This window comes from Macaca mulatta, chromosome 7, assembly GCF_049350105.2.
Source record: "Macaca mulatta isolate MMU2019108-1 chromosome 7, T2T-MMU8v2.0, whole genome shotgun sequence".
In the NCBI taxonomy this organism is placed as follows: Eukaryota; Metazoa; Chordata; class Mammalia; order Primates; family Cercopithecidae; genus Macaca; species Macaca mulatta.
The window spans coordinates 33,677,535-33,821,713 of NC_133412.1; the positions used below are offsets into that span (position 1 = coordinate 33,677,535).

General features: G+C 37.5%; 2 protein-coding genes across 4 annotated transcripts; one reads left to right on the top strand and one right to left on the bottom strand.

Moving 5' to 3' along the window:
• The first annotated feature begins 2,349 nt into the window (after positions 1–2,349).
• Positions 2,350–69,670, top strand: TEX9 (testis expressed 9). Of its 3 annotated transcripts, XM_077939452.1 has the most exons (13): positions 2,658–2,709; positions 2,811–2,902; positions 5,258–5,292; positions 10,675–10,738; positions 20,189–20,268; positions 25,265–25,313; positions 26,106–26,188; positions 28,063–28,238; positions 30,963–31,045; positions 31,458–31,631; positions 49,304–49,438; positions 68,567–68,701; positions 69,364–69,670. In XM_077939452.1, the coding sequence occupies exons 5-13, from the start codon at positions 20,231–20,233 to the stop codon at positions 69,439–69,441; spliced, it is 951 nt and encodes a 316-aa protein (XP_077795578.1). In that variant the 5' UTR covers positions 2,658–2,709; positions 2,811–2,902; positions 5,258–5,292; positions 10,675–10,738; positions 20,189–20,230; the 3' UTR covers positions 69,442–69,670. The 3 variants fall into 3 exon arrangements, with proteins under 3 accessions (XP_077795577.1, XP_077795578.1, XP_014997789.3); XM_077939451.1 differs by lacking the exons at positions 2,658–2,709; positions 5,258–5,292 and adding an exon at positions 2,350–2,463; XM_015142303.3 differs by lacking the exon at positions 5,258–5,292.
• A 307-nt stretch (positions 69,671–69,977) lies between these two features.
• Positions 69,978–103,019, bottom strand: MNS1 (meiosis specific nuclear structural 1). Its single transcript, NM_001266861.1, is given in 10 exon segments — positions 69,978–70,288; positions 72,386–72,511; positions 75,207–75,464; positions 81,739–81,846; positions 81,946–82,162; positions 82,744–82,973; positions 85,123–85,225; positions 94,355–94,482; positions 102,021–102,242; positions 102,963–103,019. Coding segments are annotated over 10 exon segments (1,488 nt in total). The 5' UTR covers positions 102,966–103,019; the 3' UTR covers positions 69,978–70,195.
• Between the last annotated feature and the right edge of the window lie 41,160 nt (positions 103,020–144,179).

The window sequence follows — 144,179 nt, forward strand, 5'->3', positions numbered from 1 at the left end:
TTCTTTCACTTAGCATAATATATTCAAGGTTCATCCATATTGTGGTATATATGTACTTCATTCTTTCTTGTTTCTGAATAATATTCCATTGTATGAATATACCACTTTTTATTCAACCACTAATCGGTTTATGACCATTATGGGTTCGTTTTGCATTTTGGCTGCTATGAATAATCCTGATATAAACATTTGTATATATACTTTTCATGTGGGTGTGTTTTCATTTTGCGTGGGGTATACCTAGCAGTGGCTGCTGGTTGCTGGATTGTGTGGTAACTCTGTGTATAAACTATTGAGGAATTGCTAGACCATTTTCCACAGTGGCTGCACAATTTTCCCATTCCCATTAACAGTTTATGAGGGTTCAAGTTTCTCTACATCCTCCTCTACACATGTTATTGTTCATCCTTTTTTTTTTTTTTTTTTTGAGACGGAGTCTCCCTCTGTCACCCAGGCTGGAGTGCAGTGGCACGATCTCGGCTCACTGCAACCTCCACCTCCTGGGTTCAAGCGATTCTCCAGGTACAGCCTCCTGAGTACCTGGGATTACAAGCATGCACCACCACCGCTGGCTAATTTTTTGTACTTTTAGTAGAGATGGAGTTTCACCATGTTGGCCAGGCTGGTCTCAAACTCCTGATCTCTGGTGATCTGCCCGCCTCAGCATCCCAAAGTGCTGGGATTACAGGTGGGAGCCACTGCATCTAGCTGTCCATCTTTTTGATTATAGCCATTCTAGTGGGTGTCAAGTGGCATTTCATTTTGGTTTTAATTTTCATTTCCCTGAAGACAAATAATATTGAGCATCTTTTCATGTGCTTTTTGGTTACTTGTATATGTTCTTTGGAGAAGTCCCTATTGAAGATTCTTTGCCCATTTTTAACTTGGGTTGTCTTTAAAAAAAATTTTTTTTTTTGAGACAGGGTCTCACTCTGTCACCCAGGCTAGAGTGCAGTGGTGTGACCATGGCTCTTTGCAGCCTTGATCTCCCTGGCTCAAGCAATCCTCCCAACTCAGTCTCCTAGTAGTTGGGACTACAGGCATGTACCACTGGACCCAGCTAATTTTTATTTATCTGTTTCCTTTTTTTTTTTGTAGAGATGGGGTCTCACTGTGTTGGCTTGACTGGTCTGGAACTCCTGGGCTCAAGTGATCCTCCTGACTTAGCCTCCAAAGTGCTGAGATTACAGGCATGAGCCATTGCACTCACCTATTTTTGAATTTTAATAGTTTTTTCTATAGTCCAGATACAAGTTATTTATCAGATATATAATTTGCAAGAATTTCCCCTCTTCCTGTGGTCTTCTTACTTTATTTATGGTATCTTTTGAAACAAAAAGTTTTTAGTTTTGATAATGTCTAGTTCATCTATTTTTCTTTTTTTCTTTTTTGTTTTTTTCTTGAGACAGAATTTCACTCTTGTTGTCCAGGTTGGAGTGCAATCTCAGCTCACTGCAACCTCTGCCTCCCAGGTTCAAGCAATTCTCCTGCCTCAGCCTCCCGAGTAGCTGGGATCATAGGCATGAGCCACCATACCCGGCTAATTTTTTTTTTTTTTTTTTTTAAGTAGTGGCAGGGTTTCTCCATGTTGGTCAGGCTGGTCCTGAACTCCCAACCTCAGGTAATCCATTCGCCTCCGCCTCCCAAAGTGCTGGGATTACAGGCATGAGCCTCCGTGCCCAGGCTCTTTTATCTTTCTTTTTTTTTTTTTTTTGCTAATGCTTTTGATGTCATATCTAAGAATCCATCAAGGATTCTAAGAATTGTAATTCAAGGTCATAAAGATTTACACCAACAGTTTCTTTGACGAGTTTTAGAGTTTTAGCTCCTAAGTTTATGTCTTTGATACATTTAAATTTTTGTATATGTTGTGAGGTAAGGGTCTAACTGCATTGTTTTGAATTTGTATATCCAGTTGTGTCCTCATCTGTTGAAGACGATTCTTTTCCCATTGAATGGTCTTGCACCCTTGATCAGTTGACCATACATATCACGGTTTATTTCCGGACGTCAATTTTATTCCAAAACAACTGAAATAATTAACTGCTTACGTGTTTCAGGCATGATCCTAAGCACGAATTCATCTGCTTCTCGTAACTGTCAAGTGGGCACTATTCTCACTCCCATTTGACGAATGAAGTGGCTGAGATACAGAGTGATTTGCCCAAGGCCATATAACTAGTAAGTGGCAGTGACAGGATAAGAATTTAGGTTTACTAACTTGAGAGCCTGAGTCTTAGCCATGCATGCTGTAAACAAAAATTAGAAATCAAAACTTCTGAATTCCACTGAAGAGTTCACTTTAAGCAAAAGGGGTGAAGGTCGGATTAGCCACTAACGGTTTGAAGAGCACAACAGGGAGGAACTTGCCTCATCAGCTTGCTTTCTACAGAGTAGCAGCAACGGACCTGCCTCTTTGGGCTGAAACTCCTCCAACCCCCAAGTTGAGAATTTACACCGGCTGTAAGTCGAATTTCCAGTTAAGAAGCCTTCCTGGGTTACTGGGGCAGTGCCGAGTGGTGCGAGCAAAGGCCGGGGCGGCTGCCAGAGTCTCGCCCGGCTCTCCGCACAGAATTTGGGAGTGGGAAGGTGTAGGCGACCGGGCTGGAGGCTGCCCGGGATGTGGAAACTCTCGCGGGAAGATGCGTCGTTGCCTCGGTAACCGCGTCGCAGTCGCCAAAGATGGCGGGGCGAAGTCTGGGTCTTACGGTCAGTTCGACTCCAGGCTCCTGGGGAGCGTCTAGGCTCCGGCGACTAGGACGCCTAACCTCCTTTAACTTTGGCTCTGAAAGTCTCTGGCTCTTTTACAGAGAAGCAGCGTTCCAGGGACTCCGCTCCCGCCACCCGTTCAGCAACCCTCTACACCTGGACCCGACCTCCTCGCCTTGGAGGAAGAATATAAGTAAGAAATTCAGCGGTTGAGCTTTTCCTTCTTTCTTTCATCTAAATGAGGCTTTTTTTCCTGGAGACTGGCTGGATCTTCGGGACCACTCACTCTGCAGCATTCCCTTCTCGTCATCTCGTTCACCTGCCGTTGATCCTTTTATCTCTGATCTGAGTAGTTCGCCTGCGTATTCGAAGATATTTGAAGTGGGCGAAAATTTAGCCCAAGTAAACATGTTGTTTAATTTGAAATGTAGCTCAAGTAAACAGCAAGATACTGTTGAAAGTTATTCGGGTAGCAGGAATTGCCGCAAATAGTTCATTTGATAGTTTAGGTTATTTCGCTTAATTTCAAGTTCATAGAGTTTACCTTGGGTAAATTTCCTTTAGGTTGGTTTCTAAATTGAAAGGATGCTTCCCACTGCAATCAGAATTACCGTTCTCGTTCAAATGTTCCTTTTGTTACCTGTTCTCGGTGTAATTACAACTATCTTGACAACGGTGCTTTCATTTTTGGCCCATTCCACTCCTCATCCCCAAGTTTTCACACAGCAGTCAGTGTAATCTTTTAATTTGATCATATCATTCCTTTCTTAAAATTGTACAATAGTTTCCTGTTGCGTTTCAAAAGCTCTGATCGATGTGGCTCCTCCTGCCTCCCGTATTTGATCTTATTCCCTCTTCCCCTTTTCATCCTAAAATTCTCCAGCTTCACTGGCCTTTTAGTTCCGAAAACTCCCAGGTTTTCTTTCTGTCTCTGGAAAGAGGCAGTCACACACGCCTTCAACCTGTAATGTGAGTGGCCTTCCTTGACCATGCTAAGTATGCTCCCTTGTTGGTCTTTTTCATTGTCTCACTGGTTTTTCTTTCTAATTAGCATAATTTGTTACAATAAATTCATTTGTGAATTTCCTTTTTGTCTGTCTCCTCCATTGGACTGTAAGTTCTAAGGGCAGAGACCGTGCCTGTTTTATTTGCCATCGTACATACCCTTATAAAAAAGTGCCTTTTAACGACTCCCTTTCTTTTTAATTTAATATAAAATAACTAGATTAAAATTTGGAAATAGTTGGCAGTTTGTATTAGAGAGTTAAAATAGAGTTACCATATGATCTACATATGATCTATATTTAAAATTAAAGCATATTTGAAATTAAAACTGAAGGGTACTGTGTTTAGATGAACTATACACCGACCAATTTACCACAGCAAGTAGGAAGATAATCGTATCTTCTTCTCTCTTATAAAATGGGCAGATTATCCCAGTTCAAAAGTGTACCTAAGCAACTTAATCTATTTTCTATATATAGTTCTTTATCAGCTGTGTCTGAATCAAAACGGTTATTTTCATTATCATTAACCATATAGTATTAAATACCTGGATTAGGTTTATTTGTTCAGTTATTTGAGAGTGTATTTTGTATTTTGCACCTAGTTCTGCTGCATCGTTAGGGATATAGTCCTGTTTAAAATGAGAAATATACAGGGACCATTATTCTATTCTAGCACGAGTTGTTTTATAAAACGAGATAGCTAAACAGTATTATATGGTGGCCAGCTGTTACTTGTTCTGTCATCTGTACTCTGAGTTGTGCACTCTGAAGCATATGAACAGAGTAACTCCCTACACTACCTGAATCTTCTAGAGTACTTCTGTGTCATGCAGAAGAGTAAAATGTCTGGCCATCCCTGTAAGCAAGAATATGAAATAACAGTATGGTATCTGTTTTGCCACCTGTTGTCTTGGCATTAATCATTAGAATGCTACTTCCCAGAGACCTCAATCCAAAACCTTTGCAATTCTGCTCCTGTTGGAGGAAATAATCACTATCTAAGAGGATAGACTAAGGAAGATGGTAATCGCTCAAGTGGATAAATTTTTCAAGCTTCATTCCTGTATTATAATACAGATAGCTAACAATAAGATAACATGATAACTGGTAGGGCAAGCACCCTCATAAATCCCAGTCACATTGGATTTACAGATTAATTTGCAGATAACTGAGTTATTTATGCTATTAAATCTTCCATGAATATGATACTTCTCCATTTATGGGATTTATTTGACCTTTAATAGTGTTTTATCATTTTACTACATAAAATTCTTGCATATATAATTTGCTTCAAGGTACTGATTAGTTGCTATATAATAAGTGGAATTTTTTCTATTACATTTTCTAATTGGTTATAAATGTAGAATTTTTGGATGTTGATGCTACATCTGTATTTATATACACACAGATCTTCAGTCCTGCTGGGCTCTTTTATTCATTCTGTGAAGTCCCTTGGATTTTTGATGAAGACAATTATATGCAAATTTTGATCATTTTGTCCCTTGATAATTCTCCTGCATTCTCTCTTTTTCTCTGTTTAGGACTTCCCATGTGATATGGAACAGAAAAAGTGATGGTGAGCTTCCTTGTTTATGATTTTGAGAAGCCCACTTTTAATAATCACTACATTTGAGATTTTCCCTAGGGTTTTGGTAGATTCTTTTTATTATGTTTAAAATTCTTCCCCTTATTTCCTAATTTGAATGAGTGTTAAACGTATCAAAACTTATTTTTTCCCCAATTAATTCGGGTATTGGTATGTTCTTTTCCCCTCCTTTAATGTTTTAACATACTGAACTACAAAGGCAGGTTTCTTGTTTTACTTTAAAGACTGCTAGATATGATTGCTATAATTTTATGTAGGTTTTTTGCATCTATGAACAAAAGTGAAATGGGTGTTAAACTTTTTTTTTCAAGTTCTTTTCCTTTCCGTTTTTGATATCAATATTATTCTGGCTACATGAAAGAAGCCAAATAGTTTTCCTTTTTTGTTTCTTTTCTTGGAAGCTTTTTATAATTACAGATTTTCTGCCCTTTGATTAAAATTGTGAAACTGTCTGAGTCTAGTGTTCTTTTTTCAAGGGGATTCTTTTTGTCTATGAATTTAGCTTCTTTAATGATTATTTAGATGTACTATTTCTAGAATAGTTTTTGGTTATTTCTAAAATAATTTTTGGTTCTAGAAAAGTGTTCATATCATGTATGTTTTAAAATATATTAGCATAAACTGACTCTATGGTGGTACGTTTGAAATCTTGACTGTATGCATAACCATGTACACCCCTCCTTTTGGTAGCTTTCCAATATTGTTTAGTTTTGTCTTTTTCTTTTTCTATCAAGCTTCCTGGGAGATTTATCTGTTCATTGGTCTTTCCAGAGAACCAGCTTTGGTTTTCTTGCTAATCTGTGCGATGTTAAAATTTCATTAATCTTTATAGAAATAAAGACAAATGATCTCTTCTAACTGGGGTGGATTGATTTTTTGTTTTTTAATTTCTTTACCTCATTTATTGTTTTTCTTATTTTTAAATAAATATATTTGTGTCTTTAAATTTCTCTTCAACTATAGGTTAACTATATTCCAGGACTTGTTTTGATGTATATTTCTTTTATGGTTATTTAGTTCTAAATATTATATGATTTTCATAGTAATTTTTAGAAGTGTGTTTTTTAGTTTGCAAGCACATAGGGTTGTTTGTTTACTGTTGTCTAGTTTTTATTTTTCTAAGTTTGTATGTGACAAGGTCTTGCTCTGATGTCCAGGCTGGAGTGCAGTGGTGTGATTATGGCTCACTGCAGCTTTGACCTCCTGGGCTTAAGAGTTCTCCCACCCCAGCCTCCTGAGGAGCTGGGACTACAGGCGCATGCCACCATGCCATGGTAATTTTTTTTTTTTTTTTGAGACAGAGTCTCACTCTGTTGCCCAGTCTGGAGTGCAATGGTGTGATCTCAGCCCACTGCAACTTTCACCTCCCAGGCTCCTGAGTAGCTGGGACTACAGGCATGTGCTAGCATGCCCAGCTTATTTTTGTATCATATTTTTTGTAGCGACTGGGCTTCGCCATGTTGCCCAGGCTGGTGTTTAACTTCTGGACTCAAATGATCCACCTGCCTCGGCCTCCCAAAGTGCTGGGATTACAGGCCCAGCCTAGTTTATTTTAAATTTCATATGATTAGAGAATTGATATATTAAGTTTTTAAATGTATTGAGACTTATTTGTGGCCAAGTGCATGTTCCCTTTTTGTAAAAGTTCTATGTGTTCTTTGATAGAAAATGTATTTATTATTTGTTGTCTAATCTGTTCTATATCTGTTCTTCATGACATCGGTATCCTCGCTTTTTTTTGTTGCAGCTTTATTGGTTTCTGTTAGAAGTGTATTAAAAATCATCAATTATAATTATAGTTTTAAAAAATCCTTATGATTGTGGCCATTTTTGTTTGGGAGTATCTTATTTGACTTATTGAAATCTTCTTGATTCCTTTCATTATTATGCAGTGTCTGTTATATCTTTCTTCATCCCTCTATTTTCAAACTTTGTATGTCATTTATCAGTAAGAGCATTCTTTTTATAACCAGTCTGATAATTTCTGCCTGTTAATAAGTGAATTTAATTTATTTATGTTATTACATAACTTGAAATTGTCTTAGCCACCTTATTTTTTATGTTTTCTATTATGTCTTGTCTTTGGTTCTTGTCTGTCTTCTGCTGGTTGAATGGGTTTTCATTATGTCTTTATTTTTACTGGTTTGGAAAGATGTTAGAATTCTTTAACTTGGTTTCCTCTGTTAAGTTAGATAATATTTTACTTTGTTGTTTTGAATACACCCACACCCAGTTAATCATCAATGTATTTTTATAGTCTGTACTAATTTAGATTTATCATGTTTTCTGATATCTTCATGATTCTTTTTTTCCAGATTCATTTTCCTCCTTCCTGAAGTGTAGACCCTTCGTTATTTTCTGTGAAAACCTGAGTCTTAAACTCTCCAGTCTTTTTGAAAATTGTTACTTTGCACTTATTCTTCAATGACAGTTTATCTGAATATAGTTCTAGATGGCCAACTTTTCCTTCTCAGCCCATTAAAGATATCCTTATATTGTCAACAGACAATATAAATGTTACAATGTTGGAAGTGTTAATGAGCCATCTGCTGTCAGCTTTTTAGATAATTATGCTGGTAGACTTTTTCTCTGTTCTTTTAAAATAATGATTTGGTAGTTTAGGGAGTACTCTCTATCTTTAAAATTCTGTAGTTTCACTGTGATGTATGCACAGGTGGATTTGTTTTCTTTATTCTTCATGAGATCCATGTCTTCAGTTTGGGAAATTCTTAGCATTAGCTCTTGAAATACTGTCATTCACTCCTCTTGGGATTTCTTTTTTTCTTTTTTGGAGACAGAGTCTCACTCTGTTGCCCAGGCTGCAGTGCAGTGGCATGATCTTGGCTCACTGCAGCCTCTGCCTCCCAGGTTCAAGCGATTCTTGTGCCTCAGCCTCCCGAGTAGCTGAGATTACAGGCATGCAGCACCACACCTGGCTAATTTTTGTGTTTTTAGTAGAGCCGGGGTTTCACCTCGTTGGCCAGGCTGGTCTCCTGGCCTCAAGTGATCTTCCCTCCTCCACCTCCCAAAGTGCTGGGATTACAGATGTGAGCCACTGCGCCCGGGCCTCTCTGGGATTTCTAAAACTTCTGTTATAGTAGGTACAGAACATCTGTCTTCAATGGATGTTAACCTGTCTTTTGTGGTTTTATCCCCTTGTTTTTTGTATCTCCTTGTAGGTGATTTCTTTATATCTGCCTTCTAATTCACTCATTCCTTCTATGTCCATTATATTGTTCAACATATCCGTCAAATTTCCTTGAGTTCTTCTTAAGTTCAGTGACTGTGTTTTTCATTTGTGTAATTTATTATTTCAATCTAATTCAGCATTTTTTTGTGATAAAATTGGCTCTTGCCTAATGTTTTTTTCTGTACGCATTTTTTTACAAATTAATGCTAATTTTAAAATCTTTTTTGAATTGTTATATTATCTCTTCTTCTTATAGTACAAATTTTCTCTTTCCTCACGTCTGCTGATTCTTTCTTTTCGCAGCTTGTTTCTTTACGCAATTTGTTACCTTTTTGAAATCATCATTAGCAATTTGCTTTTTGAGAGAGTCCTACATATTCTAGATGAGTAAATGTCCCTATAGGGTGGTTTTCAATTTACCTTTGCTAGTTTCAAGTTTTCATTGATTCCACATCAGCTTTCTTCTATTTTAAAGTTTTGGCATGTATCATTTAGGTAAGATGAATTTGGACTTCCCTCTTGTTTGTTTTAATTACTCGCAAGAGAATCTTTTTCTACCCATGGTTCTAGTTTCATTTCTGCTCACCTAAGGTTGTGGGTAGAATTTTTGTAGTCTGTGTTTCACAGGTGTATCCCTTCATGACTCACATGCATCAGATTCTAGCTTTTAAGCTATTTTGGCTTCTGTTCCTGTTTGTTGCTCTCACTTTGAATTGCTGCTTTATTCTTAGTGCCAGGGCATTTCCCTTGCCTGAGTTTGAGCTTAGCAATATTTCCTCCATTACATTTTATCTGGCATGTCCATGGATTTAGAGTAGAATAGTCTTCTCAGTCATCTTGGTCCACTATATTAATTGGAAACTTCCATTTAAGTCCTTGTGATCTAGTCCTTGTTAGGGAAATTTGAAAAATCAGGTAATGGCACTTTAAAGGCACCTTTAAGTCTTTCTTAGATATTTTTCTTTTGACCACGTAATCCTAAGATATAAAAATATTTCTTAAAGCTTCAGACTGTTAAAGGATATGGTACTGATCTCCCTCTTCTTTTTTTTCCCTTGGGCTGGAGGTTGTGTTTTGTGTTACTTGTGAATCACATGTCTAAGAAAAACAAGATAACTAATTTTTCAAATCCTTATGTCTCCTTCACATAACCTCAGAAGATCCTAGGTGCTCTAGAAATGTGACATTTCAACAGGAGAAAAAAGTTATATGCTTTTGAGTATGTTTATTATGGTGTTAACCTTTAAAAGTGAAAAAGGGGACTTAACAATAGGGACAGAGTTCAGTACATTATGTTCATTGCAATTTATTGAATTGCATTGCCGTTTAACATGCTTATAAAGATTATGTGGAGATAGATATTCCTTTTATATTGCTGTGGGCAAACAGTACAAAATTGTGTATATGCTATAGATGAAAATTGGAAGGGAATATTAAAAATAAAAATGGATGGTGGTGGTAGGATTATGGGCAGTTTTTCCTTTAAAAACAATTTCTTTCAATAATAATGTCATTCTTGCAGTCTTAATATAGGACCAAGTAAATAGTATTCCTTGTCTTGCTAGATTCCAGGTAGAATGAAAAATCATAATTAAAAAAGGAGTGACAGGTCGAGGTCAAGATAGTCACCTTTATTTCCAAGGAAGCTTGATGTTAAAGTGTGTAGCTGAGGTGTGAGCCACCTCACAGCTCAGCTGGTGGGCTGCTCACTAAACCTCACATTTAGCTCCCCAGTTAAAGCAACACCCCAAACCAGAACAGGTCTCCCCCATACCCTGCCCACTTCTGCCCACAATTAGAACAGGGCCTGTCTCTGGAGAAGCAAGATTAGAACTTGTATTCTTTGCAGGTAGGCTAATAACAACTCTGTTGAACTCACCCAGCTTATTCTTCCCAAATATATTAGGTAAGTTGCTTCACTTGAAATTAGTAGAGGGCCACAGAAAGGCTAACACTTAGTGTTTGAGGTCCTACCACAAGGAAGGAGGAATCATGGGGAGTTGAGGATAAGTTCTTAATGGCTGTGTTCATTTTAGAGTAAGAATACCATATGTATATTTTGGCATTTGTTGATTAGGTCACTTGATAACGTGTAACTGCTGAAGTTTAATTTTTATTTTTGTTACGATCTTCAGTATATCCCAATTATTTTCTGCTTTTAGGCGTTTAAATGCAGAATTACAGGCAAAAACAGCTGATGTGGTTCGACAAGCTAAGGAAATAATAGTAAGTAAATGTACAATTATTAATAATTCCATATAAATGCTAGTTTTTTATCTTTTTCATTTGATATATGACATATATACAAAAAACTAGCCAAAGCATGTGTGTTCAGTTCAATGAATTATTACAAACCGAACATGAATGTATATGCACAGATATAGGAATGTGTATATGTATATGTTTTTAGTAAGCACACATTTTCTAAAAGCCACTGAAAAAGTACTTTCCATTTAGATGCTCCAGTCTTCTAAATTCTCATTATAAATTCTCATTATTAATTGATAGGATAGAGTGACTCTCCTTAGAGGAGTAGAGTCTACTTTAAAACTTTTACCAGTTCTTACCTAATTTTGATTCTTACTTTCTGTCCTTCCTGTCCCCCACAGTGGAGTTGATGGAAGCAGGGAAGGAAACCTAGGCAATATGTTTTCTTAATGCCTTATACAAATCTACAATTATTTGTTAATTTAGGAATAAGAAATGTATAATATATAACATTTCAAGTAATGTATTTTGATAATGGTTACAGATTTGTATTTTATAATTTATAAGTAGATGTTTTACTAAAAATATTTATAATTAAATTTATAATTACATTTTACTAATTTATAATTAAATGTTTTACTAAAAATATTTTTATTTCATTTTTTAGTTTTTGCCGGTGTCTGAAGAGCAGGAAAATGCTTGTACAAAAGGACCCCATGTTATAGTAGATGACGGATTCCTTACGTTTTCTGCTCAGAGAGCCCCATAAAAAGAATCTCCCCCAGGCTGGGCGCGGTGGCTCACGCCTGTAATCCCAGCACTTTGGGAGGCCGAGACAGGCGGATCACGAGGTCAGGAGATCGAGACCATCCTGGCTAACACGGTGAAACCCTGTCTCTACTAAAAAATACAAAAAACTAGCCGGGCGTGGTAGCGGGCGCCTGTAGTCCCAGCTATTCAGGAGGCTGAGGCAGGAGAATGGCATAAACCTGGGAGGTGGAGCTTGCAGTGAGGTGAGATCCGGCCACTGCACTGCAGCCTGGGTAACAGAGCCAGACTCCGTCTCAAAAAAAAAAAAAAAAATCTCCCCCTGCAAATAAAAAACAGAATAGAATACGGACAAGCTAGGAAAGGGGTTGGGGAGTGGATTCCTACCCCTGCAGAAGCGAACAATATAAGGTTTCTCATATTTAATTTTTGTTTACTCACTTTCTCTTTTTAAATTTTTTAATGTTTGTGATTACATAGTAAGTGTTTATGGGGTAAATGAGATATTTTGATACAGGAATGCATTGTATAATAATCACATCATGGAAAATGGGGTATCCATCCCCTCAACTATTTATCCTTTGTGTTACAAAAAATCCAATTATACTCTTTTAGTTAATTTAAAATGTACAATTAAATTATTTTGACTATAATAAACATGTGCTATCAAATACTAGGTACTATTCATTCTTTCTAACTATATTTTTTGTACCCATTAGCCATCCTTGTTTCCCACCCCTGCATCCCCCACTACCCTTCCCAGTCTCTGATAACCATTCTTCAACTCTCTATCTCCATATGTTAAGTTGTTTGGATTTTCAGATCCCACAAATAAGTGAGAACATGTGAAGTTTGTCTTTCTGTGCCTGGCTTATTTCACTCAATGACCTTCAGTTACATCCATGTTGTTGCAAGTGACAGGGCCTCATTGTTTGTTGTGGCTGAATAGTACTCCATTGTGTATATGTACTACATTTTAGTTATCCATTCATCTGTTCGTGGACACTTTGGTTGCTTCCAGATCTTGGCTATTGTAAACAGTGCTGCAACAAACATGGAAGTGCAGATACTTCTTTGATATATTGATTTCCCTCTTTTGGACCTATACGCAGCAGTGGGATTGTTGGATCATATGGTAACTTTAGTTTTTTGAGGAACCTCCAAACTATTTCCTTTGTGGTTGTACTAATTTACATTCCCACCCACAGTGTACCAGGGTTCCCTTTCTCTACATCCTCACCAGCACTTGTTATTGCCTGTCTTTTGGATATAAGCCATTTTATCAGAGTTGAGATGATATTGTAGTTTTGATTTGCATTTCTCTGATGATCAATGATGTTCAACACCTTTTTAATGCCTGTTTGCCATTTGTATGTTTTTCTTGAGAAATGTCTATTCACATCTTTTGCTCATTTTTAAATTGGATTATTAGTTTTTTTTCCTATAGTGTTGTTTGATCTCCTTATATTTTCTGCCTTGTATTCCCTTGTCGATGCGTAGTTTGCAAATATTTTCTCCCATTCTGTGGGCTGTCTCTTTATTGTTTCCTTCACTGTGCAGAAGCTTTTTAACTTTATTTGATCCCATTTGTCCATTTTTGCTTTGGTGATCTTTGCTTGTGGGGTATTACTCAAGAAATCTTTGTCTCCAATGTCCTGGAGAGTTTCCTCAATGTTTTCTTATAGTAATTTCATTGTTTTGAGATCTTAGGTTTAAGTATTTAATCCATTTTGATTTGATATTTGTATATGGCAAGAGGTAGGGGTCTAGTCTCATTCTTCTGCATGTGGATATTCCGTTTTCCCTTTGTGTATGTTCTTGGCAACCTTGTCAAAAATGAGTTCACTGTAGGTGTATGGATTTGTTTCTGGATTTTCTCTATTCTGTTCCATTGGTGTGTGTGTCTGTTTTTATGCCAGTACTCTGATGTTTTGGTTATTATAGCACCATAGTATAATTTGAAGCCAGGTAATGTGATTTCTCCAGTTTTGTTCTTTTTGCTTAGGGTAGCATTGGCTATTCTGAGTCTGTTGTGGTTCCACATAAATGTTAGGATTGTTTTTTCTATTTCTGTGAAAATGTGATTGGTATTTTGCAAGGGGTTGCATTGAATCTGTAGATTGCTTTGGGTAGTATGAACATTTTAACAATATTGATTTTTCTAATCCATGAACATGGAATATTTTTCCATTTTTTTGTGTCCTCTTCAAATTCTTTCATTGATGTTTTATAGTTTTTGTTGTAGAGATCTTTTACTGCTTTGGTTATATTAACTCCTAGGTATTTTATTTGTGGCTGTTGTAAATGGGATTACTTTTTATTTCTTTTTCAGATTGTTGACATACAGAAACACTACTGATTTTTGTATGTTGATCTTGTATCCTGCAACTTTACTGAGTTTATCATTTCTAATAGTTTTTGGTGGAGTCTTTTGGTTTTTCCAAATATAAGAGCATATCATCTGCAAATGAGGATAATTGACTTCTTCCTTCTGATTTGGATGCCCTTTATTTCTTTATCTTGTCTAATTACTCTAGTTAGTACTTTCAGTCCTATGTTGAATAACGGTGGTGAAAGTAAGCCAGATCTTAAAGGAAAGACGGTCAGTTTTTCCCATTCGGTATTACACTAGCTGTGGGTCTGTCATGTATGGCTTTTATTGTATTGAGGTCTGTTCCTTTTATACCCAGTTTTTGAAGTGTGTTTACCATGAAGGGATGTTGAATTTTATCAAATGCTTTTCCAGGATCAGTTGAACTGATCATATGGTTTTTGTCCTTCATTCTGTTGATATGATGTATCACATTGATTGATTTGTGTATGCTGAACTGTCCTTGCATCCCTGGGGTAAATCCCACATGGTCATGACAAATGATCTTTTTAATATATTACTGAATTCTGTTTGTTAGTATTTTTTGAGGATTTTTACATCAATATTCATTAAAGATATTGGCACGTAGTTTTCTTTTTTTGATGTGTCTTTGGTTTTAGTATCAGGGTAATACTAGCCTCATAAAATGAGTTTGGAAGTAGTCCCTCCTCCTCCAATTATTGGAATAGTTTGAGTTGGTTTGGTATTAGTTCTTCTTTAAATGTTCAATAGAATTCACAGTGCAGCCATCAGGTCCTGGGCTTTTCTTTACTGGGAAATTTTTTTTTATTGTGGCTTCAATCTTATTACTTATTATTGTTCTGTTTAAGTTTTGGATTTCTTCATGGTTCAATCTTGGTAGGTTGTATGTATGTGTCTAGGAATTTATCTGTTTCCTCTAGATTTTCCAATTTATTGACATATAGTTGCTCATAATAGCCACTAATGAGCCTTTGAATTTCTGCATTGTCTGTTGTAATGCCTCCTTTTTAATCTCTAATTTTATTTATTTGAGTCGTCTCCCTTATTTTCTTTGTTAGTCTGTTAATTTTGCTTATCTTAAAAAAAACAAACTTTTTGTTTCATCAATCTTTTCTTCATTTCAAATTCTCTATGCTATAATCTCAAATGCTCTAATCTTCATTTCTTTTCTTCTACTAATTTTGGGTTTGGTTTGCTTTTGCTTTTCTGGTTCTTTAAGATGCATTGCTGGCTGGATGTGGTGGCTGATGCCTGTAATCCCAGCACTTTGGGAGGCCAAGGCATGCAACTTGAACCTGGAAGTTTGAGACCAGCCTGGGCAACATGGTGAAAGTCCATCTCTAGAAAAAAATACAAATTAGTCAGATGTGGTGGTGCACGCCTGTAGTTCCAACTACTTGCGGGGCTGAGGAGGGAGGATGGTTGAGCCCAGGAAGGTCCAGTCGGTAGTGAGCCATGATCATGCCACTGAACTACAGCCTGGGCATCAGAGTTTCTCTCTGTCTCAAACTAACAAACAAACAAACAAACAAACAAAAAGGGAAGAAAAGATGCATTGCTAAGTCATTTATTTGAAGGTTTTGTTCTTTTTTGTTGTAGGCACTTACAGCTGCATAAATTTCCCTCTTAGTACTGCTTTCACTATATCCCATAGATCTTGGCATGTTGTGTTTTCATTATCATTTGTTTCAAGAAATTTCTCAATTTCCTTCTTATTTTCTTCATTTACCCACTGGTAATTTAGGTGCATGTTATCTAATTTCTGTGTCTTTGTATAGTTTCCAAAGTTCTGGTTATTAACGTCTAGTTTTATTCCATGTGGTCAGAGAAGATGCTTGATATTATTTCAGTTTTTAAAATATTTTACAGCTTGTTTTGTGACCTAACATATGGTCTGTACTTGAGAATGATATTCATGCTGAGGAGAATAATGTGTATCTGTAGCCTTTGGATGAAATGTTCTGTAAATGTCTATTGGGCCCGCTTGTTCTGTAGTGCAGATTAAGTCTGATGTTTGTTGAGTTTCTTTCTGGGAAATCTGTCCAGTGGCAAAAGTGGGTGCTGAAGTCTCCAGCTATTATTGTTTTGCGGTCTAGCTCTCTCTTTAACTCAAATAATATTTGCTTTATGTACCTGGGTGCTCCAGTGTTGTGTGCATATATATACAATCATTATATCCTGTTGCTGGATTGACCTGTTTAGCATTATATAATGACCTTCTTTGTCTCTTCTTACAGTTTTTGTTTTGAAATCTATTTTGTCTAAGTATAGGTTCTCCTGCTTTTTTTTTCTTTTTGGTGTAGAATATCTTTTTCTACCCTTTTTATTTTCAGTCTATATATATCTTTATAAGTGAAGTATGTTTCTTGTAAGCAACAGATCATGGGGTCTTGTTTTATCATCCATTAAACCAGTCCGTCTTTTGATTGATGAGTTTAGTCCGTTTACATTCAATGTTATTACTGATAAGGGCCTTAATCCTGCCATTTCATTATTTGTTTTCCAGTTGTCTTGTGGTATTCCTTCCTGTCTTCCTTTTATTGAAAGTGATTTTCTCTTGTGGTATAATTTAATTTCCTGATTTTTATTTTTTGTGTGGTCATTGTATGTTTTTTTGACTTGAGGTTACTGTGAGGCTTGCAAATACTATCTTACAACCCATTATTTAAAGCTGATGACAACTTGACACTGATTGCATAAACAAACATGCAAAAAGAAAACTAATACAAGCTCTACACTTTTATCTCCCTAGTTTTTAACTCGTTACTGTTTCTGTCTTATTGTATTGTCTATGTCTTAAAAAGTTGTTGTAGTTATTATTTTTAATTGGTTCATCATTTAGTCTTTCTACTTAAGAGTAGTTTACACTCAATTACAGTGTTATAATATTCTGTGTTTTTCTGTATGTTTACTATGACCAGTGAGTTTTGTACCTTCAGATGATTTCTTCTTGCTCATTAGCATCCTTTTCTTTTAGATTAAAGAACTACCTTTAGCATTTCTTGTGGGAAGGTCTAATGTTGATGGAATGCCTCAGCTTTTGTTTTTCTGGGAAGATCTGTTATTCTCTTTAATGTTTGAAGGATATTTTTGCTGGATATACTATTCTAAGGTAAAAGATTTTTTTTTCTTCAGCCCTTTAAATATGTCATGCCACTCTTTCCTGGTCTGTATGTTTTCCACTGAGAAGTCTGCTGCTAGATGTATTGGAAGTTTGTATGTTTCTTTTCTTTTGCTGTTTTTAGGATCCTTTCTTTATCCTTGACCTTTGGGAGTTTGATTATTAAATGCCTTGAGGTAGTCTTTTTTGTGTTAAATCTGCTTGGTGTTCTATAATCTTCTTTTATTTGAACATTGATAACTTTCTCTAGGTTTGGGAAGTTCTCTGATACTTTCCCTTCAAATAAACTTTCTACCTTTATCTCTCTTTCTGCCTCTTCTTTAAGACCAATAACTCTTACATGTGTCCCTTTGAACCTATTTTCTAGATGTTGTAGGCATGCTTCATTCTTTTTTCTTTTGTCTCCTCTGTATTTTCAAATAGCATGTCTTCAGGATGACTAATTCTTCTGCTTGATTGGTTCTGCTATTAAGAGACTCTGATGCAGTCTGCAGTATGTCAGTTGCATTTTTAACTCCAGAATTTCTGCTTGGTTCTTTTTAATTATTTCAATCTCTTTGTTAAATTTATCTGATAGAATTTTGAACTCCTTTTCCATTATTTGAGATTCTTTGAGCTTTCTCAAAACAGCTATTTTGAATTCGCTGTCTGAAAAGTCACATGTCTCTGTTTTTCCAGGATTGGTCACTGGTATCTTATTTAGTTCATTTGGCAAAGCCATGTTTTCCTGGATAATCTTGATGCTTGTAGATGTTTGTCAGTGTGTAGGCATTGAAGAGTTAAGTATTGTACTCTTCACAGTCTGGGCTTATTTGTGCCAGTTTTTCTTGAGAAGGCTTTCCAGTTATTTAAAGGGACTTGGGTCCCCTGCCCAATATCACTAGGGTTCTTGCTGACTCATAGAGGTCTTGGTGGTCTTGGATAAGATCCGGAAGAATTCTCTGGGTTACCAGAGACTCTTTCTCTTCCTTTATTTTCTGCCAGACAAACGGAGTCTCTTTCTGTCTGTGCTGAGCTGTCTGAAACTAGGGGTGTGGTGATGCAAGCACCCCTGTACCCAGCACCACTGGGATTGTGCTGGGTCAAACCTGAAGCCAGAACAGCACTGGATCTTGCCCACAACCTGCTATAAACACTACCTGGCTACCACCTATATTCACTCACGGCCCTAGAGCTCTACAATCAGCAGGTGATGAAGCCAGCCAGGTTTGTGTCCTTTCCTTCAGGGTGGCGAGTTCCCCAGGCCCTGGGTGGGTCCAGAGATGCTGTCTAGTAGTCAGAGATTGAAGTTAGAAATCTTAGGAATTTATCTGGTGCTCTAGTGTTCTGTGGCTAAGCTGGCACTTAGACTACAACATAAAGTCCTTCACGCTCGCCCCTCCCCTTTCCACAGGCAGAAGAGCCTCTCCTTGCGGTCACCACCACCACCAGTCCATAGCGGGGTTTTGCCAGGCCACTGCTAGTGTTCACTTAAAGCTCAAGGGCTTTTCAGTCAGGTTGTGGTGAATATTGCCAGGCCTGGGACTCATCCTTCAAGGGAATGGGCTCCCCTCTGGCCCTGGGCAAGTCTAGAAATGCTGTCTAAGAGTCAAATCCTGGAATCAGGGACCCCAAGAGTCCACTTGGTGCTCTGCCCTGCTGTGGCTGTGCTGGTACTTAAGGTGCAAGACAAAGGTCCCTTTACTTTTCCCTCTGTTTCACAAGCAGAAGGAGTCTTTCACTGTAGCCACTATAACTGGGAATGTGCTGGGCCACCCCTGAAGTCAGTATGTCTCAGAGCCCAAGGGCCATGGCTTACTATTAACACCTTGGTATTACTGCTGGTTATTTGAGGCCCAAGGTCCCTTTAGTCAGCAGGTGATGAACGCTGTCAGAACTAGGTCCTTCCCTTCAAGGCAGCAGGTTCCCTCTTGGCCCAGGATGTGTCTAGAAATGTCATTCAGGAGCTAGGGCTTGTAATGGTGGCTGTGTGACTCTGCCTGGCACCCCACTGGATGCCTTCCATGGCCAAGGTGGTATCCAAGATGCAAGATAACGTCCTCTTTACTCTTTCCTCTCCTCTCCTTAAACAGAAGGAAGGAGACACTTTTGTTGTTGCGAATTGCACTGCCTGGTGTTGGGGAAGGCATGGTGGAAGCAATCCTTTAGTGACCCGGTTGGTGTTTCCCTAGGTCACAGTTGGTGTCTCCCTATGTGCCACCCTAGTCCTCTGGCTCTGAGCCGAGCCCAGCACTAGGGTTTGCCTAGAAATTGGAGTCATTGTATCCTAGACTGCCTTCAAGTTTACCTAGCACCCCAGAGCACTTTGGCCAGTGGTGGTGACTTGCTGACAAACTGGAGTTCTGACCCACGGGATGGGCGATTTTCCTCTGGATATAGCTAGTCCAAATGCTTCCTCCATGCATGGGTACTGTCTCAGCCCCACACGACTTTGCTCTCCACTCTGACAGGGCAGCACTGAGTTCAGTGTACAGTCCCCCATTCACTGTGCTGTCCCTCCCCCAAGTGCACAGACTCTTCAGGCTGCACAGTCACTGCAGGAGTGAGTCAGGGAGGGGTGGTATCAGCGATTTAAGTCTCTCCAACCGTCTTCAATGACTCTTTCAATGATATGAAGTTAAAACCAGGTACTGTGATTGCTCACCTGATTTTTAGCTCTCATGATGATGTTTTTATGTGCAGGTAGTTGTTAAAATTTGGTGTTCCTGCAGAGGGTATGAATAGTGTAGGCTTCTATTCCACCATCTTGCCTTACTTTAATTTCTTGATGTGTCTTTGTCAAAAGCTTTTACTCCTGATACTTCACTTTTAGCATCTTCACAGCCTTCTCAACATTGAAGTTTTTCCTGATTTGCGACAAATTTTTCTACCCATTAAGTGAATTTTTAAAAAAATGTCTTATGCCTACTTCTAATTTCTGTTGTATGCTGTGTAAGTTGAAAGACTCTAAAGGGATGGGGAAGCCGGAATTAGAAATATTATGTAAAGGCCTTGATATTCTTACATTTTCCCCTTAGGATGGAATTTTTTAACCCATAACAAATGAAAGGTGCAACTAGTGTTATAGACCTTATCTTCATACTATAGCATTTAGAATTCTGTGCCTTTATGTTATGGAAACCCAGGACAGTTATGAAATGATGAATGTTCAGAGAGGCACTTGAGTATATCTTAGTGGTTTGGTTTTTTTTCTGTATGATATATGACCTTTCTCTACTCATTTAAGAGAGATCGCCAAGAAGTACGATCTAGGCCTATTTCAAAACAAATGAAATCATGTGATGATGAAGATGATTACAGTTTAAGGTAAGTAACTTAAATTCTCAAGCACCTTCTTTTAAATTGATGTACATGGATCTTTAACTATGTAAGATCTTTTTGCATGCAAACATTGAAAATTCTATAATTTTAAGAATAATGTATATATAGGGGGCTTATACCAATCCGACACAGTGGAAGCCCTTTATCTCATGTAATTTTCAAAATATTATTTTGAAATGTATATTCTTGTCCTCATTTTAAAAACTTTAGAGAGGAAACAGGAAAAAGTATATAATTGATGTGAATAAAACTATGAAATCATATTGTAGCAGACACAATGATGATCACCAAACATTCCAGGTCTCTTATAGTTGTCAGTGGGCTATGAATAGAAGTTTAGTTAATCTTTTCCAAGCCAAAACAGACAAGAATTGGTGTGTGAACCTCCAGCTGACTTTCTAGCCATGAAGATGAGTAAAATTCCAATTGGTAAAATCTCCTAGCCTGGTCTCTGGGTGACCATGTGTGGAACATGTAGAAAAAAGGGTCCTTCTTCCTCACTATGGCTGCATTGAATGGGTTAAGCTGCTGGAATTTTTAGGTTACTAGCCTGCTTATCTTTGCTAATGTTGAAATTGGTATTGGGAATGGAATGCTGCATAACAAAAACTCAGAAGTGTGGCATTACCTTAGCAGTTAGGTGGGAACCAGCAAGGAAACTGATATTGGAGGCTGAAAAGATAAAGGATGAATGTTATGTAGTGGCAATGAATTTAGTAAAACTGTCATCTGTGGTAAATTGGGAGGCACAACAGGTGTCTAATGAACTTGTTCTCTGGGGAAAGAGGCTGAAACACAATATTAGCAGTATGTGCTCTTTTATTTTTTATTTATTTATTTTTTTTTTTGAGACGGAGCCTCGCTCTGTCGCCTAGGCTGGAGTGCAGTGGCCCGATCTTGGCTCACTGCAAGCTCCGCCTCCCGGGTTCACGCCATTCTCCTGCCTCAGCCTCCCGAGTAGCTGGGACTACAGGCGCCCGCCACCGCGTCCGGCTAATTTTTTTTGTATTTTTAGTAGAGATGGGGTTTCACCGTGTTCTCCAGGATGGTCTCAATCTCCTGACCTCGTGATCCGCCCTCCTCGGCCTCCCAAAGTGCTAGGATTACAGGCGTGAGCCACCGCGCCCGGCCTCAGTATGTGCTCTTGAAGAGACAAGTTTGGGATAGATTTGGCTGATTTGCAAGCAGAAATAAAAGGGAATACCTGATTATCTAATTCAGATAATTTAATTAGATAATCTAATTATCTAATTCAGATAATCTAATTTTTGTATGTGGTATAGGAGTCAACCTCCATTCTTTTGCACATGGATAGCCATTTGTCTCAGCATTATTTGTTGAGAAGACTATTCTTTCCCCATTGAATGTTCTTAGCACTCTTGTCAAAAATCAGTTGACTGTAGACATATGGTTTTATTTTTGGACTTTCATATCTGTTCCATTGATCTATATAGCTGTCATTATGCCAGTAGCACACTCTTGATTACCCTTGTTGTAATTGTCAAGTTGTGGAGTAAACTGGTTTTAGACCTCAAGAATTACAAGATAAAATTGAGAAAATCTATAAGGAACAAAAGCCTATCAAAATTCAACCTTGAGGCAAATATCAGACTAAACATGTGGACTTTATGACTATTGATAAAATTTTCCAGTGGATTAAGGCTTCTCAGGGCAAGAATCAGATTAAATGGCACATAGTGAAACTTTTCATTTGGGTAAAATGACCCACGGCAAAGACCTAACTAAAGTTAAAGTCTCTCCTTAGAAGCTTGACACTGTTTAACCCATTTTTAAATTGAGAAAGAGAGGTCAGGTGAAGAAATAAAGAATTAGTCTTGGAAAGAATTGTAGGTGATGTAATGGCATGTAGAACTGACTGAAATTAAATAGGGAAGAAACCCACTAGTTTGGGGGAAAGTTTTATCAGCAAAGAAACTCTAGGAATGGACTAAAATTATTTGTGGCTTTTAAAATATTAAAACAGCTATGGGTACCCCACCTCCCAGTATTCTAAGATCAAGAAGCAGGCTGTAAGAGGTGCACAGCCCTACAGGGTTTAGAGACAAAAGAAAAGTTTATTCCTACATGGCAGTATATTTGGCTCATGTGAAATATTGGGATATTATTCATGTATTCAAAAATAATTATTGCATACAATCCAGTATTTCCTTTCCTAGATATTTACCCAAGAGAAATATAAACATATATCCATGAAAAAACCTGCATGTGAATTTTTAGATCAGTTTTATTCATAATTACCAAAACCTGGAAATAATTCAAATATTTATCAAATGGTGGCTGGATGAACAAATTATGGTATATCCATGCAGTGGAATACTACTTGGCAATAAAAAGCCATGAACTACTAGTAGAATAACAACATATTTGCTAAGTGAAAGAAGCCAGGCTAAAAAACATATATAATCTATGTTTCCACTTATTTGATGCTCTGGAAAAGGCAGAGCTTTAGGGACAGAAATCAAGATGGTTGTCTGGGGCTTGAGTAGGGGTTAGGGGACTACCAAGGAACACAAGGGAACTTTTTGAGATGATGGAAATATTCTCTGTCTTGTGGTTGTGGTGGTTATGTGACAATATATGTTTGCTAAAACATATTGAACTGTATATGTAAAAAGAGTATATTGTATGATATATCAATTATATCTCAAACCTGAAAAAAATAATTTTTGAACACTGTTAGTGCCAGGTCTAGCTACTGGTATTACAGTGGTGAGTAAACAGACCTGATCTTGTTTCCAAGAAGTTAATATGTGTTGCTTTTGAGTATTTTTTAAGTACCTCAATTACACATTTTTGTATTTTGATATGCATATGTATGCATACATGTAACATGAAACCACTTTATTAGCTGTAATACTCTGATATTCTGTAAAAAAAGATATTTAAGTTATCAAAATTCCAAAATTTGGATTATACATAAGATTTAACATGGTGTTTATCCAGTAAACTGAAGAACTGAAATGATACTAACAACAGATGATGTTGTGATGATAACGCTCTGTTTATCTATCAGTTTTTTTAATGCTACTGTTTGAACAGATGGCTTTTACCATGTAAAACATGGCATTTGGTGATCAGTTGGGAATTGCTGAATATGGGAAATAATTCTGTAAAGAAACCATTCATTTCAGGTTGGAACAATGATATTCCACCTAAATAAGGAAGAATATATTTAAATAGGTCTTCAACACCCAGGATGACTCTGTCAAAAACTGTGATGGGAAACCAGAGTTTAATCTCCTAATAACGTAGTATACATATCCTCCAGTCTGCTTGAAGCATGGTTTACCATACAGTCATTTCCATCATATTACAAACATTTCATGGAGTTAAACAAAAGTAAGAATACCATATTATAGCTTATTTTTGATGGCAATACACTAGCAAAGTAATATCATTGCAAAATCTGATGGAGACAGATAACCCTTAAATGTCTTTTGACTGATATGTACGCATGTGTGTTGGGGAATGGAATGAGAGGTACAGAAAATGTACTAAAGAAATGACAAACATTAATTTAAAATGAGGAAGATTAAAGAGGACACTTAAAATTTGTATAATATTTGGAAACATTTTCATGTCATTTGTGAGAGTGATTTAGTTTCTGTAATTTTTAACATATTTTGAAAGCCTTTTTTTTCTTCCCAGAGGTATTTCTAATAGTTAAGAGGTTTATTTATCTAAGTGTATCTTTGTATTTAATACTGAAAAAACTTATGCATGGCTAGCTCAGTGGGAGGCATCTGATGGAAAATAATTTTAGTTGTATGTCCTCTCCAATGGTTAGGACTTCTCAGGGGATATGACGGAGTTTTTTCATAGCAATAATGGATGCTAACATGGTATGTTTTCAGAGATGTAAATACAATGCCCAAGACAATGTGTTAGGCAAACTTTTTCTGTAAAGGGGCAGATAGCAAATATTTTTAGATTTGTGGGCTAGTCTGTGTTGTACCTACTTAACTTTAAGGTTGTAGTGTGAAAACAGCCATAGATCAGACATAAATGAATGAGTGGGTGGATTCAGCCTGTGGGCCATAGTTTGCAGACTTCCATAAACACTCCTTGTTTTTTTGTTGTTGTCGTTTGAGACAGAGTTTCGCTCTGGAGTGCAGTGGCGCAATCTCGGCTCAATGAAAGCTCCACCTCCTGGGTTCATGCCATTCTCCTTCCTCAGCCTCCCAAGTAGCTGGGACTACAGGTGCCCGCCACCACGCCTGGCTGATTTTTTGTGTTTTTAGTAGAGACGGGGTTTCACTGTGTTAGCCAGGATGGTCTCGATCTCCTGACCTTGTGATCCGCCCGCCTTGGCCTCCCAAAGTGCTGGGATTACAGGTGTGAGCCACTGCGCCCGGCCGACACTCCTTGTTTTAAACTACAAATATATTTGGAAAACCTTGTGTATAAAAATAAATTGCATTTTAGATGTGTTTATTCATGCACTCAACAAATACTTAAGCCAGTAGTAGTACCTGGCATATAACCTTTATATTGACTAGGCATAGAATATTGAACAAGGCAGACATGATTTCTGCCCTCATAGAGTTCACAGTATAATGAGGAAAACAGGCACTGACCAAGTGTTTTAAGTGGATTAAAAGAATGATAACATTGAGTGGGCTCATAATAAAAAGCCCTGTGGTGAATCGTTTGTAAAATGGGTAATTGCTGTGGATAGCCCACAATTACTCTTGATGATTTCCATTCATTAAAATTTTTGCTAGTTTCCTACTAGAATATTGGCATTATAGTGTATCTTCTTAAAGGTGAATTATGTAACCAAAGCATTTTTCTTGTTTATGGTACTCATTCAGAAAAAATTAACATGTGGATAACTACAATTATAGCAAAGGTTATTTGATAGTTGAATAGTTTCCCTTTCAAATACAATTGTTGAATATCATTGTCTCAGCTCAATGTCATCTATTATTAATGTATAATGTTTATTTTTGGTCTGTAGAGGTGTATTACCATCTGAAGGGATAGTTCATCTTCATTCAGAAACTAAGGTATGAAATTAAACTTTCTCTGAATACAATTATATTCTGTAGAACTTAGGTTTTTTTAGACTTTTCTTAGACAAAGCAGAGAAGGGGTATGACTCAACAGAAACAATATAAACCTTGATACTCAGAGGGATGCATTTATGAAATGTCACTCATATAATAAATGGAATCCTTTGTTGTCTCATAATTTCACTGAATAATTTGGAGGTACAGTGGAAAAAATTCTAGGTGAAATGACTTTGTAAACTGAGGCTTATTTTTTTTTTCTGAAGCTTACATCTAGTAGAGCGAAGACCTGAAAAAGAATGATACTCATATGCAAAGAAGGTGATTTGAAAAGTTTGTTCGTTCATTTAAATATTTATAGTGTAGAGATCACTCTTCTAGGTGTAGAACATACTGGGATCTATGTTTCCCATCCATGGAGACCTAAGCCAAGGGAACTATATACCTGAAGGCCACGGAAGGCCTGCCTGGGGAATAATTGGTTCCTGAGGAGAACTAAATTCTGTGAGTCAGAATGTCCAGATTTATTCACGACAGTCCACTGGCTAGCTGAATACCATTGAATCTTTAGGACTCATTTTCCTTATCCTTGAATTTCTTGGTTTTGGTATTATCTAGGTCTTTTCCAGCTATACAGTTGTGATATTCTTGAAAAGACATTTTTGGTAATTCCATCAAAATAGCAGTTTTTCTGTGTAGCAAAATAGCAATTCTATGTGTTACAGAATTGCTTTCTTTGGCAAATAATTAGACTCTAATTAATCAATACTTTCAATTCTTTTAATGTAGCCAAAGACCAAAAACATTGATCCTGTAAACAAGGTTCAAAACAAATTACACTCTGCAAATAAAGGAAGGAAAACAAATTCAAGGTATAGTATAGTTTTCAAAGTATTTCTTTTTTTTTAGTTGTATAATTCACAATACCATCATTCTTAATTTTTAAGCTCTGTTTGTTTTTCCAGATCTTTTTATACCCTAAACATTAAGTTACCCTGCATATATCTTATCCATATTCAGTAATTTAGAACATTTTCTACTCAGAAATGTTTTGCAGCAGTTAACAAATACTTTATATTGTTCTCAAGAAAAATTCTAAATCTAAAATTTTTATAAATGTTATTTCTAGTGATTTATTCTCTTAGAACTGTGACTGCAACTGAGGTTTGTTTTGTTTTGTTTTGTTTTTTGATCGCTGCCTAGTTCTCTCAAATAGGCTCAATAGTTTAGTTTTTGAGTATTTGACAAAGTGCATACATTATTTTGTCTATTGAGCTACAGAATTATTTGCCATGCTCTAAATAGGACTATAATATAATTATAATTTACATTTTATTGTTTTTGGTGAGAAAGAATTCAAGACAGTTCTTAGTATTATAGGCATAAAAAGGGACCCAAGATGCTCCCTAGGATAGGATGCTTTCTAGAAAAGGTGGAGGATTGAGTTGCACCAACCATCTTCAGTCAGTTATTACATTTAGATGTCTATTACTTACCCAAACTGATCACTGCATTGTAATTTTGGAAAAATCTTTGTTCATTTTTGTGTCTTTTAATTGTTTAAATAACTTTTTTGTTTTTGGTTTTTTTAAATAAAAGGGATGGAAAAAATAGAGTAAAGTGATAAGGAACAGAAAATAACTATACAATAGATTGAAGAAAAGAACTTATAGGCCACATACATGCATACATAACTGGAAAGGGTTACCTTTTCAGACTTCACATTTTTTTTTTTAAAGTTGATTTTTCAAATAGAATTCCAAAGACCAAGACCTACTATTTGATAGCACAATAGGGTGACCATAGCCAATAATAACTTAATTGTATTTTTAAAATAACTTAAAGAGTGTATTTAGATTGTTTGTAATTCAAGCAATAAATGCTTGAGGGGATGGATACCCCCTTCTTCATAATGTGCTCATTTCACATTGCATTCCTGTATCAAAACATCTCATAAATATGTACACCTACTGTGTACCCACAAAAAATTAAAATGAAAAGAAAAGAATTCTAAAGCATTTGCTTATGTTTTAAAAGTGAATTTGGCTTTCAGAACCATAAATTTGTTGATGTGTCAATGAATTAGGCCTGGCCCATTCCTCAGTGCCTTTAGAAATGAGTTTTATTTTGTCGGTCTTCTCCATTTCATTAAAAAAAAATCAAATCCAACTTTTTGGTTAATATTGATCATGGTAAGAATGTGTTTCTTTGGGTGGAAAAAAATGTTGTTTGATTGAGCTATTAGCTCTTCACTCTGTAATTTTTTCTCAGGAGGTATTTTTCTTTGCTGTTTGCAGAATTATGGCCAGGGTGATGTCAGTTTATACAGTTTTTCTCCAGAGGCATGTAAATTTCAAAGCCACAGGCTGGATTTGACCTAGGAGGCCAAGTGCAGTACTCTTAGTTTTGGTATTCCCTTATATGGAGGCAAAGTCTAGACCATCTGGCCTCATAAAGCCTTCTCTAGCTCTGTGGTCATGTGATTCATAAAGACCAAAAATCTGCTAAGTCTCTTGTAATATAGTCCTTGAAAGTATCATATGTAGATTTCATCATAAATTTGAAATGTGTAATAGTAGTCTCTTGTAATATAAACCTTAATATAAATTACAGATTTCATCATAAATTTAAATTTATAATAATTTTGATCTGCTTATTTGGGTAAAAGGCATATATCCTTTCTACCTTTCTATTTTGTTCACATATACGTATATACATACATATGTATTTAATTTTTATTTTTTAGTGTTAAATTGAAATACTCCGATGTCCAAACTGCCGACGATGTTGCCATTCCAGAGGATTTCTCAGACTTTTCCCTTGCAAAAACAATTAGCAAAATTGAAGGGCAACTGGAGGAAGAAGGCTTACCTGAATATACAGATGATATTTTTTCTGGTGTTAGTAATGACATTGGAACAGGTAGATTTTCTTTTGTTTCTTATTTTTATCTTTATAGCACAGTTACTTAGAAGAGGAAGTCTTGGGGAACTATTTCTTACATTAAAAAAAAAACGTATTGTGATGTCTTGGTTTGTTTCAGTATAATCTAGTAGGATGTGGTGGAGGGAGGAATGAATGGGATTATAGATGAAATAAAACTGGCCATGAGTCAGTCATTGTTAAAGATAGGCAGTGGGTAAATGGGGTTCATTGAACTTGCCTACTTTTATGTTTCATATTTTCCATTATAAAAAGTAAAAATAAAAAAGACTGTATTTACTGGTTTGATTGAATACATTTCAACTTAAGTTAAAATACCCATCGCTTATTGTTACAATATTTAAAAAGTTTTTCTGAATTTTTTCATTTACTGTTACTATATTTTATTTATTGCGTGTTAAATCAACACATGCAAAAGGACAAATGAATTGACATTGCATCAGGTAAAATAAATGAATTTTCTAATGTATATAATTTTTCTTATTAACTCATTCTTTGCGTATCACTAGAATAATACTAAATTTCAATCAACTAAAAACATTACTAAATTTATGAGGAGCCTCCTATGCTATTGAAGCAAAAAAGTAAGACAATTGAGTATATATGAACTAGTTACTGCCGAACTATAATACAATTAATTGTGACTACAGGCAGGCCACTTAGCCCCTCTGTAATAGCAGTTTATTCATTTGAAAATTTAGCAGTTTGTATTAGATGATCATAAAGTTTATGTATTAGTCTGTTCCTGCACTGCTATAAAGAAATACCTAAGACTGTGTAATTTATAAAGAAAAGGTTTAATTGGCTCATGGTACTGCAGGCTGTACAGGAAGCATAGCAGTTTCTGCTTCTGGGGAGGCCACAGGAAACTTCCAATCATGGTGGAAGGCAAACAGGGAGTGAGACACCTCACACGGTGGGATCACGAACAAGAGATAGAGGGGGGAGGTGCTACATGTTTTTAAACAACCAGATTTCATGAGAAGTCACTATTATGAGGACAGTACCAAAAGGGATGATACTAAACCATTTATGAGAAATCACCCCCATGATCCATTCACCTCCTACCAGGCCCCACCTCCAACACGGGATTACAATTCAACATGAGATTTGGGTGGGGACACAGATCCAAACCATATCAGTTTATCTTTAAAATTATTTGATTCTGTGAGAAATCATAATTTATATATGTAATAATTATTGTGTTATATACTAGTCATAAGTAGGGAGCAATTTTCTTCTGCACTTACTATATTTACTGACCGAATCAAGCTTTCTAGGGCTAGTTATGGTAAGGAAATGTAAGTGGAGCAGTAAGTTGCCTTTAGGTCTCTCTAAGATGCTTTTGAGGATGTGATACCCAGGTGTTGATTGTTCCTCGGTAGAGGAACATGGTCCCAGGTCCCATGGCCCTGTTAGAACTGCCTCCCTGTGTTCCCTTTTTAGTATCACTGGTCCAGGTATCTTCTTCTTTGGGAGAATTTTCTCTTATTTCAGGTGATTGCTTGGAATGGTTTGGTTATGTGTGGGAGAAAAAGATCAAGAAGTAGTTTGGGAGCACAGATTACTTTGTAAGATTAAAGCTAAGGTCGAGTGGGGAGCAGAGTTTAGTACTGTGGGCCTCCAGACATGGGAGCACTCTGCTCCTTGGGTTAGAGTTGAGGTAGAGTTACTAAGGTTAGAGTTAGGGAGAAAAAGAAATGGGAAAAGTCATGCTTTCCTATTTTTTCTTCCTTCTTTCCCTCAGAGGCCAACTACTGTCAACTTCACACTTTTTAATTTGTCATTTCCCTCTATTCCCTGCTCACCTGGAGTTATATGGTAGGAGAGTTGAGGCCAAAGAGACCTAGGTAGAGTTAGAGCCAACCCATAATTCATCAGCTCGATGATAACACTGAGGGCACTTAAAAAAGCCAGAAGTGTGTATGGAGATGTTTTATGCTGTGCACATCACATGTGTATGGCTTAGTGGATTTGTCCTAATGACTTCTCAGAGCAGTTCCAAGTGTTTCCTCAAGATAAATTTCATGATTGTTTTATAATATTCCTACTATGCCATTTTGAACAAATGACTGAATGACTTATGAGTGAGTTCTTAATTCAGTTTTCACTTTATTTACTTTACGGGCCTACAAACTTCAAAGATTTACTGCTGATATTATTGAATAATGAACTTTTGCTGGCAGTAAAATACCAAACATAGATCTTGAAGGTTTGTGGGAGAAAGCTTAGACAGTAAGGTATTAGTGTATTTCTTTGCTTCAAAGACACATATATTACATTTTAACTGCTCAGAAATTGGCATCTGCATTACAGTCAGTGGCATTTTGTAATCACAATGACTAGATTGAAGCTGAGTTTTGCTAGAGAAGATTTATGTTTGTTTCTACCAAACACTCAGGGACATTATTGACCTGAGAACACTTTAAATTCTCTGATGTAGTTTGGACCACCCTGGTGAGTGTGAATTTAGTCTGCAAACTTATGTGAATACTACCTGTGATTTCTTTCTGTTGACTGGATTTATTCGTCATTGACCTTTTCATTAGGACTGTTTAGTACCTATAGTGCCCCCTAAGAGATATCTCCTATTTGACTCCCCATCTTGAGTATTTTCTTCTTTATAAAGTAATGGCCTGTCTTACAATTGATGTCATCTTAGATTCAGCAAAAGACAGTAAATATAATTATTTAAATTCACAGAAGCACAGATCAGATTTCTAAAGGCCAAACTCCGTGTTATGCAGGAGGAATTGGATAATGTTGTATGTGAATGCAATAAAAAGGTAAGCTTTAAAAACCTCTTAAAAGGCTGCAATATTCAAAGACATTTTAGGAGCAATTTCCATTACATTTTGAATAACTTTATTTAGATATAAATCATAGTTAAATTTTGAAATCAAAAATTGTATATAAGTACTGAACTTTATTCTGATATGTTGAATTTTCACAGAGCTGAAATATCTTACATTTTAGTTATAATTAGTATTCTCTATATTAGTCTTACAAGTGTAGTGTAAGCTATTAAATGCAAATAAAACATTTGACTCCATTTTTGAAGGTAAAAATAGACTGTAATTTGTTTTTCATGAAATGTGTATAAATGTCAAAGAACATATGAAACTTCTTTTTCTCTGCTTTGTTTTGATAACAAATCTTACATATTTTTTCACATAATCTGTAATTTCATAACTGTAGGAGGATGAAATTCAGAATTTAAAGTCTCAAGTAAAAAAATTTGAAGAAGATTTTATGAGACAGCAGCGAACAATTAATATGCAGCAGTCTCAAGTAGAAAAATATAAGACTCTTTTCGAAGAAGCAAACAAAAAGTGTGATGGATTACAGCAGCAGTTGTCTTCAGTAGAAAGGGTAATTATTTTAGTATTTTTCCTAACTTAATGCCAAAAATACAATAAAATTATTAAGGTTACACATTTGTATAGATGCCATTTTGACATTTCAGTTATTTTATTAGTATTTACTGAAAACTCTTTCCCCTGCCATAGAATATTTTTTAACAACTGTATTGAGATGTAATGTAATTCACCCTTTTGAAGTATACAATTCAGTGGCTTTTGGTGTATTCATAGAATTGTGCAACTATCACCACAACCATTTTCATAATCCCTAAAGAACACTTCATACCCTTTAGCCACCCCACCCTGACCCTGCTCCCCTCAATCCCTTACAGCCCTAGGCAACCACTAATCTATTTTATGTCTCAATAAATTTGTCTGTTCTGGAAATTTCATATACATGGAATCATATAATATGTGGTCTTTGTGACTGACTTTTACTTAAGATGTTTTCAAGGTTCATCCATGTTGCAGCACCTATCAGTACTTTATTTCTTTTTATTGGCAAGTAATATTCTGTTATATATAACACATTTAATTTACCTGTTTATCAGTTGGTAGCTTTGGGTTATTTGGGTTGTTTCTACTGTCTGGCAATTTTAAATACTTTGAATATGCATGTATAAGTTTTTGTGTGCACATATGTTTTCATTTCTCTTGGTTATATAGCCAGGAATGGAATTGCTGGGTCATATGGAAATCTTGTGTTGACCTTTTGAGGAATTGCTGTTTTCCAAACTGCCTGTACCATTTTACATTCCTACCAGTAGTGCATGAAGGTCCTAATTTCTACACATCCTCACCAACATCTACTAGATTATCTTTTTGATTATAGCCATACTGCAAGTGTAAAAGAGTTACCTCATTGTGGTTTTGATTTGCATTTCCCTAATAACTAATGATGCTGAACATCTTTTCATGTGCTTAATGGCATTTGTCTATTTTCTTTGGAGAAATGTCCTTAAGATCTTTGCCCATTTTTTAAATTGGATTTTTAAAAATTAATAATAAGAACTTTTAAGTTATATGTTTAGATACAAGTCCCTTATTAGATATATGATTTGCAAATAGTTTTCCCATACAGTGGGTTGTCTTTCACTTTATGGTACTCTTTGAGGCACAAAAGTTTTAAATTTTGATGAAGTCCAGTTTATCTAACATTTATTTGGTTGCCTATGCTTTTGGTGTCATATTTAAGGGGAGAATGTATTTTAAATAAACTATCCTAGCTTAAAACATTTTATATTAGTGTACCATTGTGAAAATAAAAATATACTGTTTGCGATTGCTTTGTAAAATGTGATAAGAATTATGTAATATAGCACATCGTGAGATTTAGTAAGAAAATGTGCCCCCTTTATTAATACCCTTACATTTTTCTTTTGTATGGTCATATTTAAAAACCCTGCTTTTTAAACATTTTGGTCTTGTATAATTAGCATTATCTTGTAATAAGTTTTAATATCAGATTCACTTAGATATAATTTGTATGCAGTAAATTCACTTTTTAGTGTACAATTTTATGAGTTTTGACAAATGTATGCAGTAATGTAAGTATCACTATAATTGAGACATAGAACAGTTCGATCAGACCCCCAAAATTCCCTGTGAATTCAGTCAAGGCCTTCCCTAATCCCAGCCCCAGGCAACCATTGATGTGTTTGCTTTTAAAATTTTGGCCTTTTCCCAAATGTCACATAAATAGAATCACATAGGATATAGCCTTTTGAATCTGATTTTTTTTTCCAGTTAGCATAAAAGATTTGATATGGTGTGACTGTGTCCCCACCCAAATTTCATCTTGAATTCCCACGTGTTGTGGGAGGAAGCCAGTGGGAGGTAATTGAATCATGGGGGCAAGTCTTCCCTGTGCTGTTCTTGTGATGACGAAAAAGTCTCAGGAGATCTGATGGTTTTAAATGGGGGAGTTTCCCAGCACAAATTCTCTTCTCTTGTCTGCTGCCATGTGAGACATGCCTTTCACCTTCCAACATGATTGTGAGGCCTCCTCAGCCACGTGGAACTGTGAGTCCAATAAACCTCTTTCTTTTGTAGATTGCCCAGTCTTAGGTATGTCTTTATCAGCAGCATGAAAATGAACTAATACAGTATATTGGTACCAGTAGAGTTGGGTGCTGATGCAAATGTTGAAGTGACCTTGCAACTGGGTAAGAGGCAGAGGTTGGAAAAGTTTGGAGGGCTCAGAAGAATACAGGAAAATGTGGGAAAGTTTGGAACTCCCTAGGGACTTGTTGAGTGGCTTTGACCAATATACTGATAATGATATGGACAATGAAATCTAGGCTGTGGTGGTCTCAGATGGAGATGAGGAACTTGTTGGGAACTAGAGCAAAGGCGACTCTTGTTATGTTTTAGTAGAGAGACTGGTAGCATTTTGCCCCTTTCCTAGAGATCTGTGGGACTTTGAAATTGAGAGATGATTTAGGGTGTCTGGTGGAAGAAATTTCTAAGCAGCAAAGCACTCAAGAGGTGACTTGGTGTTGTTAAAGGCATTCAGTTTTAAAAGGGAAACAGCACAAAAGTTTGGAAAATTGCAGCCTGACAATGCAGTGGAAAAGAAAATCCCATTTTCTGAGGAGAAATTCAAGCCAGCTGCAGAAATTTGCATAAGTCATGAGGAGATGAATGTTAATCCCCAAGACAATGGGGAAAATGTCCCCCAAGGCATGTCAGAGGTCTTCACAGCAGCCCCTCCCATCACAAGCCCGGAGGCCTAGGAGGCATGATTGGTTTTGAAATGTGAGGACATGAGATTTGGGAGGGTCCTGGGGTAGAATATGGTTTGGCTGTGTCCCCACCCAAATTTAATCTTGAATTCCCACGTGTTGCAGGAGGGACCCGGTGGGAGGTAATTGAATCATGGGGGCAGGTCTTTCCTATGCTGTTCTCATGATAGTGAATAAGTCTCAGGAGATCTGATGGTTTTAAAAATGGGAGTTTCCCTGCACAAGCTGTCTCGTCTGCCACCATGTGAGACGTGCCTTTACCTTCCGCCATCATTGTGAGGTCTCCCCAGACATGTGAAACTGTGAGTGCAATAAATCTCTTTCTTTTGTAAATTGTACTGTCTTGGGTATGTCTTTATCAGCAGCATGAAAACGGACTAATACAACATGCAGTATTTATCCCTATTATAGTCCATTTCTTTTTATTGCTGAGTAGTGTAAACACTGAATGAATATACTTCAGTTTCTTTCCCCAGTCATCCAGTAATAAAACTTAATTATAGTATTTAATAGTCTAAACTTGTGTTTCCAATATGGTAGCCACTTACATTTGTGGCTAAATTGTGATGTGCTGTAAGTGTAAAGTAAAAATCAGATTTTGAAAAATTCATGTAAAACAGAATGAAGAATGTAAAATATATCAAAATCTCTTAATATTTTTTGTATTGGTTATATGTCGAAATAATATTTGAATATATGAGGTTAAGTGAAATACGTTACTAAAATTAATTTTACCAGTTTCTGTTTCACCTTTTAAAGTGGCTACTAGAAATTTTGTAATTACATAAGTATGCTGTATTCTATTTCTATTGGTCTAAGAAATATATATAATGGGTGTAAAGGGAAAAAGCTGTAGTGTCTAGGGGAACATCCATGTTTTAATTTGTCATGACTTTACCATTTACCATTATGCACCCAAGTTCTGGTCACATCACTGTTCTAGTCTCACATAATCTTGAAACATTGGTTATATTTTTGATTCTTTTCATGTTCTTGGACGTCATCTCCAATCCTGTGCAATTTTTCTTCCAAATGTTTTTCATTCATCGCTTCTTTTCAATTCCCATTTTGTGTCCATTTTCCATTTCTTATCCATTGTATCCTGTACTTTGTCAGTAGGTTAATGTTCCCAGAGGGTCACATTGATTATGTAGAGGGATAATTTTTTTCCCTTTGTATGGGGATGATTTTTTGAGTGCCATATGCCAGATAAAATGCATTTTATAGAAAGGGAAACTGAGTGGCCAGGCATGGTGGCTCATGCCTGTTATCCCAGCACTTTGGGAGGCCAAGGCAGGCAGATCAGGAGGTCAGGAGATTGAGACCATCCTGGCTAACACGGTGAAACCCTGTGTCTACTAAAAATACAAAAAAATGCCATTCCAAGATGGCCAAATAGGAATAGCTCTGGTTTGCAGCTCCCAGCATGATTGATGCAGAAGACAGGTGATTTCTGCATTTCCAACTGAGGTACCTGGTTCATCTCGTTGGGACTGGTTGGACAGTGGGTGCAGCCCGTGGAGGGCGAGCCAAAGCAGAGCGGGTGTTGCTTCACCCAGGAAGTGCAAGGGGTTGGGGGATTTCCTTTCCCTAGCCAAGGGAAGTTGTGACTGACTGTACCTGGAAAAACAGGACACTTCTGCCCAAATACTGCACTTTTCCCAAGGTCTTAGCAACCGGCAGACAAGGAGATTCTCTCCTGTGCCTGGCTTGGCGGGTCACACGCCCACGGAGCCTTGCTCACTGCTAGTATAGCAGGCTGAGATTGAACTGCGAGGCGGCAGCCTGGCTGGTGGTGGGGCGTCCGCCATTGCTGAGGCTTGAGTAGGTAAACAAAGTGGCCAGGAAGCTTGAACTAGGCAGAGACAACCGCAGCTCAGCAAGGCATACTGTCCCTATAGACTGCACCTCTGTGGACAGGGCATAGCTGAACAAAAGGCAGGAGACAACTTCTGCAGACTTAAATGTCCCTGTCTGACAGCTCTGAAGAGAGCAGTGGTTGTCCCAGCACAGCATTTGAGCTCTGAGAATGGACAGACTGCCTCCTCAAGTGGGTCTCTGACCCCAAAGTAGCCTGTGAGACACCTCCCAGTAGGGGCCGACAGACACCTCATGTAGGCGGGTGCCCTTCTGGGATGAAGCTTCCGGAGGAAGCATCAGCCAGCAATAACTGCTGTTCTGCAATATTTGCTGTTCTGTAGCCTCCACTTGTGATACCCAGGCAAACAGGGTCTGGAGTGGACCTCCAGCAAACTCCAACAGACCTGTAGCTGAGGGACCTGTTAGAAGGAAAACTAACAAACAGAAAGGAATAGCATCAACATCAACAAAAAGGACATCTACACCAAAACCCCATCTGTAGGTCACCAACATCAAACACCAAAGGTAGATAAAATCACAAAGATGGGGAGAAACCAGAGCAGAAAAGCTGAAAATTCTAAAAACCAGAGTGCCTCTTCTCCGAAGAATTGCAGCTCCTTGCCAGCAACAGAACAAAGCTGCATGGAGAATGACTTTGACGAGTTAACAGAAGTAGGCTTCAGAAGGTTGGTAATAACAAACTCCGAGCTAAAGGAGCATTTTCAAACCCATCGCAAGGAAAATAAAAACCTTGAAAAAAGGTTAGACAAATGGCTAACTAGAATAAAAAATGTAGAGAAGACCTTAAATGACCTGATGGAGCTGAAAACCATGGCACGAGAACTTTGTGATGCATGCGGAAGCTTCAATAGCCGATTCGATCAAGTGAAAGAAAGGGTATCAGGGATTGAAGATCAAATTAATGAAATAAAGTGAGAAGACAAGTTTAGAGACAAAAGAGTAAAAAGAAATGAACAAAGCCTTCAGGAAATACGGGACTATGTGAAAAGACCAAATCTGTGTTTGATTGGTATACCTGAAAGTGATGGGGAGAATGGAACCAAGTTGGAAAACACTTTTCAGGATATTTCCCAGGAGAACTTCCCCAACCTAGCAAGACAGGACAACATTCAAATTCAGGAAATACACAGAGCACCACAAAGATATTCCTCAAGAAGTGCAACACCAAGATACATACCTGTCAGGTTCACCAAGTTTGAAATGAAGGAAAAAATGTTAAGGGCAGCTAGAGAGAAAGGTCGGGTTACCCACAAAGGGAAGCCCATCAGACTAACAGTGGATCTCACGGCAAAAACCCTACAAACCAGAAGAGAGTGGGGACCAATATTCAACATTCTTAAAAGAATTTTCAACCCAGAATTTCATACCCAGCCAAACTAAGCTTCGTAAGTGAAGGAGAAATAAAATCATTTACAGACAAGCAAATGCTGAGAGATTTTGTCACCACCAGGCCTGCCTTACAAGAACTCCTGAAGGAAGCACTAAACATGGAAAGAAACAACCAATACCAGCCACTGCAAAACAGGCCAAATGGTAAAGATCATCGATGCAATGAAGAAACTGCATCAATTAAAATAACCAGCTAACCTCATGACAGGATCAAATTCACACATAACAATATTAACCTTAGATGTAAATGGGTGAATGCCCCAATTAAAAGACACAGACTGGCAAATTGGATAAAGAGTCAAGATCCTTCAGTGTGGTTTATTCAGGAGACCCAACTCATGTGCAGAGACACACACAGGCTCAAAATAAAGGGATGGAGGAAGACCTACCAAGCAAACTGAAAGCCAAAAACAGCAGGGGTTGCAATCCTAGTCTCTGATATACAGATTTTAAACCAACAAATATCAAAAGAGACAAAGAAGGCCATTACATAATGGTAAAGGGATCAAATCAACAAGAAGACCTAACTATCCTAAATATATATGCACCCAATACAGAAGCAACCAGATTCATAAAGCAAGTCCTTAGAGACCTACAAAGAGACTTAGACTGCCACACAATAATAATGGGAGACTTTTACACCCCACTGTCAATATTAGAAAGATCAACAAGACAGGTTAACAAGGATATCCAGGACTTGAACTCAGCTCTGCACCAAGCAGACCTAATAGACATCTACAGAACTCTCCACCCCAAATCAACAGAATATACATTCTTCTCAGCACCACATCACACTTATTCTAAAATTGACCACAAATTGTAAATAAAGCACTCCTTAGCAAATGTAAAAGAACAGAAATCACACCAAACTGTCTCTCAGACCACAGTGCAATCAAATTAGAACTCAGGTTTAAGAAACTAACTTAAAACCACACAACTACATGGAAACTGAACAACCTGCTTCTGAATGACTACTGGGTAAATAATGAAATGAAGGCAGAAATAAAGTTGTTCTTTGAAACCAATGAGAACAAAGACACAACATACCAGACTCTCTGGGGCACATGTAAAGCAGTGTGTATAGGGAAATTTATAGCACTAAATGCCCACAAGAGAAAGCAGGAAAGATCTAAAATCGACACCCTAACATCACAATTGAAAGAACTAGAGAAGCAAGAGGAGACAAATTCAAAAGCTAGCAGAAAGCAAGAAATAACCTAAGATCAGAGCAGAATTGAAGGAGATAGAGACACGAAAAACCCTTCAAAAAATCAATGAATCCAGGAGCTGACTTTTTGAATTTTGTCTATAAACAAAATTGATAGAACACTAGCAAGACTAATAAAGAAGAAAAGAGAGAAGAATCAAATAGACAAAATAAAAAGTGATAAAAGGGATATCACCACGGATCTCACAGAAATATAAACTACCATCAGAGAATACTACAAACACCTCTATGCAAATAAACTAGAAAATCTAGAAGAAATGGATAAATTCCTGGACACATACTCCCACCCAAGACTAAACGAGGAGGAAGTTGAATCACTGATTAGACCAATAACAGGCTCTGAAATTGAGGAAATAATTAATAGCCTACCAACCAAAAAAAATTCAGGACCAGATGGATTCACAACCAAATTCTACCAGAGGTACAAAGGGAGCTGATACCATTTCTTCTGAAACTATTTCAATCAACAGAAAAAGAGGGAATCCTCCCTAACTCATTTTATGAGGTCAGCATCATCCCGATATCAAAGCCTGTCAGAGACACAACATAAAAGAATTTTAGACCAATATCCCTGATGAACATCTATATGAAAATCCTCAATAAAATACTGGCAAACTGAATGCAGCAGCACATCAAAAAGCTTATCCATCACGATCAAGTCAGCTTCATCCCTGGGAGGCAAAGCTGGTACAACATATGCAAATCAATACACGTAATCCATCACATAAACAGAATCAAAGACAAAAACTACATGATTATCTCAGTAGATGTAGAAAAGACCTTCGACAAAATTCAACAGCCTTACATGCTAAAAACTCTCAATAAACCAGGTATTGATGGAATGCATCTCAAAATAATGAGTTATTCATGACAAACACACAGCCAATATCATACAGAATGGGCAAAAACTGGAAGCATTCCGTTTGAAAACTGGCGCAGGACAAGGATGCCCTCTCTTAGCACTCCTATTCAACATGGTGTGGTGTTGGAAGTTCGGGCCAGGGCAGTCAGGCAAGAGAAAGCAATAAAGGGTATTCAGCTAGGAAAAGAGGAAGTCAAATTGTCCCTATTGGCAGATGACACGATTTTATATGTAGAAAACCCCATCGTCTCAGCCCAAAACCTCCTTAAGCTGATAAGCAACTTCAGCAAACTCAATGTGCAAAAATCACAAGCATTCCTATACACCAATAACACACAGCCAAATCGTGAGTGAACTCCCATTCACAATTGCTACAAAGAGAATCAAATACCTAGTAATCCAACTTACAACGGATGTGAAGGACCTCTTCAAGGAGAATTACAAACCACTGCTAAACAAAATAAAAGAGGACACAAACAAAGGAAGAACATTCTGTGCTCATGGATAGGAAGAATCAATATCGTGAAAATGGCCCTACTGCCCAAGGTAATTTATAGATTCAGTGCCGTCCCCATCAAGCTGCCAGTGACTTTCTTCACAGAATTGGAAGAAACTACTTTAAAGTTCATGTGGAACCAAAAAAAGCGCCCGCATTGCCAGGACAATCCTAAGCCAAAAGAACAAAGCTGGAGGCATCTTGCTACCTGACTTCAAAGTATACTACAAGGCTCCAGTAACCAAAACAGCATGGTACTGGTACCAAAACAGAGATATAAACCAATGGAACAGAACAGAGGCCTCAGAAATAGCACCACACATCTACAACCATTTGATCTTTGACAGACCTGACAAAAACAAGAAATGGAGAAAGGATTCCCTATTTAATAAATGGTGCTGGGAAAACTGGTTAGCCATATGTAGAAAGCTAAAACTGGATCCCTTCCTTATACCTTATATGAAAATTAATTCAAGATGAATTAAAGACTTAAATGTTAGACCTAAAACTGTAAAAACCCTAGAAGAAAACCTAGGCAATACCATTGAGGCCATAGGCATGGGCAAGGACTTCATGACTAAAACACCAAAAGCAATGGCCACAAAAGCCAAAATAGACAACTGGGATCTAATTAAACTAAAGAGCTTTTGCACAGCAAAAGGAACTACCATCAGAGTGAACAGGCAACCTACAGAATGGGAGAAATTTTTTGCAATCTACCCATCTGACAAAGGGCTGATAATCAGAATCTACAAAGAGCTCAAACAAATTTACAAGAAAAAAACAACCCCATCAAAAAGTGGGCAAAGGATATGAACAGACATGACTCAAAAGAAGACATTTATGCAGCCAACAGACACATGAAAAAATGCTCATTGTCACTCGTCATCAGAGAAATGCAAATCAAAACCACAGTGAGATACCATCTCACACCACTTAGAATGGCGATCATTAAAATGTCAGGAAACAACAGATGCTTGGAGAGGATGTGGAGAAATAGGAGCGCTTTTACACTGTTGGCAGAGTGCAAATTAGTTCAACCATTGTGGAAGACAGTGTGGCGATTCCTCAAGGATCTAGAACTAGAAATGCCATTTGACCCACCAATCCCATTACTGGGTGTATACCCAAAGGATTATAAATCATGCTCCTATAAACACACATGCACATGTATGTTTATTGCAGCACTATTCACAATAGCAGAGACTTGGAACCAACCCACATCTCCATCAATGATAAACTGGATTAAGAAAATGTGGCACATATACACCATGGAATACTCTGCAGCCATAAAAAAGGATGAGTTCATGTCCTTTGCAGGAACATGGATGAAGCTGGAAACCATCATTCTCAGCAAACTCTCACGAAGACAGAAAACCAAACACCGCATGTTCTCACTCATAGGTGGGAATTGAACAATGACACCACTTGGACACAGGGCAGCAACATCACACATCGGGGCCTATTGGGGGCTGGGGAGCTGGGGGAAGGATAGCATTAGGAGAAATACCTAATGTAAATGACAAGTTGATGGGTGCAGCAAACAACATGACACATGTGTACCCATGTGTCACACCTGCACATTGTGCACATGTACCCTAGAACTTAAACTATAATAATAAAAAAAAATTAAAGTACAAAAAAATTAGCCCGGCGCGTTGGCGGGCGCCTGTAGTCTCAGCTACTCGGGAGGCTGAGGCAGGAGAATGGCGTGGCGTGAACCTGGGAGTTGGAGCTTGCAGCGAGCCTACATGGCGCCACTGCACTCCAGCCTGGGCAAGAGAGCGAGACTCCATCTCAAAACAACAACAACAACAACAAAAAACAAAGGGAAACTGAGTTTGATGGTGAAGCAAATTACCCAAGTTTATATATAGGTAGTGGCAGAATAGGATTCAAACTGTGTCTGACACCACAGTCTGTGTTTTTTCCACAAATCATATCATTCCCGAATCCCCCAAAATTAAATGAATGTAAGTACCAGCTATTTCAAAATCTTATCACTGTTTAAGAGTTTAATACTTTAAACTTTTATTTCACAATGAATGTACTAAGCGGTTATGATATATTGGCTATCTGAAGGCTTTTATAAAAACTTCCATTGGCTCTGAACTTTCCAGCTTGCATCCCTATCTACCCTGCCAGGTAGGCATAATAATTCTCATGGGTTATGTAACCATGAGAACTCAAGATTGAATCATTCTTTGCTAAGTCTCATTTTATATCTCTATACAAACAAACCTCAGTGTACAGTTCACAGAAATGCCAGAGCTTGAGTTTGATGGACTTGCTTTTATAAATCTGCAAAAGCCAACCGTTTTAAAAATTATTATATATAACTTAAGCTTCTAATGCTAACAGATGGAGTTTTCTAAAATACAAAAACAGAAACCAATTTGTTTTGGCATTGGATTTTGTTTTTCTGTTAGTGATTTCTTTAAAATCAACTTTATTGAAGAATAACTTACATACAATAACATATACTTGTTTTTAGCTTATAATTCAATACGTTTTCACAAATTAATATTCCCTCATAACTACCACCATAATTCAGATAATGAAAATTTATATTACCCTTTCAGAATATCCTTTGTACTCTGCCCCATAAATCTCCGACCTCTAATCATGGCCCCAGGCAGCCAGTGAGCTATATTTTTTCACTATAAATTAGATTTTCCTTTTCTAAAATTTCATACCAGTGGAATCATGAATATGGACTTTTGTATATCTGGTTATTTTTCTTCATCATAATTTTTTTTTTTTTTTTTGAGACAGAGTCTCGCTCTGTTGCCCAGGCTGGAATGCAGTGGCGTGATCTTGGCTCACTGCAAGCTCTGCCTCCCGGGTTCACACCATTCTCCTGCCTCAGAGTCCTGAGTAGCTGGGACTACAGGCGCCCGCCACCAAGGCTGGCTAATTTTTCTGTATTTTTAGTAGAGACAGGGTTTCGCTGTGTTAGCCAGGATGGTCTTGATCTCCTGACCTCATGATCCACCTGCCTCGGCCTCCCAAAGTGCTGGGATTACAGGCATGAGCCACCGCGCCCGGCCTTCAGCATGATATTTTTAAGGTTCATCAATGTTGTTACATGTTTTGTGGTTAATTTCCTTGTATTGCTCCATATTATTTATTTATGGAGTGTGGCTATCAAAAATCCACAGTGAATTTCCATGTACAAGTATTCTGTGTGAACACATGTTTTTGTATATACCAAATACTTAGGAGTGGAATTTGTGAATTTTATGGAAAGTGTATGCTTAACTTTTTAAGCAACTGCTAAACTGTGTTCCATAGTGATTGTACCATTTTACATTCCCACTAGCAATATATGAGAATTAGAGTTACTCTGTATCATCATGAACACTTGGGATTATTATCTTTTTAATTTTAGCCATTCTAGAGGGGAAGAAATAGTATCTCATTGTGGTTTAATTTGTATTTCCTTTAGTTATCCATAGTTATAATGGATATTGAACATCTTTTCATGTGTTTATTGGCCATTCATATATCCTTTTTGTGATGTATTTGTTCATTTTTTTTTTTGCCCATTCAAAAATACTAAGTTGCAAATTCTTTGTTTCCCTATGTAATTCCTTTATTAGAAGAATATATATTTTGAATAGTTTCTCCCAATCTGACTTGGCTTTATTTTCTCAACAGTGTGTTTCAAAAGTTTTAAATTTTGATGAATTAAAAAATATTATTTTCTTGTGGCTTGTGTTTTTTCCCCAAAATATTATTTTCTTGGGGGTTGTGCTTTTTTTCCTCATTCTATCCAAGAAATCTTTATCCACTCCAAAGTCATGAGAGTTTTTTCCTGATTTCTTCTAGAAGTGTTATTTTGTGTGTGTGTGTGTGTGTGTGTGTGTGTGTGTGTGTGTGTACCTCAAAATCATATATAAATTGACTTGTACTCTATTTCAAGTTCATTTTGTGTGTGATAAGGGTCAGGGTTCACTTTTTTCCGTATGGATAATAATCCAGTTCTTTCCCCATTTGCTTACCATGGCACCAGTGAAGGAAATGAATTGGCTGTATTTATGTATGGATCTTCTTTGAACTATTCTGTTATATTGATATATACATTTGATACAATTCATTAGGAAAGCCACGTGCACTGGAGTTTTCTTTTGGAAGGATTTCAATTACCAATTCAGTTTATTTAATGGATACAAGTCTATTCTGATTTTCTGCTGCTTTTTGAGTCAGCTTTGCTAATTTATGTTTTTCATGATATTTGTCCACTTCATCTAAGTCAGAGTTACTGGCATAAATTTGTCCATAATATTCCTTTATTATATTTATTATATTTATAATACCTGTATGATGTGTAATAATGGCCCCTCTTTCATTTCTGATACTGATAATTTGTCTCTTCTGTCATTTTTTCTTAATCAGTCCTACTTTAAATTTATTTACAAATCTCAAGAATAATGCATTTTCTACCCTCACTTTCTGAGAAGTCGATTCCCTCTCCCATTTTTGGAGATGATTATTAAACAGTTGGTCTTTTTTCCTCAACTTTCTAACACCCCTTCCAACATCCTTATTCTTGACTCATGACTCAGATTCCTTTTTCATTAAGGAAACAATCAAAAGATCATCCTTTCACTAAATTTACAACCTCGCTGCCTCTGTACCACTCCCCACTCCAGTTACAGTGAATTAGTACCTCTTCTGTCTAAAGCTGGCCCCTTCACTTGTGCACTGAATACCATATACTCTCTTCTCCTCAAGGACTTCGCACTGGCAATTGTCCTTTCTCTTGCAAAATCAAATTTATTCTTATCAGATTATACTCATTAGTGTACAAACATTTCATAGAATCATTCATATATTTATTTATTTTAAAACTTCTTTAGATCTTACATCTACCTCCAGTCCTATATCATTGCTCCCCTTTATAGCGAAGCTTCCCAAAATTATTGTTTATACTCAATGTCTCTATACCTCATGTGCCATTTTCTCCTGAAAATACTTTGCTTAGGCTTCCATCTCTACCCTGCCATTGAAACTACTCTTAAAAAGGTCACCAATAATCCACATTGCAGTTGTGGTCCATTGTACTTGGTCAGTTATTCTTGACATGAATTTATATCTCAGCAATATTTGAAATAGTTGATTACTTCTTCCTTGAAACACTATTCATTTGGCTTCTAGAGCACCATAGTCATGATTCTCCCTCATTTTCCTGGCCTTACATAGTAGACTGCTCAAGTCTCTTTATATCTAATCCTTAGATGATCTCATTCAGTTCCATGACTTTATATACCATCTATATATATATGTTATTCATACTCACATTTCCGTTTCTTGCCCTTACCTCTTCCTTTCTGCCCACTTGATATCTCTATTGTGTGTTAAACTTCACATGTCCTAAAGGAAGCTCTTGCTTCCCTGCCCTTAGCAAACCTGCTTCTCTTCCTTCTCCCTCTCTTAGTAAAAGGCATCACCCAGTTGTTCAGTCTAAAATTGAAGAGTCATCTTATCTATCTCTTTTCCTATATCCAGATCCAGCTCACCAACAAATCCTGTCAATTCTGTCTTCAAAATCCATAGAATAAACCACTTCTCAAAACATTAATTACTTCTACCCAAGCCCAAGCCACTGTCTTTTATTTAAACTATTATAATAACCTCCTAGATTGGCAATACCACAGTGGCCAGAGCAATCCCTATAAAATTTAAGTCAGAGCCAGGTGCGGTGGCTTACGCCTGTAATCTCAGCACTTAGGGAGGCCGAGGTGGGCGGATCACAAGGCCAGGAGATTGAGCCCATCCTGGCTAACCTGGTGAAACCCCGTCTCTACTAAAAGTACAAAAAATTAGCCGGCATGGTGGCGGGTGCCTGTAGTCCCAGCTGCTTGGGAGGCTGAGGCAGGAGAATGGCATGAACCCGGAAAGCGGAGCTTGCAGAGAGCAGAGATTGTACCACTGCACTCCAGCCTGAGTGACAGAGTGAGACTCCATCTCGAAAAAAAAAAAAAAAAATTAACTCAGATCATCACACACATACACATATGCATACACACTTAAAATCCTCCAAAGGCTTCCCGTGTCACTCAATAAAATCCAAATTTATAAGTAAAGCTTACAAGGTTCACCTAGGCTTGCCCTGCCCACTTCTCTTACCTCAAAACCTAAAGCTGTGCCTATGTCACTCAGCTGAAACCACACTGACCTTCTAGGTGATTTTTTAATGTATCAAGTGGATTCCTACTACAGGATCTTTGTCTTTATTGTTCTTATTATCTGGAATTCTTTCCCCGAGATCCTTATTTGATTATTGTATTTTTTTTTTAGAGAGAGGATCTCACTCTGCTCAGGCTGGAGTGGTGCAATCATGGCTTACTACGGCCTTCACCTCCCCGGCTCAAGCAATCCTTCTGCCTCAGTCTTCTAAGCAGCTAGGACCACATACATACGCCACAATGCCCAGCTAATTTTTAAATTTTTTTATAGAGACAAGGTCTCCCTATGATGCCTAGGCTGGTCTCGAACTCCTGGGTTCATCCTCCCACATTGGCCTCCCAAAGTACTAGGACTACAGGGGTGAGTCACCGTGCCTGGCCTCCCCAAGATTTTAACTTAAATCATTACCTCACTTCATTTGGAAGACTTCCCTGACTACTTTATTTTAAATAGTTATACCCTCCCTTCATTGTTCTGTCCCTTTACCCTTTTTTTTGTTCATAGCCCTTATCACTACCAGATATTGCATATATGTATGTGTAAATATGTGTTCATCTTCTGTCTCTTCCTCTAGAATGCAAACGTCATGAGAGGAGGAAATTTGGTTAATTTGTGTGCCCATGATATAGAATAGTATCCTGCATGTAGTAAGTGCTTAATAAATGTGTTGAGTAAATGAATGAAACCTGTTAGGTATAGATAATATTACTCACAATTTCAGATATGGAAATAAGTCTACCACAGCTGGCAGGTTTTCTGACTCCAAGTCCATTCTTTTCTACCTTAGCCCCTTATTTCTGAAACCTTATCTGATGATTTATCCTCATCTGATTATTTCTTATCTGAATTTCTGTGGTGCTTTGTGTTATTCCCAGAGCATTTATTACATTTGCCTTCTGCTGTGGCTGATGCATGCCCCTCTCTTTTCTTACTCTCCCCCAGTGCCTTTTATGAATGCTTTAATAATCATGAGAGAGTGGTACATCATTTCCTCCTGAAGCTAACAGTATTTTAATTTTAATGTTAAATTTGATTTTCTTAGTTTTTTTTTTTAAAACTAATGTGCAACTCAGGATTTCAGATTTGTCATGAAATTTTTGTCTAGCGACATGTAACTGCTTAAATTTTTATAACACTAGAAATTTGTTTAGTGGATTACTCATATAGAAAAACTTTATTTCCTACTTTACTATTCTTCTGGGTACCATTTTTTCCCCACACCTCCCAAGAAGAGGGCAGTATTGGTTCAGGGATAGGGGACATCATATGGTACAGGATGGTTTTCATTTTTCTGTGAAATAGGTTACAGAGTCATCAGCAGGCAAGAGGAAAGATTCAGTTCTATATTCTTAAGAAGGAAGACTGAAATGAGGCAGCAAGAAATGTGGACTTTGTAGCTAATGAGAATCTTTGCCTTTTCTATGTGAACAGTGAGATAAATCAGGCTAGCTCTTCCTGTTGCTACCACCCACAAAGCTGTGAAGAAGGCTGTGATAACAGATGGTATCCATACACAGTTTGATTTGTTTAGAAACCTACATAAAGAGCAGCATGTGTTTTGTTTTGTTTTTCCCCTTAATTACTCAGAGCCAGGGAGACTAGTTTTTAAATAAAATATAGTGATATAGCCAGAAAAAAATTATAAAAAAATAGACAACTCTATTTTTAACTGCATCATTTCAACTCTATAATATATTGAGTATCTGCTCAATTTATTGAGTAAGGCTCTGGACTAGGCGTTACTTTGTAGGGGATATAAAGAAGAGTGAGTTTAGTATTACAAAATAAGTTCAGTTTAATTAACATGTGTGTTAGTGTCTTTTATATCCCACTGAAGTGCTGAGTATACAGAAATTAAGACAGTTCTTTTCTTCAAGGAGCTTAAACTATAGTGGGGGCAATAAAGTTAAGGGATAGTTTCAGTACCACGTAGCAGATACGATGATAAATGTGTCTTAAGGTGCTATACAAGCTTTGAAGAGGGCACTTAATATAATCTGGGTGGATAGTGAAGATTAGAAAGGAAATATGTCTTGGGGGAGCTAATGCCCTAGGGTACAAACCTAGCTGAGTCAGTAGGTGCTAGTTACGTGAAAATGAGTGGGCAGAGATCAGGGCAGGAGGAAGAGCACAAGCAAAAGACTGAGGCAGGAAACACCATGGCTGTTTGGGAGAGATCCAATTACTGCTCGTATTACTAAAAGTAACATCTTTGGCAGGAGATGAAGCTGGTTGACAGGGGAAAGATTATGGTGGAGTTCACAGTTTATCCTCTACGTTCGTGTTTCTTCAGGTGTTGGCCTGTTGACTCTCTGCAACAATATCCTAGGATGTTTGCAGAAATATAAGACTAAACTCACCCCAGGATGTGGAAAATAATCTATAAGATCTGTTGTTTCTACTCAGAATTGGGATTTTCCTATAGGGCTATACAGAATGTTGTGATGAATATATTCTTAAATGATTTACTTTGTCAGGTATACAGAAAAACAGTGGAGAGTTTCTCTTAACATTGGTCTTTTTGGGAGGTTCCCAGAAGAAGAAATACAGTTATAAAGAGTTGTTTATAAAATAGAGGACAGGTATACTGTGTCTTGAGTCAATAAAGAGAGACAAAATTCCAAACAAAAAGTAATTTGAAAGCCCAGTTCACAGGTACATTTTTTAGGATATATTTCTCTAATACTAATTTGGGGCAAGAATTCCTTGAGACCTCTAACACTTAGTGTTCAGCCTCTAGCCCCGCGTGTGCGTGCATGCGCGTGTGTGTGTGTGTGTGTGTAAAGTTTGAGAGAAAGCAAGGAATATGGATATGGAAGATACTGCAAAATGATCAAGGGGGAACCTATGATACATTTATAAATGTTCCATAATCTTTTTTACTATACAGGAATTAGAAAATAAAAGAAGACTGCAAAAACAGGCTGCAAGTAGTCAAAGTGCCACAGAGGTTCGCTTGAATAGAGCTCTAGAAGAAGCAGAAAAGTATAAACTGGAGTTAAGTAAATTAAGGCAAAATAACAAGGTATGGAAAAACTGAATAGCTTTTGTAGTGATCCCTTTTGGTAACTACTTCTTTTATGAACATGTCAAAAATAATACTTAAATTATAATTCTTGTTGTCATGCTGAACATTTGTCTTTTCAGAAGAAATATATTCATTAGCAGTATACGCATTTCTAACATATTAGGATGATATGCTTGTCTATCGCCATAATTGGGTGATGGCACAACTCTTTGGAACATTAATTTCTTCAACCAGTTTTATCAGGTGCCTATATTATATGTCAGATACTTTTCTGAGCTCTTAGAAAAAGCTGTTTTAAAAAAGTATCTTTCGTATCTCGTCTTTTATTCTCTGAACCTCGGTTTTCTAATATATAAAGTAAGGCTCTATTTTACAGGGCAGTGGTTCTCAAACTTGAGCATGTATCAGAATCTCTGGGAGGCCTTGTTAAATCAGATTGCTGGGGCCCATCCCCAGAATTTCTGATTTAATAGGTCTGGAGTGAGGCCTGAGAATTCGCAGTTTTAACAAAAATTTACCTGGGAACTTGTAAGGATCACCGTAACTCCAGTGTCTAGCCAATGCTTGGCATAGAATTAGCATGCGGTGCCTTAAATATCTGTTGAATAAGTGAAAGTTCAAATACCAGTGTTCATGAAAGCCCTTTGTACATTCTATAAATATTGGTTACTTTTTGGTTCTGTATTGACCTAAAAGGGTAATAAGTGATAGTCCATTGGACTCTGCTTAATAATTAGAACAATATTTAATAATTTAACCATGACTTGGATAATGAAATTAGGAACCACTTTCATTATATACACAGATAATACATTTTGGATTAAGTTAGTAACACTTAACAGGAATAGACTGAAAGTGACCTTGATATGTCCTCTAACATGTTTGAGAGGCAAATATGTGGCATAGTGATTACAGAGTTTTAAGATGTCATCTGTGAGGTAGTTTGTTATATGGTCAGGTCATTTTCATATTCAAGGGCCATCAGTGATGGCATAACTGGGATTTATTAATGGAAGTTATTAAATTAACAAGTTAGGAAGTCATCTTTATAGACTTACCAGTAATTAGCCTGTTATTAGAGTGTTATTTCCAATTTGGTGCATTTTAAAGGGATTTTGAAGAAAATAAATGGAAGAATAACCACCTAGGTATCAGGATTTCCTAATTGTTGTAGATTTGATCTCTATATTGTATTCACATATTAAGAAAATAGAAGGAAAATGGTTTCATGAAACAGATGACTCTCCATATTCTAGCCAGCCATTTTGTTTTGTTTTAATTTTTTTTAGGTTTGAGGGTACATGTGAAGGTTGCATAGGTAAACAGGTGTCATGAGGGTTTGTTGACATATATTTAATCACCTAGGTATTAGGCCCAGTACTCAATAGTTATCTCTTCTGCTCCTCTCCCTTTTTCTGCCTTCCCCACTTTAAGTAGACCCCAGTGTCTTTTGTTTCCTTCTTTGTGTTCTGTAAGTTCTTATCATTTAGCTCCCACTTATGAGTGAAAACAAGCAGTATTCGGTTTTGTGTTCCTACATTAGTTTGCTAAAGATAACTGCCTCCAGCTCCATCCATGTTCCCACAAAAGACATGATCTCGTTCTTTTTTATGACTACATAGTATTCCATGGTGTATATGTACCAAATTTTCTTTATCCAATCTGTCATTGATGGGCATTACTTGATTCCATGTCCTTGCTATTGTGACTAGTGCTGCAGTGAACATTTGTGTGCATGTGTCTTCATGGTAGAATGATTTATATTCCTCTGGGTATAATTCCAGTAATGAGATTGCTGGGTCCAATGGTAGTTCTGCTTTTACCTCTTTGAGAATCACCATACTGCTTTGCACAATGGTTGAACTAATTTACACTCCCACCAGCAGTGTGTAAGTGTTCCGTTTTCTCTGCAACTTCACTTTTTGACTTTTTAGTAATAGCCATTCTGACTGGTGTGAGGTGGTATTTAATTGTGGTTTTGATGTGCATTTATCTGTTGATCAGTGATATTGAGCTTTTTTTCATACTTGTTGGCCACATGTATGACTTCTTTTGAGAAGTGTCTGTTCTTGTCCTTTGCCCACCTTTTAATGGGGTTTTCTCTTGTAAATTTGTTTAAGTTCCTTATAGAAGCTGGATATTGACCTTTATCAGATGCATAGTTTGCAAAAATTTTCTCCCATTCTATAGGTTGTCTGTTTACTCTGCTAATCATTTATTTTGCTGTGCAGAAGCTCTTTAAGTAGATCCCACTTGTCAGTTTTTGCTTTTGTTGCAGTTTCTATTTCTCCCTTTGTCATGAAATCTTTGCCCATTCCTATGTCCAAGATGGTATTGCCTAGGTTGTCTTCCAGGGTTTTTATAGTTTTGGGTTTTCCAGTTAAGTCTTTAATTCATCTTGAGTTGGTTTTTGTATAAGGTGGAAGGAAAAGGTCCAGCTTCAATCTTCTGCAAATGGCTAGCCAGTTATCCCAGCACCATTTATTGAAGAGGGAGCCTTTTCCTGTTGCTTTTGTCAGGTTTGTTGAAGATCAGACAGTTGTAGATGTGCGCCTTATTTATGGGCCCTCTATTCTGTTCCATTGGTCTATGTGCCTGTTTCTGTAACAGTACCTGTCTTTGTACCATGCTCTTTTGGTTATTGTAGACTTGTAGTATAGTTTGAAGTCAGGCAGTGTGCCTCCAGCTTTGTTCTTTTTGCTTAGTATTGCCTTGGCTATTCAGGCTCTTTTGTGGTTCCATGTGAATTTTTAAATAGTTTTTTTCTAATTCTGTGAAGAATGTCATTGGTAGTTTGATAGGAATAGCATTGAATATGTAAATAGCTTTGGGCAGTATAGGCATTTTAATAAATCTTCCTATCAATGAGCATGGGATGTTTTTTCCCTTTGTGTTTTTTCTGATTTCTTTGAGCAGTGTTTTGTAATTCTCATTGTAGAGATCTTGCATCTCTCTGGTTAGCTGTATTCCTAGGTATTCTTTTTATGGCAAGTGGGAATGGGATTGCTTTTCTGATTTGGCTCTCGGTTTGGCTGTTGTTGGTGTGTAGGAATGCTAGTAATTTTTGTACATTGATATTGTACCCTGCAACTTTGCTGAAGTTGTTTATCTGCCAAAGGAGCTTTTGGGACAAGACTATGGGGTCTTCTAGATACAGAATTATGCCGTCCGCAAACAGAGATAGTTTGACTTACTATTTGGAGGCCCTTTATTTCTTTCTCTTGCCTGATTGCTCTGGCAGGACTTCCAATACTATGTTGAAGAGAAGTGTTGAGAGAGGGCATCCTTGTCATGTGACAGTTTTCAAGGGGAATGCTTCCAGCTTTTGTCCATTTAGTATAATGTTTACTGTGGGTTTGCCATAGATGGCTCTTATTATTTTGAGGTCTGTTCCTCCAATATCTATGTTATTTAGAGTTTTTAACATGAAGGGTGTTGAATTTTACTGAAAGCCTGTTCTGCATCTATTGAAGTAATCATGTGGTTTTTGTCTTTAGTTCTGTTTATGTGATAAATTGCATTTATTGATTTGTGTATGTTGAACCAACCCTGCATCCCAGGAATGAATGCTACTTCATCATGGTAGATACACTTTTTGATGTGCTCCTGGATTTGGTTTGCAAATATTTTGTTGAGGATTTTTGCATCAATGTTCATCAAGGATATTGGCCTGAAGTTTTCTTTTTTGGTTGTCTCTCTGCCAGGTTTTGGTATCAAGATGATGCTGGCTCCATAGAATGAGTGGGGAGGAGTCCCTCCTTAGTTTTTTGTAATAGTTTCTGTAAGAATGGTACCAGCTTTTCTTTGTACATCTGGTAGAATTTGGCTGTGAATCCACTGGGTCCCAGGCTTTTTTTGGTTGGTAGACTTTTTATTACTGATTCAATTTGGGAGCTCATTATTGGTCTGTGTAGGGATTCAGTTTCCTCCTCGTTCAGTCCTGGGAGGGTGTACATGTCCAGGAATTTGTCTATCTCTTCTAGGTTTTCTAGTTTGTGTGCATAGAGGTGTTCATAGTAGTTTCTGCTGGTTGTTTTTATATCTGTGGGGTCAGTAGTAACACTCCCTTTGTCATTTCTAATTGTGTTTATTCGGATCTTCACTCTTCTTTACTAGTCTAGTGGTCTATTTTACTAATTTTTTCAAAAAAACAACTCCTGGATTCATTTATCTTTTGACTGGTTTTTCATGTCTTGATTTCCTTCACTTCAGCTCTGATTTTTGTTATTTCTCATCTTCTGCTAGCCTTGGGGTTGATATCTTCTTGCTTCTTGAATTCTTTCGGTTCTGAAGTTACATTGTTAATTTGAGATCTTTCTAACTTTTTGATGTGGGCATTTAGTGCTGCTATGAATTTCCCTCTTAACTCTCCCTTAGCCGTGTTCCAGAGATTCTGGTATGTTGTATCTTTGTTGTTATTTTCAACTTTTTGATTTCTGACTTAATTTCATTATTTACCCCAACAGTCATTGAGGAGTGTGCTGTTTAATTTCCATGTAATTGCATGGTTTTGAGCAATTTTCATAGTCTTGACTCCAATTTATTGTGCTGTGGTCCAAGAGTGTGTTTGGTATGATTTTGGTTCTTTTACATTTGTTGAGGATTGTTTTATGTCCAATTATGTGGTCAGTTTTAGAGTATGTGCCATATGGCACTAAGAAGAATGTATATTCTGTTGTTTTTGGTGGAGAGTTCTGTAAAGGTCTATAATATCCATTTGGTCCAGCATTGAGTATAGGTTCCAGATATCTTTGTTAATTTTCTGCCTCAATGATCTAATACTATGGAGTGCTGAAATCTCCCACTATTATTGTGTGAGAGTCTATGTCTCTTTGTAGGTTTCTAAGAACTTGCCTTATGAATCTGGGTGCTCCTGTGTTGTGTGCATGTATATTTAGGCTAATTAGGTCTTCTTATTGAATTCAGTACTTTACCATTATGTAATGCCTTTCTTTGTCTTTTTTTATCTTTGTTGGTTTGATCTTTGTTGGTTTGAATCTTTGTTGGTTTTGATCTTTGTCTTTTTTGATCTTTGTTTTGTCTGAAATTAGAATTGCAACCCCTGCTTTTTTCTGTTTTCTATTTTCCTGGTAGATTTTCCTCTATCTGTTTGAGCCTATGAGAGTCATTAAATGTCAGATGGGTCTCTTGAAGACAGCATACCATTTGGGTCTTGCCTTTTTTTTTTTTTTGAGACGGAGTCTCGCTCTGTCGCCCAGGCTGGAGTGCAGTGGCCGGATCTCAGCTCACTGCAAGCTCTGCCTCCCGGGTTTACGCCATTCTCCTGCCTCAGCCTCCCCAGTAGCTGGGACTACAGGCACCCGCCACCTCACCCAGCTAGTTTTTTTTTTTTTTTTTTTTTTGTATTTTTTCTTTTTTAAGTAGAGACGGGATTTCACCGTGGTAGCCAGGATGGTCTTGATCTTGTGACCTCGTGATCTGCCTGTCTCGGCCTCCCAAAGTGCTGGGATTACAGGCTTGAGCCACCATGCCTGGCCGGGTCTTGCTTTTTTATACAGCTTGTCACTCCATGCCTTTTAAGTGGGGGCATTTAGGCTGTTTATATTCAAGGTTAGTATTGATGTGTGTGGATTTGATCTGCTGTTTTGCTGTTAGCTGGTTATCAGGTTGACTTGTTTGTGTGATTGCTTTACAGTGACATTGGTCTGTGTGGTTAAATGTGTTTTTGTCTTAGCTGGTAGTGGTCTTTGCTTTCTATGTTTAATGCTTCTTTCAAGAGCTCTTGTAAGGCAGATCTGGTGGTAACAAGTTCCCTCAACATTTGCTTATCTGAAGAGGATCTTATTTCTCCTTCACTTAGGTAGCTTAGTTTGGCTTAATATGAAATTCTTGAGGACTTTTTTTTTTAAAGAATATTGAATATAGGTCCTAAATCTCTTCTGGCTTTTTGGGTTTCCACTGAGAGGTCTGCTGTTAGCCTTATGGGATTCCCTTTGTAGGAGAACCTGCCCTTTCTCTCTAGTTGTTTTTAACATTCTTTCATTTCAACTTTGGAAAATCTGACAATTATGTGTCTTGGGGATGATCTTCTTGTGTAGAATCTTGCAGGAATTCTCTGTATTTGACTGTTGGCCTCTCCAGCAAGGTTGGGTAAGTTTTCATGGACAATATCCTGAAATACATTTTCCAAGTTGTTTGTTTTCTCCCCTCCCTTTCAGTGATGCCAATGATTCATAGATTTGGCCTCTTTATATAATCTCATACTTCTTGGAGGTTTTGTTCATTCCTTTTTATTTATATTTTCTTTTTCTTTGACTTCAGAGAACCAATCTTCAAGTTCTGAGATTCTTTCCTCAGCTTGGTTTTTCTGCTGTTAATACTTGTGATTGCATTGGGAAATTCTTTAATTGTGTTATTCAGCTCTGCTCTGTCAGACCCATTAGGTTCATTTTTATACTGGCTCTTTCATCCTTCAGCTCTTGTACCACTTTATTGTGATTCTTATTTTCCTTGGATTGGGTTTTGCATCCTCCTGAATCTCGATGATCTTTGTTCCCATCCGTATTCTGAATTCTATTTCTGTCATTCCAGCCAGTTCAGCCTGGTTAAGAACTCTTGTTGAAGAACTGGTATGGTTGTTTGGAAGGCATATGACACTCTGGCCATTTGAGTTACTGGAGTTTCTGCATTAGTTCTTTGTCATCTGTGTGTGTGGGTGTTCTAAACTTTAACTGCAGTGTAGATTGAATATAGTCAGTACATTTCTTTTCTGGATGCTTTCACTGGGCTGATGCTTTGTTCAGGGTCTTTATTTGAAGCTGACCTCTTGTATCTGGTTTCACAGAAGGGTATGTTTCAGGTATTTTTGGTGTTAAAGCTTTGAGGAATGTGATCCTGTAGTTGGCACTTAGGCTTATTGGTCAGTTGGTAGACTCTTGCTTGGTTGTGTGGCTCCCCTATGTTTTCTCACAGTTGTAGCCATGTTTCTTCTTAATGCTGTGAAAGTGTGGGTTCCTCTTTGCTTGAGTGCTGGCTGTAGATCACAACTTGGCACTCCTGGGGTGCCCACTGCAGTTCTGGGGCTATCTCAGTGTTTATGTTCCTTCCCCAACTTGGAAGAAGCAGAGGAAGGGATCTTAGTAGTGGTTGTGACCAGAGGTTGTTTGCTTGTCTACTGGGAGCTCCACCCCAGAGAGATGCGGGTCAGCAATTGCTTAGTACAATCAGCCCAGGATGGTGGGTCTGTGCGGTAGGCCCAAGCCAGGGGTTCCCTGTCTGGTGATGAGCAGTGGGGGTTGGGGTGTTGTCAGACCCATGGGAGAGGGACTGGCCTCCTCTCCTAGGGTTGACTGCAGCTTGTTGGAGGTATGGATAAAGGACTTAGGGTCTTCGCTTCTTCATTAGTTTGAGGGTGGCAAGGGCAGCTGCAGAGGCAGTGGCAGAGAGGCTTTCAGTTGCCCTTGGAGGCTCTGTCCAGGGAGTTGCCAAGTTGCCACTGGCTTGATAGCTCTAGTAGGGGGTGGCTAGAGGCTCAGGCCTAGAGTACCCTCCTGGTGAGGCGATATGGGAATGGGCACCCACATAACAGTCTGACCACTTTTCTATAGGGCTCCTATGGTATGCTGGGAGCCTGCTCCAGTCCCTAGTGACCTCGGATTTTCCAGAACCTGGAGGTATCACCAGTGAAGGCTGTGAAGCAGCAGATTACAGCCTGTCCCTCCTTCTGGGAGCTTCATCCCAGGGAGGTATGGGCTTGTTGCCAGACCTGTAGGAGGTCGCTGGAGACCCCAGCTGGGAGGTCCCACCCAGTGAGGAGGAAGGGGATTTGGGAACCTGTTGAAAAAAGCAGCCTGGCCATATGTTGGTAGAGTAGCTATGCTGTGTTCCACTTCAGTACCTGGTCACCTCAGACACTCTGAGGCCCAAAGGTTGGATCAGCTAAGTCGCCCAAATAGCAAAGATGGTGTCCTGCCCCTCTGCCTCTGAGAGTGCCGTCCCAGGGGGAATTCGCCTGGTGAGGAGGAGTGGGATCAGGGACCTGCTTAAAGAAGCAGTCTGGCCACATTTTGGGAGAGGGGCTGTGCTGTACTGGGGGAGCCCTTCTGCCCCTGGTTGGCTCGGACTCTGCAAAGCTGGAGGGCTGGAATGGCTAAGTTGCCCAAACAGCAAAGATGGCAGCCCACCCCATGCCTCCTTTAAAAAAGAGCTCCCTCTCCACCCCTGGAGCTCCTTCTTAGGGAGGTGCAATGCCGCTAACCAGTGGCTGGCTGGAGTTCCAAACCAGTGGGTCTTATCTTGTGAGATGTTGTGGAAGTGGGGCCTGCAGGCTATCGCTCAGCCCTGTAGATTGAGCCTCTCTTTCTTAAGGGTATATTTGTGGGTCTAACCTCCTACTTTGCAGGAGCTGCAGCTACTTTTGCCAGAAAGCCCCAGTATCTAAGCTCCAGGGTCTCCACGCATACCTGAGTGGCTGCTCTGCCAAGACTCCAAGTAGCTCTGTCAGTCAGACTGAAGGCCCTGGTGGAGTGAGTTCACAAAGAGATCTCCTGACCCGCGGTTACAAACAGCCCTGGGAGAAGTGTGGTTTCCCGGCATCACATTCACTCACTGCTTCCCTGGGCGGGGGAGCATCCTCTGGCTCTGTGTTACTCCTGGGTGGACTGTTGTACTGTCTTTTCTTCATTCTCCATGGATCAAGCTGTTTCCCTGGTTAGTCCCCCATTTTGAAAATTCAAGTAATGAGGACTTGATATGTGAACAACTCGGAATAGAACCATCAGTAATAAAAATAATCTAGAGGTGTTCAAGATACAAACTTCTGACCTCAGCTCTGCACTATGGGTAATTGATTTAAACACAGTGGGATAACATTTTGTGTATATATTGCATTACTATTTATCATATTTTAAATATTTTTTTAAAATTTATTTTATTTTTTGTAGAGACGGGGGTCTCACTTTGTTGCTCAGGCTGGTTTTGAACTCCTGAGCTCAAGTAAGCTTCCCACCTTGGCCTCAGAAAGTGCTGGGATTACAGGTGTGAGCGACTGTGCCCAGCCCACTATTTACTAGAAAGTAGACTTTTGATGTCAGAATTCTTTGTGTGTGTCAGAGTCTTGCTCTTTCGCCCAGGCTGGAGTACAGTGGCATGATCTCTGCTCACTGCAACCTCCATCTCCCAGGTTGAAGCGATTCTCCTGCCTCAGCCTCCCAAGTACTAGGGACTACAGGCACCCGCCACCAAGCCCAGCTAATTTTTACATTTTTGGAAGAGGCGGGGTTTCACCATGTTGGCCAGGCTGGTCTTGAACTCCTGACCTCAAATGATCTACCCGCCTCGGCCTCCCAAAGTGCTAGGATTACAAGCATGAGCCATGTGCCCAGTCTGATGTCAGAATTCTTAAATGTAACTTATTTTACGTTTCTGAAAAACTATGTATCTCAAACTTTTGATTTTCAATTATTTTGCCTATTTCTAGGCTTTATCTTTGAGGGAGATTTTTGGGATATGCAATAACTTTTTCCGGAGAGTCTAATCTGTATATAAATTTTCTTTTGTGAGCAGGTGTATTTTTTCCATTTTAATTATTTGTACTTTGCTTCCCATTCTGAATAGACATATAATAGTTAACAGGCAATTAAAATTATTCAAGTCTATAAATTTAAGAAAATATGACAGGGAAATAGTAAGGTTTCCAAAAAATAGAACAAGATTACCTCATAATCATCAGAAAGTTAAAGATCTACTTTAAAAAAATGATAAACTTTTTCTCCACAGAGGTTAGGAAATAAGTAATTATGCTTTAAAGTAACAGTAGCTTTTGAAATTAAAAGTCAGTAAACTTAAACCAGATGCTGTAGGAGTGCTCTGAAACACACTGAAGGAAGGAATGATGGAAGTATAGTTTAACTGGAATTCTACCTAAAAACAGGGCATTGGGTTAGATGGTGTCTTGAAATCCATTTAAAATATGACACCAGAGTTCATGTTACTTCATTTAGGAATAGGTAATTTCTAATTCTTTATTAATTCACTTAGAAATATTTATGAGGGCCTGCTAGGTACCTGCCAGACCTTTAGTGGAGGGTAAAGATATAAAAATTAAAAAAAAAAAAAAAAAACAGATGTAATCCTTGTAGCTGTGCACCTATCTTATAATGAAATTGAATGTTTAGATAATCCATGAAGCAAAACCTAGATAATTATTGAATTTATATAATCTATCAAAGCTAAGATTGCAACTGTAATAAATGCTGTGGAAAGTATATGGTGCTTTGAGCAAGTAACCAAGCCAATAAATGGCCAATAAATGCCTTTTGTTTTTTTAAAGATCCAATGAGCATTTATTACAACTGGCTATTCTAGTTCTTTTGCATTTCCATGTAAGTTTTAGAATCACATGTTGGAGTTTTGATTGGCATTGCATTGAATCTATAGATCAATTTTAGGAAAATTGACATCTTAATAGTGTCTTCAAAATCATGAATAGAGAATATCTGTTTATTTAAGCCTTCTTCAATTTCTTCAAACTATATATATATATATATATGGTTTCCAGAATACAGGTTTTACACATTTTTTTCAAACTTACCTCTTGGTATTTCCTATTTTTGATATTATAAATGTTCTTTAAATTCCAGTTTCCCATTGTTTGTTGCTATAATGGAGAAATACAATTTATGTTTGCAGATTGAGTCTATATCTTCAACTTTGCTGAACTCACTTACTCTAGAAGCCTTAGGATTTTCTACAGACTTTTTCTGTAAAAGACCAACTAGTAAATGCTTTGGCTTTGTGGGCTACATATGGTCCCTTGTGTATTCTTCACTGGTTTTGTTTTTTAAAATTTATTTAACACCTTCAAAATAAATCATTTTTAGTTCACAAGTTTTAGAAAAACTGACTGCAATTTCCTGAGAGATCTTACCAGGAATGAATGTTGAATTTTGTCAAATGCTTTTTTCTGGATCTATTGAAATTATATTTTTCTTTTTTAGTCTTTCAAATGTTAAAACCACCTTGTATTCCTGGGATATACTCCACTTGGTGATGGTGTATCATTATCTCTTTTATATATTATTGGTTACATTTTTGTGAATGTCTGTATACATGGGAACATAGTTCTAGTCTGTTTAGTCTGTAGTCTTGTTTTAGTTTTCTTACACATTGTTTTCATCTTTAGGTTTTTTGCTTTGCGTTTGTTTTGGTTTTGGTTTTGGTTTCAGGGTAATGCTGCCTTTATTAAATGAACTTCCAAATCATTCTTCTGGAGAAGCTCAACTTTCAGAGGAGTTTTTGTAGGGTTGGTATTATTTTCTCTTTGAATGTCTGGTAGAGTTCACAGGTGAAGCCGTCTGGGCTTGAGGTTTTCTTGTGGAAAGATTGTATACTTTAAATTCTATTTCTTTAATAGATACAGAAGTATTCTTTATAGAGGCTATATTTTATTGTGTTTTGGGTGTTTGTATCTGTCAAGGAATCTGTCCATTTCATTTATGTTGTCAAATTTACTAGCATACGGTTTTTTACACTAGTTCCTTATTTTCCTTTGAATAGTCCTCCTACATTCCTGTGGGTCATTCCCCCCTCACATTCTTGTACTGATAATTTGTGTCTTTTTTACTTTTTCTGATCAGTCTCACTAGAGGTTTACTAATTCTGGTTTTATTGATTTTCCTCTACTGGTTTTTTATTTTTTTATTGATTTCTGCTCTTCTTTCCCTCTCCTTACTTTTGGGTTCAATTTGTTCTTTTTCTAATTTCTCCTTTTTTTTCCCTCTAGACAGAGTCTTGCTGTGTCGCCCAGGGTGGAGTGCAGTGGCGCAAACTTGGCTCACTGCAACCTCCGCCTCCCGGGTTCAGGCAGTGCTGCCTCAGCCTCCTGAGTAGCTGGGATTACAGGCCCCCGCCACCATGCCTGGCTAGTTTTTTATTTTTAGTAGAGAGGGGGTTTCACCATGTTGGCCAGGCTGGTCTCGAACTCCTGACCTCGTGATCTGCCCGCCTCGACCTCTCAAAGTGCTGGGATTAAACAGATGTGAGCCACTGCGCCTAGCCTCTTTTTCTAATTTTTTAAAATGGAAGTGGAGACTATTGATTTGTATCCTTTCATCTTTTCTAATATAAGCATTTTAAATACTGTAAATGTTTCTCTATGAATTTCCTTAGCTACTTCCCACCAATTTTGATTTTTTGTATTTTCATTTTTATTCTATTCAGAATACTTTCTAATTTTCTTTTTTATTTCCTCTGAGCCATGACAAACTTTAAAAGTTTGTCATTTCATTTTTCAAATATTTGGGGATTTTCCCCAAATAGCATTCTTACTGATTTTTAATTCCATTGTGGACAGAGAATGCATTTGGTTTTACTTGAATCATTCTAAATGCATGGATACTTTTTTTGGCCCAGAATATGGTTTAAATTGGTAAATATTTCATGTGCCCTTGATAGGAATGTGCATTCTGTATTTGTTAGGTGGAGTATTCTATAAATGTCAATTATGTCAAATTGCTTGATAGTGTTGTTCAACACTTCTGTATCTTATGTATTCTATGTGTCCTTATTCTATCAGTGATAAAGAGAGGGGTACTAAACTCTGAATAGAACTGTGAGTTTGTCTATTTTCCCTTTCAGTCTTATCAATTTTTGCATCATGTATTTTGAGACTTGGTTATTAGGTGTATTAATACCCAATATCTAAGAAGATTGTTAAATCCTCTTGAATGAATTGACCTCTTATTATTTATTTATATTTATTTTTGTTCCTGCATTCTGATACAGGTTGAGTATCCCTTATCTGAAATGCTTGGTACCAGAGTGTTTTAGAAATGCTACAGTGGACATTTCATCTTTGAGCATCATGTCAGCACTCAAAAAGTTTTAGATTTTGGAGCATTTTGGATTTCAGACTTCAACCTGTATTAACTTTATTTGATATTCATGCAACTGAAGTTTTATTTTAGTTCGTGTTAGCATTGTCTTATCTTTTTCCATTCTTTTACTTGTAACTCCTTTGTGTCTTCCCGTTAGCAGCATCTAGTTGACTTTGCTTCAATATCTGTCAAAATCCTGTCAAAACAAAAGACTGTCAAAATCCAATCTGACAGTCTCTTAACTTTTTAACTGAGGTGCTTACACCATTACATTTAAAATGATTAATAATATGGTTGGGATTAAGTCTGTTAGCTAGCTATTATTTTTATTTGGCCCATATGTTTTCTTTCCTTTCTTTGTGAATGGCTTTTTTAAAGATTCCATTTTATCGCCTTTATTAGCTCATTATCTGTTCTTTGTATGCATTTCAGCATTTGTTATATATATATGTTTATCACTGTCTACTTCAAGTAATATAGCATTTTATGAATAATTTAAGAGCCTTTTAGCAGTATACTTCCATTACCCCCCACCTTTCTGCTATTGTCATATGTTTTATCTATAAACTACATTGTTAATTTAAAAAAGTTTTTTATTATTATACTTTAAGTTCTAGGGTACATGTGCACAATGTGCAGGTTTGTTACATATGTATACATTTGCCATGTTGGTGTGCTGCACCCATTAACTCGTCATTTACATTAGGTGTATATCCTAATGCTATCCCTCCTCCCCCCTCCCCACAGTAGGCCCCATTGTGTGATGTTCCCCTTCCTGTGTCCAAGTGATCTCATTGTTCAGTTCTCACCTATGAGTGAGAACATGTGGTGTTTGGTGTTCTGTTCTTGCGATAGTTTGCTGAGAATGATAGTTTCCAGCTGCATCTATGTCCCTACAAAGGACACGAACTCACCCTTTTTTATGGCTGCATAGTATTCCATGGTGTATATGTGCCACATTTTCTTAATCCAGTCTGTCACTGATGGACATTTGGGTTGATTCCAAGCCTTTGCTATTGTGAATAGTGCCGCAATAAACATACGTGTGCATGTGTCTTTATAGCTATGATTTATAATCCTTTGGGTATATACCCAGTAATGGGATGGCTGGGTCAAATGGTATTTCTAGTTCTAGATCCTCGAGGAATTGCCACAAGGTTTTCTACAATGGTTGAACTAGTTTACTGTCCCACCAACAGTGTAAAAGCTTTCCTGTTTCTCCACATCCTCTCCAGCACCTGTTGTTTCCTGACTTTTTAATGATCGCCATTCTAACTGGTGTGAGATGGTATCTCATTGTGGTTTTGATTTGCATTTCTCTGATGGCCAGTGATGATGAGCATTTTTTCATGTGTCTGTTGGCTGTATGAATATCTTCTTTTGAGAAGTGTCTGTTCATATCCTTTGCCCACTTTTTGATGGGGTTGTTTTTTTCTTGTAAATTTGTTTGAGTTCTTTGTAGGTTCTGGATATTAGCCCTTTGTCAGATGAGTAGATTGCAAAAATTTTCTCCCATTCTGTAGGTTGCCTGTTCACTCTGATGGTAGTTTCTTTTGCTGTTCAGAAGCTCTTTCGTTTAATTGGATACCATTTGTCAATTTTGGCTTTTGTTGCCGTTGCTTTTGGTGTTTTAGCCATGAAGTCCTTGCCCATGCCCAAGTCCTGAATAGTATTACCTAGGTTTTCTTCTAGGTTTTTATGGTTTTAGGTCTAACATTTAAGTCTCTAATCCATCTTGAATTAATTTTCGTATAAGGAGTAAGGAAAGGATCCAGTTTCAGCTTTCTACTTATGGCTAGCCAATTTTCCCAGCACCATTTATTAAATAGGGAATCCTTTCCCCTTTTCTTGTTTTCGTCAGGTTTGTCAAAGATCAGATGGCTGTAGATGTGTGGTGTTATTTCTGAGGGCTCTGTTCTGTTCCATTTCCTAATGTAAACATTTACAACTACAGATTTCCCTCTTAGCAGTGTTTATACTCTGTCCTATAGTTTTGGCATATTGTAGCTTTGTTTTAATTTGTCTCATGATTATTTTCCAATTTCCATTGTGATTTCTTATTTGAGCCCTTGGTAGTTTGAGCATTTTGTTCAATCCCCGCATATTTGTGGATTTTCCAGTTTTCCATCCACTATTGATTTCTAGTTTGAATCAACTGTGATTGGAAAATATAATTTGTATGATTTCAGTCTTATAAAATGTGGGGAATGTTCCATGTGCACTTGAGAAAACTGTATTCTCCTCATTTATTTTCATTAACATCTTTGTTGAGATATAATTCATATACCATACAGCCCACTTAAAATATATAAATAAGTTGTTTTTTGTAGTCACAAAGTTGTGCAACCATCACCACAATCAATTTTGCAATTTTATCACCGCAAAAAGAACCTCTGTACCCATTCACAGCCATTCTATATTCCCCCAACACCCTGCACCACATTCTAGCCCTAGGCAACCACTAATCTACTTCCTGTCTCTCCATATTTGTCTGTTGTGGCATATGATTCTATTTTTTCTTTATTATTTCAGTCTTTTTGGGGGAACAGGTGGTGTTGCTTACACAGATAAATTCTTTAGCGGTGATTTCTGAGATTTTGGTACACCCATCACCCGAGCAGTGTATACTGAACCCAATTAATCTTTTATCCCTCTCACCCTTCACCCATAAGTCCCTAGAGTCCATTATATCCTTCTTATGCCTTTGTGTTAGAGAATTGTTTTTTATGTCTCTTAAATCTAATTGGTCTGTAATGTTGTTCAAGTCCCTTATTTCTTATTGGTCTTCTATCCACTGGTTCTATCGATTATGGGAAATGGGGTATTGAAGTCTACTTTTATTGTAGAGTGGTCTTTTCTCCAAGTCTGTCAATGCTTCATATATTTGGGTACTTTAATGTTTGGTACATATATAATTGTATCTATCTTCTTGCTGAACTGGCCCTTTTGTTTGACTCATATGTTCTTATATAATGTCCTTCTTGGTATGTTTTAACAGTTTTGACTTAAAGTCTATTTTGTCAGATATTACTGTAGTCACTCCTGTTTTCTTTTGGTTACAAAATTTCAGATTATCTTTTTCCATCCTTTTACCTTCAATCTATGCATATCTCTGGATCTAAAGTTAGTTGCATGTAGACAGCATAAAGTTGGAATTTAGTTTTTAAAAATCCATTCTTCTATTCAATTTATTTTGGTTAGGGAGTTTTGTCCATTTACATTTAAAGTTATTGGGAGGCCTGTTGTTATTTGTTCACAGTTTTCTGTATGTCTTGAGGACTTTTAGCCTCTCATTTCCTCCCTTATTGCCTTCCTTAGTGTTTAGTTCATTTTGTGTAATGATGCAACTTCAATCGTATATAAAGACTCTACTGCTTTTCAGCCCCTGTCCTACCTTGTTTTACTGGTGTCACCAATTAGATCTTTAGGTTATGTACCCGTTAACAAAGATTTATAGTATGTTTTATGCTTTTGTCTTTTAAATTCTATGAAAGAATGAAAAGTGAGTTGTCAACCAAAATTAAAATAATACAGGCCTTTATATTTGTCCAAATATTTACATTTACTGGAGAATTTCATATTTGCATATAGCTTTGCGTTATTGTCTAGTATCCTTCTGTTTCAACTTGAAGGATTTTCTTTAGGATTTTGTAGGGAAGATATAGTGGTAATGAATTTCCTCAGCTTTTATCTAGGAATGTCTTTATTTCTTTTTCATTTTTGAAGGATACTTTGCTGGATATAGTATTCTTCTAGGTGTTTTTTCTTTCAGCACTTTAAGTATATCATCCTACTGACTTCTGGCCTGCAAAGTTTCTGCTGAAAAATCTGTTGATAATCTTACAGATGCTCCCTTGCATGTGATGAGCCATTTTGTCTTGCTGCTATCAAGATTTTCTCTTTGACATTCGACTGATTAAAATGTGTCTTGCTGTGGGGGTCTCTTTGGGTTTATCCTACTTGGAGTTCATGGAGCTTTTTGTATTTGTATATCCATTTTTCCTTAAATTTGGCAATTTTTCAGCTATTAATTCTTCAAATAAGTTATTTGTCTCCTTTTCTCTCTCTCCTAAGATTACACTAATATACATATTGGCCCACTCGATGGTGTCACTTAGCTGCTGTTCACTTTTCTTCTTCATTCTTTTACTTTTGGCTTCTCTGACCTGCTCATTTCAAATGACCTGTCTGAAAGCTCGCTCATTCTTTCTTATACCTGTTCAGCAGGTATAAGACCTGTTCTGCTGGAACCCTTCAAGTGAATTTTTCAATTCAGTTACTGTATTTTGCAGCTTTAGAATTTGTTTTGTTCTTTTTTGTAATTTTTGTTGATAGTCTCATTTTATTAATGTATAGGTATCCTGATTTCATTTAGTTGTCAATATTCTCCTTCAGCTCATGGAGCATATTTATGGCAGTTATTTTAAAGTCCTTGTCTAATAAGTGAGAAGCCTTTGTTTTTTTAGGATAAATTTCTGGATATTAATTTTGTTCCTTTAATATGGTCCATGTTTCCCTGTTTCTTTGGATGTCTTGTGATCTTAACGTTGAAAAATGGGTGTTTGAAAAAACAGTTCTCTCAGTCTTGCAGACTGGCTGCATGCAAGCAAAGACCTTCACTAATCAGCGTGGTGTAAAGTCTTGAGGTTCTCTCAAACCTTTTCTGGGGATGTGTCTTTCCTGGGCCTGTGTGTTTTTATTCCACTTTACCATACACATGGCTTCTTTTAAATGTCCTAATTAATTACCTAAAAGTCTCACCTACTTCTCACAGATTTAGATGCTGTATTGTATTCCTCTGCCCATAATTTTTTGCCACCAGGTTCCTGCAGTTCTGTGGACTCACTGCACCTCTCACATTCAGGGTACCAACCACCGGTTTCTGCAGCTTCCAACCTGATATCCAAATGACGCAGCTGTTCCCATCAGTACTGAGTCAGGCAAGACAGATACCAGTCCCTCAGGCAGGCCCCAGAAAAACCAGAATGTTGCAAGCAAGTCTACTCTTTTCCTTCCATTCCAAGGGAGGGAACTGGGAATTGGGTGGCTTCTTCCTGACTGTGCTGTGCGAGGGAGTATGTGGGGAAAGGGTAAGAAAAACACCATGACATTTCCTACTATTTTGAGTATGGCCTTTTCTTAGTTAGGCATTCTTTTGGTTGCTTCTGCTGGCTGACTGACTGGTTTCTAGAGCTCTCCCAAAGCTACTTTGGTCTGGGTATCATATATTCAGTCTTTCAATGGGGGGAGCAAAGGCCTGGAGCTTCCTAATCCACCATTTTGCTAACGCTGTATCTTTTAAAGAGGTGTTTTTTTTTTTTTTTGAAAAGAAAAATTCTATACACACACACACATATCTATAGATAGATTTCACATTACTATTTCTATTTTTTTCTCCATCTTTTTTATGTGTGTGTACAGAGATTCAGATTTCCTTCTGGTATCATTTTCCTTTTGTATGAATTACTTCCTTTAACATTTCAAGTATAGATCTTCCTATACTTAATGATTTCTACTGACCCTTTTTCTGCTTTGCTCAAATTGCTAAAGACCTTATCCAGTCCATTTTTACCAAGATTACAAACTTGGTCTCCCCCTTGTCATGGGAAGTGGGTAAATTCTCTGCTTAGCTAAAGACTACAGCCATTTCCTTTCACAGGTACCTAGGTGTCTCACCCTGTAAATGGTATTTAGATGTCTGCCAAGCATTTGAGGGAAATACGTATGCATGTTTTGAGGGGTCTCTTTTTTCTAGAATTTCCTACTTAAAAATTTGTACCACCTTGGCAGCCCTGCTCTCTGACTCCTCAGTCCAATAAGACTACTACTTTTTGCTTGAGTTCTTATCTCTGTGAACCCACGAACTGGAAAGCGCTTTCAGGAGAAGCTAGTTGAATGTGGATCTAAACCAGTATTTCTGCTCTTTCAAAGATCATACCACTTCCAGTTTCTACTTATTATTGATTATTCATCTGTGCCTTCAAATATATTTTTTAAAATTCACAAATCCAGAGTTTATGTTGGTTCAATACAAGCTACTTTGCTGTTACTAGAATTAGAACTGAGTTATTTTTAAAACTTTTTTAAAAATGGGAAATACCTGAGCATGACTAAAAGCTATCAAATTCCAGTAATTCGATAATGGAAAGCAATTTTTATCTACAAAAAAATTTATATTTCAGTTTTAAAAAGTACTTTTTATTACTGTTGTGATGGTAGTCTATAATTCTGTCCATTGAAAGGCTGTATATTAAAAAAGAATATATGCCACTTTTTTTTCCTTTTGTAGGACATAGCAAATGAAGAACATAAAAAAATTGAAGTGTTAAAATCAGAAAACAAGAAGCTAGAAAAACAAAAAGGAGAATTAATGATAGGGTTCAAGAAACAGTTAAAATTAATTGACGTTTTAAAAAGGCAAAAGGTGAGTCTGTCGTTAAAGTTAAATCATCATATTATCTGTACCTTTCTTACTAAACAATTCAGCATTTTTCACTTTAGGTATGTTTAATTTTTGACATCTTTAGGCACTGAATTTCATATAAAATGCATTATTCATATGAAATCTAACATGTATAGTGAGATTTATGTATGTGTCATCTAAGCAAGTGGATATTTTCACATAAGTAAATTAGTGTAGAAAATGGGACTGGAAAATACAGTACAGGTATGTCTCAACTACAGAAAGTACCACATTAAAGAATGACTATTATCTTAGGGGACTGTTTGCCTCTTCAAACCTTAGAGTGAACATTGCTTCCAAACCACTGTTGCTGCTTTATCTAAAAATTCATAGTTCTGACACTTTCCTTCTTTGCAAAGGTCAGGTATTACAATATTATAGAATTATTATCTTAAAAATAAGTTGGTTCAATACTACTGTTAGACAAAAAGTATTCTATAGGTTGGTCCTTGAATGTAATTACTACCATTTCAAATATCATGCTTATTGGAATTAACAGTATACATTCCTACAACAGAACTTACATTCTGACAATATATTATCCACACATTTTTACAAACTTCCTGTTGTTTGGTGGCCTACTCTTAATACTAAATCAGACAATACTGATTTTTTTTTAACAGATGCATATTGAAGCTGCCAAGATGCTGTCTTTCACTGAGGAGGAATTTATGAAAGCACTTGAATGGGGAAATTCATAAGTGATCCCTACTTCAGTTAGTCTCTATGACAGTATGTGGTGGATACCCATTTTACTTATTGTAATGGTTTGAATTATTTTTACTCTTCATAAGTAATATAGTTGATTATGAAATCAAAATAATTTCAAAGAATTCCCTTTTTAGATTTGGGAGATATAAAACTGATGCATTATTCTAATATGTAAGTTATTAGAAAAAATTTTGTAAAATAAAGCAACAATTTAACTTTTGATTCTGCTATCTTATGACTTATTAGCTATTTTTGAGTTTGTTAAGTTCTTACTGAACGTGACAATTAAGCACATTAGATAATAAAATTCTTGACTCTTTTCATTTACAGTTCTCCTCCCTTGAAGTAGACCGAAAAAGATGCTTTAAAAGAAAATTCCAAATATTTATTTCCCTGGCTAAATTGAGTAAGGAAAGTTCCTAAATACAGAGAGAAGGCAGTTAGTTCACTTTGGGGTAGAGTTCTGTATTAGTCAAGGTACATACACTGTCTTGAGGATGGGGATGCAAACAATGCTCTGTAGTGTGGTAGAAATCGGATTTTCAAATTATCAGTACAAAAAATAACAGTTTGATTAAAATTAATTTTTATCTGATAATTGTTTACAAGTTATAAATTCAGTGATGACTTACAAAATCCAAATAGACAATGGATTCCTACTGCCGCTGAACTGTAAAACAAAAGTTATGCTGACATCTAGTGGTAACATACGAAAAATCTAGGGTTTACCCAATTTTGATGTTATCATTTGTCTTCACAAATTTCACTCCTTTGCTGATACACTTTCCTAAACTCTTCACCAAGCAGATCAATATCATCCTCTTTTTTAAATACTCCCTACAAGAAAAATATTTTGTGGGTTACTTTTGAATATCAGAATATTTCACTAAATGCTTTTAAGACTGACAAAGACATGAGGTTAGTAAAGTTATCGCCAAGGTAATGAAATCTGTTCAATAGATTAATGAAACTTTTAAAAAAAATCAACACTTTTCAACAAAATAAGACTTTACATATATATTGAATATTCCTAGACTGACGCAATTTTCTGATTTATCAGCTCTAGTGTAGGAGCTTGTCATATGAATCTGAGCTCTTCTCAAGTTCTACTGCTTGGATTACCTAGATAGGAAGGCATTTCATCTATAGTGTACCCTACCCTTTTCTTTAAATAGCTCTATAATATGATATAAGGGTGAGCTTCGATAGATTCATGCATGGGATTAGTTCTTCATGTGTCAATTCTATGGCTAATCAGCAATCAATCAGTCTTGCAGAAAAGAATCCAGGTTTGGAGCTAAGCCATTTAAGCAAACCCTCTGGAATTCTTCACTGTTCTATTTTTCTTTTCCCCTATAGTATACTGCAAAGGGCTCTTTAAAACAAAATTAAATATTTACTTATCTTGCAATCTAAAGAATTTTAAGGATAACTGAGGTCATTTGGCGCCATTAGGATCTAAAGGATAAAGATCATTTTTGGATATCAAGTTTATTAATCACTCCTGCTGCCTCCACAATTATTTCCTCTACAAAAATATCACATCCCAAAGACATTCCTATAGTTTATAATTTATTTTATGAAATTTATTAATTACATATGGATTTTATCATTAATACATCATTTTGCATTCCTTAATCCTACGTAACCAATTAGACTATCAAAAGTCCTGTGGCCAGGCAATAATTACCTATATATTTATATATTTTTCCTTCCTTAGCACCAGACTGAATGTAAAATATGCACTTGATTCTACTGAATAAAATATGAAACGGCATTTCTATAGCTGAAAGATGGTGATCTTATTTATATGAGTCTAGATGTTTATGTGTCCTATGAAACTGTTACTACTTTTTTAAGACAGGGTCTCACTCTGTTGCCCAGGCTGGAGTGCAGTGGCAAGATCATGGGTCACTGCAGCTTCAACTTTCCAGGCTCAAGCAATCCTCCAACCTCAGCCTCCAGAGTAGCTAGGACTACAGGCGTGTATCACCACATCCAGTTAACTTTTTATTTTGTGTAGTAATGGGATCTCCCTATGTTGCCCAGACTGGTCTTGAACTCCTGGGCTCAAGTGATCCTCCTGCCTCAGCCTCCCAAAGTGCTGGGATTATAGGCATGCGTCACCATGCCCAGCCAGTTACTATTTTATTTGAAGTCACAGTGTGTCTCAGGTATACATTAAAATTCACTATCTTCTGGAATTTTAAAAATCAAGTTTAGCTAGTTACAACTTCCTACTATAGAGCAGATCTGTCTCAAACTCGGTTCAAGCATGTTCCTATTACTGGTGTTACCAATGACAATGTTTTCATACACATTCTCAGCTTTGGCGTATAAGTACCACAGTTGTTGTAGGGTAGCTTTAGGTTTCATATACTAAAAGGGAAGAAAAGAACCTCTAAAATACAAACTCATGCCATGTGTGGTGGCTCATGCCATGTGTGGTGGCCCACACCTGTAATCCCAGCACTTTGGGAGGCCGAGGCGGATGGATCACCTGAGGCCAACAGTTTAAGACCAACCTGGCCAACATGGCGAAACCCTGTCTTTACTAAAAATACAAAAATTAGCTGGGTGTGGTGGCAAACGCCTGTAATCCCAGCTACTCAGGAGGCTGAAGCAAGAGAATCACTTGAACCTGGGAGGCGGAGATTGCAGTAAGCTGACATTCTGCCACTGCACTCCAGCCTGGGTGATAAATAAAGTACAAATTCAGTAAATCAAGCTCATACCTCTAATAATGTGCCAAGACCAATCATTGTAGATATACTGAAATGGGCCCAGAGAGGTTCAGTGCCTGGACAGGATCCCATCACTGCTTCATAACCGAGCAAGAAGTGAGCAAAATCTAGGCACTCTAAATTCCAAATACCATGTTTTTTTCATTATTAAAGGTCATGAAGATTACAGCTTGAGATAAATCTCACTTACTTTAGGGAGATAGCCTAGTAAGTTTGTAGCATGCTCTTTGAGAAGTTTTAGCCGTTCTTCTTCAATAATTGCATTAATAAATCCTTGCCGCCTTTGCTGCAACTGCCACTCTTCTAGTTCCTGTTGCTGGAAATGCAGATCAAATTTTGTTATCACAAAGTACATTAATCTTATACGAAGTTTTCAAATAAAACTACTCATGCAATGAATTAGATAAAATTGATGAACTATTTATGACACTAAGTTCAAAAGATTCTAGATAATGTATATTTTATGTCTGTACACATACCTGTAGTCTGTACACATTTTTTACTATCATTATTCCTTTAAAATTACAAGGAGGCAAACAAATATTTTCAGGAAAGTGTCTTCATTACCAAGGGAAAAAATATTCAAAGGAGTGACTGCCTGACACAGTAAATATTTACTGAATGCTTACCATATGCCAGATGCTGAAGAGTTTTCAGTGTAAAACAAAAAGTGAATAAAGAAGATCAGAAATATCTAAAAGATATGAAATATATATTTAAAATATATATATTTTAAAAATATATATATATTTTAAAAATATATTAATATATATATATACATTTTAAAAGATATGAAGCATGAGAATTCCACTAGTATTTCTTAGGAAAGAGCTCTTGAATACTCGTAATCACATCAAAATTCTGGGCCATACAGAAAAGATGACTTGAACTACGTGAAAGAACAGTAATCTACTAAGCCACTGTTAATTTGAGACTGTACTTGCATTCAAACCTAATTCTATCTTAATTCACCCATTCCTTATAAAGAGGAGATACAGGAAAGTTCTGTAATGTTACAGGGGAAAGCAAACTTGATAGATTTTTGTCCAATGGTAGAGTCTAATTTGGGCTAATGCAGGATTTCCTAAGAAGGATCTGGTAGGCCACATTCAATGTTTATCCTAAAAATTAAATAGTTTAGGTAGTTATGAAATCAACGTATCCATTTAGGACAAATTCTGAATAGCTTTGGTGGTAGGAAACTACCTCCTGGGAAGTTTCAGATTTTGTCTGACCATATGATTTTTGTAGAGGTAGACAGAATTATAGATACCTATTTAGGAATATCTCTGAAATCCAGAAAACATAGTTAGACCTTATAGGATTGTATAATGGTGTTAATGAGTTTCATCATGAAGATCTGTCCTTGCCTTGGGGGCAGAACAAAAATGCTGCCCAATCGAACTGACAAAACTAAGCCGACAGCTTCATATTGGGAACATTTATAAGTCTTTAAAAATTAAGACATAAATTATTTGTATAAGTGTCTATGCATTAGGTGACTTTATCTGATTTCCATTTAGTTTTTAGTCTGATTTCTAGTTAGTTGTCTTGCTAATTTTTCCAGGAGCTTTCTCCTATCCAAATTGCTAACCAGGCCTGATTTCTGCTTAGCTTCTGAGAACAGATGAGCTCCAATATGAAATATAACAGCACTTGTATTCCCATAAATTTCTCATATTTGAAACATTTGCATTATTTTGACTCCTACTTTGTATAGTTTTAAAAGAAGTCATGTAAGTCTCACTGAGTCTTCCTTTTAAAAGTAAATTCTTCTCTTCCTACCAGTTTTCAAAACACCTACATATTATCCATTTGGTTCTTAAACCACGAAAATCCAGTGAGAGAATATAAGTATTTAGTTTTACAGATGAGACATAAATCAATGTGTCCAAAGCCAAAAACTTAATTCCCTCTCCAACACTTAAATCTGCATTTCCAACTAGTAATCTTCCCCTGGGCCACCCAAATCATTTTGGGTGGACAAAATAGAATTATTTGCCCCCTCAAAATCATTTCTTTTCCTCTATACTCTTTCCTTAGGATATCACCCAGTCACCCATTAAAGACGGTAGTAATACATGGACACAGGGAGAGGAACATCACACTGTGGGCCTGTCAGGGGGTAGGGGAGGATAAGGGGAAGGGAGAGCATTAGGACAAATACCTAATGCATACAAGGCTTAAAACCTAGATGACAGGTTGACAGGTGCAGCAAACCACCATGGCACGTGTATACCTGTGTAACAAACCTGCATGTTCTGCACATGCATCCTGGAACTTAAAATAAAAATAATCAAAAATAATTAAAAAGATGGAATGACAGTATTATTTATTAGTAGTATCCTTAAGTCTTCTCTCACCTCTCTAGATCTCACTGGTCACCAAGCCCCATCAATTCCATATCCTTAATATCTCTTGGGTGGATCCCCTCTCCATTTGCATGGGTTTCACCAGTTGTCACTGGGATTATTATAATAACTTACTTACTGATCTTCCTATCTCCAAGCTTACTCATCTCTTATCTACCTTCAATGCTCTCACTTGAATTGTCTTTCAAAGTGCAGATCTTAACATACAGCTTTCCAATCTTCAGTGGCTTCCCTTAGAAAAGCCCACCTTCTTAAAATAGCATGCAGGGTGTTCATGATCTGTTTCTCTCTCTGCCATACCAAAACATCCATAGCTCTGTAACCTATTATCACATGTACATGACATATTTATAATTACTTTTTATATATTTTTCTTAACCAAGACCATAAATTCATGGGTGACATGGACTTAGTTTTATTTACCTTTCATGTTCTCAATACCAACCAGTGTTTAGCACATAGAAAGCATCAATAAATATTTTCTAGTAGCAAAAATGGTCAGAAAATTTATATATATATTAGTAAACATACTAACATTGTCTGGCATATAAAGCTTCTCAGTAAATGTTTAGTGGATGATACATGAGCTAATTGCTGTTTAATGATAACGACCAAAAAAACTTCACAAGTTTTTCTTACTTTGTCTGCAAGGAATTGTTGGCGACGTTCTTCAATAAGTTTTTCCACAGCTCTCCTGTGTTCCAGCTGCTTCATTCTTTGTTTCTGAGCATTCATTAATTCTATCCGATCATCCTCAGCAAATTTAGCTAGCATAGTTTTTCTAAAGTTCTCCTCTTCCTCTTTTGCAGCCTGTAGTACTAATTCCTTCAAGGCCATTTGTTCTTCAAAATCTTGCTTCATCTCTTTTTGCTTTCTCAGTTTCTTTTCTGCTTCTTCCTAAACAACAATACAGCTAAAAGTTAATTTAATAACTCTTTGCTTACACCAGATTTATAAGGGAAGAGTGATAGAGTTTGGTTAAATTAGTATTGGTTAAATTTAGTATTACAAACTGAGAAAGTTATAAGGCTTTTCATGATAACACATTGTCCATCCCTTTAAAACTAGCTGGATAAAGAATATGTTTACCTTTGGATTGTTTTCTGCTACTCATGAATAAATTTTATATTTACCATCTTGTTTCTCAACTCAGTTTTAACACATAACTGCTTTGAAAAAAGCTGTTACAGAAGCTTTTTTTGCACACCTGAGTTTATTCATCTGAAGTCTATGGTAACTATGAATCATTCTAGATTCTTGATTATAAAAGCTGTCCAAACCACCCGTAAGTATTTTTCAGTTTCCAACGTCCTCCTCAAAATCAAAACTGCACTTACCCGTCTCTAGTTTTCTAATATTCCCTTCATTCTCCAAAATTCTCTAAAATTTAAAAACAATTATCTATCAATGACAATCAGTACTTCTTTAGGGAAATTCAAATATAGTTGGAGCAGTTAAGTCCCTTCCTATAAGCTTTTATTTTCTGAACATTTTATTATGAAAAATTTCATACATACTAAAAAATATAATTTTACAATGGTCACTCACTTCTAAATAATTCATGGGCCAAAGAGGGAAAGCCAAGGAAAATAAATACATTGTAGTTAATAAAAATGAGATAGCAAAATTTGTGAGATGCTGCTAAAGCAGTTCTGAGAGACGTTTATAGCACTAAATGCATACATTTAGGAAAAGGTATATGTAGCACTAAATGCATGTATGTAGGAAAAGTCTCAAATCAATAATCTAAGCCCCCACTTCAAGAACCTATAAAAAGAACTGTAAACTGAAAATAAGCAGAAGGAAGAAAATAATAAAGAAAACTGTAGAAATCAATGGAATTAAAAATAGAAAATAGACAATTATCAGTGAAACAAAAGGCTGGTTCTTAAAAAAATCAGTGAAATGGACAGACCTTTAACAAGGCTGACCAAGAAAAAAAAATTAATGAATAAACAAATTACCAATATCAGGAATAAAACATGGGATATCACTAGAGATCCTACAGACAACAAAAGGATAATACAGGAATACTACAAATTATTATACACACATAAATTTGACAACTTAGACGAAATGGATCACTTCCTTGAGAAACACAAGCTACCAAAACTCACCAAATATGAAATAAGGTAATTTGAATAGTCTTATCACTATTAAGGAGATTGAATTAATAACTTGAAATTCCCCCAAAATAAAACCCCAAGTCAGGATGGTTTCACTGGAAAATTCTATCAAATGTTTAACACCAATTCTACACAATCTCTTCCAGAAAACTGAAGAGGAGGAAACATTTCCCCATTAATTTTAGGAAGACAGTATTACCCTGCAACCAATATAAAAAATTACAGACCAATATTCCTCATGAATATGGATGCACAAATCCTTAACCCAATATTAGAAAATAGATCATCCATTAAAAGAATTATTCACCATGACCAAGCAGTGTTTATTACAGGGATGCAAGGCTGGTTCAATACTCAAAAATCAATCAATGTAACATACTAGGTTAAAGAAGAAAAAGTATATAATTGTATCAGTAGAAAAAAACATTTAACAAAATTTAACACTCCTTCATGATAAGAAGCCCTCAGAGAAACAGGTATAGAAGAGAACTTCCTCAACTTGATAAAGAACACCTACAAAAAACCTATAATTAACATTATACTTAATGGTTAAAAACTTAATGCTTCCCCCTAAGATCAGCAACAAGGAAAGGTGATGTCTACTCTCATCACTCTTCTTCAACATAGCTCTAGCCAGTGGTGCTGGAAATTTTAGCCAGCATGTAAGGTAAGGAAAGGAAATAAAAATATACAGATCAAAAAGGAAGAAACAGCCTGTACCTCTGGGCAGAAGACATGCCTGACTATGTAGGGAAAAAAATTCCTACAGCTAACAAGTGAATTCAGCAAGGTTGTAAGATACAAGATAAACACAAAAATATCAATTCACTAGCAATGAGTACACGGACACCAAAATAAAAGCTAACATTCCATTTATAATCGCTCAAAAAATGAAATACTCAGATGTGACCAAACACATACAGGATTTGTATGCTGAAACTAGAGAATCCTGATGAAAAAAATTCAAAGATCTAAATAAAGGGAGAGCCAAATTGTGTTCATGAATTTAATATAGTGAATTTATCAATTCTCCCCAAACTGATATTCATATTTAATTCAATTCCTATCAAAATCCCAGCAAAAATTATTTACAGAGATTCTTCAAAAATTCATATGGAAAGGCAAAAGAACTAGAATAGCAAAAAAAAAAATTTTAAGACTTGCCGTACAGCTGCAGTATTCAGAACTGTGTAGTATTGGTGGAGGGATGGATACATAGGACCAACAGAACAAAATAGAGACCACAGGAATAGACCCATACAAACATGCCAGCTGTGTTTTAAGAAAGGTGCAAAAGCAATTCAACGTTGGAGAAACAGCCACTTCAACAAATGGTGTGGAACAATTGGACTAAATCCAATGGCAAAAACCGTATTTGACTTAAGTCTCATAGTTTGCACCAAAAATTAAAACACATCACAGACTGAAATGTAAAATGGAAAAGCAAACACACACACAACAAAACACAAGAACAAAAACAAAAAACTTTTAGGAAAAAGAAGGAGAAATTCTTCAAGAACTAGGCAAAGAGTTTCTAGAGTTGACACCAAAGGCATGATCCATAAAAAGAAAAACTGATAAAGTGAACTTCATAGAAATGGAAAACATTTGCTCTAAGAAAAACCATGCTCTAAGATCACGTTAAAAGGATGAGAAGACAAAGCTACAAAGTAGGAGAAAATATTTGCAAACCACCCACCTGACAAAGGACTACTATCTAGAATATATGAAGAACTCTCAAAACCCAACAATAAATGGACAAACAACCCAATTAGAGAATCAGCAAAAGACACGAAGAACTATTTCACCAAAGGGGATCTTACACCGAAGAGGATGGCAGATAAGCACATGAAAAGACGTTCAGCATCATTAGCCATCAGGGAAATGCAAAATAAAACTACAAGATATCACTACATGGATATTTAAAAGTGGCTATAATAAAAAATTGTTGAGCTTCTGAGGACAGAGGAGGAAAAAAATTAAAAAATAAACGGTGGCAACACCAAATGCTGGTGAGAATGCAGACAGACTGGGTAACTCACACATTTCTGATGGGAATGTTAAATGCTACAGCTGTTCTGGAAATCACTTTGGTAGTCTGTTACACAGCTGACATGCAATTACCACAAAACCCAGCTAATACATTCTTCAGCATTTATTGCAGAGAAATGAAAGTTGATGTTTATACAAAAAGCTTTACCTCAATGTTCACAGCAGTTTACTCATCAGAGCTAAATACTGGAAGCATTCCAAATGCCCTTTAATGGTCAAATAAAATGGTACATACATACCAATGGAATGTTACTCAGCAATAAAAACTAACAAATGATCAATACAAGCAACTTGGATGAATTTCCAGGAAATTATGCTGAATAAAAATGCCAACTCGAAAAAGTTACATACTGTTTGATATCATTTATATAACATTCTTGAGGCACATACTTTTTAATTTATAATTAAAGGCTTATCCATGTTTTAGCATGATCAGTCTGTCATTCTTTTAATAGCTGAATAACATTTTATTACATGGATATACTGTATTTTGTTTATCCATTCATCAGACATTTGGGTTATTTCTACTTTTGGGTTATTTCTACTTTTAGACTATTATGAATAATGCTGCATAAACATTTCTGTGTAAGTGGGTAGACATAGGCTCATTAATTTTTAACCATTCTTTTTTCTAATACATGCATTTAAAGATAGAAACTTTCCTCGAAGCACTGCATTAACTGCACGTCACATATTTTGATATGCTGTTTTTTAAATAATTTAGTTTGAAATATTTTTCTAATTTCCAATATGATTTATTCCCCTTTTCTTATTGCTTATTTAGAAATATATTGTTTAATTATAATATATTTAAGGATTCTGCAGGTATATTTTCATTACTGATTTTTAATTTCATTCCACTGTTGTCAGAAAACATATCTGGTATTATGTAAAACCTTGAAAATTTATTGAGACTTCCTTTATGTCCTAGAATATGATCTATCTTGGTGAATGTTCCATGTTTGAATGGAATTTGTATTCTGCTGTTGTTGGGTGGAGTATTCTCTAAATGTCAGGTCAAATTTATTGATACTGCTTTCAACACTATATCCTGCGGTTCTGACTACTTAGTCTATAGATTAATGAGAACTATGCATTGAAATACCATTCTGGACATAGGACCTGGCAAAGATTTCATGATGAAGACTCGAAAAGCAATTGTAACAAAAACAAAAACTGACAAGTGGGACCTAGTTAAACTAAAGAGTTTCTTCACAGGAAATAAAGTTATCAACAGACTAAACATACAACCTACAGAATGGGAGAAAATATTTGTAAAGTATGCATCTGACAAAGGTCTAATATCCATAATCTCTAAGGAATGTAAACAAATTAACGACCCTATTTAAAAAATAGGCTGGCCAGGTGTGGTGGCTCCCACCTGTAATCCCAGCACTTTGGGAGCCCAAGGCAGGTGGATCATGAGGTCAGGAGATTGAGACCATCCTGGCTAACACGGTGAAATGCCATCTCTACTGAAAATACAAAAGAAAAAATTAGCTGGGCATGGTGGTGGGTGCCCGTAGTCCCAGGAATGGCATGAACCCGAGAGGCGGAGCTTGCAATGAGCCGAGATCACGCCACTGCACTCCAATCTGGGCGACAGAGTGAGACTCTGTCTAAAAAAAAATAATAAAATAAATTAAAAAATAAAGAATAGGCTAAGGACATAAACAGACACCTCTCAAAAGATGATATATATGTAGCCAACAAGCATATGAAAAAGTGCTTAATATCACTAATCATTAGAGAAATGCAAACCAAAACCACAATGAGACACTATCTCACATCAGTCAGAATGGCTATTAAAAAGTCACAAAATAATGGATGCTGGCAAGGTTGTGGAGAAAAAGGAATGCTTATATACTGTTGGTGGGAATGTAAACTAATTCAACCACTGTAAAAAGCAGTGTGGTGACTCCTCAAATAATGGAAACAATTAACATTTGACCCAGCAATCCCATTGCTGGGTATATACCCAAAGGAATATAAATCATTCTACCATAATGACACATGCATGTGTGTATTTATAGCAGCACTATTCACAATAGCAAAGATATGGAATCCACCTAGATACCCATCAATGGTGGACTGGATAAAGAAAATGTACATATACACCACAGAATACTACACAGCCATAAAAAAGAACAAAATCACATCCTTTGCATCAACATGGATGGAGCTGGAGGCCATTAGCCTATGCTTATTAATGCAGGGATAGAAAACCAAATACTACATGTCTTCACATGTAAGTAGGAGCTAAATATTGAGTACACATGAACACAAAGAAGAAAAACAGACACTGGGGCCTACTTGAGGGTGGAGATGGGAAGAGGGTGAGGATCAATAAACTACCTATCAAGTACTATGCTCATTACTTGGGTGACAAAATAATGTTACACCAAACCCCCATGACACACAAATTTATCCCTGTAACAAACCAGCACATGTACCTCCTGAACCTAAAGTAAAAGTTGGAAAGAAAAAAAGAAAAAAAAATCTTGGAACTCTGATTGTGGATTTGCCTATTTCTCCTTTCAGTTTTTCTTCATGTATTGTGAAGCTTTATTATTTAGGTTCACACGCCTTTAGGACTATTACATCTTCTAGATGAATTTACTGTATTATCATGAATTGCTTGTCCTCAAGTTGACTTTGTCTCATATTAACATAGCAACGCCAACCTGCTTTTGACTAACGTCTGTATGTTATATATCTTTCACCATCCTTTTGCTTTTAAACTATGTGTCTTGATATTTAAGTTATGATTAGACAACATAGTTGCATCATGCTTTTTATAATAGTTTATAAATTGATGCCTGAGTCTATCTTTTTAGCCAGCTTGAAAATTTCTGTCTTTTAACTGTAGTATACCATTTACATATAATGTAATTACCAGTATGGTTGGATTTAAATGTACTATTTCTCTTCTGCTTCATCTCAAAATTATATTCTTCTTTATGTTAATCATTCTTTCCATTTCTGAAACTTACTTTTAGCTTCCTCTTATATATTTCAGCTTGTTCTTCCTGGTATAATTCTTGTTGCACTTGTTCCAAATCTTCACGTTGCCGCAGCATTTCTTCTAATTTCTGTGTCAACTATTAAATTTTTTAAAAAACATAAATATTTATAGGACCCAAATTCTGTAACTAATATTTCAGAATTTAATAGTGTTAAAGAAGTGGTTATTTTAATACCGCATTCTGAAGCTGTAGCCTTTTCTCCTCATTTTCTTGAACTTTTGCCATCCGATCTTCTTCTCTTTGCTGCTGCATGTTAGCAAACTCTATGATTTTTCTGTTTTCTTCTTCCATCTCCTCACGTTTCTTTTTTCTCCAGAGAGCCTGCTCTTTCTGAAACTCTTCTATATACCTTCGCATTGCATTCATTTTTTCTAACTTTTGTTGTTTTTCCCTGAAAAGCAGTTACAAGTATGGATTTAACATAAACAATAAAATATAAAAAAGTAATTTCATTTTGTTCATAATAATGTACAGAAAAACACTATAGTTTTTTTCATTCGTGCATGCAACAAACATTTTGAATGCTTACTATGTGCTAAATATAATGCCAGGTATGAATTTTTCTTTGGGTAAAATACTGTGATAGTCTCCTCTAACCTATTAATGAAGTTTTATGCATCTTATTTCATAAATGCTACAAACATTAGCTTTGCAGCACTCTATATTTAAGCTGTCTACCAAAAAAATTCATCAGAATACATGTCCTCTGACATATGATATGGGCATATATAAGAAAAACAAAGGTTTAGGTCATTCAATCACAAGCATTTATTAATCATCAGATAATTCATTTATTAATCATGCTAACAGAGATGACAATGAGTTGGTCCCAATTTATGTGTTCATAACTAATATTTATTGAGCACTTACTATGTATTAGGCACTGTTCTAGGTGTTTCAGTTCCTCACAACAAACCTACGATCAATCTAAAGTGAACATTTAGGCATGTAAGAAAGTTAGGATAAACTTACAACCGATCTTCTTCATAGATCTTCCTAACAATTTCATCAATCATGAGTTTCTCTTTTAGCAACTGCTTATAAGCTTCCTGCTTTTTTTTTTCTTGTTCTTCAAGTTGTTTCTCTAAGTCAAGATAGTATTGTGCTTTCACTTTGTTTCGTTTGTCTTCTGCGGCATTCTCTTCCTTTATTATTCTCTTGTGTTCTTCCATCATGGTTTTGGCTATTTCAGCATCACGTTTCTGTTATTCAAACAAAATTGATCTTTCCATTTTCAAATTTGAACATAGTATGATAGTATAATTTACACCAATGTTATTGAATATTATAAAGTCTTTTACATAAATTTTTTCATCTGTCTAGGTTAAAAAGCAAAAGTAAGTTATTATTACCTGCAGAGTGTGAATAATGAGTCAGACCCTAAAGAAGCTTTCCTCTCCTTTCAAGTAGCTCTCCCAGGACAATACCTGATAAGGATTATTAATAACTCCACATTCAAAAAACAATGAATAAAATTATAAGTACTTTCTTAATAACTGTTTAGCTGCTAAAGCAGTCATTATCTTATTATTCTATTTATAAACTGAGCTAGGCAATTTTCATCCTTTTTAGCTTCATTGTTTATCAGCTGCTATTTAAAGATGGTACTACCTCTTTCTTACAGGTCTGCTATTAAATGGCTTTGAGCAGCTCCTAGCCTAAACTTTCTTTCCTGCCATTGGCCCTTGATGTTTCCTCTTTCTGATTTATTAAAGGCCCTTTATCTGAAAAGAATCACAGATGCTATTATGCGTATTTTCTGCAGCTTTTGATTCACTCAAGACCATTCCCATTGTCAAGAGACAGTCTTTCTTCTTGGATGGGTTAAATCCCTTATTTCTTTTGAGCATTTTTCAAATCATTTAATAAAATAAGTTTTAAATGAAATATATTGAGGCAATTTTTTAAACTACGCTTTACTTTTATGATCACATCCCAAATGATGGAATGGTCAGCAGCATCAAACATAAAGAGTAAACAGATTAAAATATGAATACTGAATGTCATTCCTGACATGACTGAAGCCTTTAACATATACTCTGATAATATGACTTGACCAAAAATTGTTCTGATTATCTTCTTTGTACATGCTCTACTAAATTCTTTCTTAAAAAACGAGATGACAATAACATTTATGTGTAGATTACCACACACTTACAGAAAACAATGTTCTCATATTACAGATAAGAAAACCAAGGCTCAGAGAAAAAGCCAAAACTAGTACTTACATGACACCTTGTCAAGTCCTAAAAGTATTTGACTTTGATTTTGTGGATCGATTTTTATTTGGAAAATAGCAATTCTCTTAGGAGTCAGATTAAAACGTCTACAACTACCTTGAATAACCTCAACTATCAGAATAATTAAAACTGCAAACCACTGGACAAACAGGATATTGTTTGTGCTACTTTCTTTTTCAAAGGACAGAACTATATGTCTTAGCAAATGAAGTCTCTCCACCTTATCACCTGCCACACCTAAAGGTATTGCTGTTAACAGCATGCTGTGTACCCGCTAGACATTTTCTATACTAACACAATTGTACACACACACCACACACATATATGTGTCATTTATGGCATCTATTCTTAATTGATACCCATATTGCACTGCACTGGTTAAGTATTTTGATATCACCCCTATAAGAGTGTCTGTGTGTATGTACATATGTTTATGTGGACATACACAATAGATATGTATGTGTATATATACATTCATATATAATTGTCCGGCTCTTCTGTTTGATAATGAGAGCTCATGGGATGATGTGGACCCTTTTAATTAACTGTTAATTCAGTAAACCCTATTTTATATTCATACAGCGTAACACTCCTAGTGAGTATGCCTGAGATTCCTTTGTCCAAGAGTAACTCTTATCTTCAACTTGGTACCCTATCAGGAGTTAGAAAAGGGGATAAAAGCAAAGAGAAACACGAGAAAAAGAGACAGCTTTTATAAAACAGGAAAGTTTCCTACATAAAATTATCAAGTACTTTACTCTTAAAAAACACATTTAAAAAATTAAAAATTTCATAACATTCTAAAATATACTTATCGTGCTAACAATCTGTACTGTACTAGTTTGTCAATGAATAATCAGAGACTGTAAAGAATGCTGGGAGTTACTGAATATAGCTGGTCATTCTAAGCAGCAACCTGTGCTTCTGAAAGGCTCTAATACTAAAAATGAAATCACCCAGGATTTTCTACATCTTAAGGATCTGAAAATTTACAAATATTTAAGAAATCTAGCAATGTAAATTCTTTACACAATATGACAATTTTTTAAGGAACAAGTCTAATTTTTATTTTCTAAATGAAGCTAAAAACAATGACCAGAAACCTGATTACCATTTGTTCATATTTAATGGCATCCTTTTCAGCAATCTGAGCTGCCCTTTCTTTATTCATGTAAGCTGCTTTTAATTTCTTCTCCAATTCTCTGAGCTCAATGCTGTTTAAAAAAACAAAACCAAATTTAACTGTTAGGACCATAAGAAAATGAAAACCTCACAGAAAACTGAGTGACTGTGTTTTTAATTTACTCAGAGGGAATACAGCGGGTTATTATTTTACATCCATAGGAGAGATCATTCATTATATTTAATGGAAGTCGTTAGGGCATGAGGGCTTACATTTTCTGGTTGAAAAGGACTGCTGTGTTCTACTACATTTATCTGTTTGCTTATCCTGTGTCAATACCACACTATCTCAACTACCGTAAATTATAATACATCTTCATATCCTGGATAAGTCTCCAATTTTTGTCATCTTCTTAAAGACTGTCTTAGCCATTCTTGATACTTTCATTTCCATATACATTTTAGAATCAGCTTGTCAGACTTCACAATAAACAAAACTGGCTGTGATTGTACTGAATTCTTAAATTGATTTGGAAAGTACTAATATCTTTACATTACTGAGTCTTCAATAAACATAGTGTATCCTTCTAATTATTTGGTTTTTTAAAAGTCTATCAATGTTTTATATCTGTGTTTTATTTTGGTAGTTTTATACTTTTCATTAGGTATTTTTCATATTCTTGTACAGATTTTTCAAATCTCATTTTCTAAATGTTGATAATTTACAGAAATACAATGTTTATATACTAACTTTATACCCAACATCACTGAATTTTTTAGTTTTCAGTTTTATTGATGTACAGTATTCAATAAACTGAACATGTTTAAAGGATACAGTTTGTTAAATTTTGATGTATGTATGCACCTGTGAAACCATCACCACAATCAAGATCATGAACACATTCCAATCATTTCCTTATAAACCTGTGGTACCTCTCTTCTACCCCTTTATGTTTGTACTTATCCTGAGGCAAGCTAATTTGCTGTCACTTTAGGCATTATGAATTTTCTAGAATTCATATACATGGAATCATACTGCAGGTACCATTTTTTTTCTGGCTTCTTTCACTCAGTATTTTCAAATACATCCATTTATTGTATATAGTAATTGCTTACTCCTTTTTATTGCAGGATATTATTTTAGATTATCGATATCCACTCACATGCTTATCTATTCGCATGCTGACAGACATTTGAGTTCTTTCAAGTATGTGGATATTGCAAATAAAGCTGCTATGGAAATCTGAGTACCAGTTATTTGTGGTCATAGGCTTTCATTTCTCTTGGATAAATACCTAGGGGTGGAATGATCAGGTCATACAGTAGATGCATGTTCAGCTTTTTAAGAAGCTGCCAAACTGTCTACTGAAGTGGTTTTTAAGTTTTTATTGCAACTTTTAGATACTGGGGGTACCTGTGCAGATTTGTTACATGGGAATATTGTGTGATACTGAGGTTTGGTGTACAGCTCCTGTCACCCAGGTAGTGAGCACAGAATCAAATGGGTTGTTTTTTAACCCACTCCTCCTCCACCCTCTCGTAGTCCACAGTGTCTGTTGTTCCCATATATGTCTATGTGTAATCAATGTTTACCTCCCACCTATAAGTGAGAATATGCAGTATTTGGTTTTCTGTTAGTTCATTAATTTGCTTAGGATAACGGCCTCCAGCTCCATCCATGTTTCTGCAAGGGACATAATTTCATTCTTTTTATGGTTGTAGAGTATTCCATGGTATATATGTACCACATTTTCTTCATCCAATTTCCTACTGATGGGCAACTGGATTGATTCCATGTCTTTGCTATTATGAATAGCACAGCAGTAAACATAAGTGCATATGCTTTTTTGGTAGAATGATTTATTAATTCTTACTTATTTTTAGATTCTTTCTTTTTGTGTGTGTGTGGAGACGGTGTCTTGCTCTGTCACTCAGGCTGGAGTGCAGTGGTGTGATCTCAGCTCACTGCAAGCTCCGCCACCCAGGTTCACACGATTATCCTGTCTCAGCTCGGGACCACAGTTGTGTGCCACCACACCCAGTTAATTTTTTGTGTTTTGAGTACAGATGGAGTTACACCATGTTGGCTAGGCTGGTTTCAAACTCCTGACCTCAGGTGATCCACCCGCCTTGGCCTTGCAAAGTGCTGGGACTACAGGCATGAGCCATCCGGCTATTTGTAGATGCTTTGGGATTTTCTACACATATAATCATATCATCTGTGAATAATTAAAGTTTTATTCCTTTAATGCCAATCCTGGCACCTGTCTTTGCTTTTTCTTGCCCTACTGCACTGATTAGTATGTATAACACAAAGATGACTAGAAGTTGTCAGAGCAGGCATCCCTGTCTTCTTTTCAATGTCAGAAGAAAAGTGTTTAACATTTTGCTATTAAGGGTAATATTGCTGTAAATTCCCTTTATCCCTAGTTTGCTACATTCTTTTTTTTTTTAAATCATAGAGTGATGATTCATATCAATGCGCTTTTTCTAATCATATAATTTTTAATAAAATGAATTACATTTACTGATTTTTAAAAATGTTAAACCACCTTTGCATTCCTGGAATAAATTAAATTTGGTCAGGATGATTTATCTTTCTTATATAGCACTGGATTTCATATTGATTAATACTTCAGATTACAGGAGTTAAATTCATGAGAGAGATTAGTCTACAGGTTTCTCATAATATCCTCTTCAGGTACTGATCTGATTAAAACAAATTGGGAAGTGCTTCCTCTTTCTCTGTTCTACAGAACTATGTAACACTGGTGTTACTATGTCCTGAATGTTTGGTAAAATTCACATAGCCCTGTAGGTTTATTTGTGGACAAGGTTAAATTACAGATGCAATATCTTTAAAAGTTATAGGAACATTTAGCTATTTCTTCTTGTGCCAATCAGTTTGGTAAAATGTGCTAAGAATTTATCTATTTCATCTATGTTTTCAAATTTATTTTCATAAAATTGTTTGTAATATCCTGCTTTGGTCCATTAAGTGTTTGTATGATCTATAGTGATATCCCATTATCCATTCCAAAAACTGGTTATTTGTGCATTCTCTTTTACTCTATCATTCCTACCAAGGGGTCATCAATTTTATTCACCTTTTTATGGCACAATTCTTGGCTTTATTTATTCTACTCTATGTTTATATTCTAACTCACTCGTTTCTGCTCTTATCTTTATTATTGCCTTCCTCCTACATTCTTCTTGTAATCATTCCAGAAGAGAATTTGCAGTTTGTTTTCTAATAATTCCAGATGGAGTCTTCCTAATATAGTTATTTCAGATTAAGACCTACCCTTGAGGAACAGCCTTAACTATATGCCAGAAGTTGGGTTTTTTTTTTTTTTTCAGTTCTATACCATTTTTTACTGTGTGAAAATATATGTAACAAAAATTTGCCATCCTAGCCATTTTTAAGTGTACAGCTCAGTGGTGTTAATTACATTCACAGTGATCTGCAATCATCAACACTATTTCCAAAACTTTTTCATTCCCCTCAAAGCAAAATGCTGTGCCTCTTAAACAGTAACTCCCCATTCTTCCCTCTCCCTAACCCCTGCTAATTCCTAATCTACATTTTGTCTATTTGCCTATTCTAGATATTTCACAGAAGTGGAATTATACAATACTTGTCCTTTTATGTCTGGCTTACTTAGCATAATGTTTTCAAGGTTCACTCATGTTTTAGCATGTATCAGTGCTTCATTATTTTTTTATAACTGAAGGATATTGTATAGTGTATATATGCTGCACTTTGTTCATCTACCTATCTGATAGACATTCAGGTTGTTTCAACATTTTGGCTATTGTAAATAATGCTGCACCAAATGCTTGTATATAAGTATCCATTTAAGTCTCACTATTGAATTTTTTGTATATTTATACCTAGGAGTGGAATTGCTGGCTCATATGGTAATCCTGTGTTTAACTTTTTCCCATAGCACCTCCATCATTTTACATTTCTAACAGCAATTTCTGAGGGTTCCAATTTTTCCACTTTCTTGGCAATTCCTATTATTTTCCACTACTTTTATTAAAATTGCCTATTAGATGTGAAACAGTTTCTTCTTGTGGTTTTGATTTGCATTTCCCTAATGACAAATAATGTTGAGTATATTTTCATGTACTTATCATTCACTGAACATCTTCTTTAGAGAAACGTCTAAGTTCTTTGTCCATTTTTGAACTGGGTTTTTAAAATTATTGAATTGTATGAGTTCTTTATATATTTCAGATATTAAATCCTTGTCAGAGATGCAATTTGTCCTTCTGGCCTAAATGAGTTCTGAGTGAGGTAAAACAGGTGCCTTGTGTTAGGTTTTCAGGTAGCCCCAAGGTAGGTTAGAACAGATATGCCCAACAATTTGTGAATAAGATCCGCTCTGCTCCTCCTGAACCACGGACCAGGGTCCTGCACTGGGAACAAAGGCTACCTGCCTCTGAGCTAGGAGGGAATGAGGAAAGGGCAAGTGAAGATATCACAAAACTTTCCTACCATTTTTAGGCTTTTTCTTGTTTCAGCATTCGCTTGATTGCAGTAAACCTTTGAATGCTGTCCAAAGTTCTTATAAAATTGGTTCGGCGAGTTTCTGCTTGTTTTCTGATGTTTCTGGTGGAGGGATGGGCTGGGAGCTGGGAGCTGCCTACTCTGCTATTTTGCTAATGTCAATCCAATCCTGCCACTTTCACTATGTGGTATTTTCATTATTATTCTGTTAAAAATACTTTCTAATTTCAATTTGGATTATAGACAGTCTCTGACTAATGATGGTTTGACTTTACAATGGTGAGAAAACCATATGCATTTACAGTAGGTTCCTCAATTTACAATGGGGATGCATCCCAATAAACCTGTCATAAATTGGAAATGTAGTTTATTGGGACCTGAACCCATTGTACATCAAGAAGCAGCTGTACTTTTTGACCAAAGGGTAATGTAGAAGCACATTTTTAAGTACCTAAGCATATAAAGATTGCCTAGTTTGTTTTTTTTTTAAATTGCTTACATCTAGTTTAATTCTACTACGGACAGAGAAAATAGTGTGTATAAATGGATTCCTCTGAAAATCTGTTGCTCTTTTTATTCTGATACAACATTTCATCAATTTTGGTAAATGGTTCAAATATGTTTACTATAACTACTAATATAATTGGGTTTCCATTTACAAGCTTGTATCTTCTTTCTACTTGTCCTCCCTGTCCTGTGTTCTCTCTTCTCTCCCTTTTGCTTCTGTGTTGGGGGTTCCCAAGACCACCATCAGGTTAGATGATTCACTAGGAGGATACAGGACTCAGCATATAGTTATACTCAACGGCTATGATTTACTTTAAAGAAAGGATACACAGCAAAATTGGCAAAGGAAAAAGGCACATGGGGTGAAATCCAGAGAAAACTAGGTGGAAAAGGCCTCTACCTGTGGAAACACACAGGACATGCTTAATTCCCCAGCAATGAGTTGTGACGTGTGAAATGTCTGCCAGACATTAGAGCTCATCAGAGACTCAGTGCCCAGGTTCTAATTGGGGGTGGTAACTTAGGCACCCTCTACTTAAAATGTACCAATATCTCAGACTCCCAGAAAGAAAATGGGTATTCAGTATAATCCATATTGTTTTCACAGTTTAGGTACAGTGAGTCACTCTTAGCAGTTAAGGTGGTAAGAAACTTCTTAAAAGGCCAGTTTCCAGACAGCAGCCAAGGACCAAACTTACAAGCAGGACTTTCTAAGATAGCAGCTTCAAGCCTGCTATGTTAACTCTTTTTTATATGACTTTTTGGAATCATCAATTCCCATTATCACATTTTATTCTCTATTAGTCAGTTATATTTTCTTTTCCAAGTTTTTATTACAGATATTACAGCATGTTTGTTTCCAGGAGAATAAATTTATCCATTATTATTTGACAATGCAAGATTCTTGACTTTAACTTCATTTACTTCCTATCTCATTTTTGTCATATTTTTAACTCTTTACATGTTTTAATTCCCAAAAGACATAATGTTTTATACATTCAAATTTCACCTAAATTTACTACACATGTACCTCTTGCAGTTCCAAAATTAAGCTTGGGGTCATTTTTCTTCTTCTATCAATACCTAATGAAGAACTGCTAGTATTCCCTTTAATGCAGGACTATTGGTGATCAATCTTTTGTTATTTCTGAGAATAACATTATCAGAAAATGTTATTTTGTGCTCTTTTAATTCATCTCATCTATTTTATGAATTAACAGCTTGACTATCAGTCCAGAACATAATTGTACTGGTATTAGCAAGGTAATGGTAATAGTATTAAGAAGGAAAAACTGTGTCTGTCTTTTCTTTGAAATGGTTCTTGCTGAACTTAAATATAAATGAGATATGAGGTACTTGCTTTTGCTTTCATAACAGTATGTGTTAACTGTGTAATAAATACATTTAATTAATTGGGCAATTAATTAGAACTACTAATTGTTTAGTGCCATAATTTAAAATAGGATTCCTAAAAATAAACAGTAAGTTTCCCAACTCCAGTTAAAAACAGCAGCAAAGTTAAATTATCTTTTAAGTACTTTCTTGGAGTACAAAACCATGTGTTCCAAAATCAATTAACAGGAGTCTTATCATTTCTGAGCTCAAAGAAATATTTTCAAAATAAACTTCAAAGATTTTTTAAATGTGCCATGCATTTAAAAAATTAATTTCTTTTACATTAAAAAAACTTAATCTTAATATAGGTGGTTTTAAATAAATTAGGATACATTTTAAGCACCAGAGCATTTCCCTGAATTTAGACCTGCCAATTTGCACATGAATATACCAATTTGAAATATGGTCCATTTCTGCATGACAGTCAAAATTTTAGTATGGCTTTTGCACAAAATAAAAAAACTCTTAGCAATTCTGACACTGCTGAGAGGAAGCATACTCTATGTGAAAGAGTACTCAACTGAATGAGTTGGTTTGAAAACAGTTTTCACAAGGTATACAATTCTGCGTGATTTGTAAATTTTTTTGTATATACTCAAGCACTTTTTTCCTTTTAGTTTTTGTGGGTACACAGTATATATTTGTATATATTTATGGGGTACATGAGATGTTTGGATGTAGGCATGCAATGCATAATAATCACATCATGGAAAATGAGGTATCAATCCCCTCAAGCATTGATCCTTTGTGTTACAAATAATCCAATTATACTCTTTCAGTTATTTTTAAATGTCCAGTGAAATTATTATTGAGGCTAGTCACCCTGTTGTGCTATCAAATACTAGGTCTTACTCATTCATTCTATTTTTTTCATACCCAGGTAAATCTGCTCTCTCTTAATTTCAACTGTTTCTATTCAGGATTAAGTCATACTTCTTACTGTTGTCTCTTTGGAGGTAATAATCTTTTTTGTTCTGGCTGCTTTTTTAATGATTTTCTATTACTGTTTGATTTTAAAAGTTTTATTAGGATTATTGAAAGTATAGTTTTCATTACTTACAATTTTCTGAAAATTCCTGGCCAGCATCTCTTCAAATAATGCTTCTGTATTATCCTCTTTCACCTCTCTACCAGGACTAAAATTATATTAATACATCTGCTAGAATTTTGTACCATAGCCCATACCTCTTTTAAATTCTCATCTGTATTTTTCTGTCCTTTTGTCTCTCCATGCTTTATTCTGAATATTTTCCAGAACCTTTTCATAGATTATCCCTTAATCTATGTCTATCTAATAAAATCTAATTCTGTATTACTGAAGTAAAACACACACTAAAGTGCACAAATCTTAAGTGTACAGCTTGTAGAATGCTGTTGAACATACTGCCATATGCTTATTGGCCAAGCTCTGCTTCACTTAACTCTCAGCCATTTTTTGGAATCAGCAGAAACCTCTAGAGGAAATGCCACTACAAATGCCAAGCTCACATTCTGGTTTCCTTCCTTTCACAGATCTTAATTTTATGCTTTTCCTAGATGTTTTCTCAGGAGGAACAGTTATCTGAATAACCTAATCTGCAATTGCTACAAGTGAAAAGCTCTTCTATTTAATTCTTGTTTTCAGTGAATTAGAGATAAGAAATATTTCATCTTCAGGTGATTAAAAAAAACCATGAGTAACAGCTAATGATGACTGGAGAATTAGGGTCCAAAAAGATAGTTTGAGACTAGAACAATATGCAGATTTTAGCGGTAATTCTAAATTTCTTTTCTAAGGATCAGTAATCTCTTAGAGAATCTGATTAGAGTTGTGGAGCCAGAAAAATACACAAGGATACATTTGCCAAACACATTAATATAATTTAACAAGGTTCAAAAATCCCTGAAGCTCATCCATGATTCCTGTAATATTCTGTAGACATCCTGCTCAATTAAGATAAAATGTAATAACTATCAAAGTACATTTCCAATATATTCAATTACATAAGTATATGATTAGCATTTACTTGGCCCTGAGTTTTGATTAACACTGTGACAAGGCTGTTCCTAAAAAGTAATTCGACGTTAGGCAGGATCAAGAAACATTCTAGAATAATGTCCTGTCATCTGGAGTAGCTGGCAGTCTTTCCTGGAGTATTACACAGAAGGGTGGGGGCCACTAAGGAACACTAATAATTTAAACTGTAATCAGAGAAGAAACCAGGATGATGAATAAACTTAAAGCCAGGTTATATAAGAAACAACTGAAGGAGCAAGGGATAGTTAACTTATAGAAGAAAACATTTAGTGTGTTCAAATGTATGAAAGGACATCCTAAAGAAGATAGATGCATGAAGTTACAGAGAAATTAATTTTAAAACAATGGGGGGGAAGATTATTTAACATTAAACTTTTAAAAAGTTCCTACTGCAGTTACTAGAGGTACTGAAACACAGGCTCAAGAGTCATTCCAAAAATACTGTAGGAAATGTATGTAGAGGTATAAAATTAAACTAGTTATTACCTAAGGTTCCTCTTAAGATTAGGAATTCATTTTTTATAAGAGGTCATTTTAAAATTTATGCATAAAGGAAAGAGCAGGGGGACTGATATTTATTTTTCACTGTAAATATTCGCACTTCCATGAATACAACTTATTTTCTCAAATAAATATTTATAGAACTTAAAGCAATAAGTATTTCCAGGCAAAATATTAACTAAGTGAAAAGATATAAACAAAGAAATTTCACTTTCAGGTGCTAAGAATTACGTAAGAGTTTAAAGATAAAGACTAAATAAATGAAATTTAGAGAAACCAAGATACCTGTTTTCTCTTACTTGTTGCCTCATCTTTTCATCCTTTAGACTTTCATGCTTTAGTTTTGCCAATTCCATAGCCAGTTTTTCTTCTTGTTTGAGCTGGAGTTCTTTCAATCTCTTGTTTTCTTCTGCCTGAACGAAAAATGTAACTTTGTTGTTTGTGCTCTAGAATCAGATTTTTTTCATCAAGGTTGAATTTGTTTTATAACAGAAAACTAAATTCCTTAAGGCCAACAATTGATGTTTTATTTTAAAATACAAAATGTCGTTTTAATAAATACTTTTTCAAAACATTTTATCATGGAAAATTTCAAGTATTGCCAATAGCAAGAAGAATATTAAAGTACACTCTCAGGTACCCACCACCCATGTTTTCAAAAACTGTCAACATTCTGCTAATCTTTTTTCTCTACCTTCCATTTCACTCTTTTTTCCCTTATTCTTTTTCTGCTAGGGTGTTTTAAAACAATCCTAGACATCATGTCATTTACCATGTAAATAATTCAGTACAAATATCTACCTGATCAGAATTTTTTAAAACAATCATGTCATCAACATGTCTAATTAACAATAATTCCTTAATGTCTAATACCATGTCCATATTCAAGCTTCCCCAGTTGTTTCAAGATACTTTTCTAGTTGGTTTGCTCAAATCAAAATCCAAACAAGATCCACATATTGCATCTAATTATTATTTTTCTTAAGTCTTATATTCTGTAACAATCACCTCTCTACATACGTTTTTCCCCCAAGCCACTGATTTATTATAGAAATTAGGACACACATCCCGTAGAATGTTCCACATTTTGCATTTGACTGATTGCTTCCCCAGGATATATCACTGAACTTATTTCTCTTTTATATTTCCTGTAAAATGGCAGAAAGATCTTGAGGCTTGATTAAATTCAGTATCTAATGAAAACACATGAAAAGATGTTCAACATCATTAGCCATCAAGAAATGCAAATTAAAATTACAATGAGATATTGGTACGTACCTATTGGAATGGCCAAAACAAAAAACAGTGCCAACCCCAGATGCTGGCATGAAACTATTACTCATATATTGCTGCGTGGGAATGTAAAATGGTACAGGCATTCTGAAAATCAGCTTGATAGTTTGATATAAAACTAACATGCAGCTGAGTGCTGTGGCTTACACCTGTAATCCCAGTACTTTGGGAGGCTAAGGCAGGAGGATCCTTAAGGCCAGGAGTTTGAGACCAGCCTGGGCAACATAGAGAGATGCCGTCTTTACAGAAAATTAGCCAGGTGTGGTGGCACAAATCTGTAGTTCTAGCTACATCAGGAGGTTGAGGTGGGAGGACCACCTCAGACCAGGAGTTCAAGGCTGCAGTAAGCCACGATCACGCCACTGCACTCCAGCTGGGCAACAGAGCAAACCCTGTCTCTTTAAAAAAAAAAGCCTCCATGCAATTATCATACAACTCAACAATTGTACCTCTTAACCATTTACCTCTTAAAGGGGAAATAAAAACTTTTTATTTAAAAACCTGTATACAAATGTTTACAGCAGATTTATTCATAATAGCCAATACTGAAAATACTCAAGACATCCTTCATCCTGTGAATGGTCAAATAAACTGTGGTACATCCATACAATGGGATAGTACTCAGCAATAAAAAGAACTGAAGCAATAAAAAAGAATGCAAGCAAAACTTGGATGAATCTCCAGGAATTACGCTAAGTGAAAAAAGCTAATTCCAAAAGATTACATACAGTTTGATGCTATTTATGTAATATTCTTAGTACATGTTATTTTTTAATAATTGAAATATAATTCATATAGCATAAAATTCACCTTTTACAATTCACAATTCAGTGATTTTGTATATTCACAATATTGTGTGTCTATAACCACTATTTCGTTCCAGATCCTTAAAAAAAATAGACTTTGAAGTTTTGGGTTCACAACAAAATTGACCAGAAAGTACACAGAGTTCCCATATACTCCCTGTCCCCACACATGCTCAGCCTCCCCTACTATCAACCTCCTCCATTAGACTGGTACATTTGTTACACTCAATAAACCTGTATTTACGTTACTTAAACCTATGCATCATTATCACCCAAAGTCCATAGTTTACATTAAGGTTCATTCTTGGTGGTACACATTCTATGGGTTTTGGCAATGCATAATCATATGTATCTACCATAATAGTATTGTACACAATCATTTCACTACCCTAAAAATCCTCTGTGGTCTGTCTATTCAAACCTTCCTCACCTAAAATCCTAAAAAAACAACTTACATTTTTACTGTTTCCGTAGTTTTGCCTTTCCCAGAATGTCACATAGTTGGAATTATACAGAATGGAGCCTTTTTGGACTGGCTTCTTTCACTTAGTAATGTGCATTTAAAATTCCTCCACAACTTTTCATGGCTTCATAGCTCATTTCATTTTGGCACTGAATAATATTCCATTATCTGGATGTATCACAGTTTATCCATTATCTATTGAAGGACATCTTGGTTGCTTCTAAATTTTGACATTTATGAATAATTCTGCTATATATTATAAACATCTGTGCTAATGGCAGCTATAAAGCTGCCATGTTATAAATATATTTTTATAAATGCCATAGATCTATATAGATGATTGTGTGTACACACTATATATAGCACATCCGTGTCTACATTTGTGTGTGGCATAAAATGTCAACACTCCAGAATGTTTACATCACCCCAAAAGAAACCTGTAACCTACTAACAGTCACTCACTATTCCTCTCACCTTTTCTCCCAATCCCTGCCACCCACTAATCTATGTTTTGTCTCTATGGATTTGCATATTCTGGATATTTCATATAAATGAATTCACACAATATGTGGCCTTTTGTATCTGGTTTATTTCAATTAGCATAATGTTTTTAACATGTTGTAGCATGTATCAGTAATTCTTTCCTTTTTATGGCTGTGTAATATTCCGTTGTACAGATGTAACACATTTTGTTTATCCATTTATCAGCTGATTGGCATCTGGGTTGTTTCTACTTTTTGGGTGTTATGAATAATGCTGCTATATACACTCATGTATGAGTTTTATGTAGATATATGCCTTCAATTATCTCTCAGGAATATATTTAGAACCCAGCTACACCACACCTAGATTTCTGACTTGCAGAAACTGAGATAATAAATGGGTGTTGTTTTAAGCTGCTAAGTTTGTGGTAATTTGTTACTTAGCAATTGAAAATTACTACAGCAACTAACGTGTACTCTTCAAAATTGTCAAGGTCATGAAAGACAGGAAAAAGTGAAGAATTCTTACAAACTAGAGGAGACAAAGAATGGAGGAGAAACAATGACTGGCCGGGCACAGTGGCTCATGCCTGTAATCCCAGCACTTTGAGAGGCGGAGGAGGACAGATCATCTCAGGTTGGGAGTTGGAGACCAGCCTGACCAACTTGGAGAAACCCCGTCTCTACTAAAAACACAGAATTAGCCGGGCGTGGTGGCGCATGCCTATAATCCCAGCTACTTGGAAGGCTGAGGCAGGAGAATCACTTGAACTCAGGAGGCAGAGGTTGCAGTGAGCCAAGATTGCACCATTGCACTCCAGCCCGGGCAACAAGAGTGAAACTCTGCCTCAAAAATATATATATATATGTGTGTGTTTGTGTGTGTGTGTGTGTGTGTACATATATATGACTATAGTTTATTCAAGTGCAAAGCTTGAGGATAGCCACTCAGGAAACACAAACTGCAAAATAATGGGTCATTGTTCCAACATGGGGAAGTTAAGGTTTAACTTATATAGGTAGAGATAGAGAAGCTTAACAGGGTTGCAACATTTTCCATATAAGGTCAGTGTATATATTATAGCAATTTAATTAGTTGCATTCCAAGGAACATTCCATGAGAAAGGGTAATGATCTTGAGGGGTCTTATCTCTGGTGTCTTTCCTAATCATTTACAGAACAAGAATAAGGAGGATTTAATCTGTAATTGGAAAAGCAGAAGTTGTAGCAGCATGCTATGTGACTCAGGACATAGTCATATTCCTCTCAAGGCTAAAAACTAAGGAGACATGACAACTAAATGCAATCTGTGGTCCTCAACTAGCAAAAAAAGACATTAGTGGACAAACTGATGAAATCTGAATAAATCTCATAGTTAACAGTATTCTATCAAAGGTAAATTCTCTATTTTGATAACTTTTTTATGATTTTCATCTATGTAAGATGTTAAGAAGTAGTCAGGTGAAGGGTATATGCAAATTCTCAACACTATTTTTGCAACTCTCCTATAAATTTTGAGATAAACTTATCTCAAAATAAAAAGTTAAAAATATGCATATTTCCAAGATTGTTCACTGAAAAGACCTGGAAGCAATTATAACCCAAGTATTATGAGTAAACCTAGCACCCAAGTTTTCTTGAAATATTATTTCCACTAAATGATAACAGGGCTTCCTAGCACAATGGCTGATTCCAGGTGTAGGACAAGAAATATAAGAGATAAGCTTTGTATTTGTCAGGGTTCTCTAGAGTGAGTGATTATGAAGGCAGGCAAGTTCTAAGATCTGCAAGGTGAGCTGGCAAGCTGAAGAACTAATGGTTTTGTTCTCATTTGAGTCCTAAAGCCTGAGAACCAGCAGGCTCAAGACCCAGAAAGAGCCAATGTTTTAGTTTCAATTCAATGACAAGAAAAAAAAAGCAAATGTCCCAGCTGAAAGGCAATCAGGCATGAAGAATTCTGTCTTATTCAAAGGAAGGTCAATCTTTTTGTTCTATTCAGGCCTTCAACTGATCAGATGAGGCCCACCTATATTAGGGAGGGCAATGTGCTTTATACTCAGTTTACAGATTTAAATGCTAATCTCATCCAAAACAACCTACAGAAACACCCAGAATGATGTTTTATCAAATACCTAGAAACCCCAAGGCCCAGTCAAGTTGACACATAAAATTATCACAAGCCTAGAACATTTTGTTTTGACAGAAAGCAAGGAAGCTATCAAAGATTAAGGAAATATTGTCAAAAGGGCACAGAGGGCTGGGCACAGTGCCTGACACATGTAATCACAGCACTTTGGGAGGCCAAGGCAGGCGGATCACTTGAAGTCAGGAGTTCAAGACCAGCCTGGCCAATATGGTGAAATCCCATCTCTACTAAAAATACAAAAATTAGCCTAGCATGGTAGTGCAGGCCTGTAATCCCAGCTACTTGGGAGGCTGAGGGAGGAGAATCTCTTGAGCCCAGAAGGTAGAGGTTGCAGTGAGCCAAGATGGTGCGGCTACACTCCAGCCTGAAAGACAGATGAAGACTCTGTCTCAAAAAAACAAACAAACAAACAAACAAACAAAAAAAAAAACACAGAGGCAATATAAAAGGGCATCCAATGGCCAAGGATGAGATAATTTGAGCATCAAAAATAATAAATGCAATAAAGTACATAAATATCTATTAGTCCATAAAGGTATTTTTAAAAAGAGACAAAATCAAAAACTAAAAACAAAATTTTATAAAACAACCACAAGATAGGTAGACACCAATGGAAGAAAATAGGACACCAACTCTTTACTCTGAAAATTAAGTTTCCTTTTTCAGTAAGAATAAATAACCCTAGTCAATAATACAAGTTCTTTTTCTTTTTCTTTTTTTTTTTTTTTTTTTTTTGTGGGGCAGGGGCAGGGGAACAGGGTCTCTGTCATCCAGGCTGGAGTGCAGTGGCAAGATCATAGCTCACTGCAGCCTTGAACTCCTGGGCTCAAGCGATCCTTCCATCTTGGCCTCCCAAAGTGCTAGAATTATAGGAGTGAGCAGTTGCGCTGGCCCGAGCTAACGTTCTTTACAAAGGAATTTCAGCTAATTAAATGTGAAAGGAGTAAAAGAATCAGAAAATCAGTTTTTGTAACCACTAATGAAAGAAAAAATTCTTTTGTGAAACCACAGATGAAAGTTTATGGGAACCTTTACAGTGGAAAAACCAGACTGTCTCCCTAAACCCACTGATCAATACTGGTATCACTAAAAGTGGAACAACCAGACCTCATGTGCTCCCTGTTGTGACACAATGACAAGGACAGCGTCACCTATGGAGTATTCTCACAAAAAAAGGTGGACCGCAATCTAACTGCGTCTTTATGACTAGGTTCTATTTAGAGGAAATATAACAGATAGGGAAATAAATTAAAGGACCATGAGGAAGCAAACATATATATTCAGAATGTGGGCTACTAGATAAAACAACTGGCTTAGTTTAACAACTAAGCTAAAAACATGAAGTCAAAAAAAAAAGGTGAAGGAGGGGCTGTTTTCAATTAAGAGGGACTTAAACAGACATAACCACCAAATACAGCGTATGAACCTTGCTTGGATCTTGGTTAAAACAAACCAACTGTAAAAGCAGATTTTTGACACAATCACAGAAATGTGTTTATGGAATGGGCGAGATAATAGTATGGTACTCCATATAAGAAAACATCCATATTTTGTTAGATGTATTCTTAAGTATGTAGGAAAGAGTTGGTGTTGATACCTGGGATTTTCTTTCAAATTAAAGAAAAAATAATAAAAAGAATAGGAAAAATATCCAACCCCTAAGATCTGCTTTCGCAGAGTTAAAAAAAAAAAATCGTATCTAAGCTTTTGAATTTGGAACACAGAAGGGTGGATACCATTTTTTAAATTTGCTTTTGTTATTCTCCACAAAATCCTCCAAAATGTTTAACATACAGCAGGTACTCAAAAACTACTGACATAGCAGAATACCTTTCATGTATTTATAAGAATTCACTTCTGTAATGTCTCGATTCTTATTAGTTTCCCTTTTCTACCACCTTAATCCCTTAAAATGTTGAGATATACCAAAGTGTTCATTTTCTACCACTTAATAATGTACACGTTAATTTCAGTAAATTTTTTAAAGGCACCCTTAAACTTTTGTTTTTAGAAATTTATGAAAGGCAACACAATTGTACTTACATGAACAAAACTTGTAGTAATGACTGAGTTCATATTTATGTTAAAAAAATCTGAGTGCTTATTCTACATCAGGCATTATTCCAAGGGCCTTGCATGTATTAACTCATTATTAAAACAACCCTAAGTAGGAGGTACTATTATTATTCCCCATTTTATAGAAAAAGCATAAAAAAGCAGGCCGGGCGTGGTGGCTCACCCCTATAATCCCAGCACTTTGGGAGGCCGAGGCAGGCGGATCACGAGGTCAGGAGTTTCAGACCAGCCTGGTCAATTATGGTGAAACCCCGTCTCTACTAAAAATTAAAAAATTAGCCAGGCCAGGTGGCAGGCGCTTGTAGTCCCAGCTACTCGGGAGGCTGAGGCAGAAGAATCGCTTAAACCCCGGAGGCGGAGGTTGCAGTGAGCCAAGATCGTGCCACTGCACTGCAACCTGGGTGACAGAGCGATACTCCGTCTCAAAAAAAAAAGAAAAAAAAAAAAAAAGTAAAAGCAACTTACTCAAGGGTCCGTGGCTAAGGTATAGCAGTAGTAGGATTCAAAGACAGGCCGGCTCCAGAAACCCAGCTCTTTCCGATTACACTGAGCTGAGGCACAATCCGGCATCCCTTACCTGCTGCTGCTGTTTATCTACTCGTTTCCAGCATTAGCAGCTCACTTTCATCATTTCCAAGGTGCAAAATGGAGAAAACAAAATGTAACAATGAATAGAAAAACTTACCTTTTGAATGGCCTCTTCCATATCCAACTCAAATTGTTCATTTTGTAATAATCTGAGAAACTGCTTGCGCTCAACACGGTTATCATTTTCATTCTGCACCATTCTATTCCTGATTTGACTGTTGATGTTTTTTAGCGCTTGGACATGTAATTTCTTGCAGTAGTTTTCATCTACTAATTTCTGATGCCTTTCACTACAGCTCATATTTCTCCTTTTGGAAGCCTACGATGGAAGAAAAAAAGATGCATATTTTGATATTCCAAAATCTAAAAAAATATATTGATATAAACCTTAGTAACAAAGGACACAAAGAGCCTGGCTTCCTTCCTAAATTCAAAGGAGTATACCGAATAAAAAGTAAACGGGGTAGATAAATATGTTCACATATCGATCAAATAGGTACTGCTATTATTTCCTATTTTATGGATGAGACATGAAAAGTAACTTTACCCAAGTTTCTGCAGCTAAAAAATAGCTGTGCTAGGATTAATCGCACCCTACAGACCCATATCTTTACTACCACCCGGGAATTTCTCCTCCCCTCATTCCACCCACCACCACCACCACGACTACCAACACAGGGCCATAAACTGCTGTTCAGAAGCTGCTCAGGTTTTCCTAATATAAGTCTAACAGGTCAACTCGCTGCTGCTATTTATCCATTCGCTTTCTCCTACACCTTTATTTCTACTTATTTCTTCAGAGGTTCTATTGGGCAGATTTAAAGATGTATTTAATACACTATCCGAAAAGAGCCAAAAAGGCTGGAAACCACCGCGAGCGTCCCTTCTAATAGCACCTGAGGCCTCCGAAAGCAAATACAAGTTCCCCAATTAATGCCCAGATTAAGCACTTAAAATCCTTTTTTAGAAGCAAATGAGCGCCAAACTAGATTTAAATCAACAAATAAACAAGTAGTTTCGAGTCCCCCAACTGGCTCACCATCTTGGCTGACGAAAAATACCTCCTCTCGTGGGACCGCGGCCACCACCTCCCGCCGCAAACGCAGCAGCCAGCAGCCCCAAGGAGCGCACCTGGCTGCGCGCGCTCGGGTGTTTACGCGGCGTCCTGGCAACGGTGGAGCTGCGCGCCCTCCGCTCGACCAAGACTGACCCACGCAGGGCGTGGCCTCCCATTGGGCGCGGCAAGATCCAATCGGCATTGAGCTTCTTAGGAACTGGGCAGGAGGGCTACTTCTATAGGTCTAAACTAGAAAAGCGGGACGTTCAGATTGTGGCCTGACCCCAAGGACTTTGCAGTGGGCTAGGGAAGCTCGATTTCCCTCCAGCGGCCGAACTGTGGTTTGAGTGGGTTTGGGAGCGAAGATCAGGCCTGTGGAAACTGTGCACAGAGAAATACACAAACTACTGCCTAATACCTGGAGCCAAAGGCAATTTCCACGCATGGAGCATCCTGCACACTAAATGCCTAGTCAGCCAGGCTCTGCTAGGGACGATGACTGGTTTAATCCTCAGCTGTGGGAGTCCAGGTCGCTGTCGCCTTTGCTGGGTTGTGAGGCACTGAGGTAGCATGACCTTCCAGCAGCCTTCACTTCACACCCTGCAGAAGCTGCTGGTAATTTTTGGGACTAAAATGTATGAGCCATATGAATCTTACTCTGCTATGTGGTCCAGGTACTAAGAGCACGTTACATGATGGCAGGATGTTGATCTGGTTCATTTCACAGGCAGGTTAGACACTAAAGTCCATTTTAAATGGGAGAGTTTAAAAACGATAATGGATTAGAGAAATTCGATACTGATTTTAGAAATGATATTCAGAGAAATCTTGTCAACACTAAAATATTTTTAAAAGGCGATTAGTGGTATAACTTTGTGTTATTCTAATTTGAAGTCCATCTTCTGTAGCAATATGTCTGCTTAAAGATTAATAACAAATAGGACTTCCAGTTTCAGTGCTGACGTGTAAAAGCTTGGAAGTTGTCACCCCATCCTTACAACCAGAAAAAAACAACTAAAAATCAGCGACTTCTCTTGGCTCCATCATACAACTGAGGTCGCTCCTCTCTCTGTCCTTTGGTCATTTATCACGTGGTTGCATATCTATGTTGTCACTACTACTCCACTCATTGCCATCACTGTTTGAGAGGAATGGAGAGAAGATGTAAACCTGCCCCCTGGGTGTTCTGTGTAAATTGATCTGGAATGGAGCAAAGCAGGCAGCCGGCTATAAATTTCTCTTCTTAGCATATCTATCTCCGCAAGGGGTTGGGCCCTCTATAGAAGGGATAGAAGTCAGGCATGGGTTCAGGGTTGAACAGGGTATAACACATTCAATAGCGTGTCAATAGAATGTGGGTTTTAATTTATTAATTCCTAATAGTGAAATAGTGACATTGCAAAGTATTTCAGCAAACATGTATGTTTTTTGTTTGCTTCTCGAATTGAGGACTTTTGTTTCTAAAGGGAACTTCAGTTATAATTCCTCATTTCCAGTATACCCTTGGATATGGTAGAAGGATTCATATAATTTAATAGGTAATCTGTGAAAAAGATTTTTGGCCAGAATATTGACCTAAATCCAAGACAAATTTAATCAATTGTAACAATTAGCTGATTTTAACCTGTAAAAACATTAGCCTAACAATTATTACATTTTTAATAGACTTTGCTCTTTTTTCGAAGCAGTTTTAGATTTACAGAAAAATTTACAGAATACAGAGAATTCCCCATCTCACCTCTCCTCCCCACCACACCCATACAATTTCCCCTACTTTTAGCATTACACATTAGTGTAGTACATTTGTTACACTTGACGAACCAATAATATGATTAAGTTCATAATCTACATTAGGGTTCACTTTTTGTTTTGTATAGGTCTATGAGGATTTGCTTTGTTTTGTTTTCTGAGATGGAGTCTGACTCTGTCACCCAGTCTGGAGTGCAGTGGCATGATCTCGGCTCACTGAAACCTTCGCCCTCCAGGTTCAAGTGATTCTCCTGCCTCAGCCTCCCAAGTAGCTGAGACTACAGGCGAATTTTTGTATTTTTAGTACAGACGGAGTTTCGCCAATTTGGCCAGGCTGGTCTTGAACTCCTGATCTCAAGTGATAAGCCCACCTTGGCCTCCCAAAGTGCTGGGAGTATAGGCATGAGCCACTGCTCCCAGGCGAGTTTTGAGAAATACATCATGTCATGTATCTGGCCAGGAGTGGTGGCTTGCACCTGTAATCCTAGTTACTTGGGAGACTGAGGCAAGAAGATTGCTTGAGGTCAGAAAATTGAGACATATTGTCATGTATCTATCATTACAGTATCATACAGAATAGTTTTATTGCCTAAAAGGTCGCTGTGTTTTACCTATTCATTTCTCCCTCACTCCTTCCTCACAAACCCCTGGAAACCACTAATCTTTCTATTGTTTCTATAGATTTGCCTTTTCCAGAATGCCATATCATTGGAATCATACAGTACATAGCCTTTTCAGACAGGCATCTTTCCCTTAGCAACACTCATTTAAAGGTTCCTGCAAATCTTTATGTGACTTGATAGCTCATTTATTTTTATCACTACATAACATTCCATTGCATGTCATTATTAAAAAACAATTATTACATTTAAATATTGTTTCTAGTACTAAATTATTACTATCATAAATGATACTTCATTGTTAAGGGAGGATTTATGCCTTCCCAACATTACAAGGAAGTCTTCTTGTTCATTTCCCTCTAGAAAATAGCTTTTTACCTACAGGTCTAGACTGAAAGGTCTAGAGTACTGAGGGGAAGGAACTTTTCCTTATAATAAATGATGAATTATACTGATTAATGTCCCCCAATAGTTACAACATAACGGGGTTGAAGTTAACAGTTACTGATCTGAAATAAAGCATGTTAATAGATGTGCACTGTTACATGTAACTATACAGTAAAAATTATTTACAAAATGGTATTGCTTTATAAAATAAAGCAATTAGAACAAAACAATTTTTCTTTCATTCAGAAAAATGCCCAAATCTAATCTAATTTGCTGCAGCTGGACACCACCTGCAGATGACTGTTGAAGTACTCTGAATATCACACACTTATCTTTTAAATATTGATAATGCCATTCTTCATTTCCTCGACATGAAATCCCAGAGGGAACAATTATGCTAATAAACCTTAATGATTCTTGCAAATAAATGATCAAACCAAATTGCTGCTGTTGATTTATATTAATGGATGCCTTTAGGATGAGATTTGCCAGTATGGTGCTGCCTCTTGAATCTCAATTCATCTTATTTAGCTGAAGAGGGTACATAGTTTGTTAAATGGATGAAGTGTTTAAAATATAATGTGCTCGTGCAGTTTTTGCACTTCATAATGTTCAAGTATTACCATCTTGCCTTGTGGCAAATCTGCATTTAATGGTTTCATTGTATACAACTTCCTTTAGTACTTTTTCTGTCTGTCATGTAGTTAGAAAGTGACTACTTTCTAGTCGATGCAGAATAGGCTAGCTTCCATATGTTGAATTTGATTGTTTCATTAAGACAATAAAATCTGTTTCTGGATATTTTAGCCATCATAATCTGGGAATCATATGGACTGTGTAATGATGTGATCAAGTGCTAAATAATTGTTAGGGGTAAAGAGACACGATGAAATGGTTGGTGACCTCACTGAAACCAGGCTTAGTGGATGTCTTTTGTTCCTGTTCTCTCACTTTCACTTTTGCTCTTGCATCTATCTTCGCCATGTCTACAGGAATAGGAGATTGCTGACTTCATGAATTCTAGAATAACACTGAGAAAGAACTACAGAATTGTTATATCTTGATTTCCAGGGTTGAGAACACTACACAGAAAGAATGCTTATTCATTGTAGATATGAATACAAATTTACCTGGGTAATTTTATTTAAAAGCCACTTTTTGTAAATGAGTAGTAAAATAGAAGACTGGCATCTACATATTATATATATAGGAACAGAATATAGAACTGTGATGTCAAATAACTTGTGATGTCATTAGGAATTTGTTATATGATGCATAGAGACTGTAATTTGGCTAGTGGTGAAGTAAAGATGACCACATTAAATTCATCGTGAAGAGTGGAGGAATCCCCTTCTGAATTATATAAGCTCTTATTGGTAAAAAGAAAAGTATATGTATATACCTATATTTATATAGAGATATATACATGTGTAAACTACGTGTATATGGATTTTTTTCATTTCTTAACTTTAAAAAGGTACCAAATTTGATGAAATTTGATATATTTATGGCAATTTTTCTAGTGAAAACCAGACCAAAAATTTAAAACAACTAAATGCATGATTTTTTATTTACTGCAAAATTTTCTAATTTAGCAAAAAAAAAAAAAAAAAAAACACACACACACACAAAAATGGGTGATCTAAACATGCAGTGTTAAGGGACTGGCTAATTAAATTGTGGTATATCAGCTATGTACCTAGAGAAGTGTGTCTGGAGGGCCAGAGGGGCCAGCCCAGAAGACGCAAACTGGAAAGCCTGAGCAGCAGCATCTTGGGAAAGGAGAATAACTGGGCACTCAGAAGCTGGGCACTGACTCTAAGGTCCTAGGGAAAAAGAGGAACACAGCTGCCCTCCATGGGGAACAGCAGATAAAGAATGTGGTCACCAAGGAGGAAGAGCCAAAGAGGCTAAGCTTGCTGTGAGCACAGGAAGTAAGGCAGAGGCCCAGGGCTGTCTACATTGTCCTTGGACCCACCCTGCTTGGACTGCTGGACTACTGATAGATGTCTGGGATGGAGGGAGAGAGGGAGAGAGACAGAGAAAGAGAAAGAGACACTGAATCAATTAACTGAAAGATGAAACAGATAAGAACAGTCCAGCAGTTCTGTAACAACCTTGCCTCGATAATAGATGACAAAGCGCATAAGGAAGTGTAGTGGAAAACACTTGATTAATATTAGAAAACATTATCTGCTACCTTATCATCTATTGATTTATTGAGTGCCTCCTACATGCCAATCACTTCACATATAATTGTCTTTACTTAGTAGAGCAACCCCATTCACTTTATATATGAAGAAAACAAGATTCAAAGGAAAGAATTAACTAGGCAAGCTTGTAGAAAGGGGTAATAGTGGGACAGAGATTTGTATGAAGTCTGTCTCTATAGCTCTTTTCATGAATCTAGCATTTTTCAAACTATGGATCACAAACAGTATTGAAAAAGAAATGGAATAGAATAGTCCAGAAAATATAGAGTGTATCAAATCTAGTTAACTAGGTATTGTTTTGTGACAATTTTTAGTTCTAGATAGATGATAGATTGACCTGTCGATAGATAGAATGTATACATTGGATCACGATGTAAAATATGTATCTTACTAAGGGTGAAGGTCAAAAAGGTTTGAAAATGAGTTAGACCATATTGCCTCTCTTTCTCAATCTTAAGAAGATGCTTCTTTGAATTATAGCACATTTCACATTTTAAGAATTTTTCCCACAATGTTGAGGGCATCACTCCACTCCAAATAATTTTTTCAAAGAATCACTGAATCCGACATATTTGAGGTATTTTCAACAAGTTGTACCAATCCTTCCAATGATTATAGAGTAGTAACCCAAAGTGATTCCTCATTTACTCTTTCCTAGGCAAACCCAACTTTGTTTTATTAAAATTTGTATTACAATTAATTACTTTGACTATAATAAAAGACATCATGTTAACAATATCATAGATGGTATAACAATTTATACATAATGAAATGTGATGTGCTCATAGAATATTATACAATATATGTTCTACATAGTATTTATAGAACAATAATGACAATTACTAAATTTTATTGGGTATCCAGTACTTGCTGATTTGTGTCCAGATCAGTAATAACAATGGTATTTTTTTAGAAGCAGAGACTTTCTAATTTGGAAGTATGGGGAATGCTAGGGAAAACTGATGCAGGCATAAAGGTAGCATCTGGAGAGAATGGAAACAACGGTTTCAATATTAATTTTATAAGCAGGTAGTGCCAAGGGATCCAATTAGATCAACAGGTACATGTGACGGGAATCAAGGAAACAGATCCTTCCATCTGACCCGTCCCAGTGGAGATGGTGGGTAAACTTAATTAGTTGCCTTGGTCCTCTACTTGGTGATTTCTGTCCACATATCAATGAAGAGTTCAATATATAGAGTGAAAACCTACCCTATCATAGGTCTCTTGTTTTATAAGATATTGCTGTGAGGATTACAGAATAAGCAGAACAAGGTAATAGTGGCTTCTAAGACAGCATCAGTCATAAAAGTAGCAAAAAAAAGAAAGAAAATGGGAAGAGTAAAAGAGTGAATAGCACCCTAAGTGATGAGAGATGTTCTTGCTTCCTATTTTCTTTTTTATGCTTCTTTGGCTATTTCTATACTAATGTATTCAGAGCAACAATTACCAACTGTGTACCTCTCCACCATGTAATTCTGTTCCTTAGGGTTTTTCTTTCTTTCCTGGTGGATATACCTAAGAAATAGTCAAATAATAATTCACAAAACCTAATCCAGCCCCTTAGTGGTTTAGAATCTATTATAGTACCTGGCATCTGGTGACCTGAACTGAGCTGATAAATTTGATCAAATCTATGACATCATCAATGATATGCACCATTATTTTATTCATCAGTAAAGAAGAAAACAATCCTACTAATTAAATTGTAGCAAATCATCTATTTTAAGATATCCTAATTTCAGAAAGGTTAAAATGCAAAGAAAAAAAGTCTTAGAATCTGTGAAAACATGGATTTTTTTTCTCTCTCTGGAAGTAAATTTTACTATAATGCATTTATCCTAATGCCATGCCATCATAAGAGAGCGTAAATGAGGAACTGCAATAATGGTAACTACAACAACCAAAGAGAAACCATTGCTATTCAGTCCCCACCAGCACAGTAAGATCCTAATTACTACTCAAGTTATATACATTTTTATCCCTCCTTGGCATCAACCAGGGCAATCACTACACTCTGCATCAGTTAGAGTCCTCTGAGATGCAAATGCCGAGATAGAATTTGATGGTCAAGAGGTTTATTTGGGGAAAGTCCTAAGAAAGATAAAAGAGGGAGGGGAAAAAGAGATAGACCATAATACAGATCTAACCCATAAAGGCAGAGAGGAAAAGAAAAAGGAGTGTTAAGCAGCAGCACAATTCTGAGAGAGTTTCTACTAGGCTAATGGGAAATCTCCAAGCAAAGACTTCCCAATAGATATGTCCCATGTTGTATCAAAAGCCCTGGCTCTCATATCCTGGCATTGGCCAGGAGTACTCGGGATAGCATGGTCTCAGCATGGACGCAGCAGCAAATCTGAGTGGTAGCATCTGGAGGTTTGTGGAAGAGCACTTTCCTTGCAGTAGGTTCCTTTAAGAACAATTTTGAGCAGGGCACTTCCACGACTGCCACACTGACATATGGCATGCTACCACGCTTCCCACATTTATAGTGGCTCTCATTTCCTGCAATCGTTTCATACATCGTATTTGTTATTATTGCTGCCTCACTGAACTCTTCTCTAAAATTACTCTACATGCTAGATTTTCTGCCCACATCTTGGAATCAGACACATAGAATCCCTGAGGGATGGCATGGCCTGCAAGTACCACCTGGATTAGACATCACTCACATGGTCGAACTGCAATGCCTGTTTCCCAACCTCCCACTTAAGGCAAAACACCCACTGCATCTCCTTCCCAGAGTTCACCGGCTAAGTATGCAAATTAGGACACAGTTCTTCCCCACTCCTCTTTTACAACTGTTACTGCATAAAGAGTATGGAAAAGGTTTCAAAATTTTAAAACTGAGGCTTGAAAACCCTTACAAGAAAACATTCGTGAGATGAATGTCCAGGTATTTTATAAAAGGCTATAACAAAAGAACCATCTGTGTTCAAATAATATGTCATGATCAGAAACACAGAAACTCATACAAGCTTTAAGGATGCAATACTGAATCAATTTATAGGGTATGGCGGCAAGAATAGACAGTATCTTTGACCTTGAACAAGTCATTTAACCTCCCTGATGTCTATTTCCTCTTCTATAAAATGAAGAGGGTAGGGTAGAATATCCTTGAGGCCTCATCTAGCACTAACATTCTATGAAATAAAAGTCAACTTAGAGATTAATTGGGTTTCTGAGCCTCAAGCAATTAATTACACTGTCGCTGCCCTTTACCAGACCCATCACAGAAGAAAATTAGATTCAACTGACAGATTTTAATCTTCACCAACTCATGTTAATTTTAAGTCCAACATTATTTTTTAAGATTGCAAATTAATGCTTTCACAAAAGGTTCAAAAGCTTTCAGGCCAAGAAATTTGACCTGATAGACACATTGTAATACTTAAACCATTCTTTTCTATTTACAAAAAGTTGTACTGACTTCTCTACCCCCGCCCCATCCCCCCCTAGTATTCAGAAGCTCAGCAGGCACTCTGCTACAGTTTTATGAAATGAAAGTGGTTTTATGAAGTTCTTCACCAATTTCTGAAATTCTCAAGGATATCTGTGATCAGGGACTTTAATTCTGCCCACACCTACTTTATCTAATTCCATTACGTTCTTTTTACTTTTCTTTGGCTTTCTGCCTGCCTTCCCTTCCCTTGCCTTTACCTGTACTTGAGTCAACATTGAATTATTAATAGAAAAACATATTGGTTTATTTTCTAGCAAAAAAAAAAAAATCAGTTTGGATTTCCAGTTAATAGAGAAGTATCTCATCATATCCTCCCTTTTGTGTGTGGGTGTTTTTCTTTTTTTGGGTTGGAGTTCTTGCCCAGGCTGGAGTGCAGTAGTGTGATGTAGGCTCACTGCAACCTCCACCTCCCAGGTCAAGTGATTCTCCTGCCTCAGCCTCCTGAGTTGCTGGGACTACAGGCACCTGCCACCATGCCCAGCTAATTTTTGTATTTTTTGGTAGAGATGGGGTTTCACCATGTTGGCCAGGCTGGTCACGAACTCCTTACCTCAAGTGATCTGCCTGCCTCGGCCTCCCAAGTGCTGGGATTACAGGCGTGAGCCACCATGCCTAGCCTATATTACTCCTTTTAATGCTTATGTATTTAAGCAGTACTGATATTTTCTATTTTTCTCTTAAATATTATAGTTCATATCTACTTTAGATTTAAAAATTAAATCTTACAACTTTTAGTTTATTGAACTTTGATTTCCAATATCCAGTTTCTACTTCTGTGTCATGTTTATTTGCACCAATAATATCTCTGACATACAGAAAGGCAGGAAGAATAATATAAACACACATGTATCCATAATCTGACACATGAAAAACTGTGGAACCTGGCTCTGTGCCATCAGTGCACCTCTTCCTGTCCCATTTCTTCCACCCAGAGATATCATTGTACTGTATTTAATAGTGTTAATCATTCTTGTGCATGCCTTTATACTTTATACTTTCAACTTGTAAGAGATATGTGATACTATTTTGCATGTGTAATAAGATTGAGTCATATTTCTGCAAATCTCTTTAAATTAGACACCATGTTTGTGAGAATATTCCACTGTAGTATATTTACATCTACTTTATCTTTGACAAGCTATGACTTATATTTCTACTTTCTCTGAAATGTCTATTAATGCACAGAAACTTTAAATTTAATATAGTCAAGCTTATCATTTTCTTTATGTTTTGTGATTTTTGCCTTCAGTAATCATTTACTAATCTGAGATCATAAAGCTTTTCACAATACACCTTTAATTCACCTGGGATTTTTTTTGGATAATGTGAGGTAGGTGTCCAATGTTATTACTCTTTTGTCCATAGGGATAACAAGTTGTCCCCGCACCACTATCTCTCCCTATTAATCTATAATGTACTGATTTCATACTGTTTTAATTATGATCTGTTTATGATAATACTTGCTACCTTGTAGAGCAAGGTCTTAATTTGTTCTTCAGAACATTTTTGGCTATTCTTTGCCCTCTGTTCTTCTATATAAATTTTGATATTCCTTGTCAAGTTTCATGGAAATAAACTGTTGAGAACTTTATTGGAATTCAATTGAATTTATGGATCAATTTTTAAAAAGCCAAACAATTTAAGTTCTATTCATGTACATGGTGCATCTTTATTATGTCTCTTTAAAAATGTCTTTTAAGTTTTATAATTTTCTCTATAAAGATTTCATGCTTTTTTGTTAGATTTATTCCTAGGTATTTTAAATTATTTGTTGCTGTCATAAATAATATCTATATTATTTGGGGTCGAAACAGGAAACAGTACCCTCAAATTGACTCATTTAAAAAGATGCAGACAAGGTTTAAGGAGATAAACAGGAAGTGTACAGTACTCAGGAGCCAGTTACTTTGGGGAAATATTACTACTCCTGAGCCTAAGGGAAAGGGGAGAAGGCACTTTTCTAGTGTTCTAAATGTTCTTTCTTCTTACAAGAGAAATTATCTTACTGGTAATCACATTGCCCTTGGAGTCATTATCTCCACTGTATTATGACAATATTTTAGCATCAATCAACAAATGTGTCAAGTAGATACATGATACGATATCAGAGACCATGGAAATTTTACCAAAACACCATGGAGATGTGGTCCCAAGGCTAAGGTAGCATAGAGTTGAGTTTACGCAGATTTATAAATATAAAATGAAAAAAAAAAAGATTTTAAAATATATTTGACTATTAGCCTTCTTTTAAAAATCGTTTTCCTTTTGCCTCCACTCAGAACACCTATCTACTATTAACTGGCACATAGTGGGCATTCAATAAATACTTGTTGAATGAATAAATACGGAGCAAATTCTATTAGGAAAAGCAATATTATGTGTAAGAAACACTTCCCTAAAATAAAAAAAAAAGTCATTTCTAACATAGAAATCTAATATACCCAAATAAAGCACCTAGAACATGGAAAAGGAGGACTAGAAATGTATTAGGCTTCAGAAAGACCAGTTCCTCTTGCCCAGTTAATTATAGCTTAGAAGAATAGGGACTTATGGCTAGCAAATCAAAATCTGAAAGTGTGTTTCAGGGTTTAACAAATAAGTAAAATATTACTTATATAATTAATGCTTTCTTATGAGAAAAGCAGGTTATGAGTTTAGTGAGTTGACATTTTGTTCTGCTCAGCTGGGGAAGGCTTTCTGGTGTAGACAAGCCAATTCCTTAAGTGACTCCTATGTTCTATGATTGATAAAAATAGCTATCCCTGGACTTTTTTTTTTTGAGATGGAGTCTCACTGTGTTGCCCAGGCTGGAATGCAGTGGTGCAATCTCGGTTCACTGCAACCTCCACCTCCCGAATTCAAGTGATTCACCTGCTTCAGCCTCCCAAGTAGCTAGGACTACAGGTGTGTGCCACCACACCAGGCTAATTTTTTGTATTTTCAGTAGAGACGGGGTTTCGTAGTGTTAGCCAGGATGGTATCAATCTCCTGACCTCATGATCCACCCACCTGAGCCTCCCAAAGTGCTGAGATTACAGGCATGAGCCACTGCGCCCAGTCGTATCCCTGGAATATTATTGACAGCAATAGCTGCTCCCAATTTAACATTTAATACTGCTTTTGCTACCAGTAAGCTGTCTAATCCTGTGCCCACAGTTACATCTAACTTTAATGAGGGAATTATCTCATTGATTTCAACTCTGCATGAAAACTCTTCTTGCATGAAAACTCTTCTTCTTTATTAGTATTTTATTTACTTAATTTTATGCATTCAAAGTATTTTTGGCTTAACCAGACCGGGATGCTCTACTCTTTGCCCCAGAAATTATCCAAGTGATCCTTATAGCTGTAAACTGAATCCTAGCAAATAATAATACCTAATATGTACTTGTTTTATTATGTACTATTAGCACTTCGCATCTGTTATCTTCTTTCACCCTTTTAACAACTCCAGGCATAAGTACTATGAGTACTGCTATTTTAGAGAGGAAAAGAGAAAGAACCTGAACAGCTAATCTTGGTTGCCTAAGATAATTCAGCTATGAAGTGATGAGGCCAGGATTTGAGAATCCACATGCTGAACCACTGAACCATGTTACCATCCAGGCAAACACTGAGAGCCTCCTCAGCAATAAACTGAAGCCGTGAACAATCAGATAAACTCTCCTCTCACCATTCCCAGATGCTGGGAGTAGTGCAGTGAGAGGGAGTTGGGTATAAGAAACACCTGGTACCAACTACAAGCCCCAAAATTATAATTTCAGACTAGTAGAACATATCTAATAAGAATCTATGATTTGCCAAATGCTCGCTCAGACATACGCAGAATTTACTAATTATAACATCCTTGCCCTTTCATGGCCATATTTTTGCAGAAAGATGAAGGAGCTAAGGTATAATTTAGTTTTATTTCAGAGACTAAACTTGCCAGGGTGAAAAAACATACTGAAAAGAGGGTCCTTTTCCTAGTATCCACTGGGCAGGCCTGAGCAATAAAGGCCACAGCAATAAAGGCCACAGTCATGTGTCCTCGTGACCTCACTTACATGACAAGAATTCACTTTTTCCTTGTATGGGCTGCCTCAGTTTTATTTTCTGCCTCTGAGCCACAGAACATATTAATTCTCAATTGCGCTTACTCAGTGCTGCAATCTGTAGTCCTTATGTGGACAAAACTGTAACGGGAAGCACAAATCATTAGTTCTTCCAACACCATCCAACCTGAGGAGTTAATATGGTTTGTTTATTTTAAAGAAAAGTCCTGGGAATTGGATTCAAATGAATCTGTAGAATTAATGAGAGTCGAGTCTTATCTTTCTTACGAAGCAGAATGACCACTGCAGATGGTTAAGACACAATCCCAGGACCTGGTGCATAATGTAAATCCCTCATAGGATGTCAACTAACAACAATAATGTCAGTAACAACAAAACAACACTGTTATCTACATATGGCAACACCTATCAGAGATAGAAAAGTGCAAGTATTTTAGAAGTACAGGCCGGGTACAGTGGCTCACGCCTGTAATCCCAGCACTTTGAGAGGCCAAGGCAGGCGGATCATGAGGTCAGGAGATCGAGACCATCCTGGCTAACACAGTAAAACCCTGTCTCTACTAAAAATACAAAAAAAATCAGCCGGGTGTGGTGGCACGTGCCTGTAGTCCCCCAGCTACTCGGGAGGCTGAGGCAGGAGAATGGTGTGAATCCGGGAGGTGGAGCTTGCAGTGAGCTGAGATCACACCACTGCACTCCAGCCTGGGCGACAAAGCGAGACTCTGCTCTAAAACAAACAAAAAAAAGAAGTACAACACTAACAAGAAAAGAGTCCTCTGCAGCAAAGCCAGCTCACTAGAGACTCTTAGTACATCATTTTATCCAACTGCCTTGCAATAGATACTCAGAATAATGTTATTAATAGCAACCAAAAAATGACATCAATTTGAAAACACTAGGTTTAATGGATGCTGTCTCCAGGTCTGAGGACTTATTTTCCTAGATTCTGGGAGTGCTGCCAGTAGACAGCCCTGAGCTGTCAGCCCTCTCCAGAAATTATCCTTGGTTGTAGACCACTTTCACCCAGTATCAGCTTGCATCCATGAATGCCTAGCCTTCTCACTGTGAGGGGAGTCAACCCTGAAGGGTCATCTAGCTTTACAGCTCCTGAGGGAATAGCTGAGGCCTTTGTTGAGACTGCAGTAAGCTCAGCTTTTCCTTCACTCCAGACCTGCCTCCTTCCCTTCCACAAATGTTGATCCTTTGAGCAGTCTCTGATATGGTTTGGCTATGCTCTCACCCCAATATCATCTTGAGTTGTAGTTCCCAAAATCCCCACGTGTGGTGGGAGGGACCCTGTGGGAGGTAACTGAATCATGGGAGCAGTTTCCCCCACACTATTCTCGTGATATTAAGTTCTCACGAGATCTGACGGTTTTATAAGGGGCTTCCCCCTTCTCCTTCCTGCTGCCATGTGAAAGAGTAACTAATACAGCAAGTTGGTACTGTAGAGGGTGGTGTGCTTCTATGAAGACACCCAAAAATGTGGAAGTGACTTTGGAACTGGGTAGCAGGCAGAGGTGGGAACAGTTTGGAGGGCTCCAAAGACAAGAAAATGTGGGAAAGTTTGGAACTTCCCAGAGAGTTGTTGAATGATTTTGACCAAAATGCTGATAGTGATATGGATAATGAAGTTCAGGCTGAGGAGGTCTCAGATGGAGATGAGGAACTTCTTGCAAACTGGAATAAAGGTGACTCTTGCTATTCAAAGAGACTGGTGGCATTTTGCGCTTGCCCTAGAGATCTGTGAAACTTTGAACTTGAGAGAGATGATTTCAGGGTAACTGGCAGAAGAAATTTCTAAGTGGCAAAGTGTTCAAGAGGAAGCAGAGCAAAAAGGTTTGGAAAATTTGCAGCCTGACAATGCGATAGCAAAGAAAACCCCATTTTCTGAGAAGAAATTCAAGCAAATACTTATGCAGAAATTTGCATAAGTAACGAGGAGCTGAATGTTAATCACCAAGACAATGGGGAAAATGTCTCCAAGGCATGTCAGAGACCTTCACAGCAGCCCCCTGCATCACAGGCCTGAAGGCCTAGGAGGGAAAAATGTTTTCATGGGCCGGGTTCAGGCACCCCCAGTTCTATGCAGCCTTGGGACATAGTGCTCTGCATCCCAGTGGATTCAGCTCCAGCTGGGGCTAAAACGAGCCAATGTACAGCTCAGGCCATTGCTTCAGAGGGTGCAAGCCCCAAGCCTTATAAGCTTACATGTGGTATTGGGCCTGCAAGTGTACAGAAGTCAAGAATTAAGGTTTAGGAACCTCCACCTAGATTTCAGAGGATGTATGGAAATGCCTGGATGTCCAGAAGTTTGCTGCAGGGGCATAGCCCTCATGGAAAACCTCTGCTAAGGCAGTGTGAGAGAGAAATGTGGGGTCAGAGCCCCCACACAGAGTCCCCACTGGGGCACTGCCTAGTGGTGCTGTGAGAAGAGGGCTTTTGATTTTACAGGCTCATAGGTGGAAAGGACTTACCTTGTCTCAGATGAGACTTTGGACTTGGACTTTTTAGTTAATGCTGGAATGAGTTAAGACTTTGGGGGACTGTTAGAAGGGCATGATTGTGTTTTGAAATGTGAGGACATGAGATTCGGAAGGGGCCATGGGTGGATTGATATGGTTTGGCTGTGTTCCCACCCAGATCTCATCTTCAGTTGTAGTTCCCATAAACCCGATATGTCATGAGAGGGACCCAGTGGGAGATAATTGAATCATGGGGGCAGTTTCCCTCATGCTGTTCTCATGATAGTGAGTGAGTTCTTACGAGATCTGATGGTTTTATAAGGGGATTTTCTCCCTTTTGCTAGGCACTTCTCTTTCCACTGCCATGCAAAGAAGGATGTGTTTACTTCCCCTTCCAGTACGATTGTAAGTTTCCTGAGGCCTCCCCAGCCATATTGAACTGTGAGTCAATTAAACCTCTTTCCTTTATAAATTACCCAGTCACAGGTATTTCCTCATAGCAATGTGAGAATGGACTAATAGAGTCCCTAATACGTATTCTGCATGCAAATATCCATCTCTAAGACTGTTTCTCAGGAAACCCAAGTTGCAATACCAATGTAATCAAATTTCTTGTTTCTAATGTTATTAAAATGTATTGCTTTACATTAAAGATGTATACATTTTTAATAATCATTTAAAAATATGCTATTGTTTGGATATGTTAAAATTACCTGCCACAGAACCACTTTCCTCTGGAAACAAGTAGGGCTGGTTGATTTGCTGTGATGGAAAAACAATCAGGAGTGTGAAGGGCATTTAAAGTAGGCTACAAAATTGTTAAGTCTCCATAACTGAGAAACCATACTGGGAACTGGGAAATGGCATTGGAGTTTACGTAGAGGGGAGAGAAATTAGGAGGTTGCTAGTCCCAGTGGGATCCACACGAAGTTTTTGTTGTTGTTGTTAAGGCCTCTAGCTATACAGCTTCTTGAAGGCTAGGACAGATTCCCACAAAGGGCTCTGTCAAAGGCATTACAGCATAGTGAAGATGACTTTGTGTAGCCATCATCTGCCTTCTCTCTGTTCTTAGTCCCCTCTGCTGTTGGTCTCTCAGAACATCTTTTCCCCCTAATATTTTATTAGCCAATAGAAGTATGCAGAGGATATTTGAATTTTAGAAGAGAATTCAAAAGAAGGTATAATCTTTCAACATATTAGCATGAATCTGAATTGCCAATGAGAGTTTCAGATACTATAACTAAGAGCAGAAATGGTAATTTAGGGGAGACAGTCTACCCAGTGTTGAGCCAGATAATCTTTCCAAACACCTTTAATAAAGCCTTTGATTAATTGTGCCTTGTGCTGTGATTACTCCTCCACCCCACACTGACACCTTGGTCATACAGTTTGCCTCACTATCAGTTTGAACTTCAACTCTGAATTTGACAATTCATTCAATAAGTAATTACTGAGAACCTACCAGGTGCCAGAGATACAGTAGTAAACAATCAAGACAAGGTCCCTGCCTTCTACTGGAGGAAGACAAATAAACAAACAGATAAACAAATATCATTGTTGCAGATAGCAAGAAGGGCTAAGACAAGAATAAAGCAAGGTTAAGTTAGAGGACAACCAGGTGACCATTTTAGCTGTGACAAGTGAGGTCAATGAAGAGCTTTCTGAACAGGTGACATGTGAACAGACACCTGAATGGTGAACATCAAGTCGTGAAGATTTAGGCAGAAGAGCATCCCAGGCAAACGCTGTATTAGGAGCACAGCAAACAAAGGGGAGAATGACAGATGGGTTGGAGCAGTAGGCAGGGGTCAGATCAAATAATTTGGATTTTGTTCTAAATAATTACAGAAGTCACTGAAGGATTTTTTGTAAAGAATGAGACATTTGATGTGATCTAAATTTGCAGAGATCCCTCCAACGGCTGCTTGAGGGAATGACAGTGAAGTCAGTTGGAAAGGTAGAGTTACAGAGCGGGTGAGGTTGAGCATAGTGGTGGTAGAGGTTATGGGAAGTACTGGGTTCAGAATGGATTTTAGAAATAAAACCAACAGGACTTGGCAATAGATTAGGTTTAAAGAATGACAAAGAGATGACTCAAATATATCTCCCAGGTGTCCTTGCTGGCATAACTGAATGAATGATGGTACTATCGATTGGGATGGAGAACGCTGGAGTAGACTTGGAGGCCAGGGAAAAATAAAGAGTTATGTTTGGACATGTTAAATTTGAGATGTCTACATCTCACTGAAAATCTTAAATAGGACACTTGTATATATAAATCTATAGTTCAGAAGAGAAGCTGGGGCTAGAAGTGTAGTTCTACACATCAACTGATAAGGATGCTTTTGAAACCCATGAGACTAGGCGTATCAAGGAGATCAAAGGTATAAGAGATCAAGGACTGAGCCTTGAGGAACTTCAATATTTACAGAAGTGGTTTACAACACTCCATGCACATTGAAATTACTAGAATTTTTTTAAATGTTGAAACTCCACCCATCCTTCACAGATCTGATTGGACTGCTCTGGGGTTCAGTTTGAATATCAAGAAATTTTAAAACTCAGTGATTCTAATGCGTAGCTAAGGTGGAAACCACTGATTAAAAATTGTTAATATCAGCTGTCTGACAGGCTGAGTGGGGAGAATCATGTAAGCCCAGGAGGTCAAGGCTACAGTAAGCTATGTTCATACCTTACACTCCAGCCTAAGTGACAGAGCAAGACCCCAACTCTTTAAAAAAAAAAAATGGGAAGAGAAGGCTAAGCTGGAATTACTAGAATGAAAAGGGCCATAAGCGAGGTAGGAAGAAAACCAGGACAGTAGTATCCTGGAAATTAAGTGAAGAGACTGTTGCAAGTATGGAATGGTCAACTGTGACAAATGCTAATGACACATTAAGTAAAATGAGAGAGAGAGGAGAGAAGGACATGAGGGTGTGGGTAACCCAAACGTGAAGTTTTTATAGGATGTAGGGATGAAGGCCTGCCCAGCACAGGCTAAAGGGAGAGGATATTGAGAAGGTGGGGATTGCTGCTGTGTGCTGTGTCCCTTCTGCCCTGGGCCAGGGTCACCCAAATCCGAGGCTCACATCCAGCATCTCTGGCTGCTCCTTGTTCAGGGGCTTGGATAGTCAATGTCCCTCAAATAACACTATCTCAAATTACTTATTCAAAAAGCCAGTCAACATTTATTCCACAGCTCACTGAATACATACTTAGCACTTACATGTGCTAGTTATTGTTGGGTAGTGGGGATACAGTGCCAAGTAAGAGTTCTTGCTCTCATGACATTGTCAGTTCACTGAGGAAGAGGGTCACAAATAATCACAACAAAATAGCAATATTGATTCTACTTCCCCAATGTTACTCTTCTTTCTACTCTTATTTCCACTCATCTAGTTTAGGTAATGAAAATGAATAATAATGTCCTCAGCAGCCTTCCTGTATCCAGTCTCCCCCTTCTTGCCAATCTAGTTTAAACCTTGCTGGCAAATTCCTCTTTCTAAAACACACCCTGTTCATGTCATCTGTTAATTGAGGAAGCATTCATTGAGCACCTACTAAGTACAAAAAGAAATGCAAGGTCTTCCCTCCTACAATCTAGGGTCAATTTATGGTTCAAAAATCTCAATCATGTAATATCGATTAGAAGTAAACTTAGCATGGGAGGCTGAGGCGGGCGGATCACGAGGTCAGGAGATTGAGACCATCCTGGTTAACACGGGGAAAGCCCGTCTCTACTAAAAATACAAAAACCTAGCTAGGCGAGGTGGTGGGCACCTGTAGTCTCAGCTACTCGGGAGGCTGAGGCAGGAGAATGGTGTGAACCCGGGAGGCGGAGCTTGCAGTGAGCTGAGATCCGGCCACTGCACTCCAGACTCCGTCTCAAAAAAAAAAAAAAAAAAAAAAAAAAAAGAAGTAAACTTAGCAGATGTCTAGTCCATACCTGAATCTCCTATATGAATCTCTTTACATATGATAAATGGACAGCTGGATGGAGAATCCATTTTTTTAAAGGAGCCAAATACATATTCTAGAAGCTAGAATTTTCACAAGTTCTTCCTTCAGTCCCTCTTCCTGCTCAACAGAGTACAAGCTTCTTCATTGCCATTCAAGACCTTCTGTAGGCCAGGCATGGTTGTTCACACCCATAATCTCAGTACTTTGAGAAGCCAAGATGGGAGGATCGCTTGAGCCCAAGAGTTTGAGACCAACCTGGACAACACAGTGAGATCTTGTCTCTACAATAAAATAAAATAAAATAAAAATTAGCGGGGCATTGTGGCATGCTCCTGTGGTCCCAGCTACTTGGGAGGCTGCGGTTGGAGGATTGCTTGAGCCCAGGAGTCAAGACTCCAGTGACTCACGATCATGCTACTGCACTGCAGCCTGGGTGACACAGCAAGATCCTGTCTCTTAAAAAACTAAAGTAAATGAGAAGCTGAGGCAGGAGAATCACTTGAACCCAGGAGTTTGAGAACAGCCTGGGCAACATGGTGACACTTCATCTCTACAATAGATATAAAAATTAGCCTGTCGTGGCGGTGTGCACCTGTAGCTACTCAGGAGGCTGAGGTGGGAGGGTCACCTGAGCCTGGGGAGTTTGAGGCTGCAGTGAGCCATGATCACGACACTGCACTCCAGCCTGGGCAACAGAGTGAGATCCTATGTTAAATAAAAATAAAATAAAAAATAAAAAGACCTTCTGTAGTTTGACCCTAAGGCACCCATGTCCTAGTTTCTGATATTCTCCCTTTACATTACCTTTCCTGGATGTGCTTTCACACCATCACACTTTCCCCTTATTCCATATAATCAAATCTTACACACCCTTCAAGGCCAAGGTCAAGGTCCACCATCTCCATAACACTATGCTGAGTCCCTTAGCTGACTCATTACCTCCCTCACCTGAGATCCCCTGGGCTTTACTTTCACGTTCCTTAGGGGTTTCTATATTTGATGATCGGTGCACCTGTCCTTTTTTTCATGCCTCACTGAAAGGTCCGTGAGATCTGGGCTTATCTCCTGAATGTCTCTGTCTCCTCCATGGTACCCAGCATAGTGACTTGGAGGTTTCACTTGACAGACACTTGTGGAATGAATAGAGCAGTGATTCTCTGGATCTGTTTCCCATTTTGTGAAAGGAGCAGCTTTCTTAACATACAAACATTTCTACTAACTCTAATAATATAATTCCTAAATTTAAAGTATTCGATAGTATTGCATGCCTGACACTGTGTTTTCCATTTCAAAGACACGATTGTGATTTTTTGGGGGGAAAGACAATACACAAGAAACAATTCACCTATAAACTGAATATTTTAAAATGCTAGTTGTTAGCAACAGAAAATAACGAAGTTGCTTATAGTGGGAGGAGATACATGTAGTCAAGAGTCACCAGAGCATTACAAGGAAGAGGTGCTAGCTGAACTGGGCTTTGAAATCCCCATACAGTTAAGTCCTGAACATTATAAGCCTAGAACAAAGGCTAAGTCAGGGCCACTAGAGGGAGACAAGGCTTGCAATCTGCAGAACGTGCTTCGGCTGAATTAGCCTTGAGTTCACATATTTTAAAACATTTGCTTAGCAGATTGAAAAGGATCATCTTTATCACACATTTGAATGCATCTAGAGGACCATTTCTAAAATGCAAGCTATGTTGAGTTTATTTTCAGTTTTTAATAGTGTTAAACCTCTTCGGAGAAGATTAATATTAAGAACTTAATGTCTGTGCATTTCATGCCATTTTTGCCAATGACTATATCCTGAGACTTATTGGTGAGCTAATCTAAGATATTTAACAACCCCTAATGGGGTTTCTAGGGATGGAGGTAGAGAAGGATCAGGTGGGATCCTGTTCTATTCCCCTCCCACCTAATCAGACTGGCCGGGAGCTGGGCTGTCCTGGACCCACCAGTTCTCAGAGCTTGAGGCTCTCATACCATCAGGCCGGGGTCTAGAGGTTACTACCCATATTTTCAAATACCAAGCCTGTGGGACCAATTATGGCCACCCATCTCTAGCCTTTTCACTCGGTCCAAACCTACAGAAAGCCCCAAGCAAGTAGTGTTTTAAAGTACCTGGATATTCTGGGGCAGCTGTGTGAGCTCAGTCTGATCACCATCACCAGACCTGGCCCTGGTATTGGGTCTTGATGGATAGCTCAGGGTGAAGGAGTGAGGCTCCCATTCACAGTCAGGTGATAAGAGTAAGGAGTAGCTGGAAGGTGAGGGAAAGTAAATTGGCTAATATCCTGATTGACTACCCTGCCTCAAAGAGGGTGACACTAGACAAGGTAAAATTACATGAAATCACATATTTACTAAAGAATATAGCACTGGATATTTTCTTGCCATGTATAAATGTTTATTTGTACTAAAATTTGGGACACAGGAACTTAAGAAATAAAAAAAGGATATTGTGACTATAAAGCCATTGTGAATTATCCTGAGTATCCCTGAGAAGAACCCTCATGCTACGAGGAAGACACTCCAGGGGACCCCGGCATGGAGGGGTCTCCCATACCACCTACTCCAAGTGCCACCAGATAGACCAGCTGCTGCAGGGCCTGCAAGGTGAGAGTGGAGTACCTGAGAGGCCCCCTTTTCATCGAAAAGCTTCCAGAAAGCCTCTTAATGTGCTGTCATCCAGCTTCCAGCTAAGTTGAGGGCAGGAGACTGAAGACTCATGTCTGGAAAGAAGATAGAAGAGCAAATTGTGGGCGCAGTCTTCTAAGTTGAGTTTGCAAAAAGCAGTGCATTATCCAGTACTCCTCTGTGACCCCATACTGCTGTCCTGGCATCCTCATGCTTTTCCTCTCCCTCTAAATCCTAAGGGAATAAGAAAAGGGAGATAAAAGCAAGCAAGCAGAAAATAAAAAAAAAAAGGATATTGTGCGGAGACTTGCTTTGGCCACCAGAGATGCCCAGTGAGGGTGAGCCAGATGAGCAGAATCAAGAACAAGGCTGGAGCTGCTACTCCTGGAGGTGGGGCAGGACAGAAAGAGTTCCAGGCAGCATCAGGGAGAAGAAACAAGGGTGTCCTGACTTGTCTGGAACCTGTTGTGCAGGCTGGAGGGCTGTGGAAAGCCAACCCCAAGGAAGAGTGAGGGATTAAGAGGAGAGATCTGAGCTGCAAAGGGCTAGGTAGCTTCTGTCTGTGCTGTCTGAGCTGCTCAACCACTGTGGCTTTTCTCAGAAATAGGCTCCACCTGGCTTCCCTCCAGATCAAGTGCAAACTCTGGAGGCAGAGTGTGGGCTGAGCTGAGAGAGAAGTGGCCAGCACTCCTGCCCAGACTCCGGGAGCACAGTTTGAACCCTACATAAAACAGAGCCGGGGCCAGGACTGCAGCAGGTAGAGTAAACACACGGTCTAATGTGCTGGGGCAAGAGCAGGTGGGGTCAGTGCCCCGTCTCTGCCTGACTCTGCCAAAGGAGAGTGGGACTGGAAACTTCCCTGCGCTTGTGGGGTGTGGGTAAGAAGGGACAAGTGGAATTGAGAAACAAGAAGAGAGACAACTTTTTTTCTGTGGGGGAGCTGGGGTTGGCCACATCAAGAGGAGCTCCAATTCAGGCAGATCAAAGTGTTCTTCCAGTAAACCCCCTGGAGGCTCAGTGTTTTAGTCTGTTTTGTGCTGCTATAACATAACATACCCAAGAAGAGTGGCTAAAAACAGAAATTTATGTCTCGTGTTCCTAGAGGCTGGCAAGTCCAAGATCAAGGTGTTAGCATCTGACCAGGGCCTTCTTTCTGTGTCATAACATGGTAGAAGGACAGAGAGAGGGGGACCAAACTCATTTTTTTTTTGTATAAGGAACATGCTCCTGCCATAACTGCATTAATTCATTCATGAGAGAAGAGCCCCCATGATCCAAACACCTCCCATTAGGCCTCATCACTCAACACCATTGCTTTGGGAATCAAGCTTTCAACACACAAACCTTGGTGGGTCGGGGAGGGACATTCAAATGACAGCACTCAGTGTGAATTGTCGCCACAATCACAGTTGTCACATATGACTCTGTGGTCTGGTTTTGAATTGGACTTAAAGCTTGGTAAAAGCCAAAATGCATTCACACTTGGGTATTCTTCCCCAAACCCCACATATCAAATCCTTCAAGGTTGGGTTCAGGTGCCACTGTCTCCATAAAACCATCTGAGTCTCTCAGCTAACCCGCTACCTCCCTCACCTGAGATTCCACAGCCTTGTTTTCACCTTCCATATGGGTTTCCATCTTTGATAACTGGTGCACACGTACTCTTTCTCACACCTCACTGAAAGGTCTGTGAGGCTATGCTCATTTCTTGGGCTCTCTGCCTCCCCCACAGCACCCAGCACAGTGGCTTGGAAGTTTCACTAGATGCTTGTAGAACAAATAGAGCAGCAATTCTCTGGATCTGTTTTCTATTGTATTAAAGGCAGAAGCTATATAAATGTTTCCCCAAAGTCATTTTTCTGATTCTCTAATTTAGATTAAGTATTAAATACCTACCACATATCTGACCTTGTGTGTTTCTGATTTCAAAGAAATGAAAGACACAATTGTGATCTCATTGTGGTAACACAACATAGAAGGAACAATTAGACTATGAGACTAATATAATAAAAAAGCTTAATTGTACCACATTGTAAGAGGAGATCAGAAGCAGGAGAGCTGCGTGTGGTCCAGGGAGGGAAGGGAGATCTGAAAGGGAGAGTAGTTGTTTACACTAAGCTTTGAAGATGGGTCGGATTTGCACAGGTTTGACAGCCCTACTGATGTTGCAGCTCTTGCCCTTGATGCCCTGCCCTGGGCCTGGAGCCTGGAGTGACCCATCTCCTTGAGCTGTCCTGGTTTTCTTGTCGTGGGTTTTGCCTCCCAAGCAGAAATTGCAGGAGTTGTTGAGAAGGGACAACCATCAGGACACTTTTTGGATTTTTGTTCCTCATAAACTGAGAAAACTGGGCTGGGCTGGCTGAGAGTCCTCCTTGACTTCACCCTCCTTCTCAGTTAAGTAGGAACAAGTCTCACTACAATGCTTTCCACTTGTCAAACACAGACCTTCCTTGCCCTGATCTACCAGGATGAAACCTTCCCACTTCTTATGGGGCCACCCAAATCTGAGGCTTTACCCTTGCCATGACACTTGGGGTATCTTGTTCAGAGTTCCCATCATCCAGCTATTGGAAAAGTAATTCCAGTACTCAGCTGGTGGCCATGGAAACTTAACTGTCCTCAGTTCAGGTATATAAGATTTCTCTAAGCCCCTCTACCTGAGAGATTAGACTTTCATTCTCCAGAGTCTGGTCAAGGTCTGGTTTAATAGGTGAGACAGAAAGCCATGGACCCTCAGGGGTAAGTTTGTGCTTACCCCTGTCAACATGAGACAGAGTGAACCAGTCTGGGGCCCCAGTTTTGCCCTTTCATCCAGTTAAAACAATTGCTCTGGAATAATGTGATCTGCGAGTCCAACAAACAGGCGTACCCTACACTCAGCACACAGGCTGGCATTGTTAATATGGCATGCTTTATGGCTTCCCAAGAGAGATTTGCTATGTTTCCTACCATGGCCACCATTTTCCCTCCCCATGTAAGTCTTTACATCTTCAGTGCCTAGCCCAGAACTGGCATGCAAAGACATCCTATAAATGATGCAGAATCCTGAGGGAGCCACTTGGCAGATGAATGACACTAGCTAATACAGCCTTTAAAGGCATGGTGTGACACAAAGATAAACATAAATATCCTCTATCTCATTTTACAACAGTTAACTTTGAAACCCCATCTTTTGGAAAAGCATTGTCTCCACGATGATGCCCACGTCAATGATTCCGCTTATCAAATTCTGTTGAGCCAGCGTGGAAGGAACAACTCTCTGTAATCTATTTACCTTAAGGAGCTCAGTCACGTGCCCAGCTCGCTGCCTGTTTATCAGGATGAAGGATGCTCTCTGGAGAGAGCAGACAGCAGGACAGGCCGGGCTCGGATGACAGTCTGCCCTGTGGAGATTGACTTTAATGAAGCACAGAATAAACAGGAAGATTAAGAGGGTGCAAAAATCAGTGACAAGTTCTAAGTTCACCTCTCTGTTGGAAATGAAATGTTCTCCGTACAGCTGAGAGCTGTCTCTGGCCTATAGATGAGGGTATCTGTTTTGCTGCCAACGATTCCATGCTATCCAAATCAGCCTCTACGTGAGCGCAGACAAGTTTTCTCTTAATTGACAGACGTACTTCTGTGCCTTTTATTTAAATCTACCCACAAGGAAATTTTATTTAGAATGAGTAAAAATATTGGATTTATTAAAGGGTTTGAGAAAATATTTAACAGGCTAAGATGTTACCCTGACAAGCAGAGATTAAATGCTTTTAATATTGATCTTTTATACAGTCCTTCCACATTCCTTTGTGCTGAGAAATCGTGCTTTCTCAGCCATTCGTGACATGAAGGTGTAGTCAGTCCCATAGGGGTGGCTCGCCTTATAAAAGAACTAAGTTCCTGGATTTAAATAAAAACAAAAACTAGTCTTCTTCACAACACAATGCTACTTGTCTAGGAACTTAATGGCATTTAGAAATTTCATTGTACATTGTTTCAGTTCCTTATTTCAAATATGATTTTCAATAAATATTTAAAAATCTAAGTTACAAAATAACCAGAGGGAATAATCCAGAATTCACACTCATCTTTTGGAGATGACAGTTTTGTTTAGAGGATCCAAATGGAAGTATTTTCTCACGTCATCATTGTATCTTTTTCAAAAACATAGATATTACTAAGGTGATAGCAAAGTATTCATTTTATATATATGTATATAGCATATTCTTTATTATTTAATCAAACTGTGAGAACAATGCATGTGTATGTGTGAGCGTGAACATATTGAACGCTTAGGGAGCATCATGTAATCCTGTTGATAGTGTTGTAGCATTTGTGCCAGTAGATGGCACTCTGATTCAGATTGATATTCTAAGCTCCCTGTTGTCCAGCAGTATCGTCTGTTCGGTAGTAATGGTAAGCAAACTATACTAATCTGCCGGCATGTACTCAAGTGAAAATGTGTAGTAACACAAAAGTAAGTTAAAACAAGATTTGCAGATTATTTTAGGAAAGCCGACATGTACATGGGTCGAGTACACAGGCATAATACAGTAATCAGAATGCCTGGATCCAGAAAGGATTCGTTGAGAACTTCTCTACTGAAGGGGCTCATTAAGTAGACCTCATGGAATGGAATGGAAGGAACATGTGGCAGCAAGAAGCAGATATGTGGCCTTTAGGAAGGTAGCCTTTAGGAACATGTGGCCTTTAGGAAGGTAACCAGAGAAGCAGGTATGAGGAATGTGAAATAGTTTGGGTCTACCTTGAGGAAGTCATCTGAGACAGGCTTAAAGTCAATATTTAAGCTTCATGTCATAAGGAGAAAGTGCAGAGGGGGCAAGAGAAACACAAGCTTAGCAAAAATAAGCAAACAAGACATGGTCAGCCAAAGTTATGCCTGGCATCCAATTTTCACTTTTGATTATTTATCATAGTAAAGAAAACTCAAATCAGCCAACTGAGCCACCATTGGGGTTGTACAGAAGTGTAGTGGTTACATTTATATTTTACATTATGTAATTCTGGAGATAATTCAACATCTCTTAGTCAAATGGAAACACTGAGTTTTCCACCTAAATGTAGAACTCTGAACCGCATGTCTCCAGCACTTCCAAAAGCCATCCGCTAGTCTTTAATTTTTGGTTACCTTAATAAGCAATTTCCTAACCTTCTGGCTGTCTCGTCTGTAAATTCCGTGTATTGTTTGTTTATTTCGCTTAAACTTACAATAACCGAGAGGTCACAGGGAAAGAAATGTATTTGTGATTAGGATTTCATTTGCAATTATTTTTAGATCATTTGAGGCAATAGAGGAGTCTTAATTGGTATTATGCTTTCTAATGCAAATTCAAAGTTAAAGCAGGAAGGAGGTGTTTTAAATAATTCAGCAGCAACTGTACCAAATGAACAATTAGTTAAATCTCTTTAAGGTCTCAAGTATAGTAAACCATTAATGAAAACTATGTTGCTTAATCTACAGAAAGTGTTTTCCGTTTGCCATATGTTACCAGGACTATCATTAAAATAGTAATTTATTATAAGGATGAGGCTTTAAAATGCTGTGCTGAGGCCCTGGGTTCTGGAACCACTGGCTAGGTCAGCACTTTGTGGTTTTAAGCAGCGATGTGCCTTGGGTAAGAAAAAGAGAATGAGGCTCATTAATTCTTGAAATGCCTTAAACACAGAAATTCTGTACTTTGTTTTCTTTTTTTGAAGGGTGAAAACATCATTAAATAGGTTTAGTACCGTGATTGGTTAGTTCTCCTCAAGAATAATAACATCTCCCTTTGAATTTCCATGACTGTTCCAGACCAGCTGTCATTGGAACAGGGCTTTGAAGTTGGCTGAAGGCAGGGCTTTTATGCAAACCCCGTTCTGACCGACAGAACCATTCTACCGATGACTAGGTGAAGTTAAGCGTGAAGTCTGGTAGAAAAGAACAGAAGAAATGGAGCTTCCATGGTATGGATCAAACCCGTGACCAAGTCGTGTGGGCCGCTGCACTTGAGCACAGCCAGTCACGCTGAGTTTGTCAGTGCTGCCGCCGTTGTACTGCAGGTTTGCTGGCCCTGGTATTTTAAGATAGTCAGTTGGTCACATTCCTTAACTATGAAAATGCATGTCCTGTTCAGGTAAGTTCATATGACTAGAGGGAGGTTAGGGTTGAATTAAGTGGGGTGAATGGTAAAAGAGTAATAGGAAAGAGGATCACACGGAAAATGTTGGACACCTAGGACTTGGGTCTCATAGAAACAGGTCTGAGGCTGAGGCCTTAAACACATTCTGACTTAGTCCCAGTAGTTTATTACGTATTTGCCAAAGGAGTTGTAACTTAAAATTTTATTTCCAACCATAACCCACAAAAAGAATTGTATAGCCCCTAAAATATTCGTGTTATTGCTGCTGCATGTTCATGCTAGAATTTGAGGTTTGCCTTCAGCTATACCTTAGCACAAAAGAAATCATACTAAAAATAATTGGCATAAAGCCATCAACTTGCTCATTTGCTCTCTTTCACTGTAAGACAATAAACAAATTAAACGATGTCTCATTTGGCTTTATACATTTGCATATATAAATGTTTGGAAACTTCCCTGCTAAGGAAATTGGGCCTCATCAGACAGACTAGTAGTGGGTGAATACCTAAACATTTCGAATGTATTAATTCTTTCTGATTATTATTAGAAATTTTCATTGACTGTTAGACTATATCAATGGCATATTGATAAATGAAGCAGATTAACACAGCAGTATGCTATTGTGAATAAAAGTGATATATATGTTATATATTTATTTTCCAAATACATATAATGTGGTAATGCACACACACATAAAAACCAGTATGTCAGCTTTGGGAGACCGAGGTGGGAGGGTTACTTGAGGCCAGGAGTTCAAGATCAGCCTGGACAACATAGTGAGATACTGTCTCTACAAAAAAAAAAAAAAAAAAAAAATACAAAAATGGCTGGGATGGTGGTGCATGCCTGTAGTCCCAGCTCACTCAGGAAGCTGAGATGGGAGGATCAATTTAGCTCAGGAGTTCAAGGCTGCAGTGAACTATTATTACCACTGTACTCTATCTTGGGCAACAGAGCAAAGGCCCGTTTCTAACAAAGCAAAAACAAGTACGTCACCATCCCATGAGTACAACCCAAGTCGTATTAACATTTAATAGCCAAACCAGAATGGCCCTAAGTCCCTCTTCTGTTTATCCGGTTTTTTAAAAAGTTCACATCCCAAAATATTTCTGAGAGCCCCAGGAATGCTCACATGCATTAAAAAAATATTAGTTACAGGCTCAACCACCCATTAATGTGTAGCCTTTATTTACATTTCTGGTAAATTTTACATTAGTTCACACAAAGCACAAACTATGAAAAAAAGGTGGTTCCAATTTAAATAGCCACTTCTGCCAACCAAAGCACAGAGCTTTCTCATTTTATCTAGGCAGTAGCAGTCTGGAGGTGATAACAAAGTATTCCCTCTCTTTGTGTTTCTCAATGTCTAAGATGTCCCAAAGTAAGGCAGTTTGATGTCCTAGTGTTCCAGTTCATGAAAGGTATACATGTACACACACACACTTGCACATTCACATATATACATTGCCTTTCTCCAAGCTATATACCACCCACAGAACCTAAATTGAAACCGCTTTCTTTAACTCATCATCCATTGTGAAGAAGCATTCAGCCAAGCCTCACTTACTTCCTTCTCCACTTCTACTCTTCTCACAACGACTGTAAATAAAACACACGCCTCTATAAAGGATACGTTCTCAGCATACTTCAAACTGGATACAGAAGGTTAAAAACAACAACAAAAAGAACTCCTTCCACCTTCATCCAGCCTTATGGCCAATCTCGATTCATTGACACTTACTCAACTCTAGATTAAGATACTTTAAGTCCAAATGGCCAACTTCTGTTCAGGGAGAGAAAAAAAAAAAAAAAACCCAAGAGGACTTCTGGTTTCAAATGTAGCATCAAAACAAGCTAGTTTCACTCCATTTCCTTGTCCCCCTCAGAAAACCAAAATCAAATATACAGTGCCAAGATTATCACCAACAAAATTCCAGAACTCAAATATGAGGATGAGACAGTTCCCAGGGCCATAAAGAAGTGAAAAATCTATGAGAAGATGGTAAGAGAATCAGGCTTCCATATCTATAGCACCTCTTATGCTGCTCCCCGCCCCGCAGCACTAAGTGCACAAAAAAATTTCTCCCTGATTCAAAAATTTCTCACTGAAAAAAAAGTCAGATTGAGGTGAACAATCAGCTTCTCCACCATCTTGGGTTCTCAGGCAGGAGACCAATCCTTGCCTCAACTCACAGGAAGCACTGAGTACCTGAAGGGAGAACTATCCCTCAGGACAGCCAGAGACAAAGGGGGAAGTGGGACTACCATTCTCAGCCCTGGAAACTTCTTTGTAACTCAACCAAAGGAGATGCCAAGTCAGAGAGGCTGTTCAGCAGTACCGTGCTGTAGGAACTCCATTCCACAGGTCCTCTGTGCAAAAGTCAGCCTTCCCACACTACTAGGATGTCCCCTTTGGGACCTCCCTTATCTTAGATGGGTGGTACTCTGAATGTTTCCTAGAACCAAAGCAAACTGAGGCCTAAGGCTCGATCTAGTACTGAAAAAGAAGCAGCAACCCAGCAGGAACAAAAATTTAAAAACAAAACCAACAAGTAAATTACAAAGACTCTCTAAGCAAATGTATCCAATAAAAAAGAAAACAGCCAGACAGAGAAGATGGCAATAAATAATTCTTCAATTATAAGACATAGATATACATGCACAAGAAACAATGGCAAAATGGGAATCACAACCTCCTCAGATAGGCAAAGCAAGGAATGAGTGACTGACCCTAACAAGATGGCAATATGTGAACTCTGACCAAGAATTCAGAATAGCTATCTTAAGAAAATTGAGAAAAAAATAAAACTTAACCAAATAACACACAAAGGGGCTTCAATTCATCTGCCAACAGACTTCTCAATAGAAACCATACAGGCCAGTGAGAAGAGGGATGACATTTTTTTAACACTGAAAGAAAAATCTGCCATCCAAGAATATTGTATCCAGAAAAGCTATCCTTCAAATATGAAGAAGTGATAAAGTATTGCCCAAACAAAAGCTGACAAAATTCACCAACACTAGATCTGTCTAACAAGAAATGCTAAAAGGAGTTCTTCAATCTGGAAGAAGAGGAAAAAAACACTAATGTGCAAAAAGAAACTATCTGACGGTATAAAACCCACTGGTAAAATTAAGTACATGAACTAACCCAGAAGACCCTAATACTGTAATTATGGTGTACAATCCACTCCTAACTCTAGTGTAAAGTCTAAAAGACAAAACTATCAAAAACAATAATACCTACAGCAACCTGATAAGAGACAGACAAAATAAAAATATGTAAATTGATAGAATGTAAAGTCAAAATGGTCAGGGGAGAATAAAGGATAGAGGACATTTTTCATTATTTCTTTATTTGTTTATATTACTTTCTTCATGATCTAAGGTAAGTTGGCATCTCTTTCAAATAACTTGTGATACATATAAGATGTTTTTTGTAAGCCTCATGGAAATCACAAAGCAAGAACCTATTATCAATTTACTAAAAATAAAAAGCAACAAATTAAAACATACTACCATAGAAAATTACTTAACCACAAAGGAAAACAGTAAGAAAAAAAGAAAAATAGGAGCTACAAAATAACCAGAAACAAACAACAAAGTGGCAGTAGTATGTCCTTATTTATCAATAATAACATTGAACATAAATGGACTCAGTTCTCCAATTAAAAGCCATACAATGGTTGAATGGATAAAGAAACAAGACCCACTATATGCTGCCCACAAAAAACTCACCTATAAAGAGACACATAGACTGAAAGTAAAGGGGTAGAAAAAGATGTTCCATGCAACTGAAAACTATAAAAGAGCAGGTGTGGCTATAATATCTATCAGATGAAATAAACCACAAATCATAGACTTGAAAAAGAGACAAATAAGGTCACTAAAAATGATAAAGGGGTCAATTTAGCAAGAGGATATAACAATTATAAATATCTAGGCACTCAACACCAGAGCTCCCAGGTACATAAAGCAAGCATTAATAGATCTAAAGGGAGAGATACACTGCAATACAATAATAGTAGGGGACTTCAACACCCTCCTCTCAGTAATGAACAGATCATCTAGAGAGAAAATGAACAAAGAAACATCAGTTAGGCCTAACTGACAGTTTTAGAACATTTCCCCCAACTTCTACAGAATGCACAATATTTTCATCAGCATATGGAACGTTTGCTAGACTAGATTATACCTTAGGGTTCAAAACAAATCTTAAATTCAAAAACATAGAAATTATAACAAGTATCTTTTCTGAACACAATGGAATAAAACTAGAAATCAATAACAAGAGGAACCTTGAAAAATACACAAACACATGGAAATTAAACAATATGGTGCTGAACAACCATTGGGTCAATGAAGAAATTAAGAAGGAAATTGAAAAATTTCTTGAAATGAATGAAAATGGACATATAATATACCAAAATCTAAATAAGATTAAGACTAAAAATACAGAGTATCAGTGAAACAAAAAATTGGATTTTTAAAGGCCAACAAACTCAATAAATCTTTACCTAGATTTCCAAAGAAAAAAAGGGAGAAGACCCAAATCAATAAAATCAGAAGTGAAGGAGATATAACTGAGATCACAGAAATACAAATAATTGGAGATTATTCTGAACAACTATACACCAACAAATTGGAAACCCTAGAGGAAATAGATAAATCCTTGGACACATACAACCACCACGATTAAATCAGGAAGAAGTATAAACCTTCAACAAACCAATAACAAGTAACAAGATCAAAGCCATAATAAAAAGTTCTCCATTAAAGAGAAACCCAGAATCTAATGGCTTCAGTGCTGAATTCTGTCAAACATATAAAGAAGAATTAATACCGACCTACTGAAACTCCTTAAAAATCATTGAAGAGGGGATAACACTCCCAAACTCATTCTACAAGGCCATCGTCACCTTGATACCAAAACCAGACAAACTGAGCACAGTAGCACACACCTGTGGTCTCAACTATTTAGGAGGCTAAGGTGAGAGGATCTCTTGAGCCCAGGAGTTTGAGTGCATCCTAGGCAACACAGTGAAACCTATCTCTTAAAAAAAAAATCAATGAACTGGACAAAGTCACAATAGAAAAAGAAAACTACAGGCCGATTACACTGATGAACATAGATGCAAAAATTCTCAATGAAATACTAGCAAACTGAATTCAAGAACATGTTAAAAGATCATTAGCCATGATCAAGTGAGACTTCATCCCAGAGATGAAGGATGGTTCAACATATGCAAATCAATAAACATGATATATTACATTAACAGAACCAGGAAGAAAAACCACATGATCATTTCAATAGACGCTGAAAAAGCATTCAATAAAATTCAATTATGATAAAAACCCACACCAAATTGAGTATAGAAAGAACATACTTCAACATAATAAAAGTCATACATGACATACCAACAGCTAACATTGTACTGAATGGGGAAAAACTGAAAGTTTTTCCTCTAAGATAGGGAACAAGACAAGGATGCCCACTGTCAGCACTTTTGTTCAACATAATACTGGAAGTCTTGGAAAGTGCATTTAGTCTAAAGAAACAAAGGACATCCAAGTTTGAAAGGAAGAAGTTAAATTAGCCTTGTTAGCAAATAATGTAATCTTATACTTAGAAAAACCTAAAGACCACCAAGAAAACTGTTAGAACTGAAAAACAAATTCTGTAAGTTTGCAGGTTACAAAATCAACATACAAAAATCAATAGTACAATTGGAAAAGGAAATTAAAAAAGCAATCCCATTTACAATAGCTACAAAGAACATAAAACACCTAGAAAGCAATTTAACCAAAGAATTGAAAGATTTATGCAAGGGAAACTATAAAAAACTTTGATGCAAGAAATTGAAGAGGATACACAAAATATGGAATGATATTTCATGCTCATGAGATGGTAAAATTAATATTGTTAAAATGACAATTCTATCCAAAGCAATCTATAGATTCTATGCAATCACTATTAAATACCAACGTCATTCTTCACAGTAGAAAAAACATTCCTAAAATTTGTATGGAACCACAAAAGATACCAAATTAGCCAAAGCAATCCTAACCAAAATAATAAACCTGAAGCATCACACTACCTGACCTCAAACTACACTACAAAGCTATGGTAACCAAATCAGGGTGGTACTGGCACAAAGACAGATACATAGACCAATGTAATAAAAAAGAGAACCCAGATATAAAACCATGCATTTACAGCTAACCCAGTTTTGACAAAGGCACCAAGAACATATAGTGGGATAGGGACAGTCTTTCAGTAAATGGTGCTGAGAAAACTAGATGACCATATGTAGAAGAATGAAACTAGACCCCTACTTCTCATCATATATAAAAATCAAATAAAGGGGGAGTGGCCAAGATGGCTGACTAGAAGCAGCTAGTGTGTGACTCTCAGGGAGAGGAATGGAAGAGGTGAGTAAATACAGCATCTTCAACTGAAACATCCAGGTATTAAAAGTAATGGCAAAAACTGCAATTACTTTTGCACCAACCTAACACACGCATTGGGATTAATTAAGGAAACAAAACAAGTCGACCCATGGAGAACAGAGAAAAGCAAGGCAGGTTGACAGCCCACCTGGGAGTGACATGGAGCCAAGGGAACCTCCCTCAACCAAGGAAACAGTGTGTGAATGTGCAACCCCAGGAGCCCATGCTTCTCCAACAGGTCTTTGCAATCCCCAGGTCAGGAAATATACTTGTGAACCCACTCCACCAGGGCCCTCAGTCTGACACATAGAGCCATGTGGAGTCTTGACAGAGCAGCCACTCAGGCACATGCAGAGACCTGGGAGCCTTAGCTACTCCAGCCTTTTGGGCTTCCCAGCAAAAGTAGCTGCAGCTCCACAAAAGTGGGAGGTTAGTTCCCCACACATATCCCTAGGAAAGGGACTGAATCTAGGGGCTGGGCAGTGATGGTCTCTGGGCCCCACTTTCATAGTCCCTCACAGGATAAGACCCACTGGCTTGGAATTCCAGCCAGCCACCAGTAGCAGCATTGTGCCTCCCTGGGATGGAACTCCCAGGGATTGGCGGGGAGAGGTGGGCCACTATCCTTGCTGTTTGGGCAACTTAGCTGTTTCAGCCTTCAGGCTTTGGAGCATCCAAGATCACCAGGGGCTGAAGCAGACCTCTAGCACAGCACAGCTGCTCTACAAAGATGTGGCCAGACTACTTTTTAAAGCAGGTCCCTTATCCTGTTCATCCTCACTGGGCGTCTCCAGCCACATCCTATAGATGTGTTTGGGCCAGCCATAGATCCATACCTCCCTGGAACAGAGCTCCCAGGGAGAGGGACAGGCTTCCATTTTTTCTGTTTGCAGCCTTTACTAGTGATACCTCCAGGTACTGGAAAATCTGAGTCAACTAGGGACTGGAGTGGACCTCCCAGCATACTGCAGCAGTCCTGTGGAAAAGTGGTCAGTCTGTTACATGGGTGCCCATTCCCGTATCTCCTCACTGGCAAAGTCCTCCAGGCCTGGGCCTCCACCCACCACACACCAGAGCTCTCAAGCCAGTAGTAACTCATCAACTCCCTGGACAGGGCCTCCAGGGGCAACTGAAAGCCTCTCTGTCATTGTCTCTGCAATAGAGCTGTCCTTGTCACCTTTGGACTAATGAAGGAGCAAAGATCCCAAGTACCTTATCCACACCTCCAGTGAGCTGCAGTCAATCCAGGGAGAGGAGGCAAGACTGTCTTTCACAAGTCCCACATACCTTCCACTGCTCATCACCATACAGGGAACCTGTGGCTTAGGCCCACAGCATAGATCCTCCATCCTGGGCTGATAGCATTGAGTGATTGCTGACTCACATCTCTCTGGAGTGGAGCCCCCAGGAGACAAGCAAAGTGATGGGGCAGCAATCCAGCTAATATACAGCTCAGAGGGTTTAGTGAAGGAACATCTGTAGCAGAGCATGGCCAGGGAAGGCCATCTCTCTAGGCTCAAGTTGCTCCCAGAAGAGACTTTAGCCCTAGGGGAACTGTCAGACCTGATCTCTGCAGGGCAGTTATATTAGTCCATTTTCATGCTGCTGATAAAGACATACCTAAGACTGGATAATTTATAGGTAAAAAGAGGTTTAATGGACTAGGGAGGCCTCACAATCATGGTGGAAGGCAAAAGGTACATCTTACATGGCGGCAGGTAAGAGAGAAAGAGAGCTAAGCAAAAGGGAAAACCTCTTATAAAACCATCAGATCTCATGAGACTTATTCACTACAATGAGAACAGTATGAGGGAAACCGAGCCCATGATTCAATTATCTCCCACAAGGTCCCTCCCACAACACATGGGAATTATGGGAGCTACAATTCAACATGAGATTTGGGTGTGGACACAGCCAAGCCATATCAGCGGTTTTGCACATCAGATAGGGCTGGTCCAACTTGAGTACTCCTTGGGCTGTTGGCCTCTCCTGGGGCCCCAACCTGGTTACACTTACAGGGCAGTCTTTGGTGGCCTGGGGGCCCACACAATGGCTTCTGTGCAGGTGGACCATGCCTGACTGGTTGGAGAGCTCCAGTGAGGCAGCCACTATGGCTGCACACCAGCCCACATGTTCCCTCCTCGTACTGCAGCTTCCCCTGAGCCCACAGAAACTCCCCACATCACATTGTTGGCACATGTCTACAAGGGCAGGTTTTGCTTTACTTGTTCCATCAGCACAGAGGAGTGCAGTACACCCCACCAACCCCGCTGACCACCATTGCAGACAGATCCTTGGTGGGCACAGAGCCAGCAATCCCCACCACTGCCAGTGCCTTGTCCTTGCCCTAATGCTATGCAGAGAACAGGGGATCCTCCCACACCTTGAGCAATCACTCCTGCTAGCAGGGCACAGAGAAGGCACCTAGACCTCTGCTGACTAACACCCCACCCCAATCCAACACTACCTCCAGTACAACAGTGCACACAATATCCAGCAGAGGCCCCCTGCTGTCCACCAGCTACCTTGCCTCCACCACTGTGGTGAACATCCACAGGGAGGCAGGCAGCCCTACATCTGTTAGCAGTCTGCTGCAGCTGCCACACCTTGGTCCCCCAAGTACAGTAAACTCCAAACTTTGAGGAGCCAGAGAACAAAGTTGGGGCCCAGTATAAGATTCCAGAGACAGAGCACATAGTCCAAGAGTTGGGAGCTGAGCATTGGCTGCCTAGAATCTCCCAGAAACAAAACTAGTTTGTTGAATCCATCTTATACTACAACCAAATCCTGAAAATCATCAAATAGGATAAAAGAAAAGAAAAACCCATCCAAAGGTCAGCAACCTCAAAGACTGAAGGTAGACAAACCCACAAAGATGAGAAAGCATCAGCACAAGAATGCTAAAAACCCAAAATGCTAGAGTGCCTTTCCTCCAGATGACCACATCACCTCCCCAGCAAGGGTTCAGAACCAAGCTGAGGCCGAGATGGCTGAAATGACAGAAGTAGAATTCAGAATATGGATAGGAATGAAGTTCATTGAACTACAGGAGTACATTGTAACCCAATGCAAAGAAACTAAAAAATCATAAAATATTGCAGGAGCTGACAGACAAAATAGTCAGTATAAAGAATGTAACCAACCTGAGAGAGCTGAAAAACACCCTATAAGAATTTCATAATGCAAGCACAAATATTAATAACAGAATAGACCAAGCAGAGGAAAGAATCTCAGAGCATGAAGACTGCCTTTCTGAAATAAGGCAGGCAGACAAGAACAGACAAAAAAGAATGAAAAGGAATGAAGAAAACCTTGGAGAAATATGGGATTATGTAAAGAGACTGAATCTATGACTCATAAGTGTACCTGAAAAAGATGGGGAGGATGGAACCAACTTGGAAAATATATTTCAAGATATCATCCATGAGAACTTCTCCAACCTAACTAGAGAGGCCAATATTCAATTCAGGAAATGCAGATAACTCCAGTAAGATACTCCACAAGAAGATCTTTTTAAAGATACATAATCATCAGATTCTTCAAGGCCAAAATGAAAGAACAAATGTTAAAGGCAGCTAGAGAGAAAGGGCAGGTCACCAACAAAGGGAAGCCCATCAGACTAACAGCAGACCTCTCAGCTGAAACCCTACAAGCCAGAAGAGATTAGGGGGCCAATATTCAACATTCTTAAAGAAAAGAAATTCCAACCCAGAATTTCATATCTGGCTAAACTAAGCATCCTAAGTGAAGAAGAAATAAGATTCTTCTCAGACAAGCAAATGCTGAGGGAATTTGTTACCACCAGACATGCTTTACAAGACATGTGCTCAAGGAAGCATTAAATATGGAAAAGAAAGACTGTTACCAGCCACTACAAAAACACCCTGAAGTACACAGACCAGTGACACTATAAAGCAACTACATAAACATGTCTACAAAATAACCAGCTAACATCATGATGAAAAGAACAAATCCACACATCAATACTAACCTTAAATATAAATGGGCTAGATATCCCAATTAAAAGACACAGAGTGGCAAGCTGGATAAAGAACCAAGACCCATTGATTGGTATGCTGTCTTCAGGTGACCCATCTCACATGCAAAGACACAGATAGGTTAAAATACAAAGGGATGAAGAAAAATCTACCAAGTAAATGGAAAACAGAAAAGAGCAGGGATTGTAAACCTAATTTCTGACAAAACAGACTTTAAACCAATAAATATTTTTTAAAAAGACAAAGGAGGACATAACATAATGGTAAAGAGTTCAATTCAACAAGAAGATCTAACTATCCAAAATATATATTCACCCAACACAGGAGCAACTAGATTCATAAACCAAGTTCTTAGAGACCTCAAAGAGACTTAGAGTTTCAAACAATAATAGTGGGAGACTTTAACACCCTACTGAAAATATTAGACAGAAAATTAACAAAGATATTCAGGACCTGAGCTGAGTACTGCATCAAATGGCCCTGATATCTACAAAACTCTCCACACAAAACAACAGAATATACATTCTCATTGCCACATAGCACATACTCTAAAGTTGATCACATAATTGAAAGTAAAACACTCCTCAGGAAATGCAAAAGAACCAAAATCGTAACAGTCTCTCAGACCACAGCACAATTAAATTAGAAATCAAGACTATAAAATTCATTCAAAACTATAGAATTACATGGAAATTGAATAACCTGCTCCTGAATGATTTTGGGGGTAAGTAAAATTAAGGCAGAAATCTAGAAGTTCTTTGAAACTATGAGAACAAAGATACAATATGCCAGAATCTCTGGGACATAGCTAAGGCCGTGTTAAGATGAAAATTTATAGCACTAAATGTTCACATCAGAAAGTTAGAAAGATCTCAAGTTAACAACCTAACATTGCAACTAATAAGAACTAGAGAACCAAGAGCAAATGAATCCCAAAGCTATCAGAAGATAAGAAATAACCAAAACCAGAGCAGAAGTGAAGAAATTGGGACATGAAAAAAAACCATTCAAAACACCAACAAATCCAGGAGCTGCTTTTTGGAAAAATAAATAAAATACACTTCTAGTTAGACTAATAAAGAAAAAAAGAGAGAATATTAAAATAAACACAAGCAGAAATAACAAGAGGGATATTACCACTGATCCTACAGAAATACAAACAACCATCAGAGAATATTATGAATAACTCTATGCACACAAAATAGAAAGTCTAGAAGAAATGGATAAATTTCTGGACACATACACCCTCCCAAGACTGAATCAAGAAGAAATTGAATCCCTGAACAGACCAGTAATGAGCTATGAAGTTGAGGAACTAATAAATAGCCTAGCAACAAAAAAAGCCCAGGACCAGATGGATTCACAGCTGAATTCCACCAGAGGTACAAAGAAGAGCTGGTACCATTCCTACTGAAATTATTCCAAAAATTGAGGAGGAGAGACTCTTCCCTAAATCATTCTATGAGGCCAGCATCATCCTGATAATGAAACCTGGCAGAGATACAACAACAAAAATGAAAACTTCAGGCCAATATTCTTGATGAACATAAATGCAAAAATCCACATCAAAATAGTGGCAAACTAAATCCAGCAGCACATCAAAAAGCTTATTCATCATTATCAATTAGGCTTTATCCCTGGGATGCAAGGTTGGTTCAACATATGTAAATCAATAAATTTGATTCATCACATTAACAGAATTAAAGACAAAAACCACATGATTATCTCAATAGATGCAGAAAACGCTTTTGATAAAATTCAACATTCCTTCATGTTAAAAACTCGCAATAAACTAAGTATTGAAGGAACATACCTCAAAATAATAAGAGCCATATATGACAAACCCACAGCCAACATTATACTGAATGGACAAAAGCTGGAAGCATTCCTCTTGAAAACTGGCCTAAGACAAGTATACCCTCTCTCACCACTCCTACTCAACATAGTACTTGAAGTCCTGGCCAGGGAAATCAGGCAAGAGAATAAGATAAATGGCACTCAAATAGAAAGAGAGGAAGTCAAACTATCCTTGTTTGTAGGCAACATGATCCTATATGTAGAAAATCCCATAGTCTCAGCCCAAAAGCTTCTTAAGCTGATTAACAACTTCATCAAAGTCTTAGGATACAAAGTCAATGTGCAAAAATCACTAGTATTCCTAAATACCAGCAACAGTCAAGCCAAGAGCCGAATCAGGAACAAATTCCCATTCACAACTGACACAAAAAGAATAAAATACCTAGGAATACAGCTAACTAAGGAAGTGAACGATAGATCTCTACAGTAAGAACTACAAACCACTGCTCAAAAAAATCAGAGATGGCACAAACAAATGGAAAAATATTCCATGCTCATGGTTAGGAACAATCATTATTGTGAACATGGCCATACTACCCAAAGTAATTTATAGATTCAATGCTATTCCTATTAAACTACCATTGGGATTCTTCACAGAATTAGAAAAAACTACTTTAAAATTCATATGGAACCAAAAAAAAAAAAAAGCATGAATAGCCACGGCAATCCACAGCAAAAAGAACAAAGCTGGAGGCATCACACTACCAACTTCAAACTACACTACAGGGCTACAGTAACCAAAACAGCATGGTACTGGTACAAAAACAGACATGTAGACCAATGAAACAGAATAGAGAACCCAGAATACCACACATTTACAACTATCTGATCTTTGACAAACCTGACAAAAACAAGCAATGGGGAAAATATTCCCTATTCAATCAGTGGTGCTGGGATAACTGGCTAGCCATATGCAGAAGATTGAAACTGGACCCCTTCCTTACACCATATACAAAAATTAACTTAAGATGAATTAAAGACTTAAATGTAAAACCCAAAACTAGATATGCCTCTGGATACTTCATGGCCATCCCCTGGACCCTCCCTCAAGCACTGGTGTGTGTGCCTGCCATTGGGTGACCTGTAAGTGGGTCTGCTCAGTCTGGTCCCACTCATCTTGGTCGCCCTCTATGAGGCTGAGCAGAGAGCTCAGACCACTGTGTACTTCACAGATTAGCCCACTGTCTGTAGCAACTGAGACCTTCTCCCAGTAAACAAAGATCA

Excerpts from the sequence above, each read along its gene's own strand:
- TEX9 (XM_015142303.3), top strand. The coding sequence starts at position 2,683 with ATGGCGGGGCGAAGTCTGGGTCTTACG. Across the intron at positions 10,739-20,188 it reads GACAAGCTAAGGAAATAATA|AGAGATCGCCAAGAAGTACG; the intron begins GTAAGTAAATGT and ends TACTCATTTAAG. Across the intron at positions 68,702-69,363 it reads ACGTTTTAAAAAGGCAAAAG|ATGCATATTGAAGCTGCCAA; the intron begins GTGAGTCTGTCG and ends TTTTTTTAACAG.